The sequence below is a fragment of the Liolophura sinensis genome, chromosome 6 (genome assembly GCF_032854445.1).
Source record: "Liolophura sinensis isolate JHLJ2023 chromosome 6, CUHK_Ljap_v2, whole genome shotgun sequence".
NCBI classification, from domain to species: Eukaryota; Metazoa; Mollusca; class Polyplacophora; order Chitonida; family Chitonidae; genus Liolophura; species Liolophura sinensis.
The window spans coordinates 61,804,755-61,926,650 of record NC_088300.1 but is presented as its reverse complement, the minus strand read 5'-3'; the positions used below and the strand labels follow the sequence as shown (position 1 = coordinate 61,926,650).

At 39.4% G+C, this 121,896-nt stretch overlaps 5 protein-coding genes across 5 annotated transcripts; 2 read left to right on the top strand and 3 right to left on the bottom strand.

Annotated features, from left to right (window-relative positions):
* The first annotated feature begins 349 nt into the window (after positions 1 to 349).
* Positions 350 to 11,160, top strand: LOC135467695 (uncharacterized). Its single transcript, XM_064745507.1, has 5 exons — positions 350 to 1,083; positions 5,618 to 5,737; positions 6,466 to 6,657; positions 7,190 to 8,121; positions 9,969 to 11,160. Exons 1-5 carry the CDS (start codon positions 574 to 576, stop codon positions 10,951 to 10,953), a joined length of 2,739 nt encoding a protein of 912 aa, XP_064601577.1. The 5' UTR covers positions 350 to 573; the 3' UTR covers positions 10,954 to 11,160.
* A 4,516-nt stretch (positions 11,161 to 15,676) lies between these two features.
* LOC135467412 (peroxidasin-like) lies at positions 15,677 to 28,501 on the bottom strand. The gene is made up of 12 exons (XM_064745186.1): positions 28,467 to 28,501; positions 26,171 to 26,222; positions 24,597 to 24,705; positions 23,105 to 23,240; positions 22,439 to 22,650; positions 21,632 to 21,829; positions 20,172 to 20,270; positions 19,478 to 19,570; positions 18,270 to 19,002; positions 17,168 to 17,331; positions 16,681 to 16,789; positions 15,677 to 15,737 (listed from the first exon to the last, which is right to left on the bottom strand). Exons 1-12 carry the CDS (start codon positions 28,499 to 28,501, stop codon positions 15,677 to 15,679), a joined length of 2,001 nt encoding a protein of 666 aa, XP_064601256.1.
* Positions 28,502 to 35,615: 7,114 nt separating this feature from the next.
* On the bottom strand, positions 35,616 to 41,892 carry LOC135468825 (phospholipid phosphatase 5-like). The gene is made up of 7 exons (XM_064747266.1): positions 41,748 to 41,892; positions 40,989 to 41,094; positions 39,787 to 39,874; positions 38,707 to 38,770; positions 38,085 to 38,209; positions 37,033 to 37,203; positions 35,616 to 36,375 (listed from the first exon to the last, which is right to left on the bottom strand). The coding sequence occupies exons 1-7, from the start codon at positions 41,819 to 41,821 to the stop codon at positions 36,140 to 36,142; spliced, it is 864 nt and encodes a 287-aa protein (XP_064603336.1). The 5' UTR covers positions 41,822 to 41,892; the 3' UTR covers positions 35,616 to 36,139.
* A 2,556-nt stretch (positions 41,893 to 44,448) lies between these two features.
* On the top strand, positions 44,449 to 54,491 carry LOC135468655 (serine/threonine-protein phosphatase 6 regulatory ankyrin repeat subunit B-like). Its single transcript, XM_064747026.1, has 9 exons — positions 44,449 to 44,599; positions 45,753 to 45,961; positions 46,401 to 46,602; positions 47,741 to 47,905; positions 48,322 to 48,503; positions 48,842 to 48,914; positions 50,241 to 50,405; positions 52,426 to 52,567; positions 53,217 to 54,491. The coding sequence occupies exons 2-9, from the start codon at positions 45,878 to 45,880 to the stop codon at positions 53,383 to 53,385; spliced, it is 1,182 nt and encodes a 393-aa protein (XP_064603096.1). The 5' UTR covers positions 44,449 to 44,599; positions 45,753 to 45,877; the 3' UTR covers positions 53,386 to 54,491.
* Positions 54,492 to 68,398: 13,907 nt separating this feature from the next.
* On the bottom strand, positions 68,399 to 82,915 carry LOC135467411 (thyroid peroxidase-like). The gene is made up of 15 exons (XM_064745185.1): positions 82,896 to 82,915; positions 77,413 to 77,485; positions 76,116 to 76,279; positions 75,747 to 75,955; positions 75,039 to 75,236; positions 74,347 to 74,392; positions 73,439 to 73,551; positions 72,725 to 72,742; positions 71,996 to 72,094; positions 71,009 to 71,101; positions 70,403 to 70,744; positions 70,015 to 70,198; positions 69,395 to 69,558; positions 68,812 to 68,920; positions 68,399 to 68,459 (listed from the first exon to the last, which is right to left on the bottom strand). The coding sequence occupies exons 1-15, from the start codon at positions 82,913 to 82,915 to the stop codon at positions 68,399 to 68,401; spliced, it is 1,893 nt and encodes a 630-aa protein (XP_064601255.1).
* Positions 82,916 to 121,896: the final 38,981 nt, after the last annotated feature.

The following is a 121,896-nucleotide window of genomic DNA, read 5'->3' as shown; positions in this document are numbered from 1 at the left end:
CTGTACTTCATGTATGGCCTGTGTCTATATTTAAACACACACATACATACACACAAATCGTCTAAATGCTATGACGAGACTTTACTCGCTGTGATGTGTTTATGTGTTGCACAATTCAATGACCAGGCAATGGTATTGTACAAACCAGCTTGGCAAAGCCCAGCCAGGTCTACAGCTAAGCTTTCTGCTTGTACATCGATTTGTGTCCCTTGACCTAAAATAGAACACGTACATCTCCATGACAGCGACACATGCGTCATCAGCACTATGCCATAACGAGACATGACGTCATGCTCGTGTCGCAGGCTTCCGTGCAGCAAGGCTGCCGCCAAGGTTGCATTATTCTGCATAATATCCACGGGTTTTCTGCTAACTACTGGAGCTAGTCTGCTTTATGTGGAGTTCACGGTTTTGTCAGACATAATTGTGGCGATGATTCATCAGACCTTGGCACTCCGTGCCCAGGCTCACAGCTATTAATACGTCATCGTAGCCAAGCTGACATCTATTTCAATTGTAAAAGATCGTTAATTTTAATCTGACGAGCACGTCACGCTTGTTCGTCGCGAAGTCATGCCCTATACGAACTGCTGCGTGGCGTTGTGTGTATCTAGTACAAGACGGACCCCAAATCTCCAGTTTTACCGCTTGCCCGAGGAGGGTGACGAGAGACGAGAGCAGTGGTTACGGTTGATACGTAACGAAAGTCTGACGAGGGAGGCGACATCACACTTAACGCGCATCTGCAGTCTGCATTTTATTGACGGAAGGAACGCAAACAACGGCTGTCCGTCTATTTTCCCCTGGAGTAAAGAGTGGCCTGATGTGATCGCCAGGTACAACGCGGAATTAGCTCAGAACCAAAAAACCGAAGGCCCAGTTGTTTCGCCTCTACCGCTGCTCACCCCAGAGACTACAGGAGTGGAAGTACCGGGACTGAAACCCAGTGTTGTGCGGCCTGACGCTGGCATGTCGGCTGATGGAGAAATGGCCACTGAGGGAAGGGGCCGCGGGACATCCACCTCCAGCAAGGGAAAAAAACGGCTGAGAATTTGGGTGGATGAAAGTGACTGTGACGAGGAGGTGATTTGTGCTAACTATTTCTTAGCCTGTATGATCCAAAGTTTGAATTGTTTGCCCTTGGGACTGTAAACTTTCTCCCGAGTCTTTGTTGTAGTCGCTGTTGTTGTTGTTGTTGTTGCAATCAAGTTGTAATGACCGTTGTAAGGTATGCACTGTGGCAGTGACATTTGTGAGATGTGAGGCAGCTTGGAGTGATAAGTTTTTGTGACTGTATACTGTTATTATGCTTAACGTTATGCCAGATGCCGTTAACTTGTCAGTGTCAGGCTCTGATTAGGCCTTTCTTTGGCTATATCACTTGTCAGATTAGGCCCATGGTATGTAGGCATAGGCAGCTGTATGTTACTGTCAGTTTAGTGCTTATTTTCTCATCATTTAGAAAAGCTTAGATGGAATGTGAAGGCATAACTGGCAAAAATACTATAGTACAGTGAACTACAGTTTAAAGTGTATTGTATTCAAATGTGTGTAGGGGGCTCTTGCAAAGTGACGTGGGTAACAGGGGTGATTTTGCACTGGTTGCCTGATTGAATATACTTTTGTCAGCACCACCCTGTCTCACCTATCTCTGCATGAAGTCCCTAGACCCCTGATATGCCAGTTGGGCTTATTGACATGAACTAGTTAAAAGCTAGAGGTTTAAGTTCATATAAAGACTTAAAATTATGATCCCTGTGTAATTTTATGTTATGAATAAGTTAAAATAAGTTGTCTTAGATTTAATGTACACTGAAAACAATGATGACAGTAGCCTGAATTTCTTGTGTAAGAGATGTATTTCTAAAACATACTTGTACAAATTCTCATTGTAATTTCGATCAAAAAACCAAACAAATATTGAGAATTGTACTGGTACTTCAGAAAGCTTTCAACTTACATAACACCTTACAATTTGTATTGATGATTACAGTGTACAGCACTTGAAATAGATACTAATTATGATAATAGACAAAAAATATATATATATATATTTGTAAAATTCTTAATATTTAATTTCATTTCATTTTATTCACCATATTGATATAACAGGAATATACAGACACACATAAGGTAGCTTTTGGCGGGACTAAAATTCCAAAGAACTTGTTGCCCTAAAATCACGCAACATTGATAGTGACATGCAATTATACAAGGTGAATAATTCTGATGTGCATCAGTTAAGTAGGATAAAACACAGGAATCAAACAGTTAGTTCACAAATAAATGTTCAGTCAGTTTAGATTTAAAGAGTACTGTTAATTGATAGACTTCAGACACAAGGATAATTTATTTCACTCTCATGGACATTGATTTGTGATGTGGATGTGGTGCTATTGATTTGTGAAGATTGAAGTTCAGGGTTCTAGTTAGGTAACTGTGTATATCAGATTGTCATGTAAAAATTCTTCTAAAATTGGCCGGCAGTTTTTCTGGTTGATGATTAAATTTATGGGCATTAACGATACAAGCAAATTGATTTAACTTGAAAATATTCAAATTTTTTTGTTTTTTGAATAGCAGATTGATGTGCTCTAATCTGTTGGATAAAGTATTAACTCTAATAGCCCGTTTTTGGAGAAGAAAAAGTGGTTGTAAGTGTGTTGGAAATGAATTGCCCCATATTTAATCAGCATGTGATAGATATTGAAATACAAGTAGCATGGAATAGTAAAGTATAAAGAGAGTTTTTTTTATTAACAGTGTATATTGAATAAGTCCAATATTTCCAGATACTTTGCTGCATATGTGATTTATATAAGGCTCCCAGGAAACTTTATTGTTAAAAATAATTCCAAGAAAATTGACAATATATACTACTTCAATGGCTTGACCATTGAAAGCTATGTTGGGAAGATCGGATGGAAGCACTTTACAAGAAGGTGTAACATCATTACTTTTGTTTTTCCAATATTTAGTGAGATCTTATTTGCATAAAAACCAATTTTGAACTTTGGTAGCTTTATGTGTCAGAGTATTTATGGTTTCATTAATATTTCCTGACAAGTAGGAAGAGCTGGTATCATCAGCAAAGAGCACAGAATTTAATATGATAAAAGAAGAAATGATATCATTGATATAAATTAAAAGTAATATAGGACCTATAATAGAGCCCTGTGGTACACCCCACTTAATGGGAGAAGGTGCAGAAAAGCAGTTATAAAGAACACATTGACTTCTTTTGGAAAGGTAACTTTGAGGCCAGGACAGGGATGCGTTTCGAAACCCATGGAAGTGCAACTTTTGTAAAAGGATATCGTGATCTTTTTTTAAAAGCTTTTTTTAATGACAGTGGAACATTTCCTGACATGAAAGATAAGTTTATAATATTGGCAAGAGGTTTACTAATAAAACTGGCAACAAGTTTTAAGACAGACATTTTAATGCCATCGATGCCAGGCAAGGACCACTTCTAAGTATACATGGTACTGAGTACTGCATTACCATCTACAGGATCAAATTGAAATGCCACAGGACAGGGATTAAAAAGATAGACAATATGATCAGATGAAGAATCTGGGTTATTTTTTTTTTGATAAATCAACTTTAAAAGTCCATACGCTATTTATTGGCAATATTATGGTCATATGGAGTTTCATTCGATACAGGTTAATTTTTTTGATAAATCGACTTTAAAAGTCCATACGCTATTTATTGGCAATATTATGGTCATATGGAGTTTCATTCGATACAGGTTAATTTTTTTGATAAATCGACTTTAAAAGTCCATATGCTATTTATTGGCAATATTATGGTCATATGGAGTTTCATTCGATACAGGTTAATTTTTTTGATAAATCGACTTTAAAAGTCCATACGCTATCCATGGTTTTATTATGCAACATGCTTTCGATTCTTGTGTAACAGAAGGAAAGGATATATCATATATGTCATGAAAAGTTGTGTTAAATGCATCAAGTCCTTCCTTAGCTGATGGTTAACTTAAGGTATGATCCAAATTAGTGGTAGTTATTTTGCTTCTATGAATTTCTCTTTGTTAGTTTGTGTCATTTTCCGAAATGTAACCATTGGTCGTAGCACTTTCAATTTTCCTTGTGTTTTATGGATATGAAAAATGGGAAAGTGATCAGTGATATCAGATAGAAGAATCTCTGATAAAAGCTGATTCTCAGGAAAGCTAGTAAATATGTTGTCAGTTAACGTAGCCATTCTATAATAGCTTTTCATCTGATCTAAAAACTCCCTTGTTTGGATATGGCTGGATGTCTTGAATAGATAAATACTGAAATTTCCTAATAGTATCCATTTCTTATGTTTGGATATTTTCTGGAGGCTTTGAAAGAAAATGTCGTTAAAAAGCCAAACACTTTTGCCAGTGGGCTGATCAGTGATACCAACAATATAATTTTTCCCTGTTCAAATCGAATTTGACAAACAGCAACTCATAAGGACCATCATTAATATTGAACGACAAGTCATGCCTAATTTTACAGGCGTCTACCTGGTTGTGTATATAAAGAGCAACCCCACCGCCTAGCTGTCGTTTTCTAGAGGCTGAATAAGCAGTGTAACCTGGATCCTATACAGATCCTCAGAAAAAAACAAGACAGGGAAAGGGTGACAGGTTTGCGATTTGTCCTCTTTTTGGAGGAATTCATCTTATTTGTACAAAAAATACATGAGAAAAATGTTCAGAATTTAATTCAGAAATGCTAAAAATGACAAAATTATGTGCGTGATGTATAGTTTCCTCTTTTCATCCCAGTGTCTGTCTCATCCCTGGTTGTTTGAGATTGTGTAACATGTCAGTAATTTCAGCAAAGTGCTTAGGAAGACTGCGATAATTCATGTGAAAAACTGATATTAGATTGTCTTCAGCGTGCAGCAAATTAAGATCATAGTGTAAGGTAGCAACAGGAAAGTAGCTGGATTGGTTCGGTGAAATGTTTCACCAGTGGTTGATTTCGTGTTCATTGTCATCAATTGGTGCTTATCCGTGATCAAGGCCGTTCATCAAGGGTTGAAGCACATATTTTGTAAGACATTTAAGTTAATAGTATCAGCTAAGGTAAGGGGTTGATAAAGATGACATTGATCATGGAAAGGTAAGAAAGAGAGACGGTTCTTGAGTGAAACATCCCTGTTCTTACTGATATTATCTTCGGTCATAATGCAAATCAACAAGATGGTGTCCGCTATGTTTGATATCCTGTATCTTTACGAGTCGGTCTGTATTCTTAAAATAGATTGAGTACTGCAGTTATACAAAAAAACATTTGGTAGGGAACAAACTGGAAATTACAGAAAATATATGTGCAAGTTCCACTAGTTGCAGGAAATACACAACATGCCACTTGTGACTTGGCACAGACAAAAGTGGACCCACTATCCTGCTGATCACACCTGATAGTTACAACTGACGTAACTGTAAATCAGACATATTTGTGGATATGGAGGTACAACAGTTAACCATATACAGCACAAGTATGAAATATTATAAATTAATATTTAATACTTGAAAACATCTGTTGAATTATATAGTATCATTTATCAGGAAGAGAAAATATATTGAAATGTATGATATTTTGTATTGTAGCCACATGGAGACAGAAGTTATGACGAAGGGGAGCCAGGGAGCTACGTGGTGGTCTCTGACCAACTTCCACCGTCCACAGAGAGACGAATTGCTCTACCGGACAACATCACTGGAACAGCTGTAAGTAATCTCTCTACGTAGGTCTGCCCTGGGATTTTTTCCGCTGCTGTATATCCATTCGACTTCATGCTTGCCTGATGTGAAACTAAGAACCCAAGAAGTGCAGTGTAGAGTAGCTGTAAAATGGCATAGTGTGTATGCAAATCGGCAATGATGAGGTCACAAACAAGCACTGTCCTAGTCCTACGAATCATAAATAATTTGCGTGTTTGTTCATAGATTTGAACTGTGAAGTTCATGTAGTGCTTAAATTTCCATAGACCATCACTCAGCCTGATATATTAATTGGTTTATTTCCTGGTAGATCTCATAGTGGCAAAGAAGTAATTAATACTGACAAAGAAAATAAAAGTCCCAGATCATACATGGATCTGTTGTAATATTGCCTTCTAAAAAATCATTAAATCACCAATCAAATAAATAAATCAATCTAAAAAAGACATATAGAAGCATCAATCATTTTGTTTCATTTTTTATCTGGGTGTAGCAGCTGTGCAGATCACTACAGCTGTGACTGCAATGAAAAATAAAGCTTTATTGTCTCAACTTTCTACTACTTGAGCATAAACGTTTGGACCCGTTTTTGTATTCATTTAGATAGATTGAGCTTGCAGGCATGCCATATTATATTCGGATATATTCTTTTCATAAGGTAGAAGAAAAAAGATCATTGATTAACATCACTCCTATAAACTTTGTATGTACATGTGTTACGTGTATGTCTGTAGGTTCCAACTACAAAAGGAGGTGAAGTGGTTACCATGGCTTTATCCCCAAGTACCAGTAAAATGTCGGTGCATGAGAAGGCATTCTTCAGTCCGTATCATTCCTCACAAGTGCTCAACAAACTGGCAGATCTCTGGAGGTTGGGGAAGATGTGTGATGCTACTATCTGTGTGGGTTACACCATCAGGATTAAGGTAGGATACTGCAGTCTACATGTAGATGAGCTTACATGTATGTTGTAACTAGTGTATTTCACCTGAAGTTCAGCATTTTTCAAGTGTCACATCTATGTTTTTTGATACTGATTGATTCATGCATCTTATTGGACAATTTAAGATTTTTTGGGGAACTTTGATTAATTTCTTATTAGAAAAAAATTGTGTGTTGGCATCAAAAGTACTTAAGGCCCTTTATGTGCTTCTGAAAGTGCATTTTTACATACCAAACCAGGTGAAATACAGTGCATGTCAATTTAGAAGATTTTTGCAGGTTTTACAGTTGAAATCATTTCATGCTACTTGTATATATTACTGAATTGTTGAAGATAATGTTGAGATGGGTGTTTAAAACCAAGCAAGGTGAACATGAAATTGTTGGGGTTTACATGTACATGTATGTCTTAAGCCAAGAATGGTTAACGTGAAAATGTAGGGGATAAAGCCTCAACCCAAGCGTGGTTAATGTGCACGTTTTGCTGTACATTGCTATTTACATATGTGTTGACAGGCCCACAAACTGGTGCTAGCATCGATGAGCTCAGTCATAATGAACATGGCAGCCAAGACAGACGGTGCTATTCTGGAGCTGCAACTACCTGGTGATCTGAATGTGGATGCTGTGCAGAAATTTATCACGTTCCTATATGAAGGTGTGCTGTATCTCTCAGCCACAACAGTCATGGACATACAGCGGCTAGCAACGATTTTTAAAGTGGACTCTGTGCTAGGCTACTGTCAGACATTTCTGTTGGGTGCGAACCCTTCCTCTCAGCTATCTGCTCAGGAAGGCCGTGGTCAAACACCTCCTCAACCCTCACTACCCTTGCAGTCAGCCACACCCCCTCTCTACCCACTTCCTCACCCAGTGGTTGGACATGTTGTACCAGCAGGGTTGCCCATCCCAGTGGTGGGCTCTCCTAGCCCTCAGCCTATGGCCCTTCAGCTGCGACCAGCCACCAGCAGTACAGACCCAGAAAACTGGCCCAAACGCCCAGTGCTGAGGCAGCAGTCAACTGTGGAAGAGGAAGGGCAGCAGTATGGGAAACCTCAAAAAGATTCCCCATCTTTACTCCACAGTAAACGTGTTCAGGAGCTGAAGGGGATGTGGAAGAGAAGCTATGACATATCGGATGAGAGGAGTACAGGTAGCCCAGGGGTTGGCCCTGGTGACCAGCTCCTGGGCAGTCCACTGGCTGGTGACCACATCAGCGCTAAAAGCACAGACAGCCCCGGGGGCAGTTTTGACCAGCCAGACATAAGTGCCGTAAAGATGGAACCTGAGGACTCAGCCACAGAGTCAGGAGAGGAGAGTAACCAAGCAGTTCTTGGGAGTGTTCAGTTCCGAGAAGAGGGAGGGGAGGGCATGGAACCCCCTGATGCTCCTTCATCCTCCAGATACAAGTCAAAACACTTGACTTCAGAACAGCAGCTAGCTAACAAGTAAAGTCCATTCATTGTCGTAGTGTTGTCATCATGATATATTATAATATATTTATTTAATTTATTTGATTGGTGTTTTTATGCCATACTTGTACGACGTACAGTGGCGACCAGCATTATAATTAAAATATAAATCCGAATTGGTGGCTAATATAACTGATGAGATATGGGTACATAACAACAATGTTGAATTTGAGCTTCCTTTAATTACTGGCTCATTCTAGTTCTGCTGTATTTTCTCTCTTTTTCTCTGGATTCTGCGTGTGTTTATGGTTTGGTTCAGATTCATTTACATGTAACACAAGTAACACAAGTAGCTATCTCATTCTGATTCTGTTTGTGTTTCTGTCAGACTGCTACATGGATCTTGTTCTTTGTCAGCATTTGTTTCCGAACAGGTTCAATTTCCAGTTGTGATTGTTCATATGCTATTAGCTCTACTAATAGTTTCTAATAGCAACCTTGCTCTGATTCTGCATTTACATGTATGTATATATATGCCTGACCTGTTGAAACCTTGTTCTGTTTCTGTCCGACTCAAATCTTCTCATGTAGTTCTGTATGTATAGATACATGTAACATCAACCTTGTCCTGATTCTGGTGGTGTGTTCAGATTTATTCTTGTGCATGTGTCTGGTAGGAAGCCTGCTGTGATTATCCGTGTGCTTCTGCCTGACTGCTATCTTGTTTTGATTCAGCTGGTGTTTGCATTCTTGTTCAGTTTCCATAAATTGTGGCAACCTTGTTCTGGCTCTACTTGATTTTTCATCTTGTTCTGGTTTTCTGCTTGTGTTTTCTGTCTCAGACCGGTCTTGTTCTGGTTTTGTTTGTGTTTCTGTCTGACACCAGTCTTTGTTTAGATGGTTCTGCTTTAGTTTCTGTCTGACACCAATCTTGTTTACATTGTTCTGCTTTAGTTTGTGTCTGACATCAGTCTTATTCTGATTCAGTTTGTGTTTCTGTCTGAAATCAGTCTTTTTCTGATTCAGCTTGCATTTGCATTCTGGTTTAGTGTCCATAAATTTTGGCAACCTTGTTCTGGCTCTGCTTGTGTTTTCATTTTGTTCTGGTTTTCAGATTGTGTTTTCAGTCCGACACCAGTGTTGTTCTGGTTTTGCTTGTGTTTCCGCCAGAGACCATTGATGTTCTGGTTCTGCTTGAGTTCCAGTCTGACATCAGTCTTGTCCTGGTTCTGCTTGTGTTTCTGTCAGACATCAGTCTTGTTCTGGTTCTTCATGTGTTTCTATCCTGTTCTACTTGGGTTTTCTCTCTGACATCAGTCTTGTCCTGGTTCTGCTTGTGGTTCTCTCAGAGAACTTCCTTACTTTTATTGTAACACCAGTGTTTCCATCTGATATCACTCTTGTTCTGGTCCTGTTTGTGCCTTGTTCTGTCTCTGCTTGTGTTTCCATCTGATATCAGTCTTGTTCTGGTCCTGCTTGTGTTTTTGCCTTGTTCTGGCCCTGCTTGTGTTTCCATCTGATATCAGTCTTGGTCTGGCCCTGCTTGTGTTCATGTCTGACAGCAGTTTTGTTATGGTCCTGCTTGTGTTTTTGCATTGTTCTGTCTCTGCTTGTGTTTCCATCTGATATCAGTCTTGGTCTGGTCCTGCTTGTATTCATGTCTGACAGCAGTTTTGTTCTGGTCCTGCTTGTGTTGTTGCCTTGTTCTGTCTCTGCTTGTATTTCTATCTGATATCAGTCTTGGTCTGGTCCTGCTTGTGTTCATGTCTGACAGCAGTTTTGTTCTGGTCCTTCTTGTGTTTCTGCCTTGTTCTGGCCCTGCTTGTGTTTCTGTCTGACAACTTTTTAGCTTTCATTCTAACCGTACCCTTTCTGTTTGACAGTGACCCAGCTCTACTTACCCAGCAGGTGAGGAATGCCATGCCAAAGACAGGGATCTTGTTTGAGAACCTGCCCATTCCTGATGGCTTCCTGAGTGAGAGCAATCCTGAGCAGCAGAGGCGTTACATGGCCAGCCTGCTGGAGCGCACCCAAACCTCTGCCATCCCTGAGAATCAACGACAATACAGGTGCTTGTTCTGCCCATCCTCCTTCGTCAAGGCCAAGAGCTGCGTGGTGCATGTCATAGAAACTCACCAGGTGCAGGCTAAAGATGTCCTAAAGTATGTCTCTATAGAGCGGAAAGGCTCTGCCAAGGTCAAGGGTAAATGTCCCCTGTGTGACTACAAAGTGAATAAAAACCATGACCACCTTCATTATCACAAGTACTTCAAACATGGCATTGCCTTGCCTGAGGGCTACCAGTTGTATCGTTGTGAGATCTGTGGTAAGGAGAGCTCCTCCAAGTACAACTGGCGAACACATATGGACAGCTGTCACTTCCAGGGCAACACCTGTGAAATGTGCGAGCAGACATTTGGCTCAAGAGATGAACTGGCTGATCATTATCGCAGTTACCATATCTCCAGGAGGGCTTCGCCGCCCAAAAAACGCCTCAGACGGCTGACGAAAAATGTCTCTGCACCGGCCGATACAAGCCAGTCCAAGCTATATATTTACAAGTGTCCTGAGTGTTCTTACGAAAGCAGTATCAAGGATGACATTGTTAGCCACATGGCCTCTGTTCATGACCGGCCCATGGACGTGCCAAACCTACGACAAGCAGCTATGGAGGGAGTTGGAGAGAAAGAGCGGCTGCAGCGCGCACAGTCTGCGGACACGGCTGGCAAGGATAAATTTGAGCGGGTTAAGTCTGAGGACACAGAGGACAGCAAAGAGGAGACGGGCAGCATTTCGAACCACTCAGAGTATGAGTGTGAGAGCCCAGACAGTAGTGTGGTGCAGCCCACATATAAAGACGCTGATTAACTCCTGTACAGACTTGATTAGCTTACAGTGACCCTGTTTCCTTTTTTTTATCGCAGTGCAGTTCTTGTTTCAAAGGCAATACATGATGTTGTTCATGTGTGGATATAAAGAAATTATCATAATATGAAAGAGCAAGTAAATGTAGGAGCATTGGATGGCCAAAATTGTCTGACTGGAATCTGTATGTGTGATGCTACAAAGTCTGAAAGCTGTATATTTCCTGAATATTTCACATATATATATATATATATATATATATATATATATATATATATATATATGAATATTTCTTTGCAGAAGAGCGTGGAAGCAGAAATGTACGGCATTCACAGATGTCTACAGACACTATGTACATGCATGTATGAAGCTACAAAGTCTGGAAGATGTAGATGGATACATCCTTACATTATGTATGTGTAAATGTAGGATGTTTCAAGCTCTGGACCCTGTGCACGGATATCTACTGACATTATGCATTGCTCATGCATTATGCTACAAAGTGTGGGACCGCTGGGTGCTTAGATATCAGCCTGTGTACATGTCTGACAATATCAGCTGTGGTTAGTAACAGTACATTATGACAATATAAGATCTGTAGGCTGTGCTACATGTATGCATGACATTCGTCAGTTATTGAACAAGCTTTGTTTGCGTAGCCACGTGTAGTAACTGTATCAGTGGCCTTGTTTGCAACTTCTCATTTGGAACCTCACACTACACATTAATGATCAATATGACTGCTTTTGTAATGGCTTATATGGCATTTTTGCTCAAAGGTTCCTATCACTAAAGCATGCACCCCACACCTGATTCGATATATTTATTTATTTACCTGTTTTCATATGGTAATAAAATAACATCACTAATGGAATATTATGTGTTAAGAGATTTTAAGAAGTGCATGAATAGTTACAAGCCAGGGTATGAGACAGAGATATGTTGTTGCTTGGTTCATATGTGTTTATGCTTACCCTCAAATCGTATAGACATGTAGGAGCCTGATTATATAAACCTACACAATCTGAGTACCAAGGACTGCCGTACTAACGGACAGAACGTTAACAGTTGGATTCGTTTTTCACAGACATGTTTGACGGGAAAATACAAAGACTCGAAATGAATTATCCAAGAAAATGTACACGCAACAATGGAGATCGGTGAGGTATGAAGGGTTTATTTAAGGCACGAGACTGAAAAATGTCTTGCGTGTTTTACCACCATTTCATAAACATTGAATCTGTGCATCTCGATGGGAATACGATAACATGTTTCTGCTTGACAAATTGATTGGAAATGAAATTCGAAGCAAAATTATTTACAAGCACTTGCTCATGATTCCGGCTGGATATAGCGTTCACTTGTTCCTAATCTAAAGGTAACCCTGTTTCTGTACGTATTTGGAGAATAGAATGGGGCAAATCAAGAAAGGGCTATATATAGTCCTGTGCTGGTGTTGCTGATACCCACATAATGGAAGCTGGACTTACGGTGCTGAGCTCGATATAACTGAATCGGGTGCATTCATGTGTAAATATCAATTCATTTTCCATTCGAGTATTTGCCCGTGAGAGTGGCCTCCCCTTGAGTAGTTTATTATGGCTGGCTGTCACCGGGCCAATCGCCCCATCGTTTTTGTGTTTCACTGCAGTGAAATGTATAACCAAGTAGAGGTGCATTTTCAGAACCCGTTGTCTGAAACAAGGTCAAGGTGTGGCTTTCTACCTTACAGACTCGCCGATGATAAAAGAGATAGAGAAATTGTATGCACTTTTCCTAAAGTGGATTTGTGTTGAAATGATTGATTGCAAAAATCGAGGACGTAATGGCTTTGCTTTGTGAAAAAAGGTGTCTAGTGGCATAGGTTTTTCCGTTTAAATGCTAGTAAACAGAGTGATCTGGTATTTAGTATTTTGAATTCACATGAAGACATCTTTACACTGTACAGTTAAGATTGGTAACTACTTATTGTATGTATATGTTATTGTACTACCCACCTGACATGAAAATGTAATGCGCTTACCTCTTAATTGCTGGGGTATACGAGGTGCAAAACCGGCCTTGTAGGGAATTTATACATTTACCCGAGCTTAGGACCTACCGCTTGTGGGGCCTTGGTGATACTAAGCAGTCGACGACGCTCGTGCGCAGTCTATAAATCTATGCGTCGAAACAAACATTCGTATACCAGCCGTCAACCAATAAGGACGTTCCAGGACAATAATCGCAAGGCCAATTTCCAGAACGACATCCAACACAAACCACAAAAGAAATAAGAAACCATATAAATTACGAAAATAGGGTGGAATCATGCAAAGTGAAACAATCACCAGTTTTCAATGATGTTGGAAAGACGTAAGGTATGTTCTTGGGAACTGAGCGAAATTAGTATTCAAATCGTCCACCATGCTAGAATGCGTCTTCCAGGAGAATGGTGTACATATCTATACGTCATATGGGGGAAAAGTTTGTCAGTAACCTGTTCCGCCATCATAGGTGAAAAAGTTCTAATTAATAAAAATAAAAAAAAATAAAAACTTATTCTGAATGGAAGGTCTTGTTCGTCTTAATTTTCATTGGGTGGCCCGCCTCCACTGGTCTTGGACAGAAGTTCCGCTGCATGGTATGCCCGTTTCGCCGTTCTTAAATGAAATTCTTTGGCAATCACTTACCCCTAATGTGCAGTATACCTCACATTTTGTTAGTATGCATAGTTACACGTCTAACGTCGGTGGTTTAAGCCGGTTTTATCCAGCAATAAACCTGAGCGTCGTTGAAGTTATATATAGCAACATTCTCGAGAGCCGAAACACTGGTTCAAGCCTACGCAGGTCGTGTTGTTTTAAACCTTACAATTGGCAGTCCCTTTACAATTTTGATCTCCCCTCAGAATTGACCAGTGGTCGGTCCGATATCAGTTTTGTTTGACTGACTGATGCATGCACTTATGTCTGGTGTCTTTGACATAGGTTCCATTGATGAAGCACTTTAAATATGGGGGCACTGGGGATTGCTGTGCAATTAGTCACTGTCGTGATATGATTGAATTTAGTGTTGAGAGGGGCGTATAATTAAAAGTAAAGGAAAGAAGTAATCATTTCGGAATTTTAATAAATCTGAAATGAATATTATAATTTTTTTGTGAAGAATTAGATATTTATTTCATGCAGTTTATCACCCTGGTACATAATACCCTAAAATCTATATACTACAGCGAACCATAGTTTCCTGCCTAGATCCTGGAAGCCCAGTTCGTATAATAACACTGGATATAATGGAAACAATGGGAGGTTCAATACAAATGAACCACATTCTCTTTATCTTTAGTTAGTTAGCCAGATTATCTGAGAAGGGAACTATATCTGGACAAGCTTTAGTCGTGATGATATGGAAACTGATGATTGACAAGTTTGAATGCAGATTTCGAGATCTGTTCAAACGGATTCACACGTATGCCATGTCATGACACGTGGTTAGCAGCCTAGCTGTATTCATTATACCTTATACATATTTATACAATCGTATTATCGAAGAATTTTTAGCAACATCAGCAGCTGGAAAATCCTCAACTTTTCTGATTACGAGATAAATATACTACCTCCACCCATGGAAAAATGTCGAGCCGAGTTCCTGTTCATTCCATTGTAGCATCGATAGCAGCTACAAGCTGTCTTTTTTTTTTGACTAGAGCGAACCGTCCCCGCCAACCACCCGAACCAACCAACAACTCACAACCGGAACCCTTTTCTTTTCAGCAACCTTCATTTCACTCTACGCGTACGCTGAAAGAAAAGTCTGGGTCAACTGATTCGAAAATCTGAGTTATACAATTTAGCTAATTCAACTCAGAAAACTCAGTCATATGACCAGATCAGCTGAGTCATGAAAGACTTTTCCCACTAACAAGTCAACAATATAACTAGATGAGTTTCATGACTCAGCTGCTCTGGTCAGTTGAATATGCTCAGCTGCATAACTCAGATTTTTTGAGTCAGTTGACGAAAAACTTTTCTCTCAGTGTATATTTTAATCAGTATAATGTATGCTCTCGACGTCTTGATCAACATCATAAATATCATGCATATCATGCCTAAGTATACCATGTTTTAAAATGAACACTGTTATTAAATCTGTTCAGAAAAAGTGATCTAGTATAAATAACAATAATAATAACATAAAGAACCCCTGTGTGTACACTTGTGTATTACAGAAAAGGTTCTGGGCTTCTGGCATATAAAATCTCCACAACGTATGCAAACGAAATACTAGTATTTAGTTGGCAAGTCTTTGGGTCGTACACCAGGTACCCTGGCGAAGGATGGTGGTTTCCCCCACCCATAAACCTGAACACCGTCATTTAAGTGAAGGATTTTTGACAACGGCGTTAATTAAACACCAGTCAAATAGATAAGTCAATATGGAGTTCCGATTGAAAGTCATTTAGATCGTAGACAAGGGTGCTTGACTTAGTACCTCTTGTACTGCACGCTTACAGGTACAAACTTCAGCCTAAGAGTCACCGGATCTCAGAAAAAGTCAATTTTGAAACCTTCGAAATGCTAAGCTTTGCGGCTGCAGCGACCTAAGAAACCTTCGGTCTGGATCCAGAGCTCAGGGTTATTTTACTGCCACTTGGAAAGATCCTTCGGTCTGGATCCAGAGCTCAGGGTTATTTTACTGCCACTTGGAAAGATCCTTCGGTCTGGATCCAGAGCTCAGGGTTATTTTACTGCCACTTGGAAAGATCCAGTGAAGGAATCTGATCACAACTCACTCGATCATTAGCCCTGAAAAGAAAGAAGTGATTCTAATAAATAACTTTTCGTTGACTCAAAACAACGCTAACACTAACAATTAATACACTATATATACATTGCTATGGTTGCAACCATTACACTGCGGGACGCTTAGCTGCAAGGGTGAGATGCATCTACTGCAAAAAATCCATGCACAACTACTAGTCTAAGGTGTCTGTGCATAACCTCCTCCCAATGCTGATATTGAAAAATGATCCTACAAATCGTATCATGCTTCAGTTTCTAGTCAACAGCTAAACTAATTGACCAACGAAGATACAGAATTGGCAATAACTGCTCCCATGCTATCGGACACACAACACAATAATTTTTTCAATCCCCACTATGCCATTTTTGAACATATATGTGTTTTGCATGAATGCGTGGGACACCCTGGATATTGCGTGAATACTTCATGGATACTGCATACGCACAGATAGTTTAAATGTGGTTTTTTTTTATTATTATTGTTATTTTGGTACAGAGCGTTTTGGTTTACATCATAGTATATGATAACTGCCCGCAGAAAGTGCTTGGTTTGATTCAAAATCAGGAGTACCACTCTCTAAAACTGCCATTAACGAATGGTACACATTATTGTGGCAAAATGAACATCCAAATAACTATGTGCTCCAGGAGTACTGGTACACAAATTAACACGCTTAATTTCTGTATCACATAAACAGAAACATGTGTATCTCCGTACCATTTAATTCAAACTCATGCCATTGTACATGTGCATATCTATACACAATCGTTTCAGAGATTATAAAAGCGATTTTCAAGCTAAAATTAATTATTTCATTCCTTCATTGCATGTCTATTATACTCCGCACTGTTATTATATATATATATATATATATATATATATATATATATATATATATATATATATATATATATGTGTGTGTGTGTGTGTGTGTGTGTGACTTACCCGGACGAGGTCGGTATTAAGAAGGCCCTGGGCTGAATTTGTGTGACCCCCGCAACGTTATCACACATTAACCTTGACATGGTCACCTTCCGGATTTCGGCTAGCTGAGCTGCAAACATAACATCACTACAATGATTCACGATAAATGACATAGGTTGGGTGATTGATTGTTGTTTATCACTGTACTCGAGAATTTATGGTTTATGGGCGGGGAAATCGGTGTCAAAGACACGTCACAGACAAACCGTGTAGGTGATATACAGACATGAAAGTCAGTTTCATCTCACAATGGACGGTAAGCAATATGATATTAGGCTATATATACTGAAGTATACAGCATCATCAATCATACAAAATTGAATTCTTTTTTTTTTTTTTTGGAACTTTTAATTGACCTTTTAATTTAATTTGTACGTTGTGAATTGTGTCATTATTCTCGGTCGTTAACTGTCCTGCGCACGTGTTGCCTGGACATAAAACAACTCACCGGGTGAGAAGCCATGCTCCTGATTTTCATACCAAAATCTGTCGCCAACTCGAAGTTTCTCGTACTGCAGTGCCATAAGTTCTGCGAACAAAGGTCCTATGACGCCTCCCCCAACGGGCGTCTCCGAGATGCCACCAGTAAACACGTCTACGTCACCGGGAGAACTTGAAAGAAAATTCGAGCCGTGAGTGAATCACATGTATTCAATATTTATCTATTTGACTGCTGTTTTACGTGGTGTTCAAGAATATTTTCCCATGAGTAACCATGGGGACGCGTACGTGCAGCATTTCACAATCTGTGGCATCTTGTATTCACCCGTGTCTTGGTCTATATAATTTCATGAGATAAGCAATGCAGCTATATTTTTTATTTATCAGTCCCCTATCGGTACTAGACGGAACCATATAGGTTTACTCCTCGTCAGTCAGCCAAGTACGATTCCGTCCTTTTATTAAAACAGTTTGTTGTATTAAATTGAAACGTGATACACGGTTTCAACATGACTATTTGCAGTTCAAGCTCAACTTTTCAGTCCATTTCGTGCATTGTCGACCAATTTTGGACTTTGGCAGTTTTATCTGTGGTCTTTATGTCTGTTGTATAAATAAATCTTAGGAATTGAACTTTGTGGACTTCCTTTGGGAACAGACATCTGGACAAGTACCAGTATTTCGGGACATTTTTCAAAACGGTTTAGCGTATTAAATTGAAATTTGGTACATGATTTCAACATGACGAGATACAGATCAAGTTCGAATTGTTTGTTTCGTCCATTTTCTACAAAAGCATTTTTATGAACATTTTCCCAGAACAGTTCAAAATCTGTCCAAGATATGGAGTGTATGACAAGTTACATACATAAATGTATTTTGCGCTGTTCTGTTCATTTTCAACGAAATCATGGCAGTTTTGTCCCGTTATGGAATTATGGCCGTTTGGTTCTGTGGTGCCTATTTTTCTGACGGCCTACATCTGCATACAGAGGACATGTATTGTTAAAGTAATGCTTCCAGAATATTTATTTATTTGTTTATTTATTTATTTGATCGGTGTTTGACGCTGTAAGCTAGAGAGAGAAAACACATTCTACCGGACTCACCTGTAGATTTCCCGGAGTTTGCGCACCACTTCAAAAGGTATGTCCGGGAAGCCATTGGTTGAGTTTGTTGTGAAGGTAGAGGCACTTGACAGACCCATTAGTGTCCTGTAGGCGTTGTAAGACGGGACGCCATGATCTCGACCTCGCGCAACGTTCCGCGCCACTAGATCTTCGCCGTTACCGTGTGCTGTTTCAAACAGATGATTGCGAACGTCAGGAATTATGTGACGATCACACATCTCGGCAGGGTCTGTCACCACTCCTCTCTGGAAGCCGTTTTCATACATGAGATAGTTACTGGGTCGCCAGAAGACGTTCTTCAGCAAGAGCACATCGCTGGAGGAGGTGTACTGTTCCGTCCGGACCGAGAGAACGCTTCGCAATAGGCTGTGTCCGAAGCGGTGAGCAGCCACGACCATGACATTAGACAGGGTAGGGTTGACCGAAGAATCGTAGCCCGTGAAATACCCACTAGTGAGGGGGGATATCTTATACTTGTTCATACGTTCAGGGCCCACTGTCAGCCGCAGAAACTCGTTGTACGTAATGTGTTGCTTAATAGCGATAACTAATTTCCTGGTCTCGTAGAATATCGCGTCGTTTCTGGCCTTTTTGTTGGACATGGAGGCGAACCTGGGAAATTTGGCAAGCTGTCTGGCTATACGGTTATGTTCTCTTTGCCAGACGGTGGTCACTGCAGTCAGACCCGTCACCTCGCCCACTCTCTCGTCACCTAAAACAAAGAAATAGGATTCCGTTAATTATCGTTTTTCTTTGTCGAGAATATTTCATGGACGGTCATTTTTATGAGTTGAAGAAACAACCAAACAGTCAAGTGGAAACGACCGCCCATCCCTTAGGACCCAAAAAGCCTTTTTGCATCATCAATGTGGGCGCTGGATTCAATCACGATTTACCACATTGGGCATGTAAGCATGTCATCTGAAGCGAGATCAACAAGTAAGACAACTAAGCCAGCAAAGGCCTTGAGTTATTTTGCAATAAGTACATCACCCAGTACTTTGGATTTCAACGAAGAAAAATTATTCCGTTTTGACGAAAAGGTAGAAGAAAAATAACATCAGTTGGATGACCAACTTTATACTTTAGATGATGAAGAAAAACGCATTTTTTAATGAACAAACTATATGTATACCCTGTTCACCCTTCATATATATGTGACTCATGATCAAATCGTATTCGCTTACCAGCATTCAGAAAGTTAAAACCTTTTTCAGATGCTTTCCTGTTAGGATGCATTTGAAGAGGCAACTGATCTGGTTCCGAAGACTCCAGTTGTCCTGAAAATAATCGGTTTAGGTGTTCAGGAAATGTTACAATAAACCGTGAATGTGGTTATTTGACAAGAGGCCGAATTTCACCGTTTGCGTGTGACCTGTTGCCAACTATCACAATGTCGTCGCTGCTCTGCTTTGCACTCTGTGCTGTAATTTTTCGTATTGATTAGTAGCACATCACAACATTTATTTATTTATTTATTTATTTGATTAGTGTTTTAAGCCGTACTTAAGAATATTTCACTTATTCGGCGGCGGTGGGAGGGAGGTAACCGGAGACATCACAATAATATGTTTATGCGTTAACGTATTTTCCGGCTTAACGCTAGTTCGAGTCTGCTCTTCAAAGGTGTTATATGTATTATGAAGACACCATGAAGGATTCTGCCATGAAAACAATGAAGTGACTATCTTTATTACGCATAACTCATACATTCGTTTTAACCAGATGTGCATATAGCTGACAATTTGTCATTAGAGAAGACTGCCAAACAATAATATATCACGCACGACACAGGAAGTTTTCTCATGGTACATTTGTTTAGTTTATAAATTTTATAAAATAAGATATGTACAAGTATAATGTGCATCTACCAGTCAATACCTTCCTCTCCGCGTAGTTCTGTCAGCACCTCTTCTGTGTGGCCATACATGTTACTAGCGTCGATGAAAGAAGACACCATGTTCAACTGTTCTCGTTCACCTATAAACATAAAACACATATCTGTAATTACTCTACCTCATACAGTGATTCGTGGTTTCCATTGGTCAATAGACAGTCACATGATACTCCACAAAACCTTTATGCAACGACAACCGGCTCAAGCAAAGCATCGTTGATCTCACAAAACTTTACAACCATATATATATACACGCATTTTACCGACTTAAGTAAGTTCGAACGAGGAATTTCTATCAGCGTAACATCAATCTCTCACTTTCTTTCTGCGAATAGGGTACATTACTTTTGCAGAGACGGTACCTAAGGCATCTCCACAGGAACTTCTGTTATAATGAAATTGTGTATTTCAACTTCGTTTCTTTCCAGTTATTACTGGTCGTTCAGCTTTGCCATGAACAGCTAAAACATATTGTAAGTATTGTACATGTAAGTATTACGTCTGAAGTTGTTCTCCTAAAGTCGTAGATATTCAATGTCTGAGACATTTTTTATACTTCATTCTCCGACGCATTTTCACAACGTGTTTTTAAATTTTATTATTGCAAATTAAATTTCAATATTGCAAGGATCTATCGGAATGGGTGGTATAAAAAGTTGCCGAGAAGAACACAGTTCTTACCATGGAAAATCTTAGTTGAAGAATTGTCGGATTTGGCTACAGAAGTAATAACCCACCCATCTGGTTTATGGCTAATTACCTCTTTCGCAATTTAGATCAGTGACTTCTTTAGCTCGAGGCAACGGTAGACAACTCCTGCCGAATTGCTGGAAGAAATCTCCACGTGGAACTGGAATGCTTGAACACCGCCGGCTGCAACGTTAGTGGCGTAATATGTATTACTACTAAACCTCAAATAAATGTTTTAGGATATCATTGTGTCAAGTACATCACATGAAGTATCACTGAATAGAGCACAGGCCATCATGCAAAAAAGTTCGTGAGAGGCCAGTATTTCATAGCGCTAGCCGTTTATAAAAGCAGAATAAGGTATAAAGACACCCTTTAATGTCGATGTTCAGCAACAGAATAAAATTCCAGTCGGAATTAAGCCTTTCATGAGATTATGAAACTCAGTTTCAACCTACGTTGCCAACGCATCTGAGCAGCAGTCCAAAATCGATCCAAAAGTTCCTGTAAATCCAAGAGAACACACGATTACTACAAACCATACAAGCTGGAATCAAAACCAGAGTTATACAATACAACCCGTAACCCGAGCGGGAAATAGCGGGAAACAAATGGAACAACAGACTGGCTGGTCAGGATTACGCACTAAATTCAATAAACATTACTATATACATTCGCTGAATATCACAAGTAAATGAAACAAATGTGCACCTACAGTACATAACTTGCGGTACAGCGACTTGGACACACTCACCTCTCTCAAAAGCCGTGTCGGTGACGTCATGTGCCGTCTGCTGGCCGAAGAACACGAAAGCCATTGTAACGGCGTTCTCGGGCAGACGATTGGAGGATTCGTGGACGTTGTTACTAATAACTCGTGCGCTCGGCAGTGGCCCGCCATTTACACCCTTTGATCGGGGCATGTCCTTCCTCATTATTCCATTAATAACACCTGTATACAGACAACCATGTGTACTAGGATTTTTTAAAACTACCAACATTATGCCCCTGTCAGCGCCTTAGTAGTGTTATGCCTATCTAAAAAGGGCTCATGTTGTTGTGCTCTGCCGTTAGTTAGCTAATTCGTGCGTGCAAAATTACGTTCTGGTCGATTTTTGTCGCTGAATCTTTCTTATTTCTTTTCTGGGTATATTTCACCATATCTTCTGTTCGTCTGTTCACATTTTTCTGGAATTAGTTTTGACTTTGACATTTTCCTGGACTTCAAACAGGGTGTGGAGGTTCAACGTGCTTAATTACAGGTGACGTTTGAATTGCATAAATCGTACTGGCAATGTTTAATCATCTTAAAAACATGTATCTATTAAATCTTAAATTATCTATGCTGTATATAAAACTACATCACGGCAGAAGGATGCAATCGTATTTCCAACATAGTTTCTACAAAAGCATTATTTTGACGGCTCAGGCTGGGGTGTTTGTAACATTACTGTTTCAAACGATGGTAAAATATCTGCATCTTCAAACACCCCTGACATTTTTCAGGTATAGTCTATATATGGAAGCATTTATTTGAATGCCTCTTCACCTAACTGCTTACCTGTTTCATACTGAGCTGGCAGCTGGCGGGCCATTGGCGTGAAACCAGCTCCCCACAGAGGCTGGGCTAGGTTATTGCAGCTCCCGTCCACACGCCGGTACCTCTCCTTCACACTGCAGTCAGTGGGCTTGATGAATGGACATGTCAGTGACAGTCGTCTAGCCAGATCTGTCGACAAGATCGTGCTAATACTAGCCTGAACGTTCCTCTGCCTGTGAATTGAGAAGCTCCATGTAGCCTGTTATGATAAAGTCGAAAGCACCACAGCGAATTGTTTTCCTTTTTTTTCTTTGGTATTAACATTGCTTTCTTGAACCCAGAAACACCTCAAGGAACTTCACGTTTTCCAATATTAAACCCCTCTAACCATATTATCTTGAAATCGTAATTGAAATCAGTTTCAACACAATGCAGTCAACAGTTTTTCTCTCTAACGCTGGTATTTAATCCTCGTAACATAAAGGCAACCTTAAAATATAACAGCATTTGATTACAATTAATCCAGTGACCCAAATCTAAAATAAGTAGTGGTAGTTTTAGCTGGGAATGTAAGGTTTTCAGTGATATTTTCGCTCATGCACTTACTTCTAATTTCCCTTTCTACTTTGTCAGACAAGGGTCTACATAACTCAGATGGACGTAAGGTGGGTAAAATTACACATGTACCTGGCCACAGCTTTTATCCAGTTGATGACACGACTTGGATGCCCAAGACTCTCTGTGATGTTGTCTAGGGGGCGATTCACCGCCTCCAATATGCCGGGTTCTGCAGTTTCGAAGTCTGGTACTAACTTGTCTATACCTGGTTCATAATGACAACAAACAACAGACGTAAAATGGAGCATTTATTCAGTACAGCTTACATTAATCTGGTGGTTAGGAATTATTTATTTATTTGATTCGTGGTTTATTTATTTATTTCATTGGTGTTTTGCGCTGTGCTGAAAATTATTACGACGCCGGCCAGCATTATGGTGGGAAGAAACCGGGCAGAGCCCAAGGAAAACCTACGACCATCCAAATGTTGCTTACAGACCTTCCGACGTGTGACGTGAGAAGCCAGCATGAAAAGCTTGATCTGAACTCACATCCATCACACTGGTGAGAGGTTCATGTATAATCTTTCTGCGCGAGCACGCTAACCACTCGACCGGCCACGGCTTCCACAGTCGGGGATTAAGGCACACTACTGGGATGATGAAGGAAGTAGCCATGTCGAAGTCGTTAGTGTCGAGATTTTTATTTTATTTCTTTCTTGGGTGTGGGGTGTGGGGTGGTTGTTTAGAGTGTATACATACATGTTTGAATGATTTGTATAGATGCACTTTAGTGAAATCTGTTTTGTTCAAGGTCAGCATACTGAGGTTTGCGGGAGACTTTCTTGTTCATCAATGCTAAACAGCAAGTTAGAATTTCTGCCATTTTCTTAATATTGTCAGTGGAGTATTGGCGCGGTATGGTTGAGATAACGCCAATGTGGACTTCAGTTTTTAATGCCTCCCTTTTGAGTATATACTTCTTTGCAGACTTGCGTGTATTGCATGTGTTTGTCTGGAAGTTTCTGACGTGTAACCAAACAGATTTCATAAGCGAACAGCTTTATGTGTATCTAAATAGGCATACGTGCCAAAGCATCGTATCATCAGTTGGTAAGTGTTTACCAGGAGGTGGGTCGAAGAAAGCAATAGGTGCTTATTTTCTGATTACAAAAGTGACAGTTACGAAAGGTTTCCTTGAAGTATATATGGCATAGCATGCATTTGTCCTTTAAATCGTTGACTAGTTGTTTTGTTGTAAATTGTTCGAACGGGGAGCTGCGTCTGAAGCATTGAACTTCCCACTTGAGTGCCAACCTCTCAACTACTTTGTCCTTTTCTGTGCAACGTCACAGTTTTTTGTGTAAATATGTTCCTAAAGCAGTGGCGTTTAGGCAGGCATAGCAATGTATAAGCAGATTACACAGCTTAATACTGACTTGAATTGGCGGTAATTAAGAATGTGTCATTCAGTTTTTTTCTCCTCGTCCTTGTTTATATATGAGACGAAATTACATGAGTTCGTCTTACATCGCTATTCGATTTGCGGTTATAGGTGCCGTAAATTATCGGCACAGTGGCATAAGAATATATGTGAACCTTAAGGAAGTACCGGTACCAACCTTTGTTGAATCGATGCTTCATAAGATTCTCCTCGTTGTTGAACAGCCAAGCAGCTTTATTGATAACTTCTTCAAGACGAGATGTTGGTCTGCCATAGTACCCGGCAATCTGCTGGGAGTATCACATATAGTTGCACATCAACAGGTAGCATATGTTATAATAATCCTAATCGGCGTTTCAGGGGTCTCGGGAGTTCACGTAGATTAAGGCGAGACAGGGTGGAGGCTCTCGCAAAATTCCGCGGCTAAAAGACGTGATTTTGCTGTAGGTGTCAACGGCGCCAACAACAGGCAGATGCAAATTCACTCCAGAACCTGCCGTTAAATTAAGTCCGTTCCCTATCTTAGTTTGCGAGAGCCCCCATAAACCTTGTCTATATCTACGCGAACTTGGGAGACCTCTGCAATACCGATTAGGCTTATACCAGGTGAAGGTCAACACCAAAGGGGAACCAGCCAGTGAACTTCTATAACAGCTCATGTGTCGCTCTCAACGTTCGCTTTACATGCACTCCCATCACTAGAATAGTAGGCCCCCTAGATGTATATAGAAACAGGAAAAGTGTAACGTCTATTTTACAATATTCCAATTTTATTGAATGGCAATCTTAGTACCACTGCCATGACACAGAAAGCGCGAAACAAGCCATTCATTGAAAAAAATTATGAGCTCAGATATTGACTTCTGATCCTTTCTTACTTGGATGTGTGCGTAAAGTTCTGCATAACCACATTAAACAGCATCTTATCAGTTTCAAAAATGTCATATTCTAATTCCACATTACAGATAAAAGCCATAATCAGCGTTTAATAATTAGGCCGTGCTTTGCGTGGCTTATAGTACATAAGCTGGGAAATTAACGATAAGCAATTAGTGATGAGGTTGTCAGTGGGAGCACAAAAAATAAGTTTCATCCCCGTACTCAACCGTAACCAATAACATTAGCTTTAGAGTAATCTAACCTAGATCTTGAACCTTTTTAAGTGGATTTGTACATGGAGCTGGGAAATAAGAATCAGCCTTTTATAATCAGCATGTCTTAGTATCTTTTGGCAAAAAATCATCCTTCAACTCGACGTGACCAGCAAAGGTCACTGTTAGGGTCTATTAGGTTTATTGGGTAGTGCATGAGCTGAGAACGTAAGAATCGGTTTTAGTGATAAGGTTGTCACAAGTAACATATACAATAAGTTTCATCATCGTAATCAACCGTCACCGATAGCATTAGTTTTGAGAGTATTTTGAACCCTTTTCCACGAAAAGTTGCACCGGTGCTGTCCTTAGAAATCAGCATTTCAGAGTTTTCATAGTACCATAATTCCATCTTTGGTCCGTGTGTCAAACCTTTTGTACACGACATAACCAATAAGTCTGTGCAAGTTCTCGGTCTAGTAGGTCATACTGACTTAGAAGGCCCCAGCGAAGACCACACAAACCTCCGAATCACAAATCATAAATATTTAAATATTTTAATATTTATTGTTGTTAAACATTACAAATGCTGAATATATTAGATAAACCTATATACCTATGCATTAACATGTATGATCACGTGAACCGTGACCTGACTTACCTGGCCGACGGCTACAGTGCAGACAATGGCTACGAATAGCACCAGTTTTGTCCTGAATCAAACAGAAAGTTAACACATTTACATATATGTTCAATTTGAGATAGAAGAGCTAAGTTCAACATTTTGTTTACCCAGTTATTATAAGAACAAATGAAAACGTCTGTTCAAATTATACAGGTGAAGAGAATAAAATTTGCTTAAGTCAAAACCCGATAATGTCACTAAAAAGGCATGAAGTGGATATCATCCAACAATCAGATAATCAATTTTTTTGCCTTAAACTACGATCACATGGTGTGATTTTTGGTGCGAGCACACCGACAAGGTTTATTTCATAAGCCATGTTCAACTGATGCGATTTATTACAAGATTTATTCCATAAGCACATGTACACGGTTCTGTTTGTCACAAGATAACCATGTTCACATGTTGCGATTTATCAGATACTGCAAATCGTATGAAATAGAGTTGGTTCATATCAACTAGTCAAATTCGACGAATAGATACGACAAATCACGCCCAATGAACACGGGTACGTTTAAATACATTTTCTTATTATAAACGATATACAGATTATGTACGAGAACTGTCCTGACACATGTCCGTGAGGCTTTCGTACGTCACAGTATTTAAAATAATAATAATTATAATATAAAAAATGGAACACAGCAACATATACTTACATGCTTGTTTATGGAGGTAACAGCCAATACGATGTAGCCTATCTTAATAAATAAGATGTTGATGTCAAATTTTAAAAATATACGTTCAGTTATTTGTTTTTCATTAAAATCCAGGAATGATAATTTAACTTTTTACAGCACAGCATGGTTGCACCATGTACTCTAGACTCCACGAGCGAGCTGCCAAAGAAAGGTTCACTGTACTGAAATAAAGAAAGTGTAATAAAGATTTTGTTTACTGGCTTGTTCCTGTGTATAAAAGAAGTCAGGGTTGATTTTATCCTTCAATCAGCAGTTTCCTGGGCACTATGTGATATCTAACGTCGGCATTTCTGAGGCTGCATCAGTAGGTTATATATTTAGGATGCAAGTACAAACGCCTCCAGCGCTAAACGCAAAAAATGTCAGGATGTCTTCTTGGCCTGCTCTGGCTGTTTTCTTTTCTTTCTTTCTTTTTTTTCCCCATTTTTTAAAACATTTTTTGGGAAATTAATCCATCTTTGTATTGGCTTGTTTAAATATTGCCGTGGTGGTTTATCTTGATGAGTTTTATTTAATGTTTATCTAAGTACTCTGACTCAGTGAAGCATATTATACTAATTCTCACACGTTGGCAATGTATCTTCCAGAGAAGTGAGAACCCGTACTATGTCGTCACGGATGGTGAGATGTATATGGTTTTTAGAGCATATCATAAAAGCCTGTAGGACTTCAGAATATATATAGAATTACAACTGCTCTCAGTAAAGACTTAATTGGCATCATGCTAGCTAACGCTGCAGTAATTCTGTCTATTTTACAAATTATATAAATTTTTTACATATATATTTGCTTAGGTAATATTGGTGGTTTATATATTGTATTGTGTATTATTCTATTCATTTTATTTTTAAAAAATCAGTTAAAAGAACACAGAGATACAAGTGATGGCAAATTGATCCCATTTAAGTCTACAGGAAATTTAGTCCGTTTGCGCTATATCTTATTTCCTGTGGTTTATTATATTATTTTGAAATTAAAGGGTGCGATCATGTTTTGATGGAATTGAGGAAATGTTCGCTTATTCTCTTTATATTGGAAAACCTCACATCATCACGTGCACTGTGCATACACTCAGATGTATTCATTTGCGTCATGTGCGTTAGAATTTTTTCCTTTAACATATGTTGGTTAGGACAAAGTCGACACGAAAAACATCCAGGAAAAATTCAGTGCAAATGAAGCGTATTGCTTTAATGAAAATGAAGAAAGATGTGCCAAAACAATCAGAATATTTTCATTTGGCATATTTTTTTCTTTTTCTTAATAATCCTCTGTTTTATATGCATATTTTACACCAGATGTCGGGGATATTAAAAATGATGTCATCGATGAACATGCTGGCAACGAGAGAGAAGCTTTGCGTCCCTCAGTTCGGAATCTCTCCCCTCCCCTACCAAAGTTTCACAGCCGTATCCACTGGGGTCTTAGAAAAAACTGTGGTTTAAAGACATTTTAATGCCCCAGTAAGACAGGTCAGAAGTTTTTTTGTACTATAATATTTTAGGCCACATCCTCTACTCGATTTTAAAAAGTAAACACCAAACGTTCCATATATTTTATATATAACTCACTGCAACTCGCACCTTTGATGAACCTGTGGGGTCATTTTAGGAAAAGTAGGTATATTAGATTTCGCAGATAAAATTAGGTTCAAAGGCATTAAGGAAACACCAAACGTTTCATGTATTCTATATATAACTCACTGCAACTCGCACCTATAATGAACCCGTGGCGTCATTTTAGGAAAAGTCAGTATATTAGATTTCGCAGATAAAATTAGGTTAAAAGGCATTAAGGAAACACCAAACGTGTCATGTATTCTATATATAACTCACTGCAACTCGCACCTATAATGAACCCGTGGGGTCATTTTAGGAAAAGTCAGTATATAAGATTTTGCAGATAAAATTAGGTTCAAAGGCATTAAGGAAACACCAAGCGTGTCATGTATTCTATATATAACTCACTGCCACTGGCACCTTTGATGAACCCGTGGGGTCATTTTAGGAAAAGTATGTATATTAGATTTCGCAGATAAAATTAGGTTCAAAGGCATTAAGGAAACACCAAACGTGTCATGTATTCTATATATAACTCTCTGCAACTCGCACCTATAATGAACCCGTGGGGTCATTTTAGGAAAAGTCAGTATATAAGATTTTGCAGATAAAATTAGGTTCAAAGGCATTAAGGAAACACCAAACGTGTCATGTATTCTATATATAACTCACTGCAACTCCCACCTATAATGAAACCGTGGGGTCATTTTAGAAAAAGTCAGTATATAAGATTTCGCAAATAACATTAGGTTCAAAGGCATTCATGTAAAATACAAACAAACTAATGCACCCACAAGCAGGTAGTGCATGGCGGTAACATTCATTCCAAAGTTAGACGATGGTTGTATTGAGCAAATGAATAAATAGCTAGGCCCTATTTATTCCTCACTTGACAGCTGTTTAGCATCCACTCTGATCACACATATATACAGTGACAAATCCTAACGCATAAGGCCATGCCTCTAGAGTGTAAACTATACAGGCCTACCATTGCTGAGAACGTAAGGCGAAACTTGTGTGACGTGATGGTTTCTGAAACAGTTTTGGTTCTGTTTTGTATTGGTCACTCATAGTGACAGATAAATTTACTTCATATACATCGCATAGGATGGGATTTTACAGTAAAGCCCAACAGGTTCCTTCATCCTTATAGGTCTGTCATATATACACACTAAAACCTTGGAATACAACGGGAGACCTGTCAGACACCCAGCAGCAGGACCTTGAAGTCATTTTGTTGCCGTCAGATGTTCCTTTCCCAGCTCATCAAGATGACGTCACATAAAAGACAGTTCGACGCATTAATAGAAACTGATACATTGTATCATTGTGGACTTGGATCTGCAATCCACTTTTGACGTAACAAAGGCTCAAGGTCCTGCTTCACACTAGCGCTACCTGACCGGATTAAAAAAATATGCCACCTCACAAATCAAATGGTGTCGGTCAATTTGATGGAAACACCTATAACATGTATTTCGGGTTATGATTACTGTAATAATGCAATACATCTATTAATGTAAAGCACACCGGCATGTCTAACCATTGCTACCAACAGCCACCAAATTAAAATTATAGTGGCCTACATGTGCCTGCGATACGTGAATTTGCTGACCATGAAGAAACACAAAGGCACTTTATTTTCAACGATGGATGTTTGAATTAAAACAAGTGAAGGGCAAGTTGGATTTTGGGGATCCTTTGTTCCTTCATGTATGGCCCTGTGTCCAGATGTTTACACAATCCAAGATTAAAATAGGTCTACAAGCCAAAAGGGATAAAACTCGGGAAATTTTGTGATGCACCAAAATATGCTTTGCTTGCAACAGCCTACTTTTGTGTCCCCTTGTTGTAGTGATCGGCTCATCTAAACACAGACATTGTCAAACTTCGCGAGACTATACATTCTCCGACCTCCTTCCGCCGTCTCACACTGCTTTTCAAATTGATATAGATTCAAACCGGCAAGATATTTCGGAGAATTTCATTTTTCACTAATTTAGATCGGATGTGTACATGTAAAATAGAATTTGTGAGGAGACTCATGCATCACGTGGTATGCTTTAATCTATAATTAAGGCATTGCCTCATATATTTGTGTGTATAGGAAAAATATTAAAGAAATTTAACATTGTTAGTATCCCTCCCTATACTTTGTGAAACACAAACACCCTTATCTTCATACCCGACATGCTGGTATAAATATGTTTTTTTCAGAAATAGCGCTATTTTTTTTTTTCAAAGCCAGGTGTAAAAGGACGTTCCTCTTAACAGGACATTGTATTTTTATCTGTCTCTTTGTATCGGCTTTGACTTTTCTCGGTGTGTGTATGTGTAAATACATCCTTCTTTCGTAACCGCATGTTTGAATATACTCTTATTCCCAGTATTTTTCGACATTTTACACAAACAATTTATTTCATTTTTTGATTGATATTTAACGCCGTGCTAAGGAATGCTAATATTTGAGGAAACAGGTGTGCCCAGATTAAACCTTGCACCGTCCATCGCCATGTACCAGCAGATCTCTCGCCCTAAAGCCAAAGTCTAAGGAGCGTGAGCTGGATACAAACACACAACCACACTGGCCAAGTTAGAGCCTGACAGTTGCAGTAAGCCTGCGCCATAACCATCTGATGCATCACAGTTTCAACACTAATGAATTAACATCTGACTGTATGCTCAAGTTCTAAAGTAATATTTCAGTCATTAAGTCATTCAGTCATTTTCAGTCAAGTTTCTTGCCTACAGCTCACTGCATTTAACCCAAGGGTAAATCAGTGTACACACAATTGATGCCATCAGCTATTTCGTTTCACGTCCTTATATATGGGCACAGAGACAGCGATACATAGCACAGATGGGTTAGCACGTGGACAAAACCCAAGGGCAATTATCATGCTAATGAGAGAAAGGCATATATAGGCCTCACCTTAATACGGGTTACAGAAAGTAGACCAATGTAGCCCAAGGATAAGTATATATAGGCCTTTTCCCAGTTTGTTCCATGATTTATGTCACAGGATGTGTGCTTAAAAGCATACATGTCCATGCATGAACATGTACTATTCGGGCTGATATCTTGAGAGTACATGCAGCATCCAGTGTAAAAATCAAAGAAACCTCCGCAATGGTTCTGGCTTAATACTATAGAAGACATTAACCCTCTATTAAACAAACACCTGCTATAGACGAACACCATGAATAATGCCAGGAACAATAATGGCTTATGGCTGAGACAAAACTAATCTCTATTTTAATTGCAAGATAAAAGTGAAATTATTATTCTGTAAATATTGATTAACTACTATGTAAGCCTATCAGTACGTTATCCCATGTGTATCGAGTAGGCCGTGTGAGAGAGGTACATTCGTGTATATATATCTACATACACACGGTACGTGGGAAGGTCTGCCAGCAACCTGCGGATGGTTGCGGGTTTCCCCCGGGCTCTGCCCGGTTTCCACCCACCATAATGCTGGCCGCCGTCGTATAAGTGAAATATTTTTGAGTACGGCGTAAAACACCAATCATATAAATAAATAAATACATACACACGAAACAAACACATAAAGTCTAGAGTGTTAATAAAAGCTATAGAGATGTGTCATAGCCTTGCTTTATTTTGTAAGCTTTTCAGTATATCTTACCAAAGTGCTCACACAGATATACATCACTTGCATTAAGCTTCGGTTGACAGCACAAACATGCATGTTAAATACATATTTATAGGCGTACATGCATTTTGCTGTACATATAACAAAGAACGTCGGCTAAAATATCTAAATATAACACAATTTTATTCCCACACAACGACCGGTTAATAGCTAATATAAGTATTTTAATTAAAAAAAAATCTCATGGCAGCAAGTTAAGCATATTTCCCAATATAAGCTGTTTTGAAGTTCTTGCTGTCACTCAAATAAAGAAGCAAATACACAAAACTAACAAGACTCCAGCCTTTTGACGCACCTGTCTGTACGTATGGTCGAGCAGGCAGATAGCACATAGTTCCCCCCATCCATACAGTGTTAGACAGATATATAGCCTGTATGGAGGCACTGGCCACCACAGCTACAAGAGAACACAAAACCCAAACATGCCTCCATGTATTCTGTACTGCGGTCATTGTGTGCTAAAATGACCTACATACTGCTAACGACTTCTTGTTGTAACACTAAAATTCACGCTTACAGATATGAACTAATAGGAAGGCTGATGTTGCCCTTGAAGTCCATATATATCTATAAGTAATCTCGTGACTAAAATTTGCTAGGCGATAATTTGCAAGGATTATTACAAAATTGATAACAATGTTATAGGGTCAACAACGAAAAGTGTTAATAAACCATAAATTTGTTATCCACAAAACCCCCCATCTTGTCTAGATCACATCCTCACCAATTTCTGCATGTAACTCAAAGAAACAAAAACAAGACAGCAATCAGAGATTGCAACGGTGTATGTCCCTCAATCCCCTCCAGAAAAAAATAAACACAGCACAATCAGCCAGTGCACAGTAATAATATATTTTTCAGAGATTGAATGTACTTGTTTGTAAATACACAGCTTGCATAAAATGAAACAAAATAAAAAAGGCATACTTCAAAGAGGCCTGGGTTTAATAAGACGAACAAACGGAGAAGAAATGCCATACAGTGACACATTTTTATCACTTCAGTTGACTTTCCATACTCTGTGTGAGTTCAAGATTCCTACACATAGACACCATATAGTCCACTTAAGATCATACACACGTATCTGTCTGTCATATCTGCATGTTTGGGTGGTTGGTTGGGTACCTAGCGGGACTTCAGTTATTATGACAGCAGCCAGTGAATTACGGTGACAGGAAGCATGACAAAGCCTGCATGGAGGGAACTCGCCCTCCTCATGAAGTTTGACTGAGACAGGCTTACCCACTTAAAGCCAGAGAGAATACAGCGTGGATTTGGTGGAAGGCTACAGCAATCAGCAGACGAGTGGTTTGCCACAGAGGGTCCTATGTAAGTTTGAGCAGCCTACATGAAGGCCTATGCTGTATCATACCCGATATTCTCTCGGGCGGGCAGGTGCAAACAACTACAACAAAAATCAAAACGTGAAAAGATATTACGAAGAGACCTCTGGTTATCTTGCACAATTGGCATGATTTTACGAAACACATGCCATCTGATACCAAAGTTATGTCCCATATAATAGGCAAAGTTTGTCCAGCATAAATTAGCTAATCAATGGACTGGAAAATATGCACAAGGGTAGACAACTCCTAAAACAGATGAAAATGGGGGAAAGGTACATTTTGCACACTTCATACGACATTGAGAATCCTATGCCTGTAATGATTCGCGAGATATGATACGCATAAATTTGAGCGGGACGGATGGATGGAAAAAGCGATCGCTATATGTCCCCACTCATTAAGAGTATGGTTGTGTATGGTTAACTGAGGTTCGATTTTCTGAAGATACCGTGAAGACAGACGCAATTGTCTAGCCAAAACGGCCAAGACAGCACGCCACGAACCGACGGAGACATCAACTGTAAAGGCCCACGTAATGTCACGCACAATGACAGACCTTTTCCCGCGCAGTGGAGACTTGGGCCCAAGCCGAATTGACCACTGTTCACTTACCAGTACGCCCACAAATGACCACCGCTAAAGCAGGAATGAACAATGAACTGGAGTTACTTTAGGCCGAAAAGGTTCCACATTGCTGAATTTGATTCATTGGTTCTTGAAATACATTCCATAGAAGCAACGTTCAAAGCTCCACGTAGGCTACGTGCAAAGAGACACATGGCCAAGTACCAAAATATAATCATGCAGTTGTTAGGGTATCCGTAGCTTACAGAACAGTGGGTTCAGTACAAACATTGATTCACTATCATGGCATACAAGGGTATCCCTAGCTATGATTCAAAGCACACAAAGTTAAAGTGTACATAAGGCCAAAAATAATGTGCCTTAAATCAAAGGTAGCCGCAAGCACCAGAAATACTGGATTTTGGAGACCGTATTTTCCAAACGGTTTTCGCATTATATTGACCACCGAAAAACCATTAAAACTTATTAGAATGATCCTAGTGAAAACAGACTGGTCACCCTAGTATTTCCACACAGAAAACAGCGGTACTTGTAAAAATTATTCATCATTTATATTATCTATCTGTTAATGATATTTAGAAATGGAATAAAAAATGATAAATCTCCATATTTTAGCCCTCAGTACATAATATAAAGCAGGTAAAATTTAGTTCTATTAACCTCCATTTATTCTATTTAGAATTGACTTTTTTTTAAATAATGCTGATAGTTTAGTGTTTCTGAGACACATGATGAGCAATAATCAGCAACAAACCCGTTGCTTAGTGACAGGAAGTGGACTTTTACAGTATTTCACCTAAATTCAGCATACTTAGTGATACATTTTGCTTCAAGGTTTCATCCGCCTGGAGATTTTTTGTGATTACTTTTTTATCAGAGATAATTAAGTGTTGGCATCTAAAATATCATTTAAATGCATTTATGGACTTCTAAATATGCGTTTTTACAGGCCTAACTTCAGGCGAAAGAAGGTACATGTAATTCAGTATTACTGCATGAAAATCAAGACTTTAATATTTACGATGTTGGAATATATTACATGTATGTGGTTATTAGGTCTACATAATCTCAAGGTATGAGCACCACATCCTTTCAGTCACAACTGTTTGACAGTGTGAAAATGGGTTTTAACAAAAATCGTTAAATAATCGTTAAAATAACAGTTTAGTAAATTCACCGAAGCTTACTAGCAAACTGATGGGCTTCAAGCTCTTGAGATTCAAGAAAGTGAAGTCCCTCTTCCAACCAAAAGCAAAAAAAAAAAAAAAATCCCAAAAACAACAAAGAAAATGAGGTAGATGTCTCTTTTGACTTCTTTGTCTTATCACAAAAACTTCCCTTCTTTCATGTTCCCATGGTTTCACTGAAACCTACTCTGACCTTCCATATTTATATTTCAAAATGTCCAATTGGCTGCTGAATATAAAGTAACAAGTTTGGCTGACAACAATCAGCACATCTACTTCTACTAATACATCTACTAATATCTCTGTGTTTGGCCTTAAAATTCATCCACTAAAGTGATATTTTGGAACCAAGTAAAGGTCATGTAATATTGTTTTTAGTACTGAACAAGTTCTCTGGCAGGACACCATCTTACCTTCAAAAAACAAAACAAAAAACCCCCTCAAGATCAACAAAAATCTCAGAATTGGGAAAAACCAGCAATTTAATCATGGACAAAATTTTATGTCACATACACTGTATAAAAATATAAGGTAAATGACATAAAATTTCACCCACAAAAGTGCATTTCCATAGTTAATTAATGGTCATAAAATATTACTTTGCTGCTGATACTTACATCCTCCCAGTAGGAAATTATCCTATATGTTCAGAACAATCTCAAAACACCTTTCTACGATCAATATCAATCCCAGAAACAGGAAAAATGAACATGTTAGTCATGTACATGTATTTACAGTCACATTTTAAAATTCATGGAAATTATAATCCAACCCTAATGGCGTAGAATGAAGCACAGCACTAGGAGCTGAGAGGAAATTAAAAAGGTGACAAAATTGACGTTAAAAAAGCACCAGTTGATTTTTCATTAGCCCATCCCAAGGAAAACCAGTCATACATGCTTCAGACCTGAGCTGAAGTCAATGAGTGTAGATTGAATAGGGGGAGATACAGCAGGGGGAGATAGCTCTCCAGAAGGGATAACTTCTGTCGCTGGCTTTATCTTGTCCAGTGCAGGCGTTATCTGCACATAGGCCAAGTGAGAGTTGTTCTTGTTGATAGCAGGATAGAACTGGTGGTAACACAGGTAGGCTATACAGATCCCCAACAACGAGCCAATGAGTACATCTGGAACAGAAAAGATTTTTATGAATATTCATGCATTTTTACCCAGATTATATTTACTTACTTGGCTGGTGTTTTACACCATACTAAAGAATATTTCACTAAAACGACGGCTGCCAGCATTATGATGGGAGGAAACTATGTCGAGCCCAGGGGAGATATACCACCATCCACAGGTAATATTTTACTGAAACACAATATGTGCTATATGTACACGTTCACATTCTAATATCATTTTACATTCTACACCAGTAAATTGATACGAACAAGAACAAGAATGACCTCTTTAAAAATATTGTTACTACAAACGTTTTTCAAACAATTTACTTTTAGCCATCACAAGCAGCTTCACACAAAAAAATGGGCTTGTATGCAGGAGGACATACAACATTTTGCGGGGATGTTGCAGCTATTGCAAATTTGCCTTTGTTTTTCTACATGTATTAAATATACTGTAGATTCTCATAGAAATACAGATGTGAACAGGCAGGTATGGTATACTTACATATGGTTTATAGTGCACTCATCACAATGGCAGTGATGAATAACTTCTATTAAAATAGCAATTTCCCTCTGATAAGATTTCTCAGTAGAAAAAGAGGATAAATATGGGAATTAAGGGAGATATTTTCATTAAGGAGGACTTTGCGGTGCATGTACCTTGCCAGTGATGATGATAGTCTGCTGTGCGAGACACAGCTATCATAGTGGCGATGAGCAGAGGCGCCAGGGAGAGGCAAAGCCTCCAGGACTGACCCCGTCCCCGCCAAGTGAAGCAGTGCAACTTCCCTGCCAGGTACAGGAACGTGTACATCAGACTAGAGAATGATACTGGAACACAGAAAACACACAACAGCATTTTAGACATAAGAAATGCACAGGCATAAGGAATACTGCCAGATCATATAAAACCAGGACAGACTCCCTCTAACACCAAGGGTAAGGAAAATGGGCCATTCATGGAAACAATAAAGAATTTGTGACAAGTTTGAAAAAATCACAGAAGTTCAGATTTCTTGCCTTTGAGTTGTCTCCTCCTTATTTCCTATGCAGTTTCTCTTGGGCAAAATGGTTTTAATGCCACAAAATTCAAGGTGCTAAATCATTTAATCATTATTTTCAAATTTGATCCCACCCAGCTGTCACTGTCACTGTACACAAAAGAGTCAACATAAAAACAATGATGCATGTTACAAATGGAGTGTTCAGGTCTTCTTTTTTGTTTCTATGGAGATATTTATTTATTTATTCATTTATTTGATTGGTGTTTTACGCTGTACTCAAGATACTCATATATTTCACATATACGAAGGCGGCCAGCATTATGGTGGGAGGAAACCCAGGGGAAACGCACAACGATCCGCAGGTTTCTGCAGACCTTCCCACGTACGACCAGAGAGGAAGCCATCATGAGATGGGCTTTAACTCACAGCGACCGCATTGGTGAGAGGCTTCTGGGTCATTACACTGCGCTAGCCTGCTAACCAACTCAGCCACGGAGGCCCCTTCTATGGACATAGGTGCATATTCATAACCATACTGATCTCCTACTGGGAAATATGTGTGGGCAAAACTGATCTCCTACTGGGAAAGTAAAAAAACATACATTTTATGACCTTTATTTGCCTCAAACTCTGCTTTTAGGACCAAGTTTTAGAACAATTCAGTATTCCTCATATTCCATAAGGCATCCACTCCTAATGAGAACTCACATGATGAGTGCCCACTGGGAAAACTCTTCATGCCATCCCGTATGGCATCTGGGGAACCTGTGCATTTCATTTCCTCTACATAATGTCCATCTGGGAAGCAGCGGTAGAAAAAGTCTGGACGGGGCCTGGTTAAACAACAGTAAAGGTGACATATTTCAGAAATGAAATCCCTTCACAGAGTCACATGGAAGTACAAAATACGCTTTGATCCTATGAATATTCATATATCCTTATGAATATTCAATGATTGCAAGACACGCTCAACAATGTACATTTGCATGTGTTTACATCCTACTGAATAACATTTGTTTTTATGCACAGCCAAAGTTTTTTGGTGGAGGAAACTGGGCTTAGATTCAGGGGAGATAGCTTCACTTGAACAGATGCCTGACAAAAAACTTTGACAGTGCCAGTGGTTGCTGGATTAGAATACACAACCTGAATGGTCACAGGCTATTGGTATGCTCTATACAGATAATGAAACTCTTTTTTTTTTTTTTAAAGCCACAGCTGATCATTCACCTAAATCATCTTCTATCTTCTTAGCCAGCATGAAATCATTAATACAATTTGGGTTTTTAATTAGTTTCTAAGGAGATGGGCAGTTAATTGCAGCACTCACCTGCCTGCTCCCAGCTTTATACAATTTGTGACTGTACCAGTCAGCCATATTGATAATGTCACACCTGCAAGATATCAAACACAGAAGGATTATTGATTTATTTATTGGATTGGTGTTTTATGTCGTTCTCAAGAACATTACACATACACGATGGCGGAGAGCGTTATGGTGGGAGGAGGCCGTCTGCAGGTAGCTGACCGACCTTGTCCAATACCACAAACAGGTGTGTCACATGCCACAAATGCATGTGTCACATGTAACCAAAAGCTGTGCCACCTGTCACCCACAAGCTTGTTGCACAAACAGATGTCAACTGCCTGCCATGGGTGCTTCACTTGTCACAAACAGGTGTGTCACATGAACAAATGTGTTGTGTGACAGGAGCAGGTATAACATGTGGTAGAAACAGGTGTGACATGTGGTACCATCAGGAACAGGTGTGACATGACGACAACATATGTGACATGACAAGAACATGTGTTACACTTGCCAGGAACAGGTGTGACACATGCAAAAGTGTAAGCCACAGAGAAAGACAGGCAGAGCTTGGGTGAAACCATTGCATAAAGCAGCAGAGTCCAAGCTGGATATCAAAACAATGCAAGCCTAGCAATTCCTCAATCTGATCCAGATTCTATACGGGCACAGTGGTCACAAATGTAAAACTACTGTGATTTACCCCCCAGATTTCAGGAATTTACAGAGACCAACAGTACTGTAACAAAACAGTGCAAAACTTGCAGATACAACCAATTACCCTACAATTGAAGAACCTCCAAAAACTTCTGCACTTTACTGTTGAGATACACGTACATGTGAATGCAGTTTACCCTTGGCCTAAATGTTTATACATCATTAAATATGTCAAGGTTACATGTAGAGTTAACACATGGTTGCATATATAAACAACATGCAGTTTACCCTTGGCCTAAATGTTTATACATCATTAAATACCCCAAGGTTACATGGTTGCATATACAAACATGCCGTTTATTCCTGGTTACATAAAAAGTAAGATACTCCAAATATGCATTTGCTGAAATGCAATATACTGCTTTGGGTGAAAAAAGCTAATCTCACCTAAAGTTGCTTGTATAACATCTTTTATATCTCTTCTTATCAGGTAGAATACGCCTATAACAAGAGCAGGGCAGCCAAACACAAATGTCTGAAATGAAAACCAGAGTTTAGGTGAACACAACATATGTCCCAACAAATACATCTGTTTAAAATGTATAAAAGAATACCAGTAGCATTGTGGTGAGTACAACCCCTGAGGGGAACCTTGATGATAGGTATGTGGTTACCATGACAACTGTGCAAGTGGACAAATATGTCCACCACAAATGAAAACTTTATGCAGAACACAGTTGGAGTTGTAGCCCGGACATGAAATCATTTCCATATATCTAGTCTATACAAGGAAAATGGCTATCTGGTTACCATGACCCCTGCAAAAATGGACAAATGTAAGTCGGGACACATCATCATCTGTGTATCTATGTATCCACCAAAAATTAAAACTCTACTCAGAAAACAGTTGGAGTCATAGCCCGGACACGAAAACATATCTATCTATTCAGTATATATAGGGAAACTGGCAATCTGGTAATCATAACAACGGTGGAAATGAACAAATGTGAGTGGTGTCGTATCTGTGTATCCACCAAAATGTAAAACTCTCTGTGGAAAAAAATTCGAAGCGGACACGAAAACGGACGGACAGACAGACGGACAAAATCTCTATAACATAATACACTCTGCCTAATGGCAGGGGCATATAAAAGTGAAAAGCTAAAGCCTTTTTAGATACATTTTGCCTTTCAAACACAATTATTATTTCTTTAACTTTTAGACAAAATGAAAAAAGGAAAACTAGAACAGAAAATACACAAAGGGGCTTCTAGATGTGTATAAAGAATACATCATATGCAGTTTTGGATGTGCCATAACATAATATCCAAAAAAAGCTGTATTCAAGATGTCAACAATGCTAGCTGTCAACAATGTTAGCTGTCAACACAGCCCTGTGAGCATTGAGTCCGAATGAGGGGTAGCTAAGCTGGTCTTGTCTTCCCATTTAATTTCACTGATGATGGTATTTCTGAACATTTCCAACCATTGGTGACATTAAGAGATTAATATAAAATAATTAAACTAAATATATAAAATATGCCCCCAAACCGAAATTTCTAAAGAAAATTTTTGGGCAAGCTTTCTTCATCTTCCTCAGATCCATAATCTACATTTTAGAGCTCCATTTCATACATCCTTTAACTTACCCAGAGAAGACGAGTGGGAACATAACTGTCAGTTCTGGGGTTTTTGTACAGCCACATTTCCTCAGGCTGAATCTTCCTGTGAAATGGTTCAGCATCATCTGTCACCCTGAAGGAATAAATGGATGAAAAGAGAAAGTTTTTAACTTTCTGCATTTTTTTGGAATGACAGCTATAGCTTTGTTCTCAAGAATTCTGCATTTAATGCCGTGCCATTTTCAATTGCCCTCATACTGACACTGCCATAATTTTACTTCTCACAGGATAATATAATGGCAATATATGTAGCCACAAAGGCAGTAAATGAAAAATAAGACCATTTTTTTTTTTTTTTAACTTCTATGATATTCCTAATTAACCTGAAATGCATACATTTGAAATCTGAAACATTTGCCTTTAGCTGCAACATCAGACCATCAAACAGGTACGTGCCTTGACAAGTGTCCTCAGCATGACCTTTTGGCTACATATATATATATGTAAAAGTGTAATTATATTAATTACATGTGCCTGCAGTGGACATCTTTATAAATATTTAATTGATTGCTATAAAAATTAAGAAAGACTAAGTATATGTCATATGAAACAAAAATTTCATGGAAAAGCCTCAGGGGAAGTATAAAGTCTGTATTAAAAACACTGATGCAAACAGCACAAAATTTATGCAGATCATGGGGAAGATGGATACAAATTTTCACCGAAATTGGAGCAGTACTTTAAGCAGAATATAAATAATGTAAATGTAACATGTATTGAGAATACCTAAAGAGGATGTACAAGGTTACCCGCAGAAGAACCTCCACGATGAAGGGTAAATGCCATTGTGTAGCTGGCATGATTTCAGGCACCCCAGCACACACAAGTAAATGTATTAACAGGCATAATGACTTCTTCCATAGACATCCAACTGCACAGTGGACAGAAAAACACACAATTTATATTTATTCATAAAAAAAACCAATTCAAACAAATAAAAAAAATAAGTGAAGTTAATGTCTCACAGACCACTCAAAATCTCTTCAGAATCAGATTTTTGCTTCATAATTCTACAGTCAAAAGTTTGATTTCTGTAGCGTAATTTATATGGATAACAGCTGCAGTACAGCAAGGTCAGGTGAGGCGCTGTCAAATGCATAATTTGTTTTGCAGCACAAACTGATTACTTATAGGAAAACATTTTTATGAATCAAACTGACTTCATGGGTAAATACAAAATGAACTGTATGACTACCATAACATTCTATTCATTTCAAGGCGTACTGTTTTGATTGGGATTTAATGACAGTGATGTCCTAAGGAATATATTTCACATACAAGTATATGACAGTTGTCATATTCATTTATTTGAATATTTATTTATTTTATGCCAAACTTAAGAATATTTCACTTATCCGATGGTCGCCAGCATTATGATGGGAGGAAACCATGCAGAGAATGAGGAAACCCACGACCATCCACAAGTTGTCGACAGATTTAACAGATATAACTGGTGGAAGTGCTCATACTTCAAAATGTGCATACACTACACTGAAAGTTGCTCTGTCATAAGCAAAAAGGTTGAAGAATTAGGGTTGCTGTTGCTAGATTTCTGTTCAAAGTGTGGCACACTAGAATTAAACACCAGCCCTATCCCTATCCCTATAATTCCACAGTACAATTTACATATTTGACGTTATTTGCATGAAACTATTGAAGTTGAAAGGTTTTCCAAATACCTGGTTTCAACCACCCATGAAGCTGACTTCTGTCATATCACAAAGTTGAACTAAATAAAACTGCAATGAAATAAATAATACAGAATTTTGCCACTTTAATTCCTTTAGGGATTTGGCCTATTGGGGATTGGACATACATTATATGGCTGTAGATAACTGATTACCATATAAAAGGCATAACGACGGACAGAAATTTAATGTAACCCATAGCTGAAGCCAGCTAGTAGCCTAGACGCATTTTTCTTGATACTTTCAAGTTGGTCCATCAATATTAACAGAAGCCCATTACCTAGATGTATGCAACTTCCTTATACCTACCCGCACATTACACATGTTACATCACCTGTAGAAGATCACACTTCCTCGTGTAGAAATATGCCAACCTCTTTATTGGAAATTGTGAACCAAATGATGGGAAACCTAATGTAAACGGCTCATATAAGAACTGGTCACATCTTGAAACCAAAACTCTTCATTTAAAAGTTGCGATTTCGCTAATCATTGTTGCAATGCATAAGAACCCACTGACTATTTCTGTATTTCCAAGTGACTCTAAAACTATCAAAAACATTGTGGTCCTTTTACAACACTCTCCACTGTCATAATTTTTTTTAAGTCTGTTTATAAACAACAGCATTTGGAACATTTTTCCCACCATGCATCAGCCGTTTCTTAAACGCTACTGCGCAATATAGAAAAAAAAATTACTTGGCTGCCCAGATACGCCACATTTGTTAGAGATCGAAGAAAAGTTTCAAGTCCCGTGGGTTGCATACTTTTAGGTAATGGGCTTCCGGTAAGATGCATTACCGATCCATATGTTTACTTTATTTATTTTATTTTGATTGATGTTTTACGCCGTACTCAAGAATATTTCACTTATACGACGTCGGTAAGCATTATGGTGGGTGGAAACTGGGCAGAGCCTGGGGGAAACCCACGACCATCCGCAGGTTGCTGCAGACCTTCCCACTTACGGCCGGAGAGGAAGCCAGCATGAGCTGGACTTGAACTCACAGCGACCACATTGGTGAGAGACTCCTGGGTCATTACGCTGCACTAGCACGCTAACCAACTGAGCCACGGAGGCCCCCATATGTTTACAAAATTTTCTTAAGAGTCATAGTGATAAATAATCATATACTAGTATATGATATGATATGGTATATATGATAGTCTCGTTAAACGGTATGGGTATATATATATCTACGGCTACACCAGTTCATCTACACGATTACACACTTGTCACTACCTGTGGCTGATGCAGAAACACAGGCGGAAGCGGGATTCGAACACATGCAATCTTAGAGTTCTCAAATTGTGGCACTGGTATGGCTATAAATGCTGTAAATAAGCTCTCCAGTGGTGGTATAGTGCCTGTAAAAGTTGATGTTAAAGACACGTAATCTAAATGGTCTCCAATGGTCGTATACTACCTGTAATAATAAAAGTTGATGTTACGTACCACGCTAAAGCGACAAGCGTCCGCACCGCTGAACGCTGTAGCTTACGGGTTATTGATAATTAGGATTTCAGTCACGAAACGGACTCTCATTTGACGATTCCTTTGACGGTAAGTTTATATAACGTTTGTCGACGGAAATCTTTTTTACATTTATTGTCGTTACTAGGGTGATGTATCAAATGGTTGTAGCATACCATGGAAGATTTCAATCTCATTAATTCATCGTTCGTTTCTTTAGGGTAAGTCTTAAATTCTTATGTTACCCACCGTTGCCTACGTAAACAAATGGCGGTTCGGACGAGAAGAAATACACCAGGTTTCGATTAGAATTTTGTTATTTGCCGTAAAAGTAGGGTAGTGTAAACTTTAGTACTATGATGATGCATGTTCACAATAACCGAATGGTTCTTACAAATTTTCAGGGAACCTAAAAGGTAAGCTTAAATTAATGCAGAGGTCCTCAGGCCATGCATACACTGACTGCTCTCCGGCCGTAAGTGGGAAGGTCAGACATCAACCTGTGGATGGTCGTGGGTTTCCCCCGAACTCTGCCCGGTTTCCTCCCACCACAGTTTTGGCCGCCGTCGTATAAGTGAAACATTCTTGAATACGGCGTAAAACACCAATCAAATAAATAAATAAATCTTACACTGACTGATCAAGGCACAGATGTCTAGATAGCTTTTCTGCGTCTGCAGAAGGCCTACCCTTACAAAAATGGGTACATTTACCGGAATAATGGGGCCATCTTTGGTCATAAGTCATGAATGGCACGTTTCTGCATACTTACCTACGTGCTAACTACAATGCTGTGGTTCTGCGTGTGTAGATTTCTTTACTGTACTCCAGCCAGCTTTATATTTTTTGGATAACCATGTGTGGAGTAGCCCTGTATGACTATGCTTCGCATTGGCTTGCATAGTCATGGGTTGTTCCCGTTGACCTCTGAAGGAACCATTGTAAACTTTTGGCAAACAGTTGAATGCTTACTAACCTCCCCAGGTACTCCTTTACAATGCTTAGCATCCGAGCGCACGTGACTGTCAATCACCCCAATGGTAAATATCCATCTATACTTCAGCAACCTCTCCCTGTCAGCTGTTTCCAAGTTGCTGAAATGGCAGCTGTTTCCTGGGCCACACAGTTGCAAGCGATGGTCAAGTGTGTCCCAGGAATGCGAATTGTGAAGTTCAAGTGAGCGGAGAAGTTGAACTTGCTGAAATATGGATGAATATTAACCTATGGGATGATTGACAGCTCGGGATTTTAAGAGTGAGGTGCCCTTGGACACTAAACTTTGTAAAAGAGTAACTGGAAAGTTTATGATGCTTCCTTCAGAGTTGAATGAGAGCAATCCATGACTATGCGAGCCCCTGCAAAGTGTAGTCATCCAGGGCTAGTCTGGAGAAATAAACATGTACCGGTAATGTGATTTTAATACTTTGCCAACACTTGTGTGTCACTCACCAACTCATTGTGAACTTCCTTTGTACAGACAATTGTAACAATTGGAAGTTAACCCGATTTTCCCAGTTGGTTTTTACGATTATGGTGTACTCTTACACTCTGAATTTTATTTGCTTGCAGAATGACTGACATTCAGCTGTGGGAGAGGTGAAGGATAGAGTTTTACATGTGCATAAAATATTTGTATAAGACATTGAGTACATAATTATTGTTGCCTGGCATATTTTAAAGAAAATACAGAGGCAATGGAACCAGTGCAGCTTGGCCGTGGACCCCTTCATGTTGCTTGCTCATATGGAGATTTGGAAACGGCTGAACAGCTTCTGAAGGTAAATATTAATTTTTGTCTAGTTGTTATATATTCCAGTGTATAAATTATAAATTCCATTATATGAATTGTAGACTCCAGTATATAAATTGTAGATTACCGTTTATTAATTGTAGATTCCAGTATATAAACCGTAGATTTCACATATGTATTACTGCATTTCAATTGGTAAAAATATATTTTCAGAAGGACTTAAAGGCGTTTTAAGTTTTTCCGATGAGAAATTAATCAGACATCACAAAAAGCTTTTAGATGCCAAACATTACATTCTAATTAAATACACAATACAGTATACAAGCATTAAAATGATGTAGGCTATAGCTCTTTAAAAAGAAACTTTAAATTTAACTGCAGTTTATATTTTGACTTCATCTCATTCATTATTCATTTGTTTATGCTATCATAGAGATCATGCCTGAGTCTGTTAAATTGTTATTCAGGCAGGGGTGGACCCCCTGCAGAGGTCTGAGGTAGGGAGGACGGCTATCCATGAAGCATGTATTGGTGGGCATGTAGAGTGTGTGACCCTGCTGCTAGCTTACACCAAGGATCTGGACACAGCAGACAAGGATGGTCAAACTGCCGCCCACCTGTCAGCTTATCATGGGGAGCGGTCATGTTTGGCTGCCTTGGCTAGTGCAGGTACAGTACACATTGTGAGCTCTGCAGTGTGATTGGACCACAAGCACATGGAGTATCTGGAATATGGCTTGTCTGCTGCCATAATTACTGTAAATGTAACAATTACTAAGGCATGTATGCTTAAGGTATAGTGGGGTCATAGGCAGACTGTGTATTTTAGTTAAGTGAGCTTTGTTTATTTGATTTATTTATTTGATTGATGTTCATGCTGTACTCAAGAATATTTCATGTATACGACGGCGGCCAGCATAATGGCGGGAGACAACTGGGCAGAGCCCGGAAAAAAACCACGACCATCGATGTGTTGCTGGCAGATGGAGCTTAGTGATTATATTTGTACATAGCACATAAGTATAAGTAGATGTACATGTATGGGTTATGCATGGTCTGCCTGCATGACCCAGCTTATCTGGATGTGATGATGACAGACATAAGTTGATGCGGGTGTAGGTATGTCATATGGTGTTGACTGAGATATGTGGGACTTTAGCTAGCTTGTGTATGCATGAGCTGTTTTATTCTTAATGTGTGTGGTTCGTGTAGATGTAGGCTGGTAACTATGTAGTGATCATAGCAGTCATGCCTGAATGTCTAAGCTGGTGCCTGTGTAGACTCATTACACTGTGTGAGATCATTGAGATCATGCCTGACATTATCAGCTGGTGCAAGTGTAAACTGGTTACTCTGTGTGATGATCATAGAGATCATGTTTGATAGTCTAAGCTGATGCAGATGTAAACTGGTTACTCTGTATACTTATCATTGAGATCATGCCTACAATCTAAGCTGGTTCAGGTGTATACTGGTTACTCTCTGTGGTGACCACAAAGATCATGCCTGATAGTCTTATCCGATGCAGGTGTAGACTTGCTCTGTGTGTGGATCATATAGATCATGCTCGACAGTCTAAGCTGGTGCAGGTGTAGACTGGTTACTCTGTGTGGCAATCACAGAGAAATTATGCCTGATAGTCTTTATCTGTTGCAAGTGTAGACTGGTTATGCTGTGTTGTGTCTCTCACAAGGAAAGACGGCTTGCTCACTTGGCATCCATGAAGAATTACAGGGGCATTCTTAGCTGTACATCATTTAACAATGTTGCTAGTGTGTATGAAAAAATCTTATTTGTTTTTCTTCAGGAGCTAATATTTCATCAGAAGATAAGAGAAGGAGGCAGCCAGCTCACATGGCAGCTATGAAGAATCACAGGGGCATTCTGAGCTTACTGTGTGATCATGGGGTAGATATGGAATGTGCGTGTGATTTGGGGAAACGGCCATTACACTATGCTGCTCAGCATGGAGGTAATACATGTCCTCTCCAAGTGGTTGATAATTGAAACAGTGGTACCCATTATGTGAATATTTTAGCCTTTCTGCAGAAAACCAGATGATCAAGTCTATTCCTTGATATTTGCCTCTCCAACCTACTGAATATCAATTTGAAATAAAATAAAGATATATCCAAACAAATCAGAATATGTGACATTGCAATGGTCCCATCAAGAGTGCATGTATTTGACTGTTGTTTCACAACTCCAATCACATTGATTTTACTTTCATTTAATCGGCAGATATATTTTAATTTTATACAATGACCCATGCATTACTTTTTTTTTATAATTTATAGTTTTATTTTATTTACATTTGCCAACAGCTGTTATGAGATACTAGTAATTATGTTTCGTTAGAAAGTATATCTAATTCAATCTCTCTTGCAGCCTTGCAGGTTTTGGAGTATTTGATTAAGTCTGACTGTGATATTACTGCTGTGGATAACAGTGGTAACTGTGCTGCCCATCATGCGGCATGGCATGACAAGACCAACTGTTTGCGGCTCCTCATTAAAATGGGCATATCCATGGAGGTCAGGCAGAATGATGGCAAAACCCCTGCTCATATGGTAGGTCTTCCAGCTGACATGATTCACAGGTGAACCTGTGGAAATACATACATTACCATCAGCTCTGATGACACATCATATTAACTGGTCGGTCTTCTTATTGTCATAGACAGTCATTTTCTGTCTAGTTTGACCTTCAGACTTGTCCTTGGTTAATTTGGATTTGAATAACTAATGCTATAATTTCATTTTAGCTTGTTGAGTGATCTACTTTCCCATCTGTCCAATTTGAGCTGTCACTGTGAGGTTTTTCAACATCCTAGTTTTAGTCTTTCAACGTTTTATACCCACTGTATGCAATGCTATAACTTACAACTGAATTTTATATTCTTTATCAGGCAGCATACCATGGTGCTGTGAATTGTGTCCATTGGCTGCTGGAGAAAGGATTTGATGCAAACTACCCCGACCGTAAGCTATAACTGCTTTTATCGTTTATATCTTCACAAGTACCTACGTATGGTAATGTAATTCAAAAGATGTGCTCAGTGACCATTCCAGTGCTGAAGGACCATGGCTTTAGTGCTTTCTGATGTTCAAGTTGTCATAGCCTTTTTTGTTGTACACATGCTCCATATGAACTTAACCAATCACAGGCCAGTGGGGTTTGGTGACATTTACTGTGCTTAGTTAATCCCCAGTGTATCCAACTCCAGGTCCACTCTCAGTTTGTTCATCCCCATTGTATCCAACTCCATGTTCATTCTCAGTTTGTTCATCCGCAGTGTATCCAACTCAAGGTTCATCCTCAGTTTGTTCATCCCAGTTGTGTCCAACTCCATAGCCATCCTCAGTTTGTTCCTCCCCATTGTATCCAACTCCATGTTCATTCTCAGTTTGTTCAGTCCCAGTTTTTCTAACTCCAGGTTCATCCTCAGTTTGTTCATCCCCATTGTGTCCAACTCCATAGCCATCCTCAGTTTGTTCATTCCCATTGTATCCTACTCCATGTCCATTCTCAGTTTGTTCATCTCCATTGTATCCAACTCCAGGTCGATCCTCAGTTTGTTCATCCCCATTGTATCCAACTCCATAGCCATCCTCAGTTTGTTCATCTGCAGCGTATCCAACTCCATGTCCATTCTCAGTTTGTTCAACCACAGTGAAACCAACTCCAGGTCCATCCTCAATTTGTTCACCCCCATTGTATCCAGCTCCATAGCCATCCTCAGTTTGTTCATCCCCAGTGTATCCAACTCCATGCCCATTCTCAGTTTGTTAATCCCCAGTGTATCCAACTCCAGGTCCATCCTCAGTTTGTTCATCCCCAGTGACATTTACTGTGCTTAGTTTAGTACATACATGTAGGTTGTGCATGTATAGGTACCTGTGTAGCGACCACCACCTTGCTCTTCTCTGTATCATATTGTACTAGTGTATCTGTCTATTATAATCATTCCAACACATTTAATGAGTAAGTGTTATTAGAGATTTTGTTTTTACTTTTCTGCACTAGTTGTATCACTATTGTTTAGGTAATAAAACCAATTTAAATGATGGGATGTAGCACAGTATACAAACAACTGTAGGAATTAATAAATGTAATATGTCAGTTACTTGTTTCATGTTCTCTACATTTTTGTTATGTATTTTAAATTAATTTGGAGTTTTTTGATTGAAACATGACATTTATTTGCTGAGAGTTTTTTTTTTTTGTTTTTGTATTTTTGTGAATGCATATTTGAAATGGTATAAAGCCAAAACTGAAGCCATATGCTGTTCTCTCTAATGTTGCAGATTTTGGCAACACTCTAGGTCATTATTCTGCCTTGAGAGGTCATCCTGGGTGTTTGAACTGTTTTCTGCAGCATGATGGAGAACTTCATAGGCAGAACATCAGAGAAGAGTCCCCTCTGGATCTCGCTAAGAAGTCTGGTCATTATCTGAACATGGAGAAAGCAAGTAGGTTAACGGTACTGTACATCTGTTACTAGCTCTGAGATCCATTGGTCATGTTCCCAGCTTAGCTTCCACATTAACCGCTCTGAACTGTTACTTGCACTAACCTGGATCTCGGTCCTGTCACCTGGGCGGGCTCCAAAGTGCCACAAAACGGTGTGTTCCATGATCTTAAAGTAATTCTGAATTCATCTCACCATAACATTTCAAATAACACAGATGTAAATGACACACCTACTCAGACAGCATCAGAACTTCGCAAGCCGCAATTTTCAAATCACATGGCTCTATTGGTAGGGTGGACTCAGCTGCTCTTCCCAAAATTAAGATCATCTTTTTTCACAGCATAATTGATTATAGTTCATTTCTGTTCATTATTAACACACAAATTATAGTTAATCACCCTTTATATGTACATCTCATGATTTCAATCAAATCATTCAATGAGTTTATCTTTTTCCGGACAATGCCAAGTGAGACCGACTCTAAATGAAAATGGCATTCGCTGTTGTCTTTATTATTCACAAATAACTGTGATATGAAGGAAGAATTACTGAAGGATTACTGAAAACATGTTTTTGTAGTGTACAGTTTTGAAATGTTGAAGACAGTATACTCAAAAACACAGAGTTCCAGGTTAGTAAATGGAAGAGTACAGATCTGTGTTTCTGAAAGCTAAGCTGGGAAGAATGAAACAGATTTCAGATCTAATCAGTCACCAATATGTAGCTAGTTGGTCAGGCATGTACTGAGCAGTAGAATACAGTTGTGCCCAAATCTGATTTTACATCTGATTCCCAATGTGCATGTGTCCATAATGTTCTTCACAAGTACGTCTGACCCATCCTCAATTTGTTCATCCCCAATGTTTCTATATCTATACATGTACATGTATGCCCATTCTCAGTATGTTCATCGCAAGTATATCCAACTCTGCCCATCCTCAGTTTGTTCATCCCCAATGTTTCCATATCTATACATGTATGCCCATTCTCAGTATGTTCATCCACAGTATATCCAACTCTGTCCATTTTCGGTTTATTCATTCCCATTGCATCCAACTCTATGTCCACCCTCAGTTTGTTCATCCCCATTGTATCCAACGCCATGCCCATTCTCAGTTTGTTAATCTCCTGTGTATCCAACTCCAGGTCCATCCTCAGTCTGTTCATCCCCAGTGTTTCCAACCCCATGCCCCTTCTCAGTTTGTTAATCCCCAGTGTATCCAACTCCAGGTCCATTCTCAGTTTATTAATCCCCAGTGTATCCAACTCCAGGTCCATCCTCAGTTTGTTCATCCCCAGTGTTTCCAACTCCATTTGTCCCTTTCTAGTTTGTCCATCCCATCATGTACAACAGCATATGTCCACCCTCAGTGAGTTTTTCCCCAGCTTTCTCATATCCATTTATCTATCTCCAGTTTGTCCACCCCACTGTGTCCATTCTCAGTTTGTGCATTCTCAATGTTTCCAACAGCACATGTCTATACTCAGTTAATATCCAGTGATTCCAACCATCCTCAGTGTTACATTGCCATCTCTCAGTTTGTTCATCCCCAATGTTTCCATTGGGAAGATTTCACCTTTTTTGAGTTTAAAAAATTAAAACTACCTTACTTTTAGTAATTTTTGGGACATCTGCTCCTTTTAGCCAGTACACATGTAATTGTAACATAAATACACAGTTCCTCTTTTCTCACGGTGTTTATATCTCTTCTAATGAACAACAGATGCATATCTTTACTTTTCCAAAATAAAACCAGGAGAGTGTAATTTATAGCTTTCATCACTACAAATTAATATCTCTCCGAACATAAGAAGAATTACAGTATATATGTTTCAATTATATATCAAAAATAAATAAATGAATAATAAATCAACATCTTACATAGTTTTGCTGTGTTCACAATAAAGAATATGGTCACAGGTTTTAGAAAACTTTACAGGACAGTTTTTCCCCAGAATCAGTGAATTTGCAATATTTTTTTTTTCACCTCTGTTTACGTGCATACTTCCATTTTCAGTGAAAAATGAGGTGACATGTCCCATGTGTTACAAGAACTACAAAGTCGTAATGTGGCAAGAGTCACATCCAAAGAGTGAGGTGGAGAAAGAAATAACAAAGGTGAAATCTTCTGCTTTTAAAAGCCCAGCTTCTCAAGCCAAGTAAGTAAAGACTTCTCCTTGCTTATGGATATTTACAAAATCTTCTACTTTCTCTAAAGCACCTTTTCAGTAGAATTTATGCAAACAGTTTTTATAAAAATTAATGATGCTAAAATGAATGTTTTATAGCATTGGTCCCAGGTGCGGTTGAAAAGGTTGAAGAATTAGGGTTTCCTTCAGCAAGTTGGCTTGTGACTTTATTTCCCAATGTTATCATTTTTGCTGTGTCAAGTCGTGTCAATACATAAGGTCAATCTTCACATTTGATCAGTCCAAAGCTGTTTTCACAGTACACCGCCACAATCACTTTACAACTGTTGTGTTCTTTTAATGGACGTGCTTTTCACAGTAGGTTTACATATATACTGCCAGAACTAGAGATAAAGTTGATGTAATGTAAACTTCCTTATATCCACGAGGATTTTCTTGAAAATGATAGGACCAGCTGACATGTGAACATGAGCAGCCTGTCTTACAACATAAGGGGCCTGTAGTTCTTGCTCCAAAGCATGAATTCACCTTACATGAAGTTCATGTCCAGAGCTGTTTAATACATTTAGTATACTCACAATATACATGTAATTTAGAGTTTTTACTTGAAAGGATACACTACCACTATCTCTTGATTTCATGTATTTTTGTTGGACAGGAAACTGACAACCACATCACTGGTTAATGTGTTCACCGGCAAGCCCACAATGAGGGATAAGCTGTCCTCTAAGTCTGCTCAGCTGCCCAGCAGGGACTTGTCAGCCCAGTATTTCGGTCAACACTTGGACCCCAACAGTGTCTTTAGGTTCAAAGGCCCTACTTTCTGACCCCGCCACAGACTACCACCATATTCACCTCAACAGCTTTCACCTGACGATCGATTCAAGACTGTCACTTCAGTATTAATTTATTAACTCGTGGACCCAAATAACCTTCAGTAATTCAGCCATCTATTTCCAACCCCATCACAGTCACCACTACCAACCCTGAGGCTGTTAGCCCTGCGTTTTGGTTAAAACACTGAGCCCAAGAACCCAGGGCAATGCATATGTCAAGCACACAGTCACCACAATCTAAAGACTTTTGGCGTTCAATTTTGGTGAATACACCGAGCCCAATAACCCAGGGCAATGCCTACATCAAACACACTGTCACCACCATCTAAAGACTCTTAGCGTTGAATTTTGGTGAAAACACCGATCCCAATAACCCAGGACAATGCCTACATAAAATACACTATCACCACAGTCTAAAGACTCTTATCGTTGAATTTTGGTGAAAACACCGATCCCCAATAACCGAGTGCAATGCCTACATCAAACACTCTGTCACCACAATCTGAAGACTTTTAGTTTTGTTTTTGGTTAAACCACCGAGCCCAATAACCCAGGGCAATGCCTACATCAAACACACTGTCACCACAGCCAGCGTGTAAAGACTTTTAATTAGCTCACTAATTTTGTTAGCACATGGATTGCAGATAAAGCACCTGTCAAAGCAGCATTTGGTCCCTCTGTGAACACAACAAACACGAAACTAGCAACGTATACAGTGATTCACTCTGCACTTGTGATTATGTACTACCGTAATTCCTCTTTTCGCACATGGAAGAGCAACTCTCAGTACAAGTTATGCATGTTTTTAATCTCTTGTTGAAGGCAGAACAACATTGGTTTTATTAGCCAATTTCAGGGCTTTACAAAAAGCATAATTTTAACGGAATATAATGCCCTCAAAAGTTACTTGAATAAACACCTTGCAAACATGGGAAAAAGTTAAAGAATCACACATACGCATGATTATTTTCACGTCTTGATTTCGTGATTCACATCAATTTCACAAGCCACGTGAGCCGTTACTAGTGTTGTCAAAAATATTTATATAATAATGATTTTTTTTGCCTTGTACATTTATATTTGCAATAAAAAGAAATGGGTGTATTTGCGTTGTCAGAATTCATTTGTTGTGGAATCCATTATGCCTTAGTATGTATTCAGCCTGGTTTCTGACAAATTTTCCAACATCACAAAGGCTCGCACATATTCTCACTGGTGGTCTTTTTCTCGTGAGTTTCCTTAAACTGCCAAAAATCCAACAACCAAATAAGTACCAGAAGACGTATTGCCGAGCGAGACAGTGATTACAAACAGGTACAAGCACATACATAGACAAACAAGAAGCAACAAAACTTAGGCATAACGTCAACAAGAATACCTAAATTGCTTTGCAGAAATGACAAATTAAGTCGTATGTAACCAGCAGCAAATTATGAAGACAAATCATATTCCTAGACACATTTATATATACCGGAGACGGAAGGAAAGGAACATAAATACAAGTTCAGCAAATACTTACCCAATACACGTGGTTGAGCTGGTCAAAACACATGGGGGAAAATAAAAACATAACCTATAAGAAATGATACGGCTCAGTAAGCAATGCTGTAACAAAATGAAAGGGCGGGAGGTTATCTTAATACAAGTAACTTTCCCTGAAGGAAAGAACATTCATGAAAATTCATGTTAAAAGGGAATGGCGTTTCAAAACTCATTACATGTAACTATACTCTTTGTATCCTGGGCTTGAACAGTTACAAAAGATGTAAAATTTCCAACGGTCATTTGGCTCTCATCTTTTAAATTCTCATGTACGTACAAGCGAATTGTAAGGAAACTAATAAGCAGTGTATATTTGAAGCCATTTCCCTCGAAGCCATGAAATAATGACGTAGGAATACGTGTTTATATCTTCCTACATACATGTATATAATTTAAAAAAAAAAACCCGTCTGCATACATGTATTTAATTAAAAAAATAAGTATAGTTTTAACACGGAACTGGATTAGTACCTGGTCAAATGAAAATTAAGGCAACAAATATGGGACTATTGCAACATTCAAAACCAAATTCTGAAGAAAAAAAAGTTGTTCGGAAATTGTGATCTGAATACTTGTTGTATGTGTATATAGGCAGCCAATAATGTCCTAACGTGACGTACATGTCATGATGTGTGGAAAAAACGCGCTACCGCTTGTTCTGTTTGTCCCGCTACGTACAGCGATCTATGCTATAGTCTACCAGTCAAAGCTGTCATGTGACAAGCCAGCATCTCCTGTTTCATAGATACATTTAGCGTAGTAGTTCACTAGCGCGTGTATGTTATCCCTAAATGGAAGAAAACGAGCACTGCGGATTGGGTACAGGTGCCCGGGACAGCATCGGGGTAAACCGGAAGACTGGACGACTGAAAGGCGGAAGACACTGGTTATTCCTTGATGATCTATTAAAAAATCCCAGTTATGTTGCCGTCATGAACTTAATTATTCGGCTTCCACATAATCAACAGAGAGAAATTGAAATTATTACTGTGAGCACTCCTGCCTCACGACATTCACAACGACGGAATGTTCGACTTCTGATGCTAGAGTCATTAGAACACACATGTTGATGTGTTAACGCTATTCCGTTGACTTGGGTCAATTATACCAACTGACCATATGTGGAGAGAGCGCGCCATCGGTCAGCTAACAAAGAGGGATTAGGTTTTTGAGCTGGAAGTGGTTTCTATTAAAAAAAAAAATTTAAACAGGCATTTTTTTTTTATCTATGTACTTTAAGAAATGGGGAGATTTGCACGTCGAAACAGCGATATGTTGATATCGCTACAAGCATTTGAAATTTATATATTTATTTAATTGATGTTACACGCAGGAATATTTCACTTCTATTTCAGGAATATTTCACTTATATTTCTGCGGCTAGGATTATGGTGGGAGGAAATTGGGCAGGATCCAGGGGAAATCCACAACCATGCGCAGGTGGCTGCAGACCTTCCCACGTAAGGCCAGACAGAATGTTAGCTTGAGCGGACGAACTCACGGCGGTCGCATTGGTGACAGATTCGACTGGGACATTGGTGCTACGCCAGCACGATATAACCACTCGGCCACGGAGGCCCCGTTATGTGGCCTGTACCTGTACCATTATAGTATGCACAGGTTTATATTAAAGTATCATGAGTTCGAACTCTTGACTTCAGCCTTTTAGAGTTTAGAATCTATCGTGTTCAAATTCGAAAGGCTTAAACATTTTCGGACGTTAACACTGTGGCAATTGTATTAGTATTTGCCTGTGTTACTTGAAACTGCCAAAGTCCATTTGGTGATGTCACGTAAAGGCTTAATCTATCCTCAAATCTATAATTTTTTTTGGCCAGTGAACACAGTAATGATTTGTTAGTTGTTAGGTTGTCGGCAAATCACATTTCCCCATCCCTAAAATCTATGAGGTGTCATATGTATGAATGCTCAATGGGTGACACTCCGCTGATGTTCAGCCCATATCAACTTAGGATATGAACTGCATCTGACGAGGTAACGCATGTGGGGTGGGTTTTATGTCGCGGAATATCCACGTAAGATTCCATTCCTTAAAACACTGGAGCTTTGTATTTTTAAGGGACAGGACGTTACACACTCCCACTGTTTTTTTTACGTGCTAAAAGTCCAGGGACATAAAATGGAATGAGAAAACATGAACATGGGCGAGGTACTTGAAACGAGATACTTTCCGTAATACACCAGCTTCCTCCACCCATAAAGCTGATCTCTGTGTATGAAAAGTTCTGCAGAACAGTCTTTATCATGAAACAAAAACAGATGAGTGTGCTTCTTATACATATACTGAGGTAAACTGAAGGAAATATAGGAAGCTTTTTGTTTTCAAACGATGTTCGCTTGTGTTCAAAAAAGCCCGCAATGGCTTTCATGTACTTTGTTGATTTGGTGCATGCTTTGATCGGTGCAGGTTTGTTTTTGAGAACGAGACAATCAAGCTCGCTATGAAGCCCATTAGGATAAGTTTCTGCTCATTAAAGTATTTATTTTAATTATAAGCAATTAACACACAGTTCCTGCACAAGTTTCAAAGTATACAACGGCAAACCCGTCCTCTCCGATGCCGGCACCCCAAAAGGACCGTTAAGATTTTGAATACGTGGATAACACTTGTATTAGTCCAGTTAAGGTAGTTCAACCGTTGCCAACGGTTACAAATTGAAGAAGCCATATGTGGCAGATTCATAAAGCATTCCACCATGACGGTATGATCAGAAAACTTTTCATATTTGCGTGAGACTAAACTGTTGCCTTGTGATGACGGTAGACATTTTGTAAACTTCGGTGGAAAGGTTCAGGATCAGATTCAAATGTGATTTAAATGCTGTTTTTTAAATGGTAGGAGTTAAATTTAGGAACACTGGGTTATGTTAAGTCAAAAATATATCAAATTTTGAATTCCTTTGGCAATAAAATGCATTTTATATCGAGGTTATTAAGATTTAGCTTATAAACTATATCACTTTGTGGAATCAGCCTCTGGTATATATTTTATGATTTTTTATCTAAATCTCACGTCTAAAAGCTGTGCCAATTCACAGTTTTGAAGCGACGTCCTGGCTGCTCTGAGCCAATCATCATGCACGCTCTTTAATCACGTGACTAGAATACTTGAGGTGAAAACGAAACGAATTTAACCCAGGCGAAAAAATCCTTGAATAAAATTTTAGCATGAATAATGAAAAATATAGTTTTTGGTTATAATAAGATTTTTTCAGGAAGAGTAATCCGAATATTCCTAACCTTCAAATAGGATGGTTTCATTGTCAAGTAGGACTTTAAACTTTAGAAATCGGCAAACATCAGCATTTCGCCCTTTTAGCTCCCTGTTATTTATCACCTCCTGTTCCTTGTGATGAACCCGGATGCTCAAAGCTATGAATTTGTTCATTATTTCGCCAAGTGTTGTACATTTTAATATACAATTATACGTAATATTTTTTTTTCAATTTATTCTGTAGAAGATGTGTGATGATCTTTTGTCATTACTATGTGACCTTGACACAGCAACGGAAGCGTTATATATCCGTGACTCGTCACCTCGTTGCCAACTTCAAGGGGAGGAAATGAAGTTGAGGGTAAAACGAATGTTGAAAAAACACGAAATCATCATGGGTCTTCGGCGACAAGTGGAGGACGCCATGAAGAACAACAGGGATCTGAGTGAACTTAACGTGGTGTCTGTGTTCACAGAAAGGCATCTTTCAGATGGTAATCCTTCACTTAATTCTGCAGAAGCAAGCCGTGCAAGTCGACAAATGGCTTCTTCCCCACTGGAAGGGACTCCCATACCCATCAGATTGGAGGAAAAAGGCCAGTGAGTTATGCATTTGATATAACGGACAAGAGCATGAACAGAAGGACAGACATATCTGCTTTTAAAGGTAGTTTTAATTTTGGTAGACCTCATATACTTAGCGAGAATTGGAGAAATTTGTTATCAACAGAACATGAGGCGGAAATACCCTGTATAATGTTTACCACTGGACAATTAGTTCGGTGGTTTATTTTGATACATTCAGCTATTTATAGCTTTGAGCATCCGAGTTCCGCGCAGTGACTAGGAGGTGATAAATAACATATAGCCAAGTGGGCGAAATGCTTATTTTAACCGATTTCCAAAGTTTACAGTACTACACGGCAACGAAACTATCATATTTCAAGGTTACGCACATTCTGATTACTTTTCCAGAAAAAAAGATCTTATCTAAAGGCTGTATTTTTCATTAGTCGTGCTATAATCTTATTCCAGGCCTATCTCGCCTAGGATAAATTTGGTTTGTGTTCACCTCCAGTACTCTGGTCACGTGACTAAAGAGTGTGCTTTGACATCACTTCAAAACTATGAATGCTTTATTTACTTACCGGAAGTGATGCATTGTAGATTTATGCATACAGTAACTGACAAAAAAATGTGGAAACCCAGGTGTCATTGGGTAAATCTTGACCAATCACACTGAAATTTTCGTCGTACACCGGGATAATTGCAAAAACCCTTAATGTTCTCACCATTCATTACAATGATTCTGTGAAATGTTGAAATTGTCTTTTTTATAAAGAAATTAAATTCAACATGAAGTGTGAAATTCACTACAGGCAGTGAAGGATAGATCTATATATTTACTAACTCGTTTGAAACTGTCATGTTTATATGCTTCACTTGGCCATTCTTATATTACAGTTAGTGCATACAATAGCAAGGCACAGTCCGTTACAGTAGATCTACACGTCCTGGATACTTTCTTGCGTGACACACGTCATGTTAGAGTTCCACATGACATGTTTATGAAGGGGGGGGGGGGGAGGGGGCGGAATTTGAGTTCCGTATGGATCGAAGTAGACATGTATATGAAATTACCTGGATTCGATGTATTGTTATACGCCGGTGCTTAAAATAGAATGTATCGCTTCTTTATCATCTTAAGACTTTCGAATGTGAATGTGCTTAGTATAAGTCCATACAGTGTACTTGAACTATGGCGCTGTTCCTTTTACAATGTTGAATCATCCATCGTGTAATTTCCGTAGTCGATATGTGTATGGTTGAAAAATTGTTGGCATATGCAGTTAGTTTGAGAAAATAAAGCAAGTATGCTAGATGCTGTGTCGGTCCTTTTTAGTCTTTTTGCATATGTTTTCTGACTTGCTACGATTTGGTTATGCTAAAAAAAAACAGACGCAATATCATTCGTTTATTTATTTATTTGATTGGTGTTTTACGCTGTAGTCAAGAATATTTCATTTATACGACGGCGGCCAGGATTATGATGGGAGGAGTGAAAAGAGTCCGGGGGAAATCCACGACCATCCACAGGTTGATTGTTCACCTTGCCACGTACGGACGGAGAGGAAGCCAGCATGCAACTTGAAGTCACATTGACTGCGTTGTTGAAAGGTTCCTGGGTCAATATCAATCATTTAGATGGATTATTAACAACTGCATGATCACACAAAAGTACAAGATGACTCAGTTTTAGCAATGTACTGAAATAATTCAAATTCAGATTTATGGATAAAGGTACTACGGATGGCATAATGGTAAAAGTCGCTGGGACCCAAGAGGTGTGGGTTCAAACCAGGCCTTGGTTTAGGAAATTGTAGATTTCCCAGACACCTTGCCCATTGCATTGGTTTCATGGTATATTGTTTTTAAATGTGATGTTAACAACGGATTTGAGTAATTCTAGACAAGTAACGTCGATAACATACTCTAATTAACATTTTAATTCTCTGTCAACGAGAGTGGTATAAATCAGACTTTTCCATTGACATTTTGGAACATCGTTTGCCGGCTGATCGCATTCTTATATAGACACCTTGAGGTAGTGAATTTCTCAACCATAACAATGCCTTCATTTCCATATCATACATCCTCGACGAATAAATCTTACTGCTGTCATGTAAGTGCAAAATACTTGAGTGTGGCAATCATCACCAAATAAAATAAATCAATAAATAAGCATAGATCTATGCATGTATATAAGAATCGGTTGTATATGTTACTGCTTATTTCTTAAAAATGGCATATAAGGTAAGGTCAACATATTGAATACCAAGGTGAAATCTTTTCCCTTTTTCTTGCGCTTACTTTTCGACCCTAAATTTTGAAACTGTAGACAGTGATACGGACTGCCTCGTTAGATTTTCATCAGAAACAATACTACCTGCGCGTTATATTAACCAGTCGACAAAGAAGGTTCACGGATGTTGTGAATGGCATCAAGAGCCGGCGTAAAACTATGTATAAACGGACATCTTTGCATACACCCATGGTAAAACAGCGACCCTTACTGTTCCATCATCATATCACTGCAGGTTATTGGCCAAAATTCCTATGACAGATTCGAATATGAATGTAAAATTTATTTATTTATTTGATTTGTGTTTTACGCACTGCTCAAGCATATTTCACTTATACGACCCGGCCGGTACTGTGGTGGGAGGAAAGCGGTCAGAGCCAGGGAGAGAAACACGAAAGCACTTAACCGTTACATCGTATAATTAATTCCATTTTGGGTAAAAGTAAAAATCGGGGAAATCAGGTATTTTTTCTCATAAATCTGTACAGAGTAAAATTTAATACCGGTTTCCGACTGTAAGAGCCTATACTGACGTTCCACAATAGAGGTTCTTATCAGCAACATTCACTGTAAAGTCATCTTGTCAGAATTAACATGTGTGTTTGTGACCCAGATCAATACATAATATATTCTGTTGTATCATGTAAAATACAGTCACCCCATCGGTAGAAACAAAGCAATTATGGGAACAAAACAGCCCATAAATTGACAGAATGTTAATTAAGCAGATATATAGCCATACATGCTCTTGGCAACTAAAAGGGAAGCGTCAGACTCCTGGAGTTAGTGATATCGTGTATACCGTGGTATTGCGCAGTGTTTATGGCGACGCCATGCGCTCTAGTGCTCACCACTCATAATGTCACGGTGAGAACAGCGTGTATCACGCAGTGGCAATCCACTGTCAGGACTTTTTGGGAATACATGTACATCATATCATGTCAAAAATATGTGTGTAATTAACAAAAACAAGCGCGAGAGAAGACTTATGTTGAATTGAATGTTAATTGGTTGTTAATCGGCTTTGGTGGGTAGGATTAGTGCACCTGGAGTCAGCATGCAGATACCACACCAAGCTCACGGATTATCCTGAGAGTTAATCAAGGTGCACCTGGTGTAAAGGACATGATGTTTTCTTAAAGACGCCAACGGCTATAGGTATAAAGCTGCGTCATTTTCCTCAAATTTCCACACACGGCTTCTTCAGCGACTCGAGGACAGTTCTACCATCCAGCTATATACAAGCTATTTTTATTCCGTTTGACTAGCACATATCTATAACAATGGAAGTAAGTATTGAAAACTTATTTAATACCAATGGTGAGGAATTAGTAACTATATTCTTTTATGTGGATATTACCCAGTAATGTTAATATGCCTGAAATGGCGAAAAATAGATATACGAGAAAAAAATAATTTTTTACTTCTGGATTGTTTTAAAGGGTAAGAAATGAATACTCCTCTCCCCCGTCCATGCATTCTGTAAAATGTTAAATCTCCGTTAAATAAATACGCAATAAATTATACAGAAATGTGTTTCTGGTATTCATTGCACCTATATATATTTGTGGCAATATGTGATGTCTTTTTTCTTCCAAATTTGTGTGGGAAAATCAATGGTTAATTTACTCCATTGCTTTGTTTTTCAGAACGATGCTAACCTTTCGGAGAAAATCATTCTCGGTCTGAAGTCTGCAAAGGTCGGTTTGTACACAGTTATGTATGCATTAATTCCATTTATAAAACAATACGGTACAGCTGCTTACAGTTTCATAGTGGGCCTATGTATAATCTGCGTACTCTCAACGCTAGGATTGAGTACCTGGTCATTTCGCACGTAAAGGTACCCAACATTTCGTACTACGTACGGGTTCCAACATTTCGTACCATTTCGTATCAATTTCAATTTGCACCCTTCAATCCAGACTGTATTGTAGGCCCTAAATATTACAAATTGAATACTTCCAACTGTATTAGCCTGAATGTCTCACAAACAGGCCTACCTTGTGAAATCGGAAAGATGTTCAGCACGGTGTGAGACTGAATTGTTGACATGGGTAACGGTAGACATTTTTTATACCAGCGACGTTGTTCATGGGATTGAATGGTTATAGAAAACTTTCCCGTCTGCGTCTTTTGTGACAGCTCTTGGAAATAATGTGCCATCTGTTCTTTAACGTGCCATCTTTTCAATACCGTGTGATCTTAGGCCATATCCACAAAGCCGTCAAAAACTGAAACTTCTGCACAGTGCTCATTTTTTCGTACTGGGGGTTGAAATTTAGACATGATTGTCTTAAGATAACACTAAGGTGAACAAAAAGCTTAATTTCTAAAGCCAAAAAATAAGCTTTCAGACTGCATTTCAAATTTTGACTTAAGTCAGAAACGGCTTCGTTGAATCGGCCACCATTCTTTACTGTGTCATCTGCTCTACGAGTGATCATGACGAAATTTATACATGCATAAGAATTTTTTCTTTTCTTTGTTTTGATTTACAGACAATGAGTGATGTTGCTTTGTCATCAATCTGTGACCTTGACCGATACACGACAGCACTAACCTTCCGTCACCCATCACCTGATGTCCAACTTCAAGGGGAGGTAATCAAGAAGAACATGAGGCAAATGTTGAGAAACCAGCAAATCATCATGGAACAACTGCGACTGTTGGAGAGTGCCATCAAGAACGAAATAGATCCGAGTGAACTGAACCAGGACTCTTTGCCTCCAGAGAGGCTTATTCCACTGGGAAACTCTTCATTTGAAGCAGCTCAAGCCAGCCCAGTCAATCGACAAATGACCTCTCCCCTGCGCAAACTAGAGAGGACACCAAAACTCGTCAGATTGGAGCGACAATACCGGGTAAGTCATACCATTTCTGAACCCGACAAATGAACAAAGTTATTTTTCTGGTTAATTTGTTTGTGATAATAATTTAATTATAGTATGCTGCTGACTTATCTTGGAAATTTATACCTGGTAATGAATACCCTTGTGCACAACTAGATTGGAGTAAATACTGCGAGAAAAGTGGAAACGCTGGTGTCAAGGGCCAATCCTAACCAATCGCACTGAATGATTGATTGAGTGAATGAATGAGTATCGCCACGTTGGCAATAGTATTGCAATCATCATATATGGCCAATGGCAGTGAGTGTTTAATCATACTATCACTCTGATTGGTCAAGTAAAAACCTTCGTGACACTTAAGGGCCTTGCCATAACGACGATTCATTATTTCTGTGAAATTTTAATATCTATTTCTTTGTATTTCTGTATATAATATATAATATATATATATAATATATATATTATATATATATATAATATATATATATAACCAGAAAAATATATATATATATATATATATATATATATATATATATATATATATATATATATATATATATATATATATATATATATATATATATATATATATATATATATATATATATATATATACATACATACAGAAATACAATTCATCTAATGGTACCAGTATTCTTATCCACAATTGATTGTTGAGTATATTTTGTGCCCCATGGCGCTATTCTTGTATTGCAGTGATCGCGATCTGAACCCTTTTAAGGGTTCTGTGGAATGGTGAAGCGGACTCCGTTACAGTTGGTGTACACGTGCCAGAACCTTTCTAGCCTACATCGTTGTGAGGGTCCCATCAGTCTGGCGATGGCCTAATTATGATGGGAGATCATATCACCTGCATATATGGATCGACTTGTAGTAAACTAAATGTTTGATGTATTGCCACCGATAAATTTTTGTTTTTGACTGTATGGCAATTAAGAGATGTCACTTATCTCCCTTGTCCGGTGAATATGAATGTGTCATCGGTGTGCTTGCGTATAGGTCTATTCTCGAACGATGACGGACTGTTTTTGTACTTGCGTTTACAACATGGCATATAATGCGCTGCATCGGGTAACTAGATTGGATACATGTATGGTTCGAAAATTGTCAGTTACAATCATTATGGGGAAAAAACGAGCATATTCATTGCATGTTGCGTTTGTCTTCATTTTGCACGTATAAAGCAGCCCCGATGGCTCAGCTGGTAGAGCGTCTGCTTCGGGGCGGTAGATCCAAGAATAATCCTGGGTCGGGTCACGCCTAAAACCTTAATGGCTTTGTAGATTTCTCGCATTAAGGGGACGGTGTAACGTCTGGTTGACACCCATCAGTATAATGGCTTGGTCGGAGCAGACGGTCAGTCGTATCATTGAAGCGGCACTAGATAAAATGATATTGTTGTGTTAACGCAAGGCCCAATGATCCTCTAAAGTCATATATCAAATTTTGAATTTTTTCAAAAAAGTCAGACATGGCTTTTTGGAATCGGCCCCTGGACGGCATAGTAAGGTCGCTTGTTTTTTTGGTCACAAGATAGCCCTGTGCAAGAAAGATAACCCAACTGTTCAGAAACTTAGCTCACGACACAGGGCTAATTTGGGACCGATTGCACTAATGGATTTATGACTAGCCCCGGCAACATTAAAAGTTATAATGCAATGTGACATTTATGACTCTCACTCGTGATATAGATTTCCTAGAAATCTCTCATGTCCTCAGTTTTACCTCCTGTGGTGTGACAATCACAAGACCGACAAGATCAGAAGGCATGAGATGGATGACAAACTCTTGAAATACCACAAATACTTTTGTGTTCTATATGCTGTATTTTTTAAAGATATTCACATTTTTAAAATAATCACATCACAAACCGATCTTCACAAACCAATCCTAAGGGCGATACCAGGATTTCTACAGAAGAAATTACCAAATATACCGTCGGTGACACAGAAGTACATTATAGTGATATTTATAAAAAATAAAGAAGGAACAAAACACAAATGAAATTTGTATATATGTATATATTTTTTCTCTTTAGTGATTCTCATCAGGGGAAAACAAAAAGCAGCCAATAATTTGAAAATGTATATAATATATTTAAAATATTCATATCATTCACCTTTACGCTCGTCTCTATTCAAACATTGAGTCAAACAACCATATTTTCATGTATATCAATATTTCTATATATACATTTACAGAAATCAGTCATGACGTGGACAGTTACCTATACATATATTTCACATTTACACGTCACATTATCATAGTCGTTTAACAACAACTGAGTTGAGCACTTAATTTGAACGAGATTGATATATCTATCTATTTGTACGTAAGGTGGAGAATTGTTCCCAGTCAGGTATAGTGAGAAAGTGCAAATTTTAAATTCCCAGCATAGCTCTGCACATTTTTCGAAGTATAAAACTTGGTCGAATCACCCGTAAACGTTATATGGTCATAAAAGAGATAGTTGCTTAGTAATAACATGCCAAAAATGCCCACTCGAAAACGCCAAGTTTTCGTTCAAACGAGGCACTGTGTCTTTATATTATCACATGGGAGATCAACGTTAGCCACAAAAATGTCTTTACTGACCTTCATGTGTGTATTTCTACATGATGTCAAAGTTTCGCTCAGGTTATCGTTGATCTTCCTGGTTGAGAGCACAATGTGGTTATCTAGCTATCCACATGCGCTGTGCATAGAGGAAGCATAATTTATTTATTTGATTGGTGTTTTACGCCGTACTTAAGAATACGACTCACTTATACGACGGCTGCCAGCATTATAGTGGGTGGAAACCGGACAGAGCCTGGGGGAAACCTACGACCATCCACAGGTTGCTGTCAGACCTTCCCACTTACGGTCGGAGAGGAAGCCAGCATGAGCTGGACTTGAACTCACAGCGACCGCGTTGGTGAGAGACTCCTGGCTCATTACGCTGCGCTAGCGCGCTAACCAACTAAGCCACGAAGGCCCCAGAGGAAGCATAAAGCTGAACGTTTGCTATATTGGTATATGTGCATAACTGCGTACTCAATAATTTTTCCAAAAGTTACATTTGTGGTGCAGGTGATTTTTCGATTTTATGACCTATACTTTGCTTAAGTGTATGTTTGGAGTTCTATAAGTCGCATGCTTGCAATATAACAGGAAAGAAGAGTAAAACAAACTGAAAAGAAGTAGCCTAACGAATGCGTCAGTATTTGCCACTCACAAGCGATAGTCAGTTTCGCTTCTTGAGGTGCACACGCAGTTTCTTGCACTGTGGCCGATTTCCCCCCTTACCATACCAGATCCTTTCAATTCACCTTAATCGTCATGCTTTTCACAAGATTTCTCATAAGACAAAATGACGTGAATACAGTCAATATGACTTGTTCTATCTTACAATTAGACATACATTCCCTTCCCCAAAGATAAGGCTTAACATATTCAGGGTGAATGTACATAAAGAACATTACTTGTCAGAAAACTTGTAGAAAATGTTTGTAAGCAAACACGTGGCGTTCGCTAATAATGCGGACGGCTCTTCTCTCATCGTTTTGCTATACAAACAAGTCGAAGTTTATCAGTAAATTCCATTTACAGTCAGTTGCATAATATGCATTGCAGGTGTATTAAAGGGATATTGAAAGTTGTTAGCTGAATGCTGCTGTAGGTAAAGAAAAAATGTTTTTACTATACAAACAAGCCGAAGTTTTCCCGAAATTCCACTTGCAGCAAGCTATATTCGAACATGTACGTTGTCTAGCCGAAAGTTGTTCAGTAAAAAACTGAGGCAATGTAGACTGGACGAAAAGCGGAAACAAATATTTCATAAACATTGGGATTTGGATAAGGTGTTTAGAAATTAATTTTATTTGTCTTTAATTTTATTTATTTGACTGGTATTTTATGCTCTAGAACATTCCACTTATACTACAGCGATCAGCATTATGGTGAGAAGAAACCGTGCTTTGAGGAAACCCCACGATCATTCGCGGGTTGCCGCAGACCTTCCCATGTACGAATGGCGTGGAAGATAGTATGAACTGGACTTGAACTCACAGCGACAGCTGGTGACTCTCCAGGGTCACTGTGCTGCACTAGCACACTAACGACTACGCCACGGAGGCCACCGGTTAAGTTATTTTAGAGTAAATTTTCAAGGTGATGCCTGCACATTTGATTTCTTTGTTTAATTTTCTTTCCTGACTTTGCTCTCATCAGCCAATTTCAAATCTTTAATAACTTATGAACTTGCATTCAATTTTATAAACACCTTGAAAAAATGTCTGTAATAAAGTATGGTGACAAAAAATAAAGGGCACAGTGACCAGAATTTATGGCATAATCAACAAATTATATGGCATTTTGACCAAACTGCATGGCACGGAGACTGTAATACATGGCACCATCACAAAAACGTGTAACGCAAATGTACAAAATGTGTGACTGAAGTTTCAAGTGCTGTTATTCGCTGGCTTGTGGGTTTTCTCGCGGTGCATCTCATCGCCAAAGGTCAAGGTTCATATCTGGTAAGGATGAGCAGGGTACTCGATCGTTTGACCTGTAAAATATAAGCAATTATCGGATTGATATTTTCAGTGGAATTACCAAATTTACCTGTAAAATCCATTTCATTTAGTGAAAACTGAACAAGGGGGTGATAGGTTGGGGTAAAAACGACTAAATCAGGAAGAGTTCTTAGTAAAAAATACTACGATATATGATTTACACTAACATTAACTGTTGTGGCTAAGGAGAATAGTGGTATTTGTCTCACATGGTTAAAAAGACAAAAACAAAAAAAAAAAAAAAAAAAAAACAAAACATAGTAAATTAAAACCTCAAAAGAGCATTGCAATTACTTTGATGCTGGATGGGTAGGTGGATTACTTGGTGTCGTGTCGAATACTTACCCTCCACTACTGGGGATGATGAAGGCTTTCGGTTGTATAGTCTCAATGTCGGGCATGTTATTGCAAATTACCTTCGCAAATGAAACTTTCCTGATCTCGGCCAAGCGGTCTAAAACAGAAAATAAATCCAGATTTAATTTGAGTAAGCAATATTTCGCATTCATTTGATTAAAACGGTCATTAAGTTAGATGGCGTCGTTTCCCGAAGACTTTTCCTGAAGGGACACGCCAGTATAACATAGTGATCAAAGCATCAGAAAAGAAACAGTCTATACAGCAAGTGCTCCAAAACATGGACGACAACGTTCGTGAATAAAATCTTGGCCCAAAACATTCAGCTGACACGCATTAACAAAAACATCGAGGAGAGTGAGGCAGCATCAGACTTCCAATAAGCGGTATTCAACCTCGGTGGAAGTATCGAGGAGCGACGAGAAGATTACGAGAAAAACTTTACTCCACTCGCTAAACCTCCTAGTTCACTAGAGATTTCCGCGGAAGTCGAATAAAGGTTATCAAGATTTCGTTCTGTCCTGACTGCTCATTATCGTTTTTGTAGTCCACTGACAAATCATCGACTTACCTTGGCGAAATCCAGTGAATTTGTTTTCATACCAGAACCTGTCTCCATCTCGTAGTCTTGAGAACTGTTTAGATAGGAGTTCTGCAAAGAGCGGTCCTACTGTTCCCCCAGTCACAGGGATTTCTGAAACTCCCCCACTCCACAGATCAATATCTGCGGGGCTTCTGTAGAAAGAAAAAAACAGAGAACTGAGTAAGACTGGATGCCGGCATATAACCACATCAATAGATGAACTGTAATTATATGCTGTTATCTGTATGATTCAGACGCTTACGGCGCTGAAATGCGTTGACTGTTAGACCCGTCCTTAACCAGTGAGGTTGTGTGTTCGAATCCTGCTCTGGCTGGTTCAAAGTTTATGAGGAAGTTGGTGAATGGCGGTGGTTTACTCTGGGGATTTCCGTTCTGTATCACCCATAAACCTGAAGCTCGTCATATAAGTGAAAAATTCCTGAGTACGTCGTAACAAATACATGTGGATAAGCTAAGTTTACAATTGTGAATGATGTAGACATATCTGTGTAAACGTAAAAAAAAGCTTCTTATTAGTATAAACTTATTCGAGGAAGGCCTGAAACTTAAATGACTGTATGATTGTTTTAGCATTGAATTGCTCTTACCCGTAAACATTGCTGAACCTATTCACAGTGTCTGGGGTCATATCCTTTAAGCCGTATTCCCGATGAGTGGACCACTCTTGCGGCACGCTCAGAGACACTGATCGCCTGAAGTCACCGTACGACGGTAGACCGTGGTCTCTACCTCGCTGAATATTCAGAGACGACAGGTCTAAACCGTTACTCTCTGTGGTTTGGAACATGTGATTACGGAGATCCACCCCCATGTGTCGATCACAGACTTCGCTAGCATCGGTCAGAGAGCCTCTGTGGAAGCTGGACTCGTGGGGCAAGATGGAAGCCCGACCTCCAGAACACCTCTTTCAATCGCAAATTCTTGGACGTTGGGCGTAATTCTTGTCCAAGAGCGAATGTTCGTCCCGTACCATACTGTGTCCGAATCGCATGGATGCTGTGGCAAAGGAGTTCACTAACGTCGGGTTAACACTCGCATTGTAGCCAGTGTAGTACCCGTTGGCCAAAGGCCACAGGTTGTATTTTGTCATAGCTGCTGGTCCTACAGTTACAGGGAGGTATTCTCTGTAAACAGTCTGCTGAATAAGAGCGATCACAATTTTCCTGGCTTCCTCAAATATCTTGTTGCTTCGAACGTTATCAGGGAGGAAGGCAAAGTTAGGTAACTGGGCTAGCTTTTTGGCGATTCGATTGTGTTCCCGATACCACACCATGATCGAGGCCACGAGACCAGGGGATTCAGACATCTTCTCGTCACCTGTAAATTGCAATAAATTACCTACTTATTTATTCATTGATTTATTGAAAATTTATTGGCTGATTGATCGATTGATTTATTTTTTGATTTATTGACTTATTTGTTTTTATTCACTTTAGTGTCTAACGCTCCACTCAAGTATATTTTTTTTACATATATGGCCATAGCCAATTTGATCGTCAAGGTAAAAAGGCGACCCCAGAAGAATTAGTGGTACGTTGTAACCTATTAGCTTGGATTAGCGGATGTATACTGAGTTCTTACCCGATTTAAGCATGTTCACGCCCATCTCAAAGGCCTTTTGGTTCGGATGTTTCTGGAAGGGACACTGATTGCCAAATGACGTCTTCAAAAGCCCTAAAACAAAGGAATACATTTTGACAGTCAATTACATGTCAAAAAGACCACAAGGAGACACAAGGCGACACAAGTTTTGTTGGCTTTAATATTAACATTAGGTTCATTAATATTCAACTTACTTTGACTGCACCATAGGACAAACATCTAAGAAAAGATTTTCTTAGAACGGGCTTGGCTAATTTAAGTTCAGAAAAGAAGGCTAAATAATTGAAATCAGTATGTTCAGTATCTAAACAGCATAACGAAAACTCAATAACTGATAGTCAATTTGCTCAATATCTCAGCAGGGGAGATATTTGGGTCCATACAGGTATTGTACCGACAGCCCTATTTGATGTCTTATTGTTACTGTACATACATCATTGTTTCAGTTTATACATGTACTGTACATACAACGGTGTTTGAATCCTTACAGGTATTTTACATACAACGATGTTTGAATCCTTACAGGTATTTTACATACAACACTGTTTGAATCCTTACAGGTACTTTACATACAACGATGTTTGAATCCTTACAGGTATTTTACATACAACACTGTTTGAACCCTTACGGGTATTTTACATATAATGCCTGTTTGAATCCTTACAGGTATTTTACATACAACGCTGTTTGAATCCTTACAGGTATTTGACATTACAACGCTGTTTGAATCCTTACAGGTATTTTACATACAACGATGTTTGAATCCTTACAGGTATTTAACACACAACGCTGTTGGAATCCTTTCAGGTATTTTACATACATCACTGGTTTGAATCCTTACAGGTATTTTACATACAACACTGTTTGAATCCTTACAGGTATTTTACATACAATACTGTTTGATGTCTTACTGTTGTTGTACATACATCACTGTTTCAGGTTTTGGTTTTGATATACGAATATTACCTTCCTCCCCTCTGATCGCCCCCAACTCGACCTTATCTCTGCCATAGACCTGTGTGCCATCAATGAAGGACGTAGCGATGTTCAGCTGCTCCCGCCGACCTGTCCGAGGAGATCAAACACACATCAGCACAACACAAGGAGACGAGAGATGCATCAGCAGAACAAGTGGAGACCAAATACACGTCGTCACAACAAGGGGAGACCAAATACACGTCGTCACACCAAGGGGAGGCCAAATACAATCAACACAACACACAGGGATCACATACACATCACAACACAGGAATTTTGGCAGAGCCGCAGACAAATGCATAAGTAAAATCTTGAAGAAACGTTTTAACCAGCCCAATACAGCACTGGCGGTAAAAATCTGGTTTGTTTTTAGAAAATCTAGAAAAGGGTTTTCTACTCCTGACTTCTTTCAGTGGCATTTAGAAGTTGAATTGGATAACATAGCAAATACGTGGATCACACCTTCTATTTATTCAGTGAGCGACGTTTCGGTGTAGGCATTAAAACCATTATCAAGCATAGTGCATCTGAAACTCTCAGTAATTAGTTCAAGATAGGTATTAATGCCGTTATCAAGCATTATTAGTCTATTCTGACTTGAACATGTGCTCCGTTCTCAAAGCGGAGTGGATGGGTAAACTGCAGGGGGTCTAGTAATTATTGTCTTTCCTATAACACATATATATTCATATATATTTATATATGGCAATATCCTACCCATAGGGACATTACTGTCTGAAATAAAAAAAAATACTATTATTATTTTTATGCATTTTATGCATACCGAAACGTCGCTCACTGAATAAATGGAAGTTGTGATCGATATATTTGTTATGTCTACTACGCTCGAAAGTCACTTATTTCTATTGGTTTTACTAGTCTTGCATGAAGTAACGCGTGAATGAAATCTTCACTCTTTCGCTTCAAGTAGTACACAATATAGTATTTTTACATCTGCAAATGTTATTCCTTCATCTATACAGGACTCACCACAATGCATGCCACCGTCGTATAAGTGAAATATTCTTGAGTATTGCATATTCTTGAGTAAAACATCAATAAAATCAAGTCTATAGAGGACCGCTTCATTTTAATCGTCATTTGTTTAGCTGACGAAAGATTTATAACTTTGCTTATGCTAAACGTGGAATAATTATTTATTTATTTGACGGGTGTTTTACGCCGTATTAAACCATATTTCACTCATACGACGGCGACCATCATTGTGGTGGGAGGGAAACGAGCAGAGCCCGGCGGGAAATGAACTTGGGAATAAGTTTATAACAATATATGGTTTGGAAGCAGAAATATGCTAACTCTTTGTTCACTACAATAACAGATGGTATTCAAACGTTTGGTATGAGGTGGTAACAGAACTAAATGTTAGCATGGTGTCTTTAAAGTCGAAACCGGTGACAGTCCAAAACTCACCAGATCGGCAGTTGATGTCGGTCACCTCCGTGGATCGGAAAAAGTTCATACACTTTCGCCCATATTGACTGAAGAAATCACTGGACGGGATTTTGATTGTAGCACAACGTTGTCTGAAAAAAAAATGATTGACATTTTTGCTTATTGACACTTGTTTATAGACTGCCATGTCTGGCAAAATATGCTTACTATTACACTAAAAGTTGTTAACGACGGGGATGTCAGTTACCGAGCAAAGATAGGGGCAGAAAATGGGTAACGAGCCACACAGACAATATCCCCAAAAATGCCTTAGAGCAAAACTAAATCCTGCCAAAAGTGTAAATTCATAAACAATATTAAATTCCGAACCTTGAACAGATATGTGCTAGAAACGTGAATTGATTGATTTAATTAATAGAATATATACATATATGTATATATTATGCTTCTACCTCCTCTTAAAGTTTCCGTATTATGGAATTAAGCAGACGGTTTTTATATTTACGGGGTTTACTTTTAAGAGTTGTACAAATATTAGGTTGTACAAATGTTAGGTTGTACAAATGTGAAGTTGTATAAAGGTTAAGTTGTACAAATGTTGGGTTGTACAAAGGTTAAGTTATACAAAGGTTAGGTTGTACAGAGGTTAGGATGTACAAAGGTTAGATTGTACAAAGGTTGGGTTGTACAAATGTTAAGTTGTACAACAGATAAATTGTACAAAGGTTGGTTTGTACAAAGATTAGGTTGACCAACGGTTAGGTTGTACAAAGGTTAAGTTGTACAAATGTTAAGTTGTACAAATGTTAAGTTGTACAAAGGATGGGTTGTACAAAGGTTAGGTTGTACAAAGGTTAGGTTGTACAAAGATTGGGTTGTGCAAATGTTATGTTATACAAAGGTTAGGCTGTAAAGGAGTTACTTACGTGGGAAGTTTCTCGTGGCAACAATTAAGTTTGGCTCCATCAGTTCCTTTAGATGACAGAAAAAACTACGTTAGAATGAAAATTGGTGGTAGCCGTGTAAATTCTTCAAACCACGTTTAACGAATTCGCGAGCACCAAAACTTGTCACTGCTTGCTTCATTTCGAAGCGCCTATGGTTTTGGTATAAAACACATGAACATAAAAAGTAGGCTTACACAGCTGTGTTATTAAAGGTATTCATCCATTGGAACAAATTATGCTTATATTGTAAATGTCCACAGTCTAGTTTCTAAGCGACCTGTCCAATTCGTTTACTCGAACAGAAGAAATAATAATAATAATAAGAAGAAAAAAAATCAGAAAAAATACACCCCCCTCCCAAACAACCGCTATTGCTGGTAAATTATAAACAAATCGGATCGTGTGAACGCTGATTGTAAAACCGAATTATTTTCATTTGATGAGTTCATACGACAAATTGTACGGTATGACCAGTCGATATGACAAATCACACGGTGTGAAGAGAGGATAGCACAAATCGCACAGGAGTGACAAGTCGATTTGGGAAATCGCACGGTATGACGAGTCGATACAACGTGTCAGTACGACGTGTCAATACGACAAATCGCTTGGCGTGAACACGGCTTTATAGAAATAGCGGGGAGCTAATCTGACAACAGGATTGCACTCACCTGCTTCCATCGGTGTGTCGGTCAAGTCGTGGGACAGAGCTTGACCAAAGTTTGTGTACATCATGGTCACCGAGGTTTCCCTGATAGACGAACTGGACGCGTGAACGATGTTGCTGACCAGACGAGCGTTGGGTAACGGGACATTGTTACGCCCAGTCTGACGCGGTAGATCGTGCCTAGGCAGGCCATGTACAATTCCTGATAGCAGAATAGAAACACGTGTGGGCTAAAAGATATATACAGATGAACATAAAAGACAAAAAATAGAAAATAGAACAAAATAGAAAGCAAAACAAGAGTAGTAACGACTGTTTGACGGTTGGCAAATTATCACATTGGCCCCTTGTAGGTATACCTCAGTTAGTGTTTTGTTCTATCTTTTCATGTAAATGTTGAACTAGTGAAGTTTAAGTAAACGCACAATCCTTCATATTCCTTTACACCTCCATCTGGGACACAATGCATTATTATATCAAACACTGAAAAATCAAGTACACTTTTACAGACGTGTCTCAAATAACCTCTTCGTTTTCAAGGGACGACAACGTCTTGTAAACATTTTCTACAAAAATGCAAGTTTTTCAGGGGATTTCAAGGACACTGACTTTCTCTTTGAAAGTCTTATTCCATGACTAAAATAATTGACATCATGAATGTTATAGTGGTTGGGGGAGATTTTCGTCATTATCCGTACCCACTAAAGCTCACCTCTGCCATAGAATGCCGGTAAATCTCGGGCCAGGGGAATGTAGGCGGAGCCCCAGAGTGGGTGAGCCAGATTGTTGCAAGTTCCGTCCACAGTCCGGTAGATGGCGTTCGGGTCACACACTGGTTCGACAAATGGACACTTTAGTCCGCTGTTTCGCGCTGCCGGAGAGTTGATAAAGGTCGCCGCAGAACTTCGCACGCCTCTGTGCCTGTAAGCACGAATAACAGATATGTTTTCCTTGACGGTTTACACGGAATATTTACGTGATCTAGATCTCGTCCTGGCTAGAAACTGTATAAAGTCAAACTGACAGAACTTTTGTTTCTGAATGAATTATTATGGTTGAAAGTTAAAACCGAACTATTCACCTTGCAATCGCCATCACCCAGTTCATGACACGACAGGATCTGGCGAGCGCCGCCACCGAGGTTCCTCTGGTTTCTTTTGCCGCTCCCAGAATGCCAGGTGACAGGGATTTAAAGTCAGGCACCGCTGTGTCCACGCCTAAGCACGATATAAATTTTGCCAATCTCTGTTAATTAATTGTTCACATTGTACATCAAATGTCTGCAGATTTGTCGGTGGAGTGATTAAGTGAAAGAAGAAGAGATTTACCCAGTTTTAGATATCAATTTTTAGATAGCCATGTTGGTTCACTTGACAAAACAATTCCATGGCCTGGAGAGTGCCTATAATTATACATTCATATATATATATATATATATATATATATATATATATATATATATATATATATATATATATATATATATATATATATATATATATATATATATATATATATATTTCATTTGTATGACGGCGGCCAGCATTATGCCGGGAGGAAACCGCACCGTGAAATTCCTTTTTTCCAAAGTGACAGTGCTAGATCTATAGCATAGATACGATAATCAGCAACGTCATGATGAAGGTGTATCTTGTGGTGTTGTGATATCACAGGGCTAAGACAGAAGAAAGAGGTAGTGGAAAAATGCTAGTGCCCACCTGTAAATTTTCTTTGCGCCAAGATACTCTCTTCAGTTAGCAAAGCATTTTGGCCTTCTTTGACGATGGTATCCACCGGTGTTTCGAGGTATGTATGGCCGGAAATCAACCGTCTTCGGAAATGGCTCGGCGGTGGCCTTTCATACACATTTCGCCGATTTGTCGGTAGCTATAAAACAATACAATAATGTATTTTGACATTCCCCGTACATATTCATCATCTTGGGCTGATTTCACAAAACAAAGCGGCCCATGGCCGAGTACATGCAGTTACATGTAGGTGCTTGAATTCCCATCGCTGCAGCACATAGGTGGGAGTTCACAATTTCCCGGTTGTCTTTTTTAAACCACGTTCATGTTATTTGGAAATAAAAGTTTGGAGGACATACAAACTGTCTGATTGATTGGCTGATTTTAATTTGATCGGCGTACTCAAGAATTCTTCACTACTACCATTTCACTTCGCTTCTGGTCATTTGTATGGGCGGAGAAAACCACAGTGTTCTGGATTTGAACCTCTGACCTCATTGGTCTTGGGCCAATTGGTCTTGCGGGGAACAGCGGCGAAGGCGTAGGAACCAGCGACCACCAGCCCTCCTCACCTCACCGTCCGTCTCAGGAGTGATTTGATAGATATATCCTGGTGGAGTCAGTACATACCGTTGTAGCAACAACATTCGTAATCACCTCACAAAACTGTAGCACGGCCACAACTAGTAGGCCGGTCTGCTGCCTGCAAAATGACAGAAACAATGGCAATAATCATTAGATTTCCCTTTGTTGGCTGGGCTTATATACAGCTTGGATATATATGTATATAGATAGATAAAAATGAGATTTGGGGAGGATTGTTCAAAAGTGTATTATCTCAAGCATGACTTAAAAGATAGTTGATCTTCCAGCAACCTCTGGATGATCATGAGTTTCCCCCGGGGCTTGGCCGGTTTCTTCCCGTCATAATGCTGACCAGATGTTTTACGGCGTATTCAAGCATATTTCACTTGTACGACGACGGCCATCATGGTGGGAGGAAAGTGGACAGAACCCTGGTGAAAATCATGATCATTCGCAAGTTGCTGACAGACATTCCCATGTACGACTGGAGAGGAAGCCAGCAGGAACGGGACTTGAAATCACACCGAACGCACAGGTGGGAGACTCCTGGATCATTGCGCCGTGCTGGCGTGCTAACCCCTGAACGCGGACAGAACAGTAGAATACGACCGTTAATTACTTCGTTAATTGTTTTAATTTTTTTCCTGGTGTATTTGCTGATGCTGATATAGCAGAAGTGTCAACATAATCCTGTTGTCGAGCATTCATTATAACATTTCACATATCTTTATGGGCAAACGTAAAAGCAGACAAAAAAAAATCAGGAGAAAAAATTTAAAAAATATCCATAAAGAATTATAAATAACAAACTGAATACAGGCTATTCTGCGCATTGCACTCTACGTTTTTTAAATGCAATATGGATACGAAACATTTAAATATTTTAATGAAACATACACTTTATGAATAAATGATATTAATGCCACTTTAGCAGCTACTTTAGTAAGTGCTCATATAATGACACCTTTGTCTGGTAATTTTATAATTTAACTTGCACGTCCCGATGACCTTTTTGGTAGATCTGTTTCATTATTATATTTTTATTGTTCTTTATTTTTTTCTGATTCTGATTCCTCGGTCAGATAGACATCTCTGACCGGAAAGAATTGGGGCAAGTGTGGTCGCTAGGTAGGCTGTCTGCAAAACCTCCTAAAAGAGCAGGTTGAGGATAACCTCAGGCGCTAAAATGTGATTTAGATCTAATCCACTAATTCTGAATCTTAACCTGCTAATCACCACAGGTCATGGGATATGACTAATTCGCTAAATATAAAACTCCCCCTCCCTCCAAAAGTAAACCAACAGAAAAGAAAAAAATTCCAGCGAGACTTCATTCGGTAGTTGTGTAAAACTTTTTCGGCTGAGGGAAGTGTCACTAAATGGGGATTGTTGTTCTGAATGGGGTTTATCGCCCTGATATTCTCAGCAGCATTGTTCATAGCCACCTGTGTTAACCCAAGCACGTTCGTGACGTCACAGGGGTATATTACCCTTGTCTCTCCCACCATGCTGACGCGGTACAGCGCCGTGGGGGATACATAAACTGCTTGATTTCTGACAAGTTCACTAAATTCCCCAAAAGTGCTACAGGAGAAAGAAGGAGGACTTTTCTGCGGCTCTCGGTAATGAACAATTTCAAGCACATTGACATCTAAACACTTGATTCGTGCAACGGTGTAGCCTACCACAGACTGGTGAACGAGTCTGACTGACACCATGTAGGCTACCTGTTGTACTTTGTTTCCCAAATGCCCTTATTTACGTGCCGTAGTTAATTACTTTCTATCCCTATATCGCCCTTGTCTTACATTCATGTGTACCTATAAATTCCCCTCTGTACACACCGAACACCGTTTCTTTATGATGACTACTCTTGCACGTTCAAGTTGTTGTCATTTTTTCAATTGGTTACACGTGAATCTGTGCTTACCAACTCATTGATGTTGGGCTTGTTTCTTTTTTTTCCTGTTTCAAAGGTTTTAGTATACGAATGCTATAAAGTATAGCGCAAGTATATAGTAGCATCACTTAAGTCATAACTCACGCAATAAAATATTATAAACTATGAACGTGTCTGATGACTGTTTGGGTGAAATAGTGTGTAGTGACTGTGTGTTGTGTGCTAACATTGTGTGTAGTGACTGTGTGTGGTCAGGTGATGTCGAGTGCAGTGACTGTGTGTTGTTTGCTAATATCTTGTGTAGTGACTGTGTGTGGTCAGGTGATGTCGTGTTTAGTGACTTTGTGTTGTGAGCTAGTGTCGTGTGTAGTGACTGTGTGTGGTCAGGTGATGTCGTGTGCAGTGACTGTGTGTGGTCAGATGATATCGTGTGCAGTAACTGTGTGTTGTAGCTAATGTCGCGTGTAGTGACTGTGTGTTGTGCGCTAATGCAGTGTATAGTGATTGTGTGTTGTGAGTGACTGCGTGTAGCCAGGTATTGTCGTGTGCAGTGGCTGTGTTGTGAGATAATATCGTGTGTTGTGACTGTGTGGCCTGGTGTTGTCGTGTGCAGTGAATGTGTGTGATCAGGTAATATCGTGTTCAGCGATGGTCCGGTAAGGTCGTGTGCAGTGACTGTGTGTTGTGAGCTAACGTTGTGTGTAGTAACTGTGTAGTCAGGTAATATCGTGTGCAGTGACTGTGTGTGGTCAGGTACTATCGTGTGCAGTGCCTGTGTGTGGTCAAAGCTCAGGTAATATCGCGTGAAGTGACTGTGTGTGGTCAGGTAATATCGTGTGCAGTGCCTGTGTGGTCAAAGCTCAGGTAATATGATGTGCATTGACTGTGTGTGATCAAAGCTCAGGTAATATCGTGTGCAGTGACTTTGTGTGGTCAAAGCTCAGGTAATATCGTGTGCATTGACTGTGTGTGGTCAAAGCTCAGGTAATATCGTGTGCAGTAACTGTGTGTGGTCAGGTAATATGGTGTGCAGTGACTGTGTGGTCAAAGCTCAGGTAATATGGTGTGCAGTGACTGTGTGTGGTCAAAGTTCAGGTAATATCGTATGCAGTGACTGTGTGGTCAGGTAATATGGTGTGCAGTGACTGTGTGTGATCAAAGCTCAGGTAATATCGTGTGCAGTGACTATGTGTGGTCAGGTAAAGCTCAGGTAATATCGTGTGTAGTGACCGTGATTTAGTAACACTGTGTTTAATGGCTGTGCCTGCTCAGAGCTTATGTAATATCCATGCAGGGGATGTGACATTTTAGGGCTGGTCTATTAATGTCACCCTCAAATGATTTGATAATCATGATAAATATATCACCTTCATGGGAATAGCTTGGAAAGGTTTCTTGACCTTCAAAGGTTAAAACTAATTGAGGCAGTTCAAGTGTTAGGCGTTTTTGGATGTTGAAAAACTGTATGACAAAAAAAAGAGACTGCAGCCTAACCTACAACGTTATATTTTTATACGTGATCGAATTGCCTAAAGCACCATACGCCGTCAATAACTCATGTAAATATCCATAAAAATACGGTAATCTGATTAACCCCAAATTTTTTTATATTTTTAAAATTACTTTCGGTCACACAGGCTTGATTTGAGAGGTAATTTCATAGTGAACTAGGACCTCTACGATGATTCTTATATAGAGTTACATTATATAAACATATACGTACTTATCCAAGGTGATACACGTGCAGAAAAATGCTGTAATATAAAACCTAGTTATGTATCATGCATTGGGGAAATTACTTAGGGTTTTGCGAAATATACCACGTTGTGCGAATGTTTATATAACGGGAGCTCTTTGAAAATCACGTATATTCTCATTCGAGAGCCCGGGGAAAACCGACGACCATCTGCAGGTTGCTGCAAGACCTTCCCACTTTGGGCCGGAGAGGAAGCCAGTATGAGCTGGACTTGAACCCACAGCATGGTTGAGAGGCTCCTGGGTCATTAAACAACTGAGCCACGGAAGCCCTACTGTAGTAATCTGTGTTACAGAATATATTTCGTCAGATCCGTTAATTGGGAATTGACACATTTAATGACAATTTTACGGAATTATTCCGATGTTCATAATGTTCACCGTTAATCCGTTCTACTCAACGCAAATCTTTGCTTGTCTTGCAAAATACTATTTTACATGCTTGGGTTCTGGACAGAGCCGAATGGAATATATAGAAAATAGGAGAAACATTTTTGTTACACCTTAAAAGCAGTAAAGAAAATGAAAACGATGTCTGCTTGAATATGTGAATAAAATGGTTACACATCATGATGAATTAATATATGAGAAGTACTAGCCAAAATCACGTAGGCCTTTACATGCATATACAAACGACATACGGATTCCCTACCTTCAACAATGGTAAGATCATGAATCTAAGACTATACTTCCTGATTAGCTGTAATCCAGCGAATAAGAAAGGATAGGTACTGGTTGGACCACTGTCCGTATATTGTTAGCGTCGAGAGCGTGTATATGCGACATGACATCCCTGTGAGGCAGCACTAGTACCCTAATTCTTTTAAAATTTGGGACAGATAGTAGTAGTGTTGAAAGTAGAATATTACATTTCTCTACTAGCCTTTTGGAAAAGTAAAGGTACGAGTATATTGTTTCATAGATGGTCTGACCATGTGACAAAAAAGAAACTCAATATCCCTGCTAAAATTACATATATACTGGCGAAAATGAGCAGACCTAGATGTCCCAAATTTTAGAAGAAATGGAGTGTAGTATGAATACACATCGGCATTGGAACACCCATCGGTTACAGGATGGAAATTGTGTTGAAAGGACGACAAATCCTTTTCCACCTCTCTCTCTCCTCTCATACCCTCCTTAAAAATGTTTGTTTACTCTCCCTTTTGACTAAAGCTTACATTTGCGTTTATTAAGCTGACATAGATATGTTTCTTTGAGTGAAGAGTTTGCTGACGCGATTACACCGTGGCCTATATCCTCTGGCATGTGGACCTAATTTTTCACACTGACAAATCACAGTAAACCCTTCTCTTTGTATAGTTTCTCCATCTGATGAATATGGTGTAATGATCATGACATCCTCTGCAATCTACAGAAATAATTGTTCTGAAATATTTCTCTGGTGACTGGCGCTTGTGTAACAGTATCCTGCTGTTTGCTATTATTATAATAAGAATTTCATTTCTATTTGAGTTATGTTGTAATAACGAAAAAACTACATTTAGGTTCTATCTGAATTATGTTGTAATAACGAACAACAAGAACAAAAAAAAAACGCATTTAGGCTCTATTTTAATTACGTTGTAATAACGGGGGAAAAAGCATTTAACCGAGCCGACGGCGACTGTGTGATGACTGACGTCTAGTCATGTATAAAAAGTGGGATACAGCCACTTGGTAGTAAAAAAAAATAAAAAAAAGAAGAAAAGAATAGAAAAGCTAAATCGACAATAAAAACAAAACCAGACAGCAAATCCGTATGAAAATTTAATTAATCTGTAATCTCATTACTTAGACAAGATATAAACTGATGTTAATTTGAGTCAGTATATTTTCGATGATTATGGAAGACAGGTATAGGGTTACTTACCATGTCAATATTTTCCCCATTGTACTTTCTCAACTGTGCGAGGAGACCAGTACGATTTATCTCCGATGGGTATCACTGCCTTACTGGTCAGCAGACAGAGACCGGCTTGCTTTTAACACAAACTGAATTTTTTTCAGAATATCCATGTATGTATATTGTATATGCTAAAAAAAACCCTATCTGCCGAAAGCCTTTTTCATTGGCCTTGGGGCAAAACTTCATTGAATTGTATTTTTCTTTTTCTGACATATATAAATCTACAAGCAGTCATGTTTGAGAAACCGGAACAAATCTAAATTTATCAAAACTCAAACCAAAAGTGGAGCAGATTAGTAAATGTTGAAATTTCAACTTTCAAGATCTCATCTGATAATAATAAAAAAGATATCCATTAATCTGATAACCAAAAAACGTGCAGGCCTTCAAAGCAAGTCTATGATACCTTCTGCATGCGCCTTCTGAGTGTGGAAATACTTGGGAATTTATACATGAGGGGAGAGGGAAGCCATTGAGAGGGGTATAGGGAGGCGGTGATGAAGAGGATTAAGAAAGAAAATAGCAGAAGGTGTTGGAAAGAACGCAAGAGAGAAGAGAGAAGCTGGCTGAGAGAATGGAAGGGAGAAGGTGGTGGACAGAATCGAAGAGAGAAGAGAAAAGGTCGTGGACAGAATGGACGGGAGAAGGTGATGGACAAAATCGAAGAGAGAATTTAGAAGGTGGTGGAAAAAAATCGAAGAGAGAAGGGAGAAGGTGGTGAGCAAAATCGAAGGGAGAAGGGAGAAGGTGGTGGAAAGAATCGAAGAGGGAAGGGAGAAGGTGGTGGAAAGAATCGAAGAGGGAAGGGAGAAGGTGGTGGAAAGAATCGAAGAGAGAAGGGAGAAGGTGGTGGAAAGAATCGAAGAAGGAAGGGAAAAGGTGGTGGAAAGAATCGAAGGGAGAAGGTGGTGGAAAGAATCGAAGAGGGAAGGGAGAAGGTGGTGGAAAGAATCGAAGAGGGAAGGGAGAAGGTGGTGGAAAGAATCGAAGAGGGAAGGGAGAAGGTGGTGGAAAGAATCGAAGAGGGAAGGGAGAAGGTGGAAAGAATCGAAGAGGGAAGGGAGAAGGTGGTGGAAAGAATTGAAGGGAGAAGGTGGTGGAAAGAATCGAAGAGGGAAGGGAGAAGGTGGAAAGAATCGAAGAGGGAAGGGAGAAGGTGGTGGAAAGAATCGAAGGGAGAAGGTGGTGGAAAGAATCGAAGAGAGAAGGGGGAGGTGGAAAGAGTCGAAGAGAGAAGGTGGTGGACAGAATGTGGTGGGAAGGCAACTGGAGGAAATACGGATATACGTTTTGTGGTGATCAGTACAAGAAGGCAATAAAAAAGAAGGAAGGTGGTAGAAACAAATATATGGAAATGGTGGTGAGAAAGAGAGAAGGTGTTGGAGCGGAAAACAAGTAGGTGATAAAAAGGAAGACATAGAAGTGATGGTGTTGAAGACAAGTGGTAGCGGAAAGAAAGACACAAGCCCAATAGAAAGAAAAATAGACGATAGGGAATTGCGACGGGAAATATACAGGTGGTAGATAGAGACGTTTGCAGTAAAGGCGGTGAGAAATATCAACACCCAGGTGGTGCTGATAGATGTAAGGATGTAGGGAACTATAAGAAAAATTTCCAGTACAGGTGATGGGAAATAGAGGGAGGTGGTGAAGAAAAAGACTTGTAGTAAAGGTGTTGAGAAAGGCCTGGAGGCGTTACTGAGAAAGAGCGGTGGTGAAGGCAAAGATTTCAAGCAAAACTGGTGAGAAAGATGTGAAAAAGGGTGCTCAAGTGGAGGGGAGGAGATGGTGAAGAAGGTTTACAAATTAGGCTAATCCATGGCTTCCAAGGATTTCTCGTCTAGGATCTAGTCTTTAATAGACTACAGACAGGCATGGTTATAGCATTGTGATTTATCACTGGGATTTTCAGCTTAATACTTATAATGTCCTACATTTGCTTGACACTGGGATTTTCAGCTTAATACTTATAATGTCCTACATTTGCTTGACAAAATTAGAAGTTAGCATCTGTATTCAGATTTAAGTCCAGCAATAATATTACACGTTAAGGATTAAAAGAAAAGAATACATTTATACAAACTATACATTAAATGAAAGAGCTATACAAACTGTGTGGAATTCTTTTTTTTTTTTTTGCAGTTGCAGTTGTTCAAAACTGTTTTAAGACTTAATAGCAATTTTCTGTACGTCATCTTTTAAGTCTTGATATATACTGAAACACACTCTGAAGTGGCCGTAATTAAAGGGAAAAGAAAACTTAAAACTGATGTAATCATCATGCACGGAATAAACCAGTAACAATTCCACACGGATTTTTTTCATTCGTTTAACTTGTTTATAAATGTAGTCAATCTTTAATTCCTACGGTGGGCTTTATGGACCATGTCGGTTTGAAACAAAGACAAAGCGTTTAGGTCAAACCGAGTATTTTATTTTGTAACATTCATTTCATATCTAAAACTACATGTATATGAAAAACAAGAATAAAAACTCACCAAATCCCATTTCAGGATTGCTACTCTTCAAATATTTCAAATTTACAGGCTTTTTTGAGTCTTTTAGTTCCAAAATTCACATTTTCCATCCGACATGTCTGATCATAATACTGCACTGTGGTTAAAATATAAAATCATTCTTATGTTTGAAAAAGTTAAAAGCATTCCGCGTTAGAAAATTTTAAAAAGTTTATTTCCAATTCTGGTCTAAAACAATAGCATTCAACTGGGTTTGATCTGATGGATTCTGATCTTCGATATGGAGTTTTTAAGTGAAGTTGAAAGATTGTTTTTCTTTGAATAATCGTTTTATTCACCCCTTTCTACCTCACAACTTGTACAAACCTTGCCATGGCAATAAAGGCTGATATATAAATTTTTATATAGTTATTCGCTCCGAGACGTAACAGGGAAAGCAGCATATATCAATAACAATATCGAACCTGATAGCATGAATTAAACTATTCAATTTGATGCGCAACATGCAGATGACTATAATGAAAATAAGTGCAGGATAAAATCATGTCAAAAATCTAGACAGCGGCCTACGCTTGGATTACGGCAATAATGAAATTAATATAAAAAAACGCTATTCACGAGAAAAAAGTTACTGAAACTTTCGGTAGATTAAACAAGAAAAAAATCCCAGACAGCAATTTCCTCTTCCTAATTAATTTCATCTAAAATATAACATAAAGCCACAACCTTAATTAATCATAACGCAAAACTGTAGACATAGAGTCTGTTATATCGATTTCCTTGGGCCAGTTTGATTTCAGTTGTACGTCATTGGCACAGTTAAACTTTCTTTCTCAAATAAGCATGGTTTAGTTTAACTCAAATGTCAGATTCTTTCAAAAAAAAAAATAATTAAGTTCAGGCTGTACGCCAGAGGTTTGTCAGGTACCTGGAAAGGGGCAGTTGTCTTTTATAACTTTACGGATTAAATAAGTAACGACATGAATAAAATACTGGTATTCTCTTATCATTTATTCATTTATTTAAATTATTTTAATTATTTATTGATTTATTTATTTGATTGTTTATTGTTTTGTTTTGTTTTTTGTTTTTTGTTTGTTGTTTTTTTGTATCTTAGACGTTGGCGGTCAGTTTCATGGTTGGAAGAAAAGGCTGTCCTGGATAATCCGCCGACCTTTCTGGCATGCTTTTAACGAACTTTCCAGCATGCGTTCTCTTATACTATGACTGTTGTGTATATAGGAGAGGTAATGGTAAGGATTCATGGTGGCGGTTGAGTGGCGGTTGAGGGAGGGGGTGGTGAAATACGTGAAATCTAAATGTAGGAAATGTGAAAGGAGTCAATGAAAGAGGAAAGGGAAGTGAAATAAATGTGAAAGTAAGGTATGATTATGTGGTTGTGGAAGAAAATGAAATAAGTGTGTTTCTACAAAAACGTGTGACGTGAGTATGCCAAAGGGTGAGGGAGTTGACAGAAAATGTGAAAAACATGTCAGGCAGGCACGTGAAATGCACATAACAAATACCCCGACAAAATCGATAATATACATTAGTATGATTTAATAATTAGCTCCTTACAAGATCTGAATTAAATAATTGTATTTGAATAATTAACGTATATGGAATAGAACCAGCAGTGGGGAAAAAAAGATACACACAATTTATATTTGTGAATAGTGCTGTCGATGTTTGACCTTCATTCCAAAAGCAGCTACCGGGCACATATCTAGTGTATTGATTTATTTTTTCTCGCCCCTTCTCACACCCATTGACCCAAGACAACCCTCCTACGACATTTGGTGTGGAGCCATAGCGAAACCAGCCATGCAGAGCACCAAGTCGTGTGCATCGAAGTGTTGCACGATAACATCTATGAGCCAAAAGCAGTTCAATAATGGTATATATTTTCAGACAATATATAACCAAACATATTGTATCAAGGCTTTGGGATGGTAAGGCGGGTAATAGGTCCGAGACAGGTGAGATATAGAAAATGCAAATTTCAAAACTCCGTCACAGTGCTGTAAATTCCTGAATCGAAAGTATAAAATTTCATCGAAACGTACTTCAGATGGCTAATGAAGAAATGTTTTTCTAATGAAACCTATCAAGAAAGCACTCTGGAATAAAAATAATGTATCTCAAGCTCTGCATTCTTAATTTGCTATGTATGAAGACAGAAAAGTAGTATTACTAAAACTTTCAAGTATCTATTTCGAGTGTTGCCGAAGGTTTGTTTCAGTTAACATTTGTAATCATAAATGATCCTTATTTTGTGAAATTTTATTTAAAAGTATGGTCAAATGCAAATTTTTCTATTTTGTTTAAGTTTTTTAATGAGTACACGTACCAGAATTATTTGTGAACATATAATCTCGAGTTTGAGTGCATCTTTCGAAGTATCGTGTTGGTTCTATTTTTTTTTTTTTTTAAATCAATAATTTCTGAGACCATTTATTGGAGCTATGCATTCACCATAGTAATTCATTACGAGGACCTCGTTGGGCAACATGTCCCACATGTAACACGTGCGACTTGCAATCCATCTGACGCAAGAAATCAGGAGTTCAAGTCTAATCTTTCGTTGCTAGTCTTGTTTGCTCAGTCATATATTCACAATTCTTTTGAAACTCGTTTCAAAAATCAACTTCTTACAGATCTGAAGGGAGGAGACATTAGCCAATATATTTATGTAAAAAAAAAAAAGACAAGTATGCCCATACGTGGTTTGTGATGAGTACACCGAATATAGAGGAAGACGATCTTGCACTGTAAACAGGTTAGTAATGATTTTAACGATTTTCATCTTTTTACAAACGGCCCTTTCTTGAAGATTCGATCTTTATGGCATTTAAGGGCACGGGATGACTGACAATCTACTGTTGCTAATCTAAGTTCATTCGTGTGTGAAGAGCATTTTTCTGAGCACAAGAGTAATTATAGTATGTATAATGTAAAGGGAAGAATATTTAGAGCGAGGCATTTGCGAACTAGTGCTTTCTACGTACGTTAAATTTGGATTCTGGAGGTGAATTGTAGCTCGAGTGAATATACTAGAAGTTAATCGATAGTTTCAAATACGGAATACTTCAGAAATGTCGTGAAAGTAGGCCGTGATTATATTTCGTGTTATGGGATCATAACAATAAATAAATATTGGCATAGATGGCATAAGAAACCATTGAATGAATATACTCAGCAGGGGTCGCGACTTCATAAGTTCTTGGTTTTAGTCGTCTTCTGAAAGAGCCAATGAGATAACGCGATCAACTCGGACACGCCTGTCATATAAATATCTATGTTAGTTCTTATGGTTAATTCAAACACAGGGTTTTATGATTAAATTCGATTTATTTGACTGGTATTTTACGCCATGTTCAAGAATGTTTCTCTTATACGACGGCGGCCGAAAAATGGTGGGCGAAAACCTAGCAGAGGGAAAACTCACGACCATCCACAGAAATCCGTTTATAGTATTTAATTGAGTGTATAGTTTTTTCACAGCCTATCTCGTGTTTTCATTAGAAAAAAAAAGAAAACGGGTGAAAAAAAATAAAAAAAGCAAAATATGATAATGATCGAATTATCATTCACACGTTAATCGTCTAGTCTAATTCTGGGTATTAAGATATTAACATCCTGTCTCAAAAAATAAGATTTCCAGACCCACAATGCGGGTAACTAAATGGAGTTATATTTAAACCAAAAACGGACTAATCAGCTAGAGATAAACCCGAAAAGGAGTGCATGTTTCAGGACACTAGCTTAGAAGTCCAGAGCCCCGGGTTGTTTGTCACAATCATAGTTCACAGTACGAAAATATGATAGATTGCCATTTCAAATTCACAGGTACTTAGTAGGTGGGATAAAGTAGACGGTTCCTACAGCCCCTTGTTCAGCTGAATTAAACGATTATGAAGTACAGGTTAAAAAATTAAAAAAATACGGTCAAAATGTTTTTACAGATCGCCTGTATGTGTTCCAAAGTACAAATGACATCGTTGCTTCAGCAACTTCAAGTCCACCTCTTTTTTTCTTCATTGCGTGCTTCACTTTTGTGAATTTTTTCAGACGCCCACGTTATAGTAAACGTAACCAAAAATATTTTTGACCGGTCACAAACTATGTATAGATTGTCTTTTTAAGTAATTTTCATTGGTTTACCTATTCGCATTTAGAACTTATTATACAGGGTGTCCCTGATTTTTTTTTGTGTGTTTCAGATTTAATACTGATTTTCTTTCTTTCACAGTTAATTATGGCTTATAAACTAACAGTACAAGGAGTTGAACTGGTTTTTATGTTTGGAAGAGATGGGGCAACACACCGCTTTAACTTAAGCATTCAACCTCAACCTGGATGGTGCGCGACTTCTGGGACACCCTGTACATGAAGTTTGTATAACTTATACAAAGACAGTTTTCATTTTGTTAAGTAATTCCACGTAGAGATAGTATGTGTGCACATGTATCAGCTATATGAAATGGATGTAACTACGTACAGGAATGGTTTATCAGCAAATCGTGACTGGCTACTGGAGTTTCACGCTGGTCAACAGGTCAGTGTTAAGTAGAGGTAATCAGTGGTCACCTGTTCACGTTTCTGATATGTACTAGTCAGTAAAGACCACTAGCCAAGAGCACCAATTGACATTCTTTATTAGCCTTTGTTTTAATCTGATATAGGTACCGCATACATATTTCACTGATGTTAGCGCCGTACTCAAGAATATTTCACTTATACTACGGCGACCAGCATTATGGTGGGAGGAAAGCTGGGAAACCGACGCCCATTCGCAGGTTTTTGACAGACCTTCCCACGTACGGCCGGAGAGGAATTAAGCCAGCATGAGTCGGACTTGAACTTAAAGCGACCGAATTGGTGAGAGGCTCCCGGTCACTGCGCCACGGAGCGTTCCCGCCCCCCTTATAGATATATACTAGTATTAAAAGAATTAATATTGTAAGGATAGACTACTTTCCATCTCGGTCTCACGGCAATCATCATTAGACCTGTTTGCCAGTCTCTACCTTGCGTGAAAGTTGGCTTGAAATAAACCACTCGAACCTTACTTTAATCCAGTGTTCGGTAAACATCAAAACAACGACGGTTCGAACCTGGACTGCCAATCAACCCACAGGGTATATCCCTAGGTAGGAGAAACCAGTGGGGTCCACAGATTGACTATTCCAAGTACACATATATTTATCAGTTTTCGCAGTACCAAATACGATGTTTCGAGAACTTGCACCCAATTCACCCCGCGCACCCAGTATAAAATGAAAATCTAAGTGTATACTTGATTGTCACAAAACACATATACCATGGGAGACAAATCTTGCTATTTTCTCAAAACACGTTTGTTTTCGTAAAACAAATTTATATTTCTGTTTAAGAAAATTTATATCTTTTTTTATTTTAAGACATTACAAATATTTTTTAAAGAAGAAATTAACAAGTTAACGGATAAACATTTTATACCATCTTAAATGCACTCAAGAAAAATCGTTAATAACCTATGTACATAAAACTATAAATCAAGCACGACATTTATCAATCAAAATAGTAATCATAACTCTTAAAATCCCCCTGAAGACATAAAACTTTTTTTTCCATATACTGGGATATTCCAGAGTTTGAATTTTAAGATAACTGCTGAATGTCAACAGAAAATCTAGTACAGCACAGAAAGAACACAGCCCATTAATAATATAACTGCTTGAAACAATAAACAGCAAACAACTCCCAGAAACCACAACTCTTAAAATTCACCTGATTACTTAAAATAGGTTTTAAATTTTTGTATACCGGGGTGTCCCAAAATTTTCATTTTAAGAAAACAATTTCTTAGTATTAAGAGTAAAAAGACTACAGCACTGAAACAATTTAAAGGTATTTGCATTCAATAACATAAGCAAACAAGCCTTTGTGGAATAATTTTTCGGTCTTTCAAAGTCAAGCAAGACCGAAAAAATGCACAAGGTATGAAGCCTTCTGGGTGACCTTGTTCCACAAAAACCAGGATGGTATCCCTGGTCCTAAATGCACCCGGTCTTCTAACATGGGAAGTAAATCTTTTAACCCTAAAACGGCAGTGCCTACCTACAACAATAACTATGCAAGCTTTGAGTTTTCATGTTTACTCGTAAGGTTACTGAATATCAGGTCTTTTTTTTATTCAAATAGGTGGAGGACACTGCTTTGTAAGTTGCAAGATTAACTTCCCTTTGTAGAGGACTGGAGACCCACATTCTACAGATGGCAGAGGACATAATGGCGGTAGCCTTCCAAAATTTCATCATGAAGCCGAACCTCTTCTGTTGCAGTGCTCCTCCGCATATCCGCTACCACCGGTGCAAGTTAATATCGGGCAAATTGCTACATGGGACTCTGGCGTTGCTGAAATGTATGAAGGTTTACAGACAGATATAGTCCCACTGAAGGCACCAATCTGTATATATAACTGGTTTCATTGGGTATTCAGACCATCCTGACATAGGACAAGTACGATTTGATTTGATTTAATTTTACGACGTACTCAAGAACATTTCACTTACGTGACGGCGACCTGAAATGCCTAGAGAAGCATCAAATTCATCCTCTCAAAACTTAAGATCCCGAAGTCTGATCAGAGTTATGAGTGGCATCAATGGGAGCTTCAAAGTCAACTTTTGGTTCAAATGAAACATGACGGTATGTTTTGCTTTTGTATAAAGCGAAGTCATCAGGAATTCTGAAGTTAAACGGCTGAACAGACCTGCATGGGGGAGGGCATCCGAGATAGTAACAGAACCTGTTGAAAATAGACCTCCAATGGTCCTAAATGCAACTGAACTATATTGGTTTGTATAAAAAAAATGTTCCGCAGAGATTAATCTAGGTGGCCTACTGCTAAGTGGAGGGCGAGGAGAAAGAAACGAATTCCACTTCTAGAACGTTTAAGCGATAGTCTACGGAACAAAGTAAACGTTAATATGACATGAAGGAACCAGATCCAATAATGAAACCTCTAAAGAGGGTGATGGACGGGTGGAAGGTGGAAGGTAAAGATTTTGATTGTACTTTACCCCGGAACAGTATGCAGTTGAAACACACGGGGCTGTATGGTGTCGACAGGGAAGTTGTTGCAAATCATTTTTGCCAGGGAATATTTCCGTATTTCCATCAACTGAACTGCAATGTGAAAACAAAGATAGTATAAAATGTCATTAATTTCCCCACTGGGTTGTATATTACATCGACACTGGGCTAAGTATTTTATTTCATTGTTGCTTTATGCCGTGCTCGATATTTCCTTAATACAACGGCGGCAAGCATTATGATGAGAGGAAACCGGGCAGAAAAGGGGATTGCTGGCAGATCTTGCCACGTACGACCAAAGAGGAAGCCAGCATGAGCAATACTTCAACTCACAGCACTGGAGAGATGTTCCTGGATTACAGTTCTGCGTTAGCACGCTCCTCACTCGGCCAACGAATTCCTGGGCCGAGTAGTTCCAAACCATTAATCAGTGGGAATGAAAAACTTCAAGGTAACTCCATATTAACCGATTTATCGGACTGATGAGTTATACCCAGCCTAGAATTATTTCCTTACTCCAGTAATGGCTGCCAGTTTTCTGTCTTGAGGAAACCTTGCAATATCCAGAAGGAAGCACCGCACCTTACCAGATACATGGTAAGCTCCCAGTCTTAAGGCCTAGCCGATCTCGTGGCCTGACCCTCTTCCTGGAGAAATCCTTCAATCCTTCAAACCTCGGGATCGGGTCATTGGGTCACGGGTTCATTAGCAGCGGCTGGTAATACAGCAGCCATACCATGGACAGCTGGACTGAAAAGTTACCTACAGAAGTTACTGCTTTGTGTATATCTATATGTACATGTATACAGTTAACCACCATGCAATTTCCCCTTCAAGCCACGGCAACAGATTTCCACGACTTTCAGCCAATTCGTATATGGACTAACGTAGAAAAGAATGAATTCCAATTTAGCAGTCCAAGGGGCGTAAACTGATTAGTCAAACCTACCTTTCGTCAGGCCGTTCACTGTGTTTTCATACCAGTAGTAATCCCCTTTACGAAGTTTCTGAAATTGAAGTGCGATGATATCGGCGAACAGTGGTCCAACCTGAGCGCCCTCTAGCGGCGTTTCGGACAATCCTCCCGTCCAAACGTCCACATCTTCAGGGGAACTGGAGAAATGTAGAATATATTTTATTATGCAAACAAAGGTTAATAGGCTACACGGGGTACGAGAACATGCACGAAACGTCAAGAGAACATGCATGAAACGTCAAGAGAACATGCATGAAACCTCACGAAAATACATGGTTACGAGTGAGTGAGTGAATTTTTCAGTCATATGACGACAAAGAAGTCCCTAGAGTACATGTACGTGTAATGTGTCTCCTTGTTTCATCTTTCTTCTACTTCTGCTTCACTGAGAAGACTTACTGAAGGCAAGTAAGCATGATAAAGTACACCACATGAAGCTAAAAAAGCATACCTTTTTGTGATGTTGCATAACCGAAATACAGCAGTTCAATGTTTGCAGAATCAGGCAAATTGAAAAAATCGGAAACGCCGCCGTCAAAATTCATCAATTTTTTAATCAATTTAGCACGAGCAGTTTCTAAAACCCAATAAGGGAATTGTATCTGTTGTACCCAGTGTTTGAATTTTAACAATATGAACATGGAGTGCGAGACGAAGTGACAACACCTAACATTGCGTTTCCCATGCATCGGATCGTAAAATCCCAGATTAAAACTGGATTTCTTTTCAACCACTGCCCCACTCCAGGTATCTGTCGAGAGTGACATTCATCTAAAATATACAGCAAGAAATTCGTTTTTGTGCATGGTAATAATTGAACAACTGACATTTTTATTCATCCGTATAGCCCAATTCACGGTAAGATACCTTCACTTTACCATGTAAAAAGTTCCGAATCACCACAAACCTTAAACAAATCACTTGAGAAAAGTGGAATGCGATGAGGTACCATTTCCTACACAATGGCGAGTTTAGTCCAAGCTGGAATTATCATCGTTCTCTTCATAATAGAGGAATACTACGTTACCAGTTTGCCCACAGATCTCCGCAAGGTCAGGAATGAACAGAGAACACAGCTTAGGCCCTTGTTACTTCAAACAGGAAATTATATCCATTTACCTGTAAACATCTTGTAGCTTACTGACCACTTCCGGTGTCATGTGCTGAAAGCCCCGGTCAGGATTAACACTCCACTCCTTTGCCGGTGTCAGAGAGAGCATTCTTCTGTAGTCATTGTATGAAGGTAGGCCATGATCTCGTCCCCTCTGGATGTTTAGAGCCGCCAGGTCTAGACCATCACCCGACCGCGTCTCAAACAAGTGATTTCGTACATCAGTACCCATATGACGATCACACATTTCACTGTCGTCAACCAAGACACCTCTCAGCAAACCGTCTTCATGCTTTATATAGAAATTGCTTTTCCAGTAAATTTTTTTCAGGCGAAGGCTTACTTCGGACTTCCGGTAGTGTTCGTTTAGAAGGCTGTAGTTGTTGCGGATCATGCTATGACGAATCGCATGGCCGCCGTGGAGAAAACATTAGAGATGGACGGGTCGATAGTATGGTCGTAACCGTGATAATAGTCAAATTTCCGTGGGTGAAGGTCATACCTAGCCATATGCTGTAAGCCAATCGTTAGCGGTAAGTATTCGCTGTAGGTGATGTGCTGAATGCTGGAGATCAGGATTCTACGAGCTGTCTGATAGATTTCCTCCGGAGAATCGGCATAGCTTCTCCTTTCCAAACATTTCTTCTCAGGCTGATAAGATTGGTGGCAATACGGTTATGTTCCCTGAGCAGTAATGTATTAATTCCAGTCAGACCGGGAAATTCCCCAGTCTTTTCATCACCTGCGATGTAACAGACAAGGTTTAAAAAACTATATTTCCCCCCAAAATGATTAAAGTGGCCTTTCAGAGTAATACAGTGTATTTTCACCTAAATTATGGCCATCACTTTGGGTGGAGGAAAACCGACCAATCAGTGGACGCAACCGCCTTCTCTAGCTACTCCTTTCTTATTCAAAGCAAACCCAGTCAAATCAACGCTGGCTTAATTTGTTATTTATTGATTGGTGTTTTACGCAGTACTAAAAAATATTTCACTTATACGACGGCGACGAGCGTTTATGGTGGGAGGTAGCCGGTCAGAGCCCGGTGGAAACCCACAATAACCTGCAGGTTGATGGGCAGACCCGAGGAAGAAACCAGCCAGAGCTGGACTTGAACACAGCGATCGCATTGGTTAAAGGCTCCTGGGTCCATTGTTCCAACGCCTGCACGTTTGATTCTCCCTTAACGCCGTATTCATGAATGTTTCACTTCTATGAGGGTGGTCAGGTTTAGAAGAAGCGGAATACAGAACGCCTGTAGTAATCCACAGGACATTCGCTAGTTACTGGACATACCTCGATCTTGAATTACAACCCAAGCTGATGCAGTAAAAGTTGGATTCAAATACGCGATCTCATTGGTCAACGGCCAGATAGTTGCATTGAAGCTCCGACTTGATTTGAACGAGAGAATTGATCGGTCATGCAGACCTACAGCTGTAGAGTGGGGTATTGCACGACTATCAGCGAGGCCCGCTTCAAAGCTATAAGACCGTACGTGTGTAAACAAAACGTATGTACGTACGTACGTATATATATATATATATATATATATATATATATATTATATATATATATATATATATATATATATATATATATATATTCATGCAACTTATATATATACGAAAAATGCGAATGATCAAGAGCATCTACGGTACCCCCAGTAGCCGGACAAAAACCTACCTGACAGGAGGAATGTTGACTCCTTTCTGAAGCCTTGTTGTTAGGATGCATCTGGTAAGGTAGGTTGTTTGGAAAGGAAATTAAAAGCTGACCTAAAACAAAACAGAACTGCGTAAAAAGAACGATAAGGTAACAAGGTAACATGTTGTGGAAGGGTTATTTCCGATCGTTAAATCCTGTGCTTCTTTAATTAGTTTCCCTTTTCAGTAGTTGTTTACATAGATTTTGTTGGCTAAGTATTGTGATTAGAAATGTATAACTAAGGCAAGTGGAATGGCTTGAACTTCAGAAGCTGAAGTATCCTTGATTTGTTTGTGAACATTGAGCACTGAGTTGTAACAGTGACAGTGGGCTGCCAGCTATAGAGAATGTGCATGAACTAAGATAGTTGTTGCCTGTAAACACGTGCCGTGAGACGTTACCACGCTTACGCGAGCGAAATGGTCAGAGACGCCCTCAAACTGCCAGTTAACACATAGCAGAATTATCACCCTCGCCTCCCAGGGTAAAATTCACAAAAGGATTGACATGCAAATGGGAATGTTACGATTCTTTCAGCGTACGCTGCCGTGTGTTTGGAGTTTATGCTCCTATCCTTTGTCTTAATTTAATAAATTTCAATTTTGGTTCTAATTTCAGTTTGAGTTCCAGATTTTGGAGAGCCGTCAGTCTCATATTCTGGCTGATTCGCGTCACCAGGGGTCCTAACTTATGAAACCAGGGTACGCCAAGGAAGATAACTTTAGCTGCCTCCCGTTACAAATGCGTGAAAACTTAGAAGCCAAGGTTCAGTTTCACAAAGCGGCGTACATTTGTCGTGCGATATTTTGTACGTCACAATTATCGTACTATTGTCCTATACCATCAATTATCGTATATTGTGCGACATCTTTGTGGAACTGGGCTCAGTGAATGTTCTCAGAGACCTTACCGTTTTTGTCCTTTCAGCATTTCCGCATGCTCTGTTGTGTGACCATACACCTGAGTCAAGTCTACGAAGGCTGAAGCAATGTTAAGCTGATCTCTCCGCCCTACTAGCACAACACACGAACGTCTCGTTCAGTGGAAGTTTTCCAGACATTTCCTATCCACCTGATACATCCAACTGATCAAGAGACATTTTCATCTACAGTGTAACACGCTTCGTATTTTAGGCTTAATTACTGTGTTTAAAGGAAAAAAGTTATATTTAAATAAGCATACCTTTATGCATGCTATCAATTTTAACCATTTCTATACCCCATGAAACAGGGGTTTGTGTTGACGTCCACCCGAACCCGGTTTTACCTTTCATACATACAAGTGTGAGGTATGGGTGATTTATGGTTTCTCTATATGGCGTATTCCATGGGCCTCATAAGAATTACAGATTAAAAGATTAATACAGTTACCAAGCCCACCTAAACAATGCCTGTGGACGTTTAGGTCTGTTTTATCCCCAAATAATGGGAAATTTATTGTATCTTCCGTTTAATGAAATGGTTACGAGGTTTCCACTTAACATCAAATAACTTAACTACAAAATAAACATGTGCCTGGATATAACTTTATTCTTTACAAACCGGTTTGGCAAGCCGAATCTGTGGCTTCAACAGATCGTATAAACCCCATGCAGCTTCTGTTATAGGTGCGAAAGAAATCGCCCTCTGGGATTTCAATGTTAAAGCAACGGTCTCTGGAAAGAGGAAGCACAAGTATGCATAACCATTTCGCTGGCGCAGTGCACAAGGCGCTGGCTCAGTGCGACTGCAGTGCTATCACTTTTTTTGCATCAGAATTGAATTTACATCATTAACTCAGAGGTTATGTGTAATACAACTTCAAGATTGTGGAATTTTAGCATTATCTATTCAGATTCTAGAGAACCTGTATGAAAATGAATTACATAATAACTAAGCTGATTTTGTAACCCGTTTGTTGAACTCCAGCATGAAATTCTGTTACAACAAATGATTCTTTTGAGAAAGTAACTTTGTGCCAAGTCTTTTAGAATAAAAACGTTGAAATCAATATAATCCAAAAATATTGAAATAGAGGCCTGTTCTACACGAATAAGACATTCCAAGGTTGTGTAGCCACGGTTTACAAGTGTTTTTTTTCCCTCTAGTCTAGAATACTGACAAATCTTTCCTTAACTTTATTTCGAGCGTTGGGACGCGGTATTTTTAGAGCTATTATTTGTGACGGCAGGACGTGTATGAGTATCCAGCCAATAATTTGGACAAGCTCTAAAAAGATACTTTTTATTGCTTCTTAAACTAAATCAGCACTTATCAGTCATGCTGTCTAATACAAGAAAGGCAAAAAACCTATTCAAAAAGTTGTAAGAGAAGAACCTAGTATATACAGAGACCTGAGGAATACTTACGTAGCGGTTTCTTGGTTACAACATGCCAACTTAGAACCATCAAAACCTGAAAGAGCAAACACCAATTAATAAGGGATCCAGTGTTGTTATAATTTTTCGCAACCTAGCTCTGGTGTCCTCTTAGTACCATATTCTCGTATCAATGGCTTAACATCCATATTTTTTGGCTTAAAATAGTTTTCATAGATCTATACGTTTTGGACGGAGGAATCTAAGGCTATGTGTGTCAAGTTGTCTAAAACCAAAGGTGGCGTCACCCCAGTTCTAGTATGATCAGAAAAGGTTATTTTGGAATCCAAAGTTTGAAATTCATTTCACCAGGTTGACAAAAAAAAATTAAAGAAATAAATCGAACAATATTTCTCGACAGTGTTTGAATGGTCTTTTTTCGGACTTATTTCCGGTCAGTGTTTTCTTTCCCTTTAAAGGTGTGAAATACCAAAAATTCTGAAAAAAACCCACCGTGTTCCAATGGAGTGTCCGAGATGTCATGGGATAAGGATTGGCCAAACGTAGTATATATTGACGTCACAGTGGTGCCCAATGGGGCTTCGCTATTCACATGGACGACATTGCTGATGAGCCGGGCGCTGGGCAGTGGATTTCCGTCCACACCATGTCGGCGGGGAAGATCACGTCGAGCAAAGCCGTCCTTCACATCCTCTGTTAAAGCAGCGCAGATTTGGGGTGATTTGAGTGTAACGTTCTGTTCAACTGGCCATGACAATAATATAAAAGTACCACAAGAACAGCAATGATAGAGTGATAGTTGCCTATGTTCACTCGTAACCTGCAAAGTACACCTCGTGACAATTTAGCGAAGCTATAGGGTGATACAGCGGTTATGGCTATGGTGCAAAGTAATTGAAAATGACCAATATAAACTGACGGCCAAAATAAACTTTACGAAGAGTTCAAATCAAATTTATTTTGCCAAAGCAAAAAACAGGCTGACTGAAGTTTAATATATTGAAAAGACAAATGACTTTAGTTATTGAAAGTCTTGAATAAGAACGGACAAAGCAGCCCTCAAATCATTTTACAAGTGAACAAACAGAGCAGGGGTAGAAAAATAGCCATTCCATCTTGGTTAACAATGGGCAGAGTATACAAAAAGTTGATTATTTTTAAAATCAGTGAATATCAAAAGCAATCAATATCGCGTGTGGCCACACCTTGCTTCAATGCATGCAAAAACTCAGACGCGTAGAAAAATTCAGTCTGATGAGATGACGTGGGATTTCGTTGCTTCTCATCTTGGAGAGCGAACGCCGGTTCTTGTTTGGCTGCAAGGTGTGGCCGTTGCCTTACTCGACGACCCATGATATCCCAAAGGTGTTCTACGGGAATGTGCAGGCCATGGCAAGACGTTGGCGTCCAGGAAGTTCTGCACAGCTCGAGCTGTATGGGGTCTGGCGTTGTCATGCTGGTACAGGACACCACGTGGCTGCTGTTGAAGGAATTGCAGGACAACAGGACGTAGAATTTCATCCACGTAACGTTGAGCTGTGAGGTTCCCTTAGATGATGACCAGTGGTGCCCGTTCCTCTCCATAAATCCTACCCCACACCATCACGCTATCGCTACCAAACGGTACCACCTGGACGCATAATGCAGCCGTTCGTTCGCCTCTACGATGGTAAACTCGCTGTCTGCCATTCAAATCGGAACAGACAGAAGCGGCTTTCATCCGTGAAAACAACACCTTGCCAATAACGTAGCTGCCAACGGCGTACGGTTCGAGCCCATCGCAACCTCTGGCGACGATGTTCGGCTGCCAACAACTGCCCTCTGAATGGTCTGAATGGATAGGCCCAAATTCCGTCAGCCACGAGTCTCCTGGACACGGTGACCTAAGGCATTGATTGACGATGACGTCATTGTCAGAAAGCGGTTCTTCAGGTGTAAGGTGCACATGTACCCGTCTTATCTGGGCGTAGTTACCCTAAGCCTGCCTGTTCTTGGCCTGTCCGATGTCTGCCCTATCTGTCTGCAACGTTGCATCAAGTTTGACACAGTTACACGAGAGCAGCCGAAGATCCTTACAATGTAGGCATGGGTGGCTCCCGTGGATACCATACCCAGGGCTCTCTCGCGTTGTTCTGGAGTCAATCGAGGCATTACTTTGGTGGTTTTTAGTCAGTGTCCAAGACCAGCACACTGTAACGTTTGTAAACATTTATTACATGTGCAGTTGCGGCCATACATGGTTTACGTGATTTTTCAACTTCATTGTCTCAAAACAAATTCGTGTGGGCGTATATGACGCTTGTCGCACATGGGAATATGCTTCCTACAATAATTTGGAATCAATTTGCTGACAAGGCTGGTTAAATTTAACTCGGGGGTTTTTGAAGTTTCTTTTGGCCATCATCTTTGGTGTTTTACACCGTACTCAAGAATATGTCACTGATACGACGGCGGCCAGCATTATGATCGGAAGAAACCGAGCAGAGCTCCGGGAAAATCCACAACCATCTGCAGGCTGCAGGCAGACCTTCCCATGTACAGCCGGAGAGTTAGCCAGTATGAGCCAGGGCCCGGTTTCACAAAGTGGCGTAAGAGGTTTTTTTTATGAAGCATTTGTCGCACGATATTTTAAACGTCAAAATTACTATAGTCGTTTATATGCGATTATCGTACATGTACGACATCTTTGTTAACCAGTAGGCGGAAACTACTTTTTCAAAATACAGACAAAATGCACACTCATTGTAGCTGGTTTTACGCTCTGAATATCCGTGGGTCGGTGTCCGAATAAAGGTATCAAGGTTCCAAAGGAGAGATTTAATGTAACTTAATTACTTAAATGGCATCTTTAAATATAGAGGTTAAGCTTATTACAAACATTGATTGAACCGGTTTACCTTTACATATACGCGCTTTCGAATTACCACGAATACTGATTTTTGGGGACCAGTGACTTCACATAAGGACAGTTTCACATTCATGGACAGTTTTTAAATGCTTTTTCATCCGATATATACTTCATTTTAGAGGTCTTTGCTTTAAATATGCAGTGCTGTTGTCTTACCCGACTCGTACACAGCCTCCAACTGGCGAACTAACGGCGTGTAAGCTGCACCCCACATCGGCTTCAAACGGTTGTTGCATCGGCCATCATAGCTACGGTACGGCCCGGGCGTTACTCCACAAGTGACCGACAGAAAAGGACACTGTACATTGTTTAAAACGGCTGTCTGTGTGCGGAGGCAGTCTTCTATTGATTGGGTGGTGTTGGAGTTGCTGTTGGGAGAAATGAATACGGCAGAATTTAAAATTTTGAACTCTTATGTTGGGGTACTACAAGCAGATTTTAATGCTATTACAAGCAGATTTGAAGGTAATGATTGGGGTATTACTACCATTTATTTATTTATTTGATTGGTGTTTTACGCCGTACTCAAGAATATTTCACTTATACGACGGCGGCCAGCATTATGGTGGGAGGAAACCGGGCAGAGCCCGGGGGAAACCCACGACCATCCGCAGGTTTCTGCAAGACCTTCCCACTTACGGCCGGAGAGGAAGCCAGCATGAGCTGGACTTGAACTCACAGCGACCGCATTGGTGAGAGACTCCTGGGTCATTACGCTGCGCTAGCGCGCTAACCAACTGAGCCACGGAGGCCCCGTTTCGGGTGATACAAGGAGGCATGAAGACTAAAGTTGGGGTACTACAAGGAGGCGTGGAGGCGGTTTCAGGTACTACAAGGAGGCGTGAAGGCTAAAGTTGGGGTACTGCAAGGAGGCGTGGAGGCGGTTTCAGGTACTAGAAGGAGGCGTGAAGGTTAATGATTTGGTGTATTACAATCACGCTTTGAGGGAGGGAGGGAGGCTAAAGAGGGATTGTGATCTGGCTTTGAGGGAGGAAGGGAGGCTAAAGAGGGACTGCGACCAGGCTTTGAGGGAGGAAGGGAGGCTAAAGAGATTACAGTTGGGGTACTACAAACTAGGCTTGAAGGTTAATGATTTGGTGTATTACAATCACGCTTTGAGGGAGGGAGGGAGGGAGGCTAAAGAGGGATTGCGATCTGGCTTTGAGGGAGGAAGGGAGGGAGGCTAAAGGAGGGATTGCGATCTGGCTTTGAGGGAGGAAGGGAGGAAGGGAGGCTAAAGAGGGACTGCGAGCAGGCTTTGAGGGAGGAAGGAAGGCTAAAGAGCTATTGCGAGCAGGCTTTGAGGAAGGGAGGGAGGGAGGCTAAACAGGTATTGCGAGCAGGCTTTGAGACTAATATTTCAGGTAATACAAATAGGCGTGAATGCTAAAGCAGGCTTGGAGGATAATGGTTGGAGTATTATAAGGCTTGAAGGCTAATGATTGTAGTACTATAAGCAGACTTGAAGGCTAATACAAGGCGATAATAAGCAGGGTTTGGGTTATGTCAAGAGATCACTTTTCTCTTATACGAGGAGTGACTTGTAGAGAGAGCCAGCGGTTTACACTTTCTGCGGTGCAATGGGTTCATCCTTACCGCTTAAAGTCCATAATCCTGTTGATGATCCGCGAGTTACGTATTGTTTTTGGGGAGGACAGAGGAGCTGTATTGGCAGGCATCACGGCTGGAGTTAGGGTCTTGAACTCTGAAATCTGTCGATCTATATCTGAAAGAAAATGAGAATACTAAATCTCGGCATTTAAAATCGAACGAGATGCTTACAAGGGCGTTTGAATTGAACCGCCTTGCGATGGAAGAAAACTTTTGCAAAAGTACTTTTGCCCCCCGGGAATTTGTCAAGTGTCTCCTGTGTTATAAAACATGTGACCTTATCTTTTCTTGCTATATTATGTAGATACTATTTTATCAACTGTTCATTAGGTCCGAAGAAATTTACTTGAATTCAGGCGTCTTCCGAGCATGGCTTCCTCCTGTCTGTACTTTTCTAGTGCCCTCTGAACCAACAACTCGGCATGTCTGTTGTCTGTTCTGGCCTCTGGTTGGCTCACCGCGATCTGAAACTATAGTCAGATGTGACGATTTAGGTTAGACTGAAATATAACGCATTCTCAAAACACCGAAAGCTCACCCGATTGAGCAGTTCGTAAACCTGCATGATCTTCAAGTGGATTGATACGTTAAAATAAAGTAAAATGGCACTCGTGCAGATATTGTTCTCTAATTAGAGTGCCAAAACCTTGCCATTAAACCAACAGGGACAAAATTATCATTTGCATAAATATGACTTGGTAAGAATAAAAGATCGCTGACCAGTGGCAAGTCGTTCAGGAAGTAAAAGACGTAATTGTAGGCAGTGGTACAGAAAAATACAGAACCGTGAAAAGAAATTGTAGCTCTGCATAGAGGCTTTCTGTGTACTACAGAAAACAAAGTGAATTTCATATAACTGGTAATTATTTACATTCACAAGGCCAATAAAACTAAAACGAATAAAAAGTTCAACCCTCCATCAGTAGCCCTTATGTAGATCTACACACCATCCATGAGCCCTTAAACACGAGCAAAAAAAAAACTTTCTAACACTGTATATCGGATGAAAGAAAAGCTTAATGATTCAATAAATGATTGTCCATTATACAGGAGCCAAAAAAGCTTAACCTTTCAGAGTATGTACATTTACATACCATACATAAAAAGCAGGGAGCTGATAAAAGCTTAACCTTGAATTTATGCATCTGGGCCCATTATACACTAGCTAAAAAGCCTAATCTTTCATCACTGTGGCATCAAACAAAAGGGAGCCCTCTGGTCCACGTGTTTCCAAGAGGCTAGATAATAACTCCAGAAAATCCCAAGGACAACGCCACGTAATAGCCTTCATAACAACCATTTTCAACAGAATACAGTGTCCATCTTCAGAAATCAATGCCAATGGCAATGTCACCAGCACATTGAAAATCGTGACAACCTGCACCCCTATCATAGCGGGTAGCTTATTGTCACCAAGGCCGCTACGAATTGTTGGCGGGGGAAGCTGCAGGTCCCCTGTGTAGACAATTTCTAACGCTGGCATTAACAAAGTGAACTCACCTGTCCTATGAAAACAAGCCATGTCACGCCGTGAAGTATTCTAAAAGACAGAAAATAAATGCATAAAAACTTTCGGAAAAATGACTTGCGGTTGGGGCTATCTGATTTTGAGTGAGAATATTGCATTGTGAGCCTCTTTTTTGTCACTAGCGTGACAGATCCTTATGGTTCTTTCTCTCGGCGAGATGTTATACACTGTTGTGAAGCCTAATCATGGGAGGGACACAAATCTGAACTGTAGGGCTCTCGCAATACGCGAGATTCAAATGTGTTGAGCCGCCACAATTTCCCACACATACATCTTCGATGGGCATTATTTAAGACTGAACAAGGTATTACTTGCGTCTCTTGAAGAAAAACAGTTGGAATTTATGGATCGTTGTTTGGTTTCAGGTTTTTTTACACGAGACCTTGTTTTATTACACCCTTACACTGCATTCCAGGTCAGAACACAGGGGATGCTTGGAACGCATTTTAGACAATTCCCAAATTACAGTTATGTTTTCATTTTACAATTCTTTTTAAACCACCAAGGCAATTATAAAGACTACGTCTGTAACATTGTTAGTCAATAAGCCCCTTCTTAGATGTTCATTGTGAAAAGCTCTTTCTTCAATGAAATGACGTCACTTAAATTCCCACTACTGACTGTCTTATTATTTTCTTCCTGACAAGATATTCAAATCATTTTACTAAAGACCAGTGATGAGAAAAAGAAAACAAGAACACGTTTAAACAGATGACGATCACTAATCCTTGTTGTGTAATAATTTCCTTTTGCGTCAAGAGATTAGTCTGTACCTTTTGCACAAAATGTAACTTACAAAATCCGGTCAAATCTTTAGAGTTACTAAACTGACATACAAATGTATATCTAGGCATTACATTAAAATATTTAAATCCTCATCAGTGCTTATATTTAATTCCTATCATTTATTTCTTTGCTGGCACATGTAGTGTAGTCCGTGTACGATCCATCAAATCAAAAGCTCAAGCAGTAAACACTAAAGAAACAGTTTACGCACAAATAACGTATATGGCTGTTGAACGAGGGAACTCTCTCCTTAGAAAGTAAGCTGTCAACATGTAGTGTAAAGCGACACTGGTTCCGATTCATGCAGTAAACAAAGGGGCATAATGGAAATCAGTGACAGAGTTGAAAAAATAATCGAGGAATCCTACACATTTCAAAAAAAGTATAAAAATCTCCACTACAGCTGCAGCTGTAAAATAAAAACAAACATCGGGAAGGATGTACGACTCCTAGTTTAGTTTGCGGTCTTTGACCCTGGCATACTCTCGTCCATATTTCCGACCCAAGGGACGGAGAAGAAAAGATAAAGTACGGCAGCTTTTTCTAAATGTTTAATTTCATTTTATTTTTACAAATACGTATTACTGTAAAAGTCATATAAAGCGTGTCATTTCAAATACGTATCTTTCTTCACGAATAAATGACCCCGACTTTGAATTTGGGATTGGACTGTATTGTCATGTGCATTCATCCCGACTTCCGACCATGTGCGGTAAGCATGTGTAATGCCAAATACATGTGCGTCGACCGCTAGCACTAACAAGACACAGACCCCCATTACAACTTCCGTTTTTTCGGGAGGAACGAAGGTAATTCTGTGTACTTTAGGGTGTAAAGTCTTTTTTGCTGCCAGCCTGCTGTTTTTGGTGTACAGGTGCATGTTTGATATCAAAATGATGGAAATTGTTTAAACTTTGGGCAGGTATGAGTTATAATGATGAAAGTTTGAAATTCTGGGCGAGAGGACACAAGGAGACGGTGGTGATGAGGTTGCGAGTGACGTCCCCTTGGCGTTGCTAGGCACAACTCCCAGCTACCGGCATAGAAAGGTCCAGATTTTGACGGTCAACGATGAATGAGTCGCTCGAGTGCATGTAATGTGCCTCCTTGTTGAATACCAAGCGAGGAAGTTTTTCCTGTTTTAAGGTCATAGGTGTGCCACGACCTAGGATTGGCCCTGGATCTACCGCCTCCCAAAGTGGACGCTCTACCAACTGTGCTATCGGGGCGGATCGAGCATGGATGAGTGGCATGCACATAAGTGGATGTGGATAAGTATTATTCTTACATGTAGAACTGCAGAGCCTCTCAAAAAGTCGTCTAATCAAAAATGAATGATTATTTTCAAAAAACAGGACGCTTACACAGAAATTTTAAAATTGAGGTTGTTACGTGGTAGAGTAAGGTTAATTCAATGATTAAAAAATCAGTTTTTCACAATGAACATCCGAGAAGGGGCTCATTGACTAGCAAAATGATCAACCTAGTGACTCAGATTATAACACTCCTATAGTTGCCCAAAGGGAAATATATTAGGCTGTGTAAACAGGAAGTGGCGGATTTCCATTCTGGCGCACAATTTCAAACACGCCGCGGGGTAAGGCCAGATGAGAAATTCTACACATCTCTATACGTTGTTAATTATCTATAGTCGTTTAACGTGTTAACAACACGTTACTACGCCTTACAGTTAAAAGGACAGATAAAAGACGAGATGCTCATTCACCCAACCTTCTCCTGACCTAACTTAAATATCCCATTAAAGTAACTGCCAGCGGGCGTTGAGAACAAAAATAATCACTCGTGTTAAAACAGTGAGCGGTCTGCAGCACTACACCAATACGTTTGTCTGCATACAAAACTCTGTCAAATTAAGCAAGTGTTTCATTCATTTACTTCTAATCCTAGTCAAATCTGGTTATAATAAGGGGATGGCAGACTGCAGGATAGGACTGGTATTCGTTGTAGCACGAGTAGGGCGCCTTGATTAACAACTCAGATACAAAGTAGTACAAACTTTGCCGCGAAAACATTTAGATATACTATGAAAATGGCAATACATATCACAAAATCACGATGACCTTCACGCCTGTGGGGATATACCGGATGTGCAGTGTCCTACCCTCGAGGCTCTTACCTGACCACACTGAGGCAATTCATCTTCAGGACCCTACCACTGACAAGTCCCTCTCAGCTCACACACACCACCAAACGGCGACTGTTCATTCAGCACCAAAGCACGTTAGCTTTCTGCGCATGTACAGTTTAGACTTCATGTAACCTGGTTTTAGTCCTTTGAGTGGATCCAAACGCCTTCGGCCAGGGCACTTTTATTTGCATCTTATTAAACAAATAAGCTGGTTTAAGGTACACCCTTTCTTAAAAATGGCGCGCTTAACAATGTTGCGAGTAAGTGAACACGTCACTAAATCAGCTTAATACACTCTTCCTTAGTGTATAACGGTCAGAAATACGTTTACAGTAAACGAGTTTTGTGAGATGCACGTAATCCACATTCTGCCTGAGGTCTCAAGGACAGAAGTAAACGTCATGTAAGCTGTCATAAAGTCATTAAATGTATAGAGGCGAGCAGATTTGATAGGCACATGCCATTGTAATTGGAGGATACCATTGGGGAATATATCTGTTTCTTTAATCGAATTAGTACGAATCTGGGGAAGTTTTTAAGTTCCGTGGACTTAGAATACCTCATTTTCAAAATCAATCTTCTGTTTTACCTTCATTTCTCTCACACTACTTCTTCGAGTAAACTACAAAAGAATATATTACCATGTAAAAACAGCCATGCAGTGGCCAAGGGATTTGAAGCCTAGGAGGCTGGATACCCGGGTTCAGTCCAATGCGGAGTCATACGTGATGCGTTAATATGGACACGGTAGATAAATTCGTGGCCTCGCAACCACAATTGGACAGTGTACTTGTCTTTCAGTCGGCTGGATCGAGTCACACCTAAGACTTTAAAAGAGGAAGTTGTAACTTCCTCGCTTGGCGTTCAGCATGAAGGGGATAGTGCAACGACTGATTGACCCGTATCAGTATAATGGCTCGGGCCGGACGAGACATGGAAACTCATTATTTATTTATTTGATTGGTGTTTTACGCCGTACTCATACTTCCACTCATACAACAGCGGCCAGCATTATGGTGGGAGTACACCGGAGGGTGCCCAGGGGAAACCCGCAACCATCCGCAGACCTTCCGGGGCTGCACTTGAACTTCACGGCGGCCGTATTGGTGAGAGGCTCCTGGGTGATTGAGCCGCGCTGGCGTGCTAACCACCTGTAGCCTAATTATTTACTTATACGACGGCGGACAACACTATGGTGGGAGGAAACCGGGCAGAGCCCGGGCGAAACCCGACCATCCATAGGTTGCTGCAAGACCTTCCCACTTACAGCCGAAGCGGAAGCCAGGATGACTTGAACTTACAGTGACCACATTGGTGAGAGGCTCCTGGGTCATTACGCTGCGCTAGGGCGCTAACCAACTGAGCCACGGAGGCTCCCGCAGCCTAAATAGTATACATGTATATTATACAGGTACCAAATTATACAGGTAACCTGCTTTCTGCGTAAGGCAGTGTAAGATAAAGCCGAATGACCACATGGTAAAGTTAGTCAGTTCTGAAGCTCGAAAGATCATCCTTTGAGACAACTCTGTTTTTATTGCAGACTTGTGTTACAGAGTTGTATTTAATATATGAAAATGACAAAACTACACAAAATGTTATAAGCATTCTTATTGTGTCTCGCAGGAAGTTTAAAAAGCATATCTTTTTATGATGTTATACACAACCGAGATTTCGCAGTTCAAATAGGCGAAAAAAACATGCACATTTGGAGAATAGAGAGCGCCACCATATTATCAGCTTTAAGCAATCTGATGCCAGTTATTTCTATAACCCAAGAACTGTCTTAACTTTCATCACCGGAACACTGTTTATGCCTTTTAACCACGTAGGGTAAGAGTGACGCCATCTCACTTTTCTGGCTGCTCTCAGATAACGTATCCCATGGAATCTTAAGAATTCTTGATTTAAAGTTGATTTTTAAAGTTATCAAGCACGTCAGAAAAAAATGCTGGTGGCCCCTTACTATCTGTCTATTTCAGTTCCTCTATATAAATAATTCCAGAAATATCACTTGTTTTCTTTTTCTTTTCTTTTAATCTTCTCAGTTTGGTATCACGTAAATAGATCCTCATACTGATTATGCTGTATACTAATACGATAATTGTACTGCATAATGAGATTTGACGTTCATCAATTTAAAAAGCGACATCTTCCCCATGTACTGCATGGAGCGATTAATGACCGATCAAGTAGTGAAAATCAGGACATATCAAAGCAGAAATCCAATCATGGCCTTGGACAGTGAACTGACAAAAAACCGCCGCTCGTACTGGTCGTTTGACCCTAGTGACAATAAGCCAGCAACGATGTTCCTTTGGTCGTTTATACAGTCATGTCTTCCACCAATAAGGTGTAGAATTCTGCTCGTCAAACCTGGGAAGGTTTGTAAGTAACTTGACAAATGTGGGTGGTGTAACACGGATATGTACTCTAATTTCCCATATCTATAAAATAACCGTATCCTTGAAAAATACTTGAGTAGGCCATTAAACGATCAATTAATTAATCATTAATCTTTTACATATGTGAATTTTGTATAACCGGTGAGGTACGCTTGTATATTTAAGTCTTGTTTTCATATCAAATATACACTTGGCCGCCGCAAAAATTTTAATATTCGAGAGACTCGATTAGGCATTATTGGGGGCAATTTTCGGTATTGATAATTCATTTATCGATATCGATAATTCATTTGTTGGTATCAATAAATGATTTATCACTATCGATAGCAGACAGGGATTTACCGATATCGATAGATGAATTAGCCATATCGATAAATCAACTGTCGACATCGAGGAATAGTATTTGCGGTTATTTACAGCCGTCCATTACAAATTTTCTCAGTGAAATCTGGAAACTTTCGCTAAATAATATTGCGACATATGGAAGGATAAGTAAACATTAGATGTCTAAAAAACCGTAACATGACGGTTCTTCAGAGCTTTTTTATTTCAATTTTGGTTTGATGAAAAGTTTTAGTGAGACGATCATTTGATTCTAGTAGTGGTCGGTTGTTGTGGATAAAGGAAAGAAGTTGAAATTGTTAGGGTTATGAGGGCATATAAATGAAAGTGTATCGGCGTTAGAAGTCTGTTTGCTGGTCCTTAAAACTGAAAAATCAATTTTGTTTGCTTTGTCAGTACCGATGTCTATTACTTCTTTTGGATAATGCCTCATTAATACAAAAATCTTTAATTCAGATAATCTGAATTCGATTGTGCAAATTCGTCTCGCAAGAGGAAACGGGGCCTGATTTTTTTGTGTGACGTGGGTAGGTGACTGGCTCCGCTGGCTTGTCCGTGTTGACAGGTTCTGTATGTTGCCGCAATAATTCAGTCTTGAGTGTCATTAAGACACTTCACGCATATCACGCACAGTAGAAGTAGAAGTTCTTCCTATGAAGAACCGTTATGATGAAACTAGTAAGCTAAATCAACAAGTTGATTTTGTCATGTTTTTTCTATAGTATATAATTTTACCACGCACAAAGTTGTACTGTACGCTTTATCCTTGTATATATATATATATATATATATATATATATATATATATATATATATATATATATATATATATATATATATATATATATATAATCACGTAGTATTTGAATTAAATCTAACGACTCTTTTGCGCAGAAGTTTTAGTGGAATTTTACATGGAAGTATTGTTCAGTCAATGACTATATGACACTTTATCATCGGGGAAACCAAGTGTCAATGTACGCTGCAAAGTTAATATTTTCCTCTTTTTCCAGCGTAATATTGTTGACAACCACTATTTTGTTCATCTTATTTAATAAGAAAATAACTGTTAACACAAATGTGAAGAGAGATAAATAAACAATGCCAGGATATGTAACATAGGGGTAACATATTTTATTCCACAATGTGCTCCCTATAGCCTAGGTGTATCAGGTTATTAGCAAATGTACTACATCTGTTTCGAACAGTATTAATGGCGTCTAATTAAATCATCCAGTGGAATTAACAATATATTGGCATTATCAATATACAACCATTTCTTTTGCTATACTGAAAAAAGCAAAAAACAAGTATTTGTATATATCTACACATATATGTGATTGCTTCGGGTGCGGCTTTTACTCAGGAGGTGTGCTGGATACCTGGGGATGATGATCACTCCTGGCTTAGAATACTACTATTTTTGCTGCAAGGATGAGAGAAGTTTATTTATTTCATTGGTGTTTTTTACGCCGTACTCAAGAATATTTCACTTATACGACGGCGGTCAGCATTATGGTGGGTGGGGGAAACCCACGACCATCCGCAGGTGGCTGCAGACCTTCCCACTTATGGCCGGAGAGGGAGCCAGCACGAGCTGGACTTGAATTCACAGCGACCGCATTGGTGAGAGACTCCTGGGTCATTACGCTGCGCTAGCGCGCTAACCAACTGAGCCACGGAGGCCCCGATGAGAGATAAAATGAAATGGTCAACATATAGCAGTAAAAATGAATGAATGCTTGGGGTTTGACGTCGTACCTAGCAATTTTTCATTAGGTGTGTGCACATAAACTGTGTCTTTTTGTGGCAGCGCGAGTCCATGCATGCCACCAAAGTGCTGGCCTCACTGATCATGCTCAAACATCTTTAATAAGTCAATCTATACACCACTATACAGCGACACGGCGATGTCAGTCTAAATGTCCTCTTCCTTAAAATAGTCAATACCGTCATACAGCGACATCAGTGTAAATGCCCTGTCCTTAAAACAGTCAATACCACAATACAGCGACGTCAGTCTATATGTCTTCTTCTTTAAAACAGGCAATATCATTATACGGAAACGTCAATCTTTATGTCCTCTTCCTTAAAACAGGCAATACCATTATACAGAAACGTCAGTCTATATGTCCCCTTCGTTAAAACAGGCAATACCATTATACAGCGACGTCAATCTAAATGCCCTCTTCGTTAAAACAGGCAATACCATTATACAGCCACGTCAATCTAAATGTCCTCTTCCTTAAAATATTCAATACCATTATACGGAAACGTCAGTCTAAATGGCCTCTACTTTAAAACAGGCAATGCCATTATACAGAGACGTCAATGTAAGTGTCCTCTTCGTTAAACCAGGCAATATCATTATACAGAGACGTCAATCCAAATGTCCTCGTCGTTAAAATAGGCAACAGCATTATACAGTGACGTCAATCTAAATGTCTTCTTCGTTAGAACAGGAAATACCATTATACGGAAACGTCAGTCTAAATGTCCTCTACTTTAAAACAGGCAGTGCCATTATACAGAGAAGTCAATCCAAATAGACAACAGCATTATACAGAGACGTCAGTCTGAATATTCTCACAGTGAATAAGCAATAGCAATAACATACATTATACGATATGTGCCCGGTCCTATCTGTAACTGTGCAACGCATGTACATACGTACACTACAATCTAGTGTTAAAATCTGTATAGTAAAGACCCAATGATATTAGCTCTGCGTCTATCCCACAAATCAGTATAGCATCTTAATACATCTCATATACACGTGTACCTGTGTAACGAATTCTTACTGGTATTACATCTCAACAGTGCAATTAGACCTACTTTACTTGATTTAAAATGCTCTGATGTGTAAATAGCGTGTACACGTACGGTCACTCAGACGGGAGATCTGAAAGAACATAATAAGAGAATATATTAATGTGAGAGCATAGGAACAATAGGAAATTTTTTTAGGGAACATAAGCGATTGTGAAGAACATCAGGCTAGGTTTCGTGTGGGCGTGAGATTCCAACGGACAATATACATAGTTAAAACCTTTCATATGTAGAAGCTTTTGTTTCGGTAATAACTGATGCACCAATCAGCTAAAACAGGAACACACAATATCTTTTTTACAGATAATAATTAATACTCAGTAAAAAGAAAATGTTGAATATAGTTAGCAGCATGTTATGCCAGTCATAAATATTCATGTCCAATTTCAAACTCAAAGTGTGTTATTATAAAAATCAAATACAAGATCGTTGCACATCCCTTTAAATGGTTCACTGGAGAACTATGTTCATGTAAAGCAACCAGTGTTAATATAGGACTCCAGCTGTTAGTAAATACTAATAAGACAGTTATGCTAGTTATCAAATTAAATATAATATAAATTATACCGTCTCATGAATTTTTTTTCCCAAATAAGTTTTCGAATAACTGATTGAGATGTTTAAAAACAACGAACGCATAGTAATTACGTCACGTGAAGAGCTTTTCATAACGCTAAAACATGCTTTCTTTCGTGTTCATACATGCCGGTAATGCGCAGCTAAGAACCACCATTTGTAATATTGGTGTAGTTTCAGGGGAATAAATACTTTCTTTATCTCTTCAACTATATTGGGATTTCCCTAAAGTCATCACATTGCTTTCTCTGTGACATTAATGTCGGGACAGCCTCAGAAAATGACACCTATTTAGCTACCTGTACAGTAGGAGGAGTCAAAGCCAGATCTGTGGACAAACCAAGGGTGTTCTTGTGTCAACGTTCTCTGTAACGGGTTGAAGAAACACTCATAACCACGTGACTGCAACAACACTTGTACGCATGCCACAAACTGCCGGAAGTAACTAAAACAAAACGCAGAAGATTTAACCACAAAACGGATCAGCAAGATGAGAGGAACTATCCTCTATTAAGCTATGCTCTAGAAGTGTTCTGATCTTCAAGAAAGGGATAAAGTGAAACGCCTCTGTAATATCCTTAGAAGCGGTAAAACCACTCTTCTACCGTTACTGGTAATCTTGTTCGGTAGCAAGCAGACAATGGTAACAACTGACCTGCACTTATACTTGACGTCGTGCTGCTGTTGAATGAAGCTTAATACAATGTTACAGGTGTCTCCTGTGATCTGGAGGATGGACTGTCCGTCGGAGCAGAGACGTTCGTGAGGCCCATCTGTTGTAACACAAAATGGTGTCGACAGATTTATTAATTTATTTATTTGATTCTTGTTTGACACCATACTGTATTGATTTTTCACTTATACGGTGGCGGTCATTTTATGAGCGGAGGACGCAAGAATAACCGTGGTAAACCACCGACTTTTGTCAAGTCACTGGCGAACTTTCACACATGCGATGTACAGATATGCACACCTTACTGTTGGAAGACAAGTGGTCTTCAACGAACGGTGGACAGTGCAAACGACCACACAAGCATCGTCGACTACTTACTGTTACCAAGACCGCACGTGTATTGACAGCGGGATCAGATGGTTAGATAAGATAATTTTACTTATGTAAAGATAAAAATTGGCTAATTTCAAAATTTTCCACTTCAATTGAAACATTGCCATAGAATCCATGCACATAGAAAGTCTCCAAGTACGCTCTCTTACCGTTGCACTGTGATATGTTAAACTCTGATCCCGTCCCGTCGAGCATGTACCATGTGCGCCCCATGACGGTTTCTAGTTGAGTGGGGTGACATGGTATGGCCACACTGGTCAGGTGTTCACTCACACACGTCACCGCCGCTGTGAAGTTCCTGGGTGTTATCAGCGGAGGAAAACAACTGATTATCACAATGCGATAGCCATGTAGACAAATATATATTGCCTTTAAATTTATTTATTTATTTGATTGCTGCTTAAGACCATACTAAAAAAAAATAGACTAATACGATGGCGATAAGTTTTAGGTGGAGGAGAGAAGTGTGGTCGACCGCTTACTGTCAACAAGGCCCCACAAGCAGAAAGGGCGGTAGAAGTTACGAAATCCCCGTCCAAGGACGAATTTGAACCCGCACCTTCAGTATTTTAGCGATTGAGTGGCATGCGCCTCTAACAAATTTAAATGACCAAAATAATAATGGTGTAGTTGGTCATTTAAAGGCCAATCGCAGTATGTTGGGATTTTCAACAATTAAAGCAATACATCTCTCGACTTGACTGTAACTAATATGGCGACGGCAATGTGAGCGTCGATCTATATACTGCACATTGTGTTAACACTTACGAGCACTGTGAAAACAAAGGTGACATGGCAATATTCGTTTGGGTTATTCGAAAAGGTTGGCTCTCTGGTTTTGTGCAGAACGAATGAGCGACCATGTCCAGAACATCCTCCTCGTGACAGATATCATCTTCGTCATAATCTTCAATGAAATCTGTAACATACGTTCAGAAGGAGGGGCATTTCATTCTTACAGTCCTGCTTGTTTATGCCGAATTATACAGCTAAGAATGACCTAATACAACCTCCTCCTCTCACGTTCATCTTAAAGCCAGTCATGTCTTATCGCTGTGAAGATATAAACTTGCTCTTCCATTCCTAATTTATTAATATATGTCTTTCATGAATCGTGACGGCAGTGACCTTCTTAAACGTAATGATAACTCAAATAATCATTTAGGAAACACGTGCCTAGCCCTCCCCACTCCTAATTTTTACTTACTTGTATCTGTTTTATATCGAATGACTCCAAAAGAACACTTACTTATGCACTGTTTGATATGATCAGGATTGACTTCCGGCACTCCGTTCAGGTCTGTTTCGAGTCGGCTGATGATGTTTCGTAGTGAGCAGGGAGTTCCGATCTGAGCGAGACCTCGCTGCACACATCTGGCCATGTAGGCGTAGATCCTGACGGGAGAGTGAGTGAGTGCGTGCTTGGGGTTTAACGTCGTACTCAACAATTTTTCAGTCATATGACGACGAAGGAATCATTAGGGTGCATGTACGTATAATGTGCCTCCTTGTTGCAAGACGGATTTCCACCGCTCTTTTATTTAGTGCTGCTTCACTGAGACGACTTACCGAAGGCAAGTAAGCCGCCCCGCCCGAGCCATTATACTGATACGGGTCAACCAGTCGTTGCACTATCCCCTTCATGCTGAACGCCAAGCGAGGAAGTTACAACTCCCTCTTTTAAAGTCTTAGGTGTGACTCGATCAAGGATTGATCCTGGATCTACCGGTCCCGAAGCGGACGCTCTACCAACTGTGCTATCCGGGCCGGTCCTGACGGGAGAAGTACAATGATACAAGCTACAGCCATTTGCGGGCTCTGTCCGGTTTCCTCCCATCATAATGCTGGCCGCCGTCGTGGTAGTGAAATATTTTTGAGTGCCGCGTAAATCACCAATAAATAAATAAATAAATAAATAAATAAAATACAGCCATTTAAACTGATTAGCACTCACCATTTGTTGTACCTTATGTTGGGTTATGTTTTCAAAAGAATGCCTTTTCCATTGCATTGGCAACTCGATCCCAAGCAGAGTTGGACCATGATTCTCGAATGAGTTTTACTTTAACCCACTAAACGTCATCACAATGACAGCAATGAGCAATAGACTACACTGCTTACAACCGAACTATATTAGGCGGGAAATGGTTGTCCGATATCTTTGACTCACCTTTTACAATTTGTAGTTAATTCATGCTTATAATACACATTTATTAGAAATGTTTGAATCATCTTCTATAAAATGCATGTAAGGGAAGGCTTCGCGGTTTTCTGCATATTTCAAAGATCAAAGATCAAGGGTAACCTGATGCTGGCAACGTCGCCCAATCTTAACCAATCGTAAGAGTTCAAATGCTTACTTGCAGTGTGTAATTGAAGAGTTCGATGTGGGCTGAAGGGAGAGCACTGCGGAACAACCAACAAATACTCGGGTCTCATGCTCTGTCAGATAACCTGTGCATGGGGGATAAGTAGACGATCCTGCAGAAAAAATAATAAGACTTCATAACTGTTGCAGAACGGAGCCTATTATAGAAAGGAAAATTAATTAAAGGTAATTAATCCTGATCTTTGATCCCTGAACGTTTTTCCTCACAGTTCTTAAACAGAGCAAATGTAATTTCTTGGGGGAAAAATGCAAATTAAACACTTGACCTGCTGTATATTGTAAATTTAAAAGTTGGACTAGCGAAAATCCTCACCTGAACATCTTGACAATGTGTTATTAGTTAGGTAAGGAAACAAAACTGCCGCCAGTTCAGTGTAATTGCTGCTGATTGTACCGGGACATTCAACCTGGTTGTCACGAAGGGAGGATCTCATACAATGAAACAGCCACTCCAGGTTTCTGAAGGCGAAATAATATTCAAGACCATGTGTATGCCTCACAAATATGACACAAAAAGGTAGCCAACAAAGCCTGAAAAAAGGAGAAACTTGCTTCTTTATATAATGGAGCTATTGTTGGCTCAGATGATTAAAACGCTAGCTCGTTGCCACAACCAGACCCTTAACCAAAGAGGTAGCGTGTTTGAATCCAATTCTCACTGCTTCGACAGGGGGTTTTAGGTCAGGTACCTGACGAAGGTCGTAGATTATTCCGGGCCCTTACCCATAAACAAGAGTGAGAATTCTTCATTACGAGGTTAACCATCAACTTTTCAATCGATCAACCAATCAATCTTGATTCACTGAAAAAACTCAAATTTGGCACATGCTTACCTGCACATTGTGTGTTCCCTGACTCCAAAACCCTCAATGGAGCTCACCATAGCGGGGCAGTCTCGGCGCGCCATCTTGTACAGGGTATCATTGTTCTGACAGGAGTCGGGATCACCTAGCAGTCTTTCCAGGTCTAGCACCGTGTGAAGACCTGCACATAGAGAGAGAAGCGGGCGATAGCAGTGTACCTTTATGTTGTTTCTCTACATTAGATCCCACTCCGCTCGAAGACCAGGTGCATTTCCAGCTCAACCATTTTCCGCGTCTTTCACAGAACACTCAAAAGAATAATTGTTGATTTTAAAAGAAAGTTTGTTGTCTGGATGGTGCTAGAATGGATTCTGTTATATCATAATATTGTGTCATATTAAACATAATATCATGTCAGCCTAATAGATTCTTTAGGTAGAATCATTGTGTGTTTTATCACAGAATAATCTGTGGCAATAGCAGATCACATTCTAGCATCACTTTTAATTTCCTTTAAAAATTAACAGATTAAGTTTTTGAGAGTTCCTTTCTAACTGAGTGGACAAAGTGATCACATGAACTCATTATCAGTGATTCAAAAAACGTAATTATTTGATTAGGAGCCGAGTCGTGGTGATGGATTTTTTGTTTTCTCCACCTATTAATACGACCGCCGTCTTGTAAGCGAACTGCTCATGTCTATAGAGGGGACCTCCGTGGCCCATAGGGTTAGCACGCCATCGTGGCGCAAATGACCCAAGACCCTCTCACCAATGCGATCGCTGTGAGTTCATGTCCAACTCATGCTGGCCTCCTTCCCGGCTGTAAGTGGTCTGTCAGTAACCTGTGGATGCTCTGCCTGGTTTCCACCCACCTTAATGCTGGCCGCCGTCATATAAAATTATTATTGAGATATGGCGTAAAACACCAATCAAATCAAGAAACCCAGTGACTTGTCTCCCTTGAATGTGTGACTATCTATGTTAGTGGAAACTACCAAAACGAAGAAAGGCCTAACAGGAAGTGATCTGTTACCTGAACAACCACTGTCGTCTGCTTGTAGAGACTTGGATGGTTGTTCTGACCTCAACAGGACGGCACGCCGAATATCCACCAATGGACAGGGGTCATCCGTGTACCACAGACTGAACAAGAGACAGCGGGTTTCGTATCGGATAACCCTGGGAACAAACAATTGAAAAGGCGTATTATTTACTGCACTGCTTTGAACGACGGCCAGTTGGTGTTTTCCTGGTAGTGTGTAACTGATTGCGGTTTAACACTCAACAATATTTGGGCCATATCACGACAGTGTCTCGCTGTGCCAGAGCAGTACAAATTCCAACATGCTAATAGTGCTGGTTCACTGGAAAGCTATGCCGATGACATGGGAAAGGACATACCATCCACTTAGTACAGGCGCCGACTGTTATAAAAAATACCGTGGTGCAACATTTCGTGTCTGCAGTATTCGGAGTTTTATATTTAAATATATTTGTTTCAGTGGGATGTAGTGTAGAGTTAAGTAGAACACCCTAACCTTCAATAAAAAGCTCCTGCATATATGATAGAGTATTTCAGGAACATAATACAGCAGTCCTGGCAAATGTACTCGCTTATACTAGTTACCTGCACTGTGACGTGACTGTGGCGGTGTCCGTCTGGTTGTCAGTCAGGTGTCTGATACCTCCACACTGACGCCGGGTTTGCCTGACCAAACCGTCTGCGGTCGCACAGAGTTTGCTGCTCACATCGATTCCTTTGAGTTTAGGGTCTGAAAATGAGTCCCAATATATATATCAAATAATACTGTATGTATTGTGAACATGTTAACGTAAAATTATTCAAGAAACTATACCAGAGATTTCTGGTAAAGAATCGACAAGCGCAAATCGAATCTTTAATTATTACACTGTATTTTGGAATAACCCGAGCTTTCACCAAATATCATCCTCTTTTGCGCACGTGTTATCCTTCAAAAGCGGTTCCCTAAAAAACAGAGCCGGTCGCTTTAAAATTTTTAGTATCATTGTAACTCTATAAATAGCATAGGTACGACTCTAACATTTTCCGAAAGGCAATAATTTAAGCTTTTGATAACCAAAGATTTTTGCTAAAAATGTCCGTTGCAGCCTCTTTAATGTTCTAAGATTTTCATATATTTCGTAAGAAGTTCATATAATGAGTCATTCATTTTAATCATTACAAATTTATGTTTCATACTGCAAATGTTCACAAGTGGGAAAGTTCGTCTGTGACTCGCCAGTGGTCGGTGGTTTACTACGGATATTTTGGTTTCCTCCACCCATAAACTTACCGTAAAAATGAAAAACGACGTCAAACAACATTGACATAAAAAATATTTTGCAGATATGCCAACAGTATCTTTAACATGATATATGTAACATTAGTTTACATCTGCATAATTATTTGCATACTGCTTACGAATTTGGGTTGTCGTGGTCTGCTCGGTATCGCTGTTTTCAGACGATTTGTGAATGTTTGTGGACCAGACTGAAAGAAAAGCAATGAACACTACATGCAGATTACGCTCTCTGAAGGTCAGTATGTATCAATTGTGAAAAAACAGAAGGGATGAACTTAATCACTGACAAATTTCTGAAGATGTAAGCTATGTGGTTTTTGGTCAGTCAAAAATAAATGTAGGAAAGAAAAAAGTATACTCCAAAACAGTATAATGTTTCATTTTCATACATCTTTTCAACAGCTTACATGAATACTATGCAATTGGCGATAAACGACTCAGCTGTGCAAACATACGCATAATACTGAAAAACTCAAGTCTTTAATCTATGAAGAAACTATTGCACAATAGCTAGGCATATGGGACTCGTCAGTCACCGGCACCAATACATAGTCAATGGAAGTATACAGCAGAGTGGACGTGAGGTAGTTACGGATGTCAGCGTGCTCATGAATGTCGGATTGGAGAATGTTACCTGCCCACAGAATTCCAGTCACAGACACGCAGGTGAGGGTCATCAACACAAGCAGGAACACAAAAAAGCAAAGGGAAGATTTCCGCCAGGGTTTTATTGCAGGTTCTGGAACACATTATTATTATCATCAGATCATTTGATGGTTATGTTTGAAAGGAAACCGTCTGAGAAATAAATAACATGAGAAGCTAAAACCGACGAACCATTTCAGTTGCCGTTGCTTTATCCAGTCAGCCGCAAATTTTCACGCATTTCGAACATGTGTAGACCGATGTGGACAAACTCAGGTGTTAAATCGATAATGATGAAAAAATTCTCTTACACTACCGATTTACAAAAATCATCCACCGCGGTAGTATTGTAGAGTGAGTGAGTGTTGCTTGGGGTTAAACGTCGTTCTTAAAAAATTTTAAGTCATATGACGACGAGGGAATCCTTAGAATGCATGTAATGTGCCTCCTTGCCGCAGGACGGATTTCCACTGCTCTTTTATCTACTGCTGCTTCACTGAGACGCCTTACCGAAGGCAAGTAAGCCACCCCGCCAGAGCCATTATACTGATACGGGTCAGTAGTTGCACTACCCCCTTCACCCCGAACGCCAAACGAGAAAGCTTCAACTTCTTTTTAAAGGAGAAGACAATGGTACCCAGAAGGTACCATTTAAAAGAGTATGCATTTCTTCGCGAGCCATAAAAATTCTAATATGTACCTCAAGTTGATAAATTATAAATAAAGTCAGCCCCAAAATCCGCTGTTGGCGACTCCATTTTGCCTACGAACTAGTCCTGAAGTCTTCTATGTTAGGAGGAGAATTGCCATCGGAAACCGCCGAAGTGCAGTTGGTACATTTCCGGTAGAACTCTTCTTCCCAGAAGGTAGCGAACAGAACCGTTCGTTTTCTGCCTGACGATCGGGAAACCGGAATGTTGGACGTAGGTTC

Bases quoted from the DNA above. Each gene is read 5' to 3' on its own strand.
- LOC135468655 (XM_064747026.1), top strand. From the start codon at position 45,878: ATGGAACCAGTGCAGCTTGGCCGTGGACCCCTTCATGTTGCTTGCTCA. The intron at 46,603-47,740 runs GTACAGTACACA...GTTTTTCTTCAG, and splicing joins GGCTGCCTTGGCTAGTGCAG to GAGCTAATATTTCATCAGAA. The intron at 48,915-50,240 runs GTAAGCTATAAC...CTAATGTTGCAG, and splicing joins TGATGCAAACTACCCCGACC to ATTTTGGCAACACTCTAGGT.
- LOC135468825 (XM_064747266.1), bottom strand. From the start codon at position 41,821: ATGCCAGCTACACAATGGCATTTACCCTTCATCGTGGAGGTTCTTCTG. The intron at 38,771-39,786 runs GTGAGATTAGCT...GATATCTTGCAG, and splicing joins TGTTATACAAGCAACTTTAG to GTGTGACATTATCAATATGG. The intron at 37,204-38,084 runs GTGAGTTCTCAT...TCTGTGTTCCAG, and splicing joins TCCCAGTGGGCACTCATCAT to TATCATTCTCTAGTCTGATG.
- LOC135467411 (XM_064745185.1), bottom strand. From the start codon at position 82,915: ATGGGGAAAATATTGACATG. The intron at 77,486-82,895 runs GTAAGTAACCCT...GTCATTTTGCAG, and splicing joins ATGGGGAAAATATTGACATG to GCAGCAGACCGGCCTACTAG. The intron at 71,102-71,995 runs GTAATATTCGTA...CCTTTGTTTTAG, and splicing joins GGCGATCAGAGGGGAGGAAG to GGCTTTTGAAGACGTCATTT.
- LOC135467412 (XM_064745186.1), bottom strand. From the start codon at position 28,501: ATGACCCCACAGGTTCATCAAAGGTGCGAGTTGCA. The intron at 23,241-24,596 runs GTTGGTACCGGT...ATTATGAACCAG, and splicing joins GAAGCATCGATTCAACAAAG to GTATAGACAAGTTAGTACCA. The intron at 19,571-20,171 runs GTATTGACTGGT...GATTATTTTCAG, and splicing joins AGAACTACGCGGAGAGGAAG to GACAACTGGAGTCTTCGGAA.
- LOC135467695 (XM_064745507.1), top strand. From the start codon at position 574: ATGCCCTATACGAACTGCTGCGTGGCGTTGTGTGTATCTAGTACAAGA. The intron at 1,084-5,617 runs GTGATTTGTGCT...TTTGTATTGTAG, and splicing joins AAAGTGACTGTGACGAGGAG to CCACATGGAGACAGAAGTTA. The intron at 8,122-9,968 runs GTAAAGTCCATT...TCTGTTTGACAG, and splicing joins GAACAGCAGCTAGCTAACAA to TGACCCAGCTCTACTTACCC.